This window comes from Lepus europaeus, chromosome 10 (assembly GCF_033115175.1).
Source record: "Lepus europaeus isolate LE1 chromosome 10, mLepTim1.pri, whole genome shotgun sequence".
In the NCBI taxonomy this organism is placed as follows: domain Eukaryota; kingdom Metazoa; phylum Chordata; class Mammalia; order Lagomorpha; family Leporidae; genus Lepus; species Lepus europaeus.
In genome coordinates, this window is record NC_084836.1 from 98,588,256 (window position 1) to 98,714,080 (window position 125,825).

The following is a 125,825-nucleotide window of genomic DNA, read 5'->3' on the forward strand; positions in this document are numbered from 1 at the left end:
ATGGGTGTGCATTTGTGGGGTGACCTACAGAATGTCAGCAATGGGTCTCATGTGGGAAATAGGGAGACTGGTGTTGGGGCTGGGCTCCTGGACTCCTGATCATTTCCTGAGATGGAAGAGCGAGGGAGAGTTGTGAGCCTCGGACCTGGCTGCCCACAGCATCCCTGCATCTCAAAGGCCCCAGAATTCCCTAGCATCAGGGCTCAAGTCGAGGCAGGAGGCCAGTGGGGACTGAAGACCCCCAGCTGCAGGCTGAGACCACCGCTGCTCTGCTGGGTACTGCCTAGGGGGATGCAGCCAAACCGCACCACGGATGCCCCTGGCGCCCATGTCCTTGGCCACAGCCTGACATCTTCTGCTTCCGCCCATCAGCGAGGAGTGAAGGAGGGGCCTCAAGGTTCGGATTCAGGAGGCCAAGTGGAGGCCGGAAGGTTGCTGGGGTGGGGCCACGGCCCGGGACAATGAGGACATCCTGACTCCAACCTCTGCCCACCACCCACCCGGGCTGCTGGGCCTGGTTTGCTGAGACCTTGGACAAGGAGGCACCTTTTCTCCCTTCCTCAATGTCCCTGAACGTAAAGTGAGCCGGATTGACTGTCCCCGCAGGGCCCTTCCAGGCAGACATATGTGTGTGATGGTGGGACAGCTAGGCCAGCTTCCTTCTGATCAGAGCAGGCTCCATGGGGGGGGGGGGGGGGCACAGCCCTGGTGTCCTGGATACATTTTTCCTACTCCCACAGTCCACACCTTGAAGAAGGAGCACCATCTCCTTACAAGGTTCCAGGAGCAGAGCACACCTCACAGGGCAGACTCGCTCTCCTCGACTGGGTGGGGAGCTGGAGGAGCCAGCTGGGGTCTGGGAGCACCCCCACTGCAACCAGCTTCCAGAGCAGCATCCCGTTATTTTAATACAACTTCACTGCACGGGTTCATGCCCCAGCTGCTCCTCTTCTGATCCAGCTCCCTGCTAATGTGCCTGGGAAGGCAGCAGCAGATGGCCCAAGTGTTTGGGCCCCTGCACCCACATGGGAGACCTGGATGAAGCTCCTGGCTCCTGGCTTTGCCCAGCACTGGCTTTTGCGGCCATCTGGGAAATGAACCAGTGGATGGAAGCTCTTGCTCACGTTCTTTCTCTCTCTCTGCAACTCTTTCAAAATAAATATTTTTTAAAATTCATGGAAAATCTATATTATGAAGATACTGTGCATGGATTTCAAAATTTTTGCATCAAAATAACCTCATCCTTTGATTCCACCTCCTACGACTCTGAAGGCACTGTCCTTGGAACGCAGCAGGAAAGTAAAGCAAAGAGCAGGTCCCGCGCAGGCCTCGCTCTGCTCAGGGGATGACAAACCGACAGACCTACACATAAAGATGTATCCGAGCGTGATGGCTAAGTGCCAAGAAAACTCGGAATAGAATGTGGGTGACTGGGAGAGGAGGAGGCGGCAGGCGACGTTGGGACTGAGGACTGAAGAGGAGGAAGAGCAGCAGTGCCCGGGGAGGCACAGCAAGCACCAAGGTCCCAAGATGGGGCGAACCTGGGTGTGGAGGGCCCTCAGCCCAGGCGGGAGACTCTGCCATCCACCCGCGCAGGAAGCCCTCTTGGGAGGGAGCTGCCCCAGCCTGCAGGACTGAGCTGCAGCTCGGGGATTTGCTCTCCAGCAGCCATGATGCTGGCTTTTGCTTTGGCCCCGCAGAGGCAGAATTCTAGTCCCTAAACCCTTGAAGACTAGGGAAGGGCTGAAGGAACTAAGAATGTGGAGTGCAGTATGTCCCTTGGGCCCTATTTTTTTTTTTTTAAGATTTATTCGCATTTATTTGAAAGGCAGAGAGGGGAGAGGGAAGAGAGGAGGGGGGAGGGGGATAGGGAAGAGGGGAGAGAGAGAGAGTGAGAGCGAGAGCGAGCAAGAGCGCTAGCTCTTCCATTCACTGGTTCACACCCCAAATGGCTACAATGGCTGAAGTCAGGAACCTGGAGCTCCATCTGGGTCTCTTACATGGGCTGCAGGGGCTCAAGTACTGGGACCATCATCTTCTGCTTTCCCAGGCACGTTAGCAGGGCGCCGGACTGCAAGTGGAGCAGCCAGGACTCCCACTCTGATAAGCGATAGCTTAACCTACTGCGCCAAAATGCCAGCCCCGTGCCTTGGACCCTACTAATGAACACATGGCCTGGCTCACTTCTCTGAGGGCCCTAACCAGGGTAGGCTTGCAGGAACTCCCTTGAAGGGTCTTCCCTTGGGGTCACAATGACAGGAAATACAAACCTTGGATCCTGATGGCTGACGAGGGTGACGGAGCACACTTGCCAGGAGATCAGACCCATCCCTAAATCAGCAAACCCATCACTGATCATAGGGGAGACACAGCCCCCGGCCCCCGCTGGCCAGCCTGGGTCACATGCCTCCTCCAGGAGCTCAGAGCAACATTAGCTGCACTTGAACATCATGGGCAAAGAGTGGAGGAGTTGTTCTTCCTCGAAGGAAGGCTGGAGTGCCACAATGCCCACCACTGCCCGCCACTACAGTAAGTGTGAGAGTTTTTAATGAGTGATGTCTGTTCTGGCCAGGTAAACGTGGTACTGAACACAGTCCCAGCCACTCCCTGACACAGCCAGGCATCTCACCTCCCTGCCTGCCTGCCACCAAGGTGGGACCTCAGGGCCAGCATCCAGCGCTCACCTCCACCTCGCTGAGAAGAGCAGGTTCGACCCATTGTCCTGTCCCAGGAGCCCTCTTGCTCAACACACAGACCTCTCTTGAGGAGGAGGGCTCGACCCGTAGGGGCGGGGGCTTCCCCGCTATCGAGGATTTGGAAGCGTGGCTGAGGAGGTTGTCCCAGATTAGAGGGAGGTGGAGGCGACATCGCCAAGACTCCCAGGGTCTCTGTGATCCCAAGAAGACTCAAATACACCCACTCCGTCTAGGAGCACCTGAGGTGTCACCATTAGAGAGAATCCCTTAACCTGAAGTCTCGAATCTCTAAAATACAGCCTTTAAAATACAGAGCTAAGACAGATTCCGTTATGTACATGACTGACACTTTGAGAAACTTTTTCAAAGATTGATTTTATTGACAGAGAGAGGGAGAGACAGGGAGAGGTCTTCCATCCACTGGTTCACTCTCCAAATTGCCGTGGTTGAGCTGGGCCCAATCCAGGAGCCAGGAGCTTGCTTTGGGTCTCCTACATGGGTGCAGGGGCCCAAGACCTTGAGCCATCTTCTGCTGCCTTCCCACGTGCATCAGCAGGGAGCTGGACTGGAAGTGGAGCAGCCACTCCAACTGGCACACCCATATGGGATGCCGGCATTGCAGGCAGTGGCTTTACCTACTGTGCCACAACGTCAGCCCCAAAACTTTGAGAAATCTGGAAGGTTATCTCCAGAGAGTGAAGGAAGATGGCTATGGGGCCTACGGCAGGGGAGGGGGCTTGGGACTTTGAGCAATTTTGCCTTGCAGGGGAGTATCCAATCTTATCTATTGCCAGTGTGTTTCTAAAACTTCAAATTTACAGAGTTTTCTTTTATAATGCATATTCTGGGACTGGCGTTGTGGTACAGAGGGCTAAGCCAGTGCCTGCAAGGCCAAATCCCAGATCAGAGTCCCAGCTTCTCTCTCTCTCTTTTTTTTTTTTTTTTACAGGCAGAGTGGACAGTGAGAGAGAGAGAGAAAAAGGTCTTCCTTTTTGCCGTTGGTTCACCCTCCAATGGCTGCCGCAGCTGGTGCACTGCGGCCGGCGCACCGCGCTGATCCGATGGCAGGAGCCAGGTGCTTCTCCTGGTCTCCCATGGGGTGCAGGGCCCAAGCACTTGGGCCATCCTCCACTGCACTCCCTGGCCACAGCAGAGAGCTGGCCTGGAAGAGGGGCAACCAGGACTGAATCCGGTGTCCTGACCGGGACTAGAACCCGGTGTGCCAGTGCTGCAAGGTGGAGGATTAGCCTATTGAACCACAGCGCCGGCCCCAGCTTCTCTTTTGATCCAGTCCCCTGGGAAAGCAGAGGGAGATGGCCCAAGTACTTGCCACCCATATGGGAGCCTGGGATGAAGCTCTGGGTTCTGACTTTGGCCTGGCCCAGTCCTGACTGTTGTGGTCATCTGGGGAGTTTAAGAGTAGGCAGAAGGGGCCAGCACTGCGGCATCCTGGGTAAAGCTGCTGTCTGTGGCACCAGCATCCCATATGGGCAGTGGTTCAAGTCCCGGCTACTCCACTTCTGATTTGGCTCCCTGCTAATGTGCCTGAGAAAGCAGCAGCAGATGGCCCAAGCACTTAACCATGTGGGAAGCCTGCAAGAAGCTCCAGGCTCCTGGCTTTGGTCTGGCCCAGTGCTGGCTGTTGTGACTATTTGGGGAGCAAACCAGCAGATGGAAGACTCTCTCTCCCTCTCCCTCTCCCTCTCTCTGAAACTCTACCTTTTAAGTAAATAATGCATGTTCTGCTTTCACAGGCCGCGGGTTCCACCTCCAGCCTTAGATGCACAGCCATGCTACGTGGCATAACAAGCTGATGTGGCTGCCACGGTGGAGAGAAGGCCTAGAGGTGGAGCTCCTGGCTCAGGGCTGGACAGAGGCACTGGTGGTACCCGCCCCTGGCCATACATGCAGTTCTGTATCACCACAGCTTCACCCAGAATGCTCCCTGCCAAACCTGTAAGCACAGGGCAGTGCAGCTGGGGGAGCATGGGGACACGTGGAGGCCACAGAGACATACCGTCTCCCGTCTCCGTGAAGCTGCATCCTGGTTCTGGTCTGGATCGCCACCCTTTTGGTTGTGGTAAAATACATATTAAATTTACTATCATCACCATTCTTACAGTTCAGGCAGTTGCTGTGCAACTATCACTACCATCCCTTTTTAGAAATTTCCTCCTCCTGTAGAACTGAAGTTATGAAACATTAACTCGGAGTTGACGCTGTGGGGTAGTGGGTAAAGCTGTCGCCTGCAGTGCCGGCATCCCATATGGGTACCGGTTCAAGTCCTGGCTCTTCTACTTCTGATCAAGCTCTCTGCTGTGGCCTGGGAGAGCAGTAGAAAATGGTCCAAGTCCAGCGCCGCGGCTCACTAGGCTATCCTCCACCTGTGGCGCTGGCACCCCAGGTTCTAGTCCCAGTCGGGGTGCCGGATTCTGTCCCAGTTGCTCCTTTTCCAGTCCAGCTCTCTGCTGTGGCCCGGGAAGGCAGTGAAAGATGGCCCAAGTGCTTGGGCCCTGCACCCACATGGGAGACCAGGAGAAGCACCCGGCTCCTGGCTTCGGATTGGCGCGGTGCGCTGGCTGCAGCAGCCATTGGAGGGTGAACCAATGGCAAAGGAAGACCTTTCTCTCTGTCTCTCTCCCTCTCACTGTCCACTCTGTCAAAAAAAAAAAAAAAAAGAGAGAGAGAGAAAGAAAGAAAGAAAATGGCCCCCCTGCACCCGCGTGGGAGACCTGGATGAAGCTCCTGGCTCCTGCCTTCAGATTGGCACAGCTCCGGCCATTGTGGCCAACTGGGGAGTGAACCAGCGGATAGAAAACCTCTCTCTTTCTCTCAGCCTCTTTGTAACTTTGCCTTCCAAATTAAATAAATAAATCTTAAAACAAAAACAAAAACAAAACAAAACAGTAACTCCACTTCGCCCAGCCATTGGCAACCACTGTTGTACTCTGTCTCTGTGACCCCACTGCTCTAAGAACCTCATGTGAGTGGAGTCCCACAGTGTCTGTCTCCTTGTGACTGGCGTGTTTCCCTTAGTGTAATGTCCTCAAGTGTCATCCACGTTGCAGCGTGCATCAGGATTTGCCTTCTCTGTGAGGCTGAAACATCGTCTGTTGTAGGCATATACATTGCGCTTGTCCATTCACCGGCCGAGTGGTTTCCACATTTTAGCTTTTGCAGCCTTGTTGAGCGCCTACTTGTAATTCTTTTGAGTGTATAGTCAGAAGTGGAACTGCTGGATCACACGGTAATTCTGATTTTTGCTTTTTGAGGAACTCCTACACTGTTTTTCATAGCAATCAGACCATTTTATATTCCTACCACCAGTGCACAGGATTTCAATTTCTCCACATCCCCCTACCTGAAACTTTGAAGAAATGAGGTGTGACCAGATAATATCCCTCAAAAGTCAGTCAGTCTAGATCTCAACTCAGCTCTGGAGCCGTCTCCCCACCCTGTGCACCTCACCTCCGTTGGAGGATGTGGTCAAGAAATGGGGAAACATTCAAGAGATAAATGATGCTGGGACAACTGAAATCCATGTGGAAAATGATGGATTTGGACTCACACCATATAGGAAACAATTCCTAACAAACTAGAAATAGACTTGCCAAATGATCCAGCAATGCACTCCTGAGTATATTCCCAAAGACTTGAACATAATGTAGTAAGGAGACCCCTGCTCTACCGTGTTTATAAGCAGCACTGTTCTCACCAGCCAAAATCTGGACCCAACCAAGGTGTCCATCATTCATAAAACAATTCAAAATAGGTCACAGCAGGTTAAGCCACCACTTTGAACACCGACATCCATACTGGAGTGCTGGCTAAAGTCCCAGCACCTTGGCATCCAATTCAACTTCCTGCTAATGTATCCTGGGAGGCAGCAGGTGTTGACTCAAGTGTGTGGATCCCTCCCACTCAATGAGACCAGATGGAATTCCAGGCTCCTGTCCTCAGCCTGGCCCAGTCCTGACTGTTGTAGGTATTTGGGGAGTGAACCAGCAGATAGAAGGGCTCGGCCTCTCCCTCCTCCCCTCTTTCAAGTAGACAAAATAAATAAATAATTTACAAAATGGATATAAATCTCAGACATAAGAGCTAAAACTAGGAAACTCCTAGAAAAAAATAGGAGCGAATTTTGGTGACCTTGGATGAGGCTATGATTTTACATACACCAAAAACCCTTCACCAGAGAAAAAAGTATACAACATGGACTACAGATTGGATTTAGGATGTTTCCATCAACGATTGTTTTGCTTATGATGGCACAGAAGCAATATATATTTAATGGAAATTGTGCTATAATTTTAAATTTTTTTTAAAGATTTATTTATTGCTCTCTTCTCTGCTCTCTCTCGGCTCACTCACTCACTCTCTTCTCTCTCCTCTCCTCTCTTTCCTTCCTCGCCACTTCCCTCTGGCCTGCTGGGTTTCCCCAATAAACCCTTTCCCTTACTCCGGTGTTTGGTGTATTTTGTGACGATCTTAGACATTTAAGGAGTGAACCAGCAGATGGAAGATTTCCCTCTTTCTCTCTTTCTCTCTCTGACTTCCAAATAAAATGAAAATAAATCATTTTAAAATTTTCTAATTAATTAATTTATTTGAAAGGCAGAGTTTACAGAGAAGAAGAGGCAGAGAGAGACAGAAACACCTTCCATCTGCTTGGTTCACTCCCCAAATGGCTGCAATGGCCGGAGCTGCATTGATCCAAAGCCAGAAGCCTGGAGCTTCTTCTGGGTCTCCCACGCAAGTCCAGGGGCCCAAGGACTTGGGCCATCTTCTACTGTTTTCCCAGGCCATAGCAGAGAGCTGGATCGGAAGTGGAGGATCCAGGACTTGAACCAGTGCCCATATGGGATGCCGGTGTTGCAGGCAGCAGCTTTACCTGCTATGCCACCATGCCAGCCCCAAATTTTAAATTTTGACCTTTTCCTGGGATAACAACATGTAATAGAATACCCTCTCATGATTCTTGGTAGGGAGAATGAGCTACAGTTCCTACAACAGTAAACAACCGACAGTCTATGCTTTAGTATGTTGCTAAGCTGTGATGGTCTCAGTAAATGAGGTGGATTAAAAGCATTCTTGACTTACTGGGGCTGATGCTGAGCCGGGTTAACACCCTGGCCTGAAGCGCTGGCATCCAATGTGGGCGCCGGTTGGAGACCCAGCTGCTCCACTTCCCATCCAGCTCTCTGCTATGGCCTGGGAAGGCAGTGGAGGATGGCCCAAGTTCGTGGGACTCTGCACCTGTGTAGGAGACCCGGCAGAAGCTCCTGGCTTCAGATCGGCGCAGCTGCAGCCGTTGTGGCCAATTGGGGAGTGAGCCAGCAGATGGAAGACCTCTTGCTCTCTCTCTCTCTCTCTCTTTCTCTCTCTGCCTCTCCTCTCTCTGTGTAACTCTTTCAAATAAATAAATCTTTTTTTAAAAAAAAAGCATTCTTGACTTATGATACTTTCACCATATGATGGCTTCACCAGAATGTAGCCCTGTTGCTAGTCCTGAAGCATCTAAACATCAGAATTAAACACTTTCATGCACCAAAGGCCACCATCAAGAAAATGAAAAGACAACACAAGGAATGGGAGAAAACATTTACACATCACATATCTGATAAAAAAGACTTGTATCCAAAATATAAAAGGAACACTTACAACTGATAATAAAAATAATGTGGCTTAAAAATAGGCAAAGTGGAGGCAAGCAATTGACCTAGCAATGAAGATGCCTTCCTCTGTCTTCCAGCATGCCCACCTCCGTCTCCTGACTCCAGCTTCCTGTTACTTCACACCCTGGGAGGCGTCCGTGAAGGACAACGGGGAGCCTGGGACACTGCCAGTTAGCAACTTTTTGGAGGTATTTCCATGTGTCAGTGATCACCAAGATCCTTGTGGCAGCCTGTATGGCCACAGCAAGATTTCCCACTCCACTGCTCTTCTTAAGGATGCGACTTGGATACTAAGTTCCCCTTAATTTGAAGGGGTGGGGACGGAAGAAGTAACTTGACACAATTTCCAAGATTAGATCATGAAATGTGATCTAGCTTCCTCCTAGGACACTCCCTATTGGAACCCAGTCTCCATGCTGAAAGCAAGCCAGCCAGCCACATGGAGGAGGCACACATAGATGTTTGGGACTGAATGTCTCTAACCATCCCCAAATTCATCTGTTGAGGCCCCAACCTTCAAATGCAATGGTTTTAGGTGGTGGGAACTTTTGGAGGCGATTAGGTTCAGATGAGATCATGAGGGTGGCGTCCAGATTCGGTTTAGTGCTCTTGTAAGAGGAGGAAGAGGTTAAGCTGCTGCCTACAATGCTGGCATCCCATGTGGGCACAGTCTCGGCTGCTCCACTTCTGATCCAGCTCCCTGCTAAAGGCCTGGGAAAGCAGCAGAGGATGGCCCAAGCACTTGGGCCCCTGCACCCCCCGTAGGAGACCCAGATGGAGGTCCAGGCTCTTGGCTTCAGCCTGGCCCAGCCCTGACTGTTGGGATCTGTCTCTTCCTTTCTCTGTACCTCCTTTCAAATAAATAAATCTTGTGTGTGTAGGCGGGGGGTGGGGGGAGGGGGGGTGAGCACTGGGCCAGAACTCCCTTTCTCTTGACATGAAGCTGCAGTCAGAAGGGAGATACCTTCAGGCCGGGAAGAGAGTGAGACAAGCACAGGATCTGTGGACTTCCCAGCCTCCGGAATGATGGGAAATCGCTGTCTGTTGTCTAAACTGGAACTGGCAGAGACGCTGGCTAACAGCTTTAGCTGAGCTCCAGCTGAGAGTCCGCACTAACTGCCAGGTGTGTGAGCGAGAGAACCTTCCTTCCGGTGCCTTCAGCCCGGAAGGCTCTGCCAGTCTGAGCTGCCCCGGATGATCCTGCATGGAATACCAACTGGCTTTCCCCACAAACCTGGCTCAGATTGAAGCTGTATGAGCAAAACAGTTGTTTTTTCAAGGCACTATATTTAGGGCAACACAGAGCCAGAACCACATCCACAGAGGGATATCTGACCAACCACTGTTATAGGCATAAGTATCTCAATTTTCATGCCAAGTTCTTGCCCCGCCCCACCCCCCAGAGATAAGAATTCAAAACAGAGGTGTAAATACAGTGCACAGGTGAGTGCAGGACTTATTTTAAAAAGCGGATGCAAGAGTGTGGGTAACACCATGTGGACAGACGCCCATCATGAGTGGGCCAGAGAGCTGCCTCTGAGAGCGTGGGAGGAGGCCAGGGAAGGATACACAAACAAGATCCAGAAGCCAAAAAGGCAAGAAGGGCTGCTCCTATGAGTGTCAGTCCTTTTATGATAGGGGTGGTACCCTAATGGAGTATACAGACAGGGTAGCGGTTAGTGTGCTGAGGCTTTCTGGGAGTTTCACGGCACCTACCTATGGAGCTTCACTTCCACGTGGCCATCATGGTGTCTCCTCACTCCTGGTCCCGGATGGGACACAGGTGCATTATGGGAAAGTGAACATACTAGACTGACTGTTGGGGCAGAGCTGCGATGCTGTGCCACACAGAAACTATATATGTTAAAAACTCTTCCAGCTTCATTTATTCCTAACCCCTACTTAGCTCCCCCACATCAGCCACCTCTCCATGGGTCTCACACGAGTAAGGCAGCAATGCTTACCCCAGGAAGACTGCAAGTCTTTACCTACCCCAGCTGTGGGAGGGGGTCTGGGGGCAAGCTTTGAGGAGCTGTTTCAATATCTACCCCTAGAGAGAGATGGTTTTAAGTGGAAAGAAATCATGCTGTTGTTGTTCTCAATGCTTTTTTTATATTAGCTTTCTATAATGGCCTCATTGGTTGTCTCCAGAGTCTAAAGGTCTTTTGGAAAAGAATTCCTACATTACAAAAAAAAAAAAAAAAAAAGACAAAATAGAGTGAAGACATCCCATTATGGCCTTCGTTCAGATTCCCCAACTGTTAACATTTTAAACAAGCTTTGTCATTTTCCCCCTCCACTTCTGGAAAGAAGTCTTTTAACATTTTTATTTATTTGGTTCTTTAAAAATAATTTATTTCTTTATTTTAAAGAGTGAGAGCGAGGGAGAGACAGAAAGAGAGAAAGATCTTTCATACACTAGATCACTCCCCAAATGGCTTCAACAGCCAGGGTAGGGTCAGGCTGAAGCCAGCAGCCAGGAACTCCATCCAGGCCTCTCACATGGGTGCAGGGGCCCAAGCACTTGGGCCATCTTTGGCTGCTTTCCCAGACGCATTAGCACGGAGCTGGATTGAAAGTGGAGCACTCTGATATGGGATGCTGGCATTCCAAAAGCTGGCTTAACCTATTGCACCACAATGCCAGTCCCAGAGAAATTTTTTAAATGTCAAAGGAGATAGGGTCTGGCTCATATGAGATGGAGTGAGTACACTGCACCCTGTTTCTCTCAAAGAATCTACCTGCAAAATCTGGACAAAATGCCTAGAGCACATGTGGAAAAACCCTGGAGGAACCGGCGCTGTGGTGTAGCAGGTAAAGCTGCCACCTACAGTGCCGGCACCTCATATGGGAGCCGGCTGAGTCCTGGTTGCTCCATTTCCAATCCAGCTCCCTGCCATGTGCCTGGGAAAGCAGTGGAAGATGGCCCAACTCCTTGGGCTCCTGCACCCGTGTAGGAGACCCAGAAGAAACTCCTGGCTTTGGATCGGCCCAGCTCCGGCTGTTGTGGCCATTTGGGGAGTGAACCAGTAGATGGGAGATCTCTCTCTCTCTCTCTGTCTCTCCCTCTCTCTCTGTAAACTCTGCATTTCAAGTAAACAAATAAATCTCTAAAATACACACACACACACAAACCCCAAAAACTTACAGGTTCAAAACGGAGTGACCTGTAAACAGGATAAAGTCAACGAAATCCAAGCTCCAATTTTCAGATTTAAGGACTGTGAGGAAGGAGTCACTTCCCTGTCATCAGGGAGGCCCACGGCTTGGGACTGGAATGAGTCTTACAAAATAATAGAATAAAAATAAACTCAGCTAGTTCAGAACAGTATCAAATGAGAAGCCAGAATCTCCTGCCCTCTTTTCCAGCCCTACCTCTTAACAGTAACTATTTCTGTTTTCAGTTCTTCTGTTTGCTAAAGCACGATTCCCAAAGATTTAAGCACATAATATTGTTATAATTATTAATGCATAACTAGGCTATATATACATATGAAGAGAGACTCAAAACCAATTTGGAGGGCCCAGCGCTGTGGCGCAGCAGGAAAAGCTACCGCCTGCAGTGCCAGCATCCCATATGGGCACTGGTTCGTGTCCCAGCTGCTCCGCTTCCGATCCAGCTTTCTGCTGTGGCCTGGGAAAGCAGTAGAGGATGGCCCAAGCCTTTGGGCCCCTGCATGGGAGACCGGAAGGAAGCTCCTGGATCCTGACTTCAGATTGGCACAGCTCTCGCCGTTGTGGCCAATTGAGGAGTGAACCAGCAGATGTCCGGTACACCTCAGTCCTGGGGGGCTTCAGCCCAGGTCTGTGCTGCACGTCACCACTCGCGTCTGAAGTGGCAGCCCCATGCTTTCCCCCCTTTCCCCAAAGTGGTGAGGAAGAGGTGGTAGAAACATGGGGTTCTAGGGAACATCCCCCCAGCACGACGTAAACAGTCTGGGTTAGGAAACTGGCAGTTGTATCTATGGTGTGATCTACACCCTGTTTTACATCCTAGGCTCCAGCCCCTACCGCCATTGCTGGAAGCCAGGTGGCCACATGGCCCAATCGCTGTTGTCAAGCTCCACCCTCATCCTAATGGGATTCGCTGCTCCTGCTTCCCTGCCCGCCTTCGGGCAAAGTTTTAAAAGGGCCTGTTCCTGAGCACCTGGCTCTCTAGGCTCCTCTCGTCTGCTCTTCTCTCCTCTCTAGCTCCTCTCCTCTGTCTCTCTTATACTCTTCTCTCTCTTTCCTTCTTCGCCCCTTCCCTCCGGTGTCTGGTGTGTTTTGTGACGGCCTAACAGAAATATGTAACAGTCTGAGTCTGCGGATTGCGGGTTGAGACGGCCAAGCTCAAAGGCAGCTCTGCACTTGAACAGATGCCCAATCCAGAGCCCTGCGCCAAGCGCCCGCGGTGAGCCCCAGCCTGCTGGGCTTCAGGGAGCTCCTCCTGCGGTTCCTCACTTTCTCCACCACCTGCCTACTCCACAGTCTGACTTTCTCTGGGTGGTGGGACGCAGCGCCCTGGCAACCGCGGGGCTCCCCCTTTCTCACTGTAACTCAGTGTCCACGCTTCCCTTCTGCAGGCACAGAACCCCTGGTTTTCAGCGGGGCATGTGTCCGCCCAGAATGAAGACGACGTGCAGCTCCATGTGGCCTTATCACTGAGCTGTAATCAGGGAGGGAAGCGGGCAGGAAGCAACTTCTAGGTCACACTCTTCCAGGAAAGGGGATGTGGTCCTCACCGTCCTCTCCCCTCCCTTCCCAGCTGTGGGTGAAGTAGGCTGGCATACAGGTTAAAATCGATTAGCTGTCGGGAGACCAGGATAAGCACCTGGCTCCTGCCTTCGGATCAGCGCAGTGCGTCGGCCGCGGTGGCCACTGGAGGGTGAACCAACGGCAAAGGAAGACCTTTCTGTCTCTCTCCCTCTCACTGTCCACTCTGCCTGTCAAAAATTAAAAAAAAAAAAAAATATATCGGGCCGGCGCCACGGCTCAACAGGCTAATCCTCCGCCTTGCGGCGCCGGCACACCGGGTTCTAGTCCCAGTCAGGGCGCCGGATTCTGTCCCGGTTGCCCCTCTTCCAGGCCAGCTCTCTGCTATGGCCCAGGAGTGCAGTGGAGGATGGCCCAAGTGCTTGGGCCCTGCACCCCATGGGAGACCAGGAGAAGCACCTGGCTCCTGCCATCGGATCAGCGCGGTGCGCCGGCCGCAGCACGCCAGCCGCGGCGGCCATTGGAGGGTGAACCAACGGCAAAAAGGAAGACCTTTCTCTCTGTCTCTCTCTCACTGTCCACTCTGCCTGTCAAAAATAAAAAACAAAACAAATCGATTTGCTGTGTGAGCTGGAAGACCACGCCTTCGCCACACCCCTGTGTGACCTCACGCCCTGACACCTTCGCCACGCCCCTGTGTGATCTCATGCCCCTACCTGGCCACACCTGAGTGCCCACCGGCCAATCAGGTTAATTAACCACTCCCCTTTGGAAGTGGGTTAAAAGCCTCAAGTCTTCTTTTCTCTGGCCTCTTGCCAGGAAGGGGCTGGCTGTAGCCCTGTGCCCCCGAGGCGCGTGGCCTTTGGGCTGCCCGCCCTAGGCTTCCTGGCCTAGATGCTTCTCCACGTGGCTGGTTCCTGGTGCTCGGTATGAACCCAAATTTACCTCTCTCTCTGATAAAGCTCTCACTGTCCTATGATTTCTCTCACTGAATAAAAGCTTAAAATGTACCATGCTTCCTTGTTTGTTTATGCCGGTATTTCGAATTCTCTAAGCGTTAGGCAAGAACCCTCTGGAGCTTATTAATATTGGGGATTTATTAATAACCATATGATGATATCATATGGCACCCCAAATTCTGGTAACATGTGGCACCCCAGATGGCACTTCTGGGGAACTTTAAGGGGCCACATTTTCATATATATGTTAGGTGGTAATTTCTGATATCAGCTGGGATGAAAACACGTTGGAGGACCATCCTGGACCATGCACACCTGAGCAGGGTCCCAGGACAGAGAGGCACAAGTGGAAGCAGCTCCGGCTCCGGACAGAATGAATTTCTACCTGCACTGGTTCCAGATGTTACGAGAGAGAAACAGCGACTCTATCTCTTTTCAACCATCGCTGTTTGGTTTCTGTTATATGGGCTCTATTCTAGTAAAAAAAAAAATTTTTTTTTTTTTTTTGACAGGCAGAATGGACAGAGAGAGAGAAAGAGAAAAGTCTTCCTTTTCCGTTTTATGGGGGCTGCGGCCGACGCATCGCGCTGATCCCAAGCCAGGAGCCAGATGCTTCTGGTCTCCCTTGCGGGTGCAGGGCCCAAGCACTTGGGCCATCCTCCACTGCACTTTCGGGCCACAGCAGAGAGCTGGCCTGGAAGAGGGGCAACCGGGACAGAATCCGGTGCCCCGACCAGGACTAGAACCCGGTGTGCTGGCGCCGCAGGCAGAGGATTAGCCTATTGAGCCGCGGGGCCAGCCTCCAGTAAAAATTTTAAAAATGCCAAAGCACTCGCTAGTTCACTGAAATTAGGGAAGGGGACAGAGAGCAGAGGAAGACTATCGAACTTTAGGGTCGTGTTTAAAATCCTGAATACAGGAGCATACAGAGGGAGATCCCAGGAGATCCACATCTGCTCCTAAGTCCTGGGCTGTGCTGCGACCTCCCTCAGGGTCACTGTGCCTCTACCTGTGCTATCCCTTTCACTCTCCCAACCCCAACACACACACTCGCAGCTGGTCGAGGCCTTCAGAATGTGGCTAAACCTGGCTAATTTCAGGAAGTATTTCACCACACTGTAGGCTAAGCCAAGCATGTCCACTACACAGCCTCCCTAGGATGACCCCACCTGTCACTGTCTCTAAGACCAGTGATCTGCGTGGCCATCTGATTGCCTCGCCCACACTGGGAGTAGGTTCTGAATCTGTCTCACTCATGTAACCTAGGAGGAAAGGCACCAGAACTATTGTGCATAGAAGAAAAAAATCACAGGAGTGCGATGGCCCACTCAGGAGCCCAACTTCATGGAGCTATACACCCGGTTTCGGTAGGGGAGAGGGAGAATGGGGAGTGTAGGCAATCTTGAAGAACTATGAATGACTGGGGCGGGAGAGACATCTAGGGGAGAGAGAGCAGCTGGTAGAAAGATTCTTGAAGTAGCCCAAGGGACAGATGCAGCTTGGTAAGGGAAGCCGCCAGGTGTGGTTACTTTCTTCTTTCCGGAGCTGATAATGGGACTTCAGGGTGCGGGGTGGAAGCCAATTGTTCCCTCGGCCGCCGTCTGATATTCATGCAGATAAGGGGAATCCGGAGAGCCTCTCCCCATCTTGGGTGGGCAGATGCAACCCAAGCGTTTCCTTTAGAAGTGTTTAGGACGCCCCCAAATAAAGCCATGTTGGGGGGTATTGTTCTGTGAGCTCCAACGGCATCCAGTAGGTGTTCAAGAGGAACACACGTGCTCCAAGAAGCCGGGGCAAAGAGGTCAGGCTTCACTCCAGGCAGTGTAAACACCGGGCCCCTTGACCGTGCAAGGAACGCGGCCACGGCGCCACCTGTGCGCGGACCCCTCCCAACTCACCTCTTCACCGGATGCCTGGGGGCTCAAGGCGGGTAACCGGAGGACCCCCTATCACTACCCCCACCTCGCACGGCCGGAAATTCGGTGCGCCTGCCAGACTAAACGTACAAACGCAGACCGGGAGGGGGAGGCAGGCAGTGCACCAGACACGGCTGCATCCGGAGGCCTCGGGGCTTCCGGGCTTCCGGTCCCCCTGCCCAAAGGCCGGGGCTTCCGGGACGTGCGCGCCGCGTGGGCCGCGCACGCAGGGCGGGGCGTGCGGGGGCGCGCGCGTGCGCAGGCGACGCGCGGAGGGCCGAGCAGAGCCGCGGAACCGCTGCCAGGTCTGCTCTCGGTCCACGCTGCCCGCCTCGCCGCCCGCCCAGCGTCCGCTGCCGCCATGGGAGTGCAGGTGGAGACCATCTCCCCCGGAGACGGTGAGTAGCGGCGTCGGTGGGCCGGGGTGCCTCCGCCGCGCGCATCCGCTCACCGCGCCGGTCTGTGTGTCTGTCTTCTCAGGGCGCACCTTCCCGAAGCGCGGCCAGACCTGCGTGGTGCACTACACCGGTGAGTCTGGAGGGCCCGCGGGGTGGGGGGCTCGCGCCGCACACCCCCCTAGTCTGTGTGCGGCCCGCCGGCGCGGCCTGGGGACCTGGGGCGTGGCGGCGCGAGGCCCGCGTGGCCCGAGGCAGAGGCCTGGGCGGTGGCTGCTCCTCGGAGGGGCAGCCTCGGGCCTGCCGAACCCGGGAGGGTCCGAGCCGGCGGTGGGGAGCCTTGGCTGCGGGCTGGGCTCTGTCTTGTGCATTTGAAGCAGTCCTGTTGCTTAGGTGCAGCCTTTATGCACACTGCACACAGGAGGAAACTGAGGCTTGGCGAGGGGAGTCATTTGCCCAAGGTCACACGATCTGGACTGGGCAGAGTCCTGGCCAGGGCCCATTGGGAGGGATGTGTAGCATTTCTGTGCTACCCCCCGCTTCCGGCGCTCGCTTCAGTGGAGCCAAGAGGGACGAGGTAATTCCCAGTCTGCAGAGCTGCCCCTCACCTCCAAGAACTTCGCGGGCAGGGGGTGAACGTCCCACTTCCCAAGTCATTTCTTCGGCTCAGCCTGGCCTTGGGGGAGACAGATCTGCACGGTTTTGTTCCTCTTCCTTTTGTGCCATTTACAAATCCGAGCCTCAGTGGCAGTGGTGGCTCAGGCTGGTGAAAAGCTGTTCCGCCCTTCTGCGAGTCGTGATTTTCTCATCCCCATTTTAAAGATAAGGGACCTGGAGGCTCAGGGCGGGCACTGCAGAGCTGTGGAAGCCAGGGGGAACTGGGAGACCCCAGCCGGGATTCAGACATCAGAATTGTGTGTCTTGGGACCATCTTTTACACTATGCCCTTACAAGGACCTCTTGGGTGGTGGAGGGGGTGGAGGGGGCCGAGCTGGCGCAGACTCCATGGCTCTTGGCTGGGGGAGGAGGGGAGCGATTGGTGTCGCGCAGTTGTTGATCTGAATACCCCCCCCCCCCCCCCAGTTCCTCCTCTTTCCTCCGTGTCTCCTGCCCGCCGCCCGCCCCTTCTCCTCCTTCAGGCTAGCAGACTGGTGGGTTCTGACCAAACCGCTCGGGGATCTGCTCTGCCTCTCAGATCTTGGGGGAGGTGGGGGGAGCGGCTCTTGAGGGAAAGGACTTCTCATTGGGAAGGGACAAAAGGCAGCCTGCAGCTCACAGCCCCCCTGCCTGTGCCCCTTTGTGTCTGGCCCTTCCTCGTGGGTAGAACTGGGAGCAGGAGGTGGAAGGAGTGGACTGGGGCCTTAGAAAGGCTGCCGCGGGAGGGGGACTGCAGGGAGCAGGCTCAGGTCTGTGAAAAAAAATGCAAAGTGATCCTGACATGGAAGTAGCTGTCTTTGTGGCACCTGAGTCTGATACTGGGTGGTCTAGCTGGGGAACACCCTTGGGTTTGGGTTGGTCGATTGTGATGAGTGGGGGGAGAGGAGGAGCTGTCGCCCTTTATTTGCAATGAGTGAGTACTTCATTCCGTCCCTGCATCTGACTGGGGTGACGAAGGGCTTACAGGGTGGAGAGGTGCCTGGGGCACCCCTCGCCAATCCCAGTTTCTAAGTAGCGTCACTGGGACTGCAGTCTGTACCCCAACCCTTGCCTCGTCCATGTTCTGGGGCTGCTGGCAGGGCCAGACAGCAGCCTGGAAGCAGGTCCACATTTCACAGTGCCCGCGCTTGGTCAAGTGTCCCACCCAGCGTGTCTGGAGCCTTCGCCTGTGAGCACAGATGGCGGTGGGACTGGAACACCATCAGGGCTCCCAGTGCCTCTTCAAGTCTGTGTTTTTCTCGCGGGTGGCACCCACCCACGTGTTCCCAGAACAGCAGCAGGACCCTGGTGTACATTAGCACAGAAGCTTGCTTTATTATTTCATTTTGATAAGCTCTACAAAGATGCCTTAGTGAGAAACCAGCTCTGCCTCCTGTTCAGGGTGGACGGTTCTCCAGCTGCCGGGAGGGCGGGAGTGCAGGCGGGCGCCTTTGTTCCCACGGGGTCTTTGCCTCCAGCCTGTGGGGAAGAACCTGTTTGAGGCCTGTGGGGGCGTGGAGGGGTGGGTAGGTGCTGTGAGATCTCATCTGTAGCAGTTAAGCCTTTTAAGTTACTGGGAACAGACTCCATCTGGAGGGAACATGCGCACAAGGAGCCTTATCATCAAGAGGCAGGGCTGGGGGATGGAGGTGTCTTCAAAAGCAGGAAGCCCCAGGAAGGGAGAAGGAATTCCCATGATGGCCCTGGGTTTCCTCTCGCCTTCGCCCTACCTGGCTGTCTCAGCAGTCTGTTCCAGTTTGCATTTTTTTTGCTTCCCCTAGCTGGTGGATAGTGGAAGTTCCCTGCATCCCCGGCCCCGCCCTTCCCTGTCCCGATTTCCTGGGCGGCTTCCTGGGCTCCGTGTGACCGTGCCCTTAGGTTGCTGGCTCAGAGCATCTGCTAGATGCAGGTTTGGGTCAGGTGAGCGCTCTGGATCCAGTCACCTGGCCAGCAGATTCAGGGGCAGGTCCAGAGAAAGCCGTGGAAGCAGGGTGGGCCAAATCTCCCCTCAGCCACCCCCGAGATGCCTGGCACGGGCTCACTTTTACCACGTAGCGGTTTTCAGTGCCACTAGCAGGCTGGGCCGCCAGTGATAGCCTCGCTTTGCTGGCCCTCTGCTGCCTTCTGTGGCCTCTCAGCAGTGCCCGGCACGAGTAAGGCCTCGCCTCTGAGGGACACCGGCACCTCCTCCTCCTCATGGTGCCTGAGGGGAGGTGAACATTGCGCCGGCACCAACGAAGCCGTCCTAGGAGCATGGCAGGCCTTGCCGTGGGAGGGGAGGAGGTGGAAGCAGCGCCCAGTGGATTCCCACGGCCCCTCCCTGCCTCCGGGAGCTGCGTCATCCCTGTGGTCGAGCTTGCCCAGCTGAGTTTGAGTTCTTTTACTCCCATCAGAGGCCACGTGCCTGCATTGTGAGGAGGACCTCAAGTGGATCGAAGGAATTCTTTGTTAGTCCTCCTAGACAGTAGCTGGATGGCTTGTCCTTGGATCTGGCTCGAGACATCCATAGCGCCCTGGATTGGCTGAAAAAAGCCAAGTGCCCCTTATCCCCTCATCTTGGTCCCAGGAGGGCCACTGAGCCTCCTAGGCAGCTGTGGCTGCTTTTCCTTAACCGCTGTCCCCACTTGGGCCTATTCTGTTTCCTGCACTCCCCTGCTGGCTGTGTCTGGGTTGGTAATGTCACGTCTGGGGAAGAGGGGCTGAGATGGCCTCCCCTGATGGGTGCCGCCACCCTGTGGAGTAGTCTGTGACCCTTTTCCCTCCTGACAGTTTCCTGGGGACTAGGGACATGGCCAGTGAGCTCGGCAGACAGGCCTGCTGTGGCAGGGCTCCGCGCATGGCAAGGAGACCAGCATGACCACGTGCCACGTCGGATCTTGGGAGAGAGTACAGCAGAGTGGGCAAGGGGACGACAGGCGAGCTGCTTTTAGAGAGGGTGGCTGGAACAGGCCCTGCTTGCACTCTGAGGACACGGCCGCGGTAGAGGGGAGAGCCGGCACGTGCAGGAGGACTGCTGTGGCTCAGAGTGGACCGTGTGAGGTGGACGTGGCAGGCGATGAGGGGACAGTGGTGCTTGTCCGAGGTTTCCTCTGAGTCAGGCGGCAGCCGTTACAGGGCTTGTGCTGATGTGGATTTTTAGCCCCCTCTTTTGCGGCTGCTGTGTGGACTGTGGACTGGTGGGGCAAGGGTGGGGGTGCTCAAAGCAAAGATGTATGTTAGCCAGTAAGCACTGAAGGTTGACATTTTAAATAGACCTTGGTGAGAAGTGGCAATTGAGCAAAGCTGCAGTAGGTAAGGGAGTGAGCGAGAGCAGTTTAGGTAGCGGGAACAGCAGGTACAAAGGCCCTGGGGCGGCAGTGTCCCTGGTGTGTCTGCAGAACATAGGAAGCAACATTTTTGGAGTGGAGAAGTGAGAGTAACCAGGTGAGACTGGGTGGGCCAGCTCTTACACATCTCCTGGGCTAATTTAAAGGACTTTGGCTACTTTTCTGAATGAGATGGGGGCCACCGGAGGACCTAAGCAGAGAAGTCCCAGGGTCTGACTTCTGTTTGGAGACTGTCCATCTTGCTATAGTGTCAGGGTTAGACTAGGAGAGCAAGACTGAAGCAAGGAGACGGTGGAGGGCCGGAGCTCGGGCCTGTGCGCCCTGTACTCCACAGGAAAGGCCTACTCCCCCGCTGCCAGCTAACCAGTTACAGTGTCCCTTCTTCCCCTTCCCTGGGACGTCCAGTGGCAGTGTGATAGTATGATGAGTGGAAGATGGCGAGACATGGCTACAAGGGTTTGTTCTGGTCTGTGTTCTTTGTATTGTTGGAATCACGTGTGGTCTTCCCATTATGGGCCCTCCCTCTGAGAATACATACTTGGTCATAGGCCCTGAAGGAATTTAGCCAAATTTAGACGCATTTCCATGCTACAGATGGGAAATGAGCTTGCACTCATTTGTGATCTCTGGAAATGTGGCAGGGGGCACTGTTCAGGTAGTGTAGTAGTCAGCTTTCTGTTGCTACAACTCCGACATCTGAGAGGAGCTCACTGGAAAAGGAAGAGGCTTACTTCCGCTCAGTTTGGAGATTCGCAGTCCCAAATGAGGCCACGCCCTTGGTCTGGTGTCTGGTGAGGGCGGTGGATGGTGGCACACACACACGGAGGAATCACATGGAGGACAGGGAGAACTCTCATCCCTGTCCTTCTGGTCTCCTGACCAAGCTGTCACAGAGAACTCTTTTAAGGAACCCATTGGAATGTAGCCGCAGACACCCGGAGGGGAGGGGGGCACTACAGGCATAAGCTTGTGTTAATCCTTTTACTTACCTAAGTGTAGAATCCTCCTGCCCATCCTGATTGGGACAAGTGGGTGATTGGTATGTTACTGACAAAAGTGACGTGGCTTCTCCAGATGTTTTGTTTTAGACTCAAATATAAATCACTTGCAAAAGGGCAGTGTCTTTTGAGTATGGCTCTGTTGGTGGAGTTTCCCATTGTAGTTCTTTGGAAAAACTTTGTCTTTTTTAAACGTAGAGCAGGGAGTGTTGTGAGGTCATCCAAATACCAACCTTCCCAGATTTTCCGATTCCTTTCTGCAGGCATACGGTGGTGCCCTTGTCAGGTCCTTTTCCTCTAGCAGTGTCTTTTAGTGACTTGCCTTTATTGAGCCTTTCCAAATAGCCAGCTCCCTGCTAATGTGCCTGGGAAAGAGTGGAAGATGACCCAAGTGCTTGGGCCCCTGCCAAGACTGGCAAGAAGTTCCTGGCTTCCATCTGGCCCAGCCCCAGCCAGTGGCCATTGGGGTTGGGGGGTGAACCAGCAGATGAAAAATCTGTCTCTCCCTTTATTTATTTTTTTAATTTGACAGGTAGAGTTATAGACAGTGAGAGAGAGACAGAGAGAAAGGTCTTCCTTCTGTTGGTTCACTCCCCAAATGGCCGCCACGGCCAGTGCTGCGCCGATTAGATGCCAGGAGCCAAGTGCTTCTTCCTGGTCTCCCATGCGTGTGCAGGGGCCCAAGGACCTGGGCCATCCTGCACTGCACTCCCGAGCCACAGCAGAGAGCTGAACTGGAAGAGGAGCAGCTGGGACTAGAACCGGTGCCCATGTGGGATGCTGGCGCCGCAGGTGGAGGATTAACCAAGTGAGCCACGGCACCAGCCCCTGTCTCTCCCTTTCTCTTTATCTGTGTGCTGCAAGTAGAAATCCTTTCCTCCCTCTCCCACCTGGGAGGCTTAGGGTCATTGTTTGGTTTAGGCCTTTGGTTTTTTAATCTTAAACTTTGCGTCTTTTGGTTCCTACAAGCCGCTGCCTGTGAAGACCTGCAGATTCATGCGCAGCGGTGAAACTGCGTTGTGGTCACAGTGATTGGGAGCTTTCGCTGTGGCACGGAAGCCGTCATCTGCCTCCTGCTGTCTCCCCTTAACCCAGAGTGCACTGGAAGCAACTCCACGTCTGTCGGGCTATTAGTGAAGTAATAACCCTATGAATATCTGATTCCTAGTCTTGGGTCTTCACCTTTTTTTTATGTTCTGTGGCTTGGACCAAGCACCAGCAGCAGTCTAGGCACTTGTCTGCCCAACAGCTGCTGACCGAGCCTGCCTCCGCCAGTTTTCTCAACAAGAACAAGCTCAGCTACGCAGCAGGAAGGAGCGGGCTGCAGTGGCGTTGACAACCGGAGGCTCTTCCCCATGCCCTCTATCTGGTTTAAGCCCTGCTGCCCCTTCTCCAAGGCTGTGACTATGAGTCTCCCCCAATGACCAACTCAGTAGTCGGGGAGGAGACCCAGGCAAAAGTGACCGCATCAGCCTTTGCAGGTGAGCCATAGCTTTCCACCCCTTTCACTGTCTTATGCCGGAAACCCCCAGTTCTTACCGTGTTCTCACTGATCAGTAACTTAAAGGTACCGAGACTCAAGATGGCCATTGTGGGATTACCTCTGAGATGCTTTTTACCATGTACGGAGGAAGCTCTAAATATGGAAGCCTTGTGCTTCCCTGCTGGTTCCTAAAAATCATGCCAGTGGAGCAGGTCCAGCAGTGCTCATGAGTGGCAGTATTGCAAGTACCAAGGGCTGAGGCCAGTGCCACGGCGACACAGAACTGACTCCAAGTCTGCATTCAGTTCAGAGAGCCAAGAATTCATACTTGAAATCAAGAATGCAGGGTTAGAGGCGGGTGTTGTGATGTAGTTGGTTAAGCCGCCACTTGTGTAACGTCTAAGGAGTGCTGGTTCGAGTCCCGGCTGCTCCACTTCCAATCCAGCTCACTGCTAATGGCCTGGGAAAGCAGTGGAAGAGGGCCCAAGTGCTTGGGCCCCTGCCACCCACGTGGGAGACCCAGACAGTTGCTGGCTTCCGGTTTTGGCCTGGCCGAGCCCTAGCTGTTATGGCCATTTAGGGAGTGACCCAGTGGGTCGAAGATCTCTGTGTCTGTTTCTCTTGCTCTTCCTTTCAAATTAAATAATAGAGAAGTATTTGTTAAGAAAAAAACCATGTGGAGCTCTTATGGCAGTTTCTCAGTCATGAGGTGTAGTCTGGCTGCAAACAGCAGGCAGTGCCAGGCCTGTCTCTGCCAGGAGCCCTCCGAGCATCAGGAATGTCAGCTGTCAGGGCTGCCCTGGGACCTCAGCTGCCTCCTCTGAGGATCGTGCTTTCTCTAGGAAATGATGGCACCAACCCGGCAGGCGGTTTCACTGTTCAAGGGCTCCAGGTCCTGGCACAGAGATCTCTGAGTTAAAATTGGAGCAACTGCTGGGATTTGACCTGTTTCCTGCCCTCCGTTTTACTGAGGCGTGATTGACATCCAGTAAATGCTCAGGTCTACCTTTCACAGATCTGAACGTTTACTCCCCTTGGAGTTCTGCCTCCTGCCCTCTGCTCCCGGCAGCTGCTTTTCTGAAGTTCTGTGCAGACGGAGTCAGCCAATGGGTGCTCTTGTCCTGCGTCTTTCTTCAGTTATTGCTGAATTGTTTTCTGGATGTGGATAGAACGTATTTATTGATGTATCCGTTGTGGAGATTTGGGTTGGTTCCTAGTTATGGGGTATTACAAATAAATGTGCTTTGAAGATCAACATGTGAGTCTTCGTATCAACTTAGCCTGTCACTTCCCGTAGATAAATACTGAGGAATAGGATGGCTGGGTCAGAGGGGCGGTGTGTGTAGCTCAACGACCCAGGTTTCCTGGAAGCTTCCTCCCTTTCTCTTCCCATCAGCGGTGCGTGAGAATTCCAGCTCCTTCACTTCCTCAGGAATGCCCGGCAGGCTCAGTTGTCTCAGTGCCACTCCAGTCCCCAGGGTTGGTTGTCTCTCGTGGTGGTTCAGTGTGCGTTGTGTGATGAATGGGAATGCTGAGTACCTTTTATGTAACCTGTACAAAAGTCCTGCGTTAGATAATATGCTTTGCAAAAATCTTCCCCTGACCTGTGGCTTAGCTTTTCATTCTCTAAGTGGTGTTTACGTACAGAAGTTTTTAATATTGATGCAGTTCCAGTTATTTTGTGGATTTTTGACATTGTATCCAAGAAATCTTTGCCTAACCCAAGGTTACAAAGATTTCCCCATGTTTTCTTCTAGACATTTTATAGGTTTAGTATTTGCGTTTAGGTCTGTGATCCATTTTGAATTAATATTTGATTCTTAGAAGTTATTTAGAAACAGTCTTATTTCTGTGGTTCTGGAGCAGTGCTCAATTTAGGGCTGATTCCTTATTTCCCAATAGCACCCTGCCCAGTCAGTGCCTGATGAACCGTGAGCTTCCTAGCCGGGGCATTGTTCCTGCAAACCCTGGAGTGGTTCTTTTCCTGGCCTTGAGTACTTAGTTGCTAGAGCATGTGCACAGATCAGTCTTGACTGTTCAAGGCAGGCGCTCGGCAGGTCTTTCCTGTGGTCCTCCCTCCAGCTGCCTGGAGCTTCGTTCCACTCCCCTGTCTTGGGAAACACCCCAAGGACGTAAGGTAGAGCTATCAGAGGGCTCGCCATGTTGCCCTCTACCGCGCAGGGGTGCTGTCTTTCATCATGGGTGCCTAGTGCTTGGGTTGTTATTTATTCATTGCGGGTTGGTTGTTTTGGTTGCTTTGTGGTTGTTTCCAGGACAAATCCACCCCTGTTCTTCCATCTTGGCCAGAAGCGGAAGTCCTCACTACCCGTTTTGACATCACAGCTTCTACATTTTGCATTCAGTGCCAACCATTCTGGACAACTGTGTGCACACTTATTCCTGCTGCTTTTGCTGCTGCTGCTTTTTTCTCCTCTGATTTTTTTTCTAAGATTTATTTATTTATTTGAAAGTCAGAGTTACACAGAGAGAGAAGGAGAGGCAGAGAGAGAGAGAGGTCTTCCGCCCACTGGTTCACTCCCCAATTGGCCAAAATGGCTGGAGCTGCGCTGATCCGAAGCCAGGAGTTTCTTCTGGGTCTCCCACGTGGGTGCGAGGCCCAAGGACGTGGGCCATCTCCACTGCTTTCCAGGCCACAGCAGAGAGCTGGATCGGAAGAGGAGCAGCCAGGACTTGCACCTATATGGGATGCCGGCACTGTAGGTGGCTTTACCCGATGCACCACAGCACCAGCCCCTCTCCCCTAATTTTTATTATGTATTTTACTTCAGAGACAGAACAAGTTCCCACCTGCTGGTTCACTTCCCAAATGCCTGCAAAGGACCAGGGTTGGGCCAAGCTGAAGCCAGGAACTCAATCCACATGGGAGGCAAGAACCCAACTTCTTGAGCCTATACCATCCAGGGTGCACATTGGCTGGAAGCTGCAATAAGGAACAGTCCTGGGACTCAACACCAGGCACTGTGGTATGGGATGTGGGCAGCCTAGGCAGCATCTTACCTGCGAAACTAAACACCATGCCTGCCTGCTTAACACACACCGCTCCCCCTCCCGCATCCTCTCCCCTCAGCCAGCCATCTCACGGCCATGTGCAGGGTGGCCTGTGACTCCTCCCTCGGAAAACTCCGTGTCCAGCAAAGGCTTGTCCTAGAGCTTATGTCAGTTGTGTGACACCCACTTTGTCATGTGCTGTCCTGATACTATATTGTTTGTTTTTTAAGATTTGTTTATTTATTTGAAAGGCAGAGTTACACAGAGAGAGTGGGAGAGACAGAGATCTTCCATCCACTGATTCACTCCCTAAATGGCTGCAACGACCAGAACGGCACATTAGCAGAGAGCTGGATTGGAAGTGGAGCAGCCAGGACTCAGATTGGTGCCCATATGGGATGCTGGTGCTGCAGATGGCGGCTTTATCTCCTGCACCACAGCACTGGCCCTGCAAATTTTGTTTATAAACAAATAAAATCGGCTGGCGCCGCGGCTCACTAGGCTAATCCTCCACCTGCGGTACCGGCAACCCCGGGTTCTAGTCCAAGTTGGGGCGCCGGATTCTGTCCCGGTTGCTCCTCTTCCAGTCCAGTTCTCTGCTGTGGCCTGGGAGTGCAGTGGAGGATGGCCCAAGTCCTTGGGCCCTGCACCTGCATGGGAGACCAGGAGAAGCACCTGGCTCTTGGCTTCAGATCAGCGTGGCACCAGCCGTAGTAGCCATTTGGGGGGTGAACCAACAGAAAAAGGAAGACCTTTTCTCTGTCTCTCTCACTGTCTAACTCTGCCTGTCAAAAAAAATGATTAAAAAATAATAATAATAAATAAATAATGGGTGTGTGTACTAGGTCCCAACATCAAGCACAAGTCTGCTTGTCACAGATCAGTGGTGGCTGTTTGTGGTCTTGGTTGTTTGTCACTCCTCCTAACAGCAGCACTGCATTGGGGTGTACTAAGTAAAGGTTTACTGCTTACCATTTGGGTTAGTATTCTGTACAAGCAATTGAAAACTCGATTTTACTCAAAGGACACTTGACTTTTTTTTTTTTTTTTTTTTTTTTTTTTATCAGTTTTAGATTCTCAACGAAATTGAGAGAAAGGCGGAATTTCCCATATATCCCCTGGCCCCACATGTGCATGACTTCCGCCTGTTATCAAGATCCTGCACTAGGATGAAACGAGTTAAAAAGCACTCCCTTCCACCGACACGTTATCACCTGGGTTCACAGCTACCTTGAGGTTCGCTTAGCTGTGGACAGCTGTGTGCTTAATGACATGTGTCCACCACGGTGTTCACTGCCTTGGAAACCCGCTGTGCTCCATGCGGTCATCGCTCCCTCCCTAACTCCTGGTAACTGAAGAGGTTTTTTTGTTGTTGTTGTTGCTGTTTTGTTTTTTTCTAAAGGCTTATGTATTTGAAAGGCAGAGTGAGAGAGAGAGAGAGAGACTTTCCATCTGCTAATACCCTCCCCTGAGCGAGGCCAAAACCAGAACCAGGAACCCCATCCTGGTCTCCCACAGTGGTGGCAGGGGCCCAAGTACTTGCTCTAGCTTCTGCTGCCTTCCCAGGCACACTCACAGGGAGCTGATCAGAAGTGGAGCAGGTGGCGCTCAGCCAGAGCTCTGATACGGGATGCGCCCCAGTGCCGGCCCCAATGCGCATCTTTACTCTCTCCATAGTTTTAGCTTCAGAGCAGACTTTCCTCACTTCAGGACATAATTGGGGCTGGTTCAGAGCATTGGCTTGACCACCTCATGGTCACACAGTAGCTGCCATAGATAGCTCCAGTCATCCTCACACAGCAGCATCAGCAGGAAGGAATGACAGGAGCTTTCGTCCTGAATGCCTTTTTTTGTAATCAGGCAAGAAGACTTCTTGGGAGACTTGAGTAAATTCCACAATAGGTGAAGTAGTGCCTGAACTAAGTAAGTCTTATCTTAGTGCCCAAAGTGGGCCATATTGCCACCCCATACTAACCCTAATATGGGGGAACGACTTAGATTGATTCCGGTTCATTTCCTAGCCCAGGCTGTTACTGCTCTGGGAAAGTGAGTTGATGTTCAAGTAGAAGAGGACAGGAGTCTGGATCAGAGCATAGTTCTAGGTCCCCCTCCAGGCTGGTTTTACCTGGGTTTTGTACAGACAGGCTTTGTAGACAGGGCTCAGAGGTCAGGACCACTCTCACATGCTGGCCTTGTGCACCAAGTGCTCAGGGAAGCCTGGGCCCCAGCTCGAGGTCTGTTCAAGAGTGCAGACAGGTTATTTCTGGTTTTCAGTCTCCTTTGTGGCTCACAGGCCCTGTTAGGCTAAATAAAGCCTTTTGCTAGAGCCAGGCCCCACTACTCACTGGCTTTGACCTTGGTGGATTGCTGAGCCCTGGAGTCGGTTTCCTTATTTCTGTTACAAGTAGCAGTCCCAGGAGGGTATGTGGAAAAGCTCCTGGCCTGGCCAGGCAAAGGGATCTGAGAATCCGAGCTGTTCATTGCCTGCACTTACCCTCCACTCTGAGCTCAGTTGGGTTGGGTTCAGCTTTGATGTAGAGCTTGAAACAGGCTAAAGGGAGTGTGCAGAGTGGGTATTGTGGCCAGGGAGACCTCTCTCTCCCAGGTACTCATTTACAGAGGACTCTTCAAGCCTGGCCGTTTGTCATGTCTGTTATGAGGTGTTAATTGTTTTCTGGTGAAGGAGTGAGCTAAAGCTGCGCCTGCTCCCCAGTTCTCGATCACTGCTCCCGGTTCTGCACCGGCTGTGAGCAGGGGCAGCCCCCACCCGCCTGCCCCTCCTTAGACCTCAGCTCCCGACTCCAGGCTTCAGTGGCTGTCGGTGTTGGTGCCCATTCCAGGACATCCGTCTCCCCACCTGCTTTCTTGGGACAGCAACGCTGCCCTCCCCCACTCGCCCGCCCTCGTTTCCTATTTTGTTGAAGTCCGCAGTCTGGTGGCTGTGATAACGCGCTCAGTTCCTCTCTGCTTCCCCTCCTGCTTCTGAGTGCTGCTGCTGTTTTACGGGTGGGGACTGTGTCCTGATTGCGCCCCTCCCCTAAATGCACACAGATCCCCATGACACAGAGCTGTTCTGACGTGTCTTCTGAGTGAGGCGTCCAGCCATGGTGGCTGCGTGCCTTGTGCCTGTCACGTCCGTAGCTGGCTGGCTGAGCTACTCTGATCCTAGTGTGAGAGTTCTGGGAGCCTTGGGCAGCTATCACAGTGGGCTGACACTGGCTTCCGGAGGGGCGGTGCTGGGGGCGGTGTTTTTGGCAGTGGCTTGCAGACGTCTGTCCCAGGGCAGATCCTGTTTTCTTGGGATGGCCCTGCTTTGCTCGCCTTCTGGGGCTCTGCCTGCAGCTTCCCTTTTCACTGGGGGGCGCACCTGTGTTTCTGTGGCATCTGGGAAGCCGGTCTGGTGGAAGGAATGTGGGCGTTCCAGCCTGACCACTTGGCTCTGCTTTGGCCTCTTCCGTTTGTGAGAGAGGGACAGTGCTGAGGAGAGGACGAATGAGTTCATGGTGGGAAGATGAGCTTTAAACCAATGGGACTCACGGTTCAGTCCAGGTCGGTTTTTACTTTTCCCAGGAAGATGAGGACAACTCGAGATCTGCCAGAGAGGCTGGACCTTGGGCCCCAGATGTAGGTGTGAGGGGCTGAGCGCCAACTCCCTACAGCCCGGGGTACAATAGAGTGTGTGTGGGGGGCTCACCCAGTGAACCCAGAGGAGTCTGCTGGCAGTGGAGCAGTGGCAGGGCTGCAGGTTAGGCATCACCGGGAATGTTGCTTCTCGCCCTCTGTGACTTTCAGCATAGGCAATCCAGAAGGGAGCTGACATTCTTAGCCTGAGAGGAAATCCGCAAGTTGCTGCAAGATCCTGACAGGGACACTTATATTCTGCATCTCCAGAGCCACAGAGACCTCCCACTCGCTGCTCGGCGCAGTCAGGGAAGGACATTCGCGCGGCTGGCTCCTTAGGTGCCCAGGAAGTCACAGGAGATCCTCTGAGCCCCAGAACACTCTGTGGGCTGTGAGGGGAACGCTGCCGCTCCTTGTTACTCACATTACACCTGCCCTTTTTCACAGGGATGCTTGAAGATGGAAAGAAATTCGATTCCTCCCGGGACAGGAACAAGCCCTTTAAGTTTATGCTGGGCAAGCAGGAGGTGATCCGAGGCTGGGAAGAAGGGGTTGCCCAGGTACGTTCTTGGTTTGTTTCCTAGTATCTGCCTTTTAAATTATTTTTGAACATACAGGTAGTTCAAAAAGTCTAAGGTATAATTAAGTCATATTTTCATCCCACCCCCTCTGCCTGGTAACCTAACAAGTAACGCTTGTTAGCAGTGTTTGTTGTGTGTATTGTAGGGGTTCTTGAAGCCCATGTACAAAACACATACTCTCATTTTCCCTGTGTTAACATGCACCATCCACGTTGTTTTCCACTTTGCTTTCTACTACTGTCTCTTGGATGCTTTCTGTACCAGCACATAAAAGAGGAGCACAGGGGCAGAGTGGTGTAGGATGTGTGGGCTTGGGTTTATCTGGCCAGTGCCCTACTACTGGGCATCAGGGTCGTGTTCGTGTTTTGCTGTATTATCAAGGAGCAGAGGTTCGTCTGGGGTGGACTTTATTTGACCTGTGTGCAGGTGTTGGTGTCAGATGAGTTTTTGGAAATTACTGGGGAAGGTGACTTAAAGGCTTGTGGGCACTGTACCTTGACAGCTCTCACCCAGTCGCCATCTACAAGAACTCAGATTCTGACTTCCTCCAGCTCCTCCTGGTAAACTTTTGGACTCAGGGCAACATGATAAGAGGAAAATGGCATCTTGTGGTCGCCTTAATTTGCCTCATTACTGACCATATTATGTCAGACCACATGGGAGAGGTCAGACCCAGGCACAAAGCCATTTTGTCTGTCTTGGTTCTGTTTTTCCTCACCTCTTCCTTCTCACAAAACTCCCAGGAGACAACAGGGGACCCAGAGCTCAGATGTGCTCTGTCTCCCATCTAGCTTAGGAATTTGTCTTGGCTTTGCCCAGGTAAAGGAATGCTTCGGCCTGAGACCCCAGGGGCTTTGTAGTCAGCCTCTGCATGGGGGCTCTTTAGTCTGTTTCCCTCCCACCATGAAGAAATGGGACTCTACCAAGATGAAAGATTTCTGTCCATCGCCCATCCCAGAATGCACAGGCCCCAGTTCCTCTGTAAATGTCATGGAGTTTTTTCCAAATAAGCCTCTTAGCTTTCAGAGATCTTCCCAGGCACCTGGGTTTCCGTTCTGGTGGGGCAGAGGCTGGTAGTGCAAGGAAGAGGATCCGTGTGGTTCACGTCCCCTGGGACACCTGGCCGGCTCTGTCCTGCCTCCTCTCCCATTCACCACGCCAGCCATTGTCCACACCGTAACCCATATTCTGCGACTGTTGCAGCACTGAACAGTACTGTGTTGTGTGGGCCGAGTGCTGTCGCTGCCATCGAGATAATGTTAGCAGCCTGCTTCATGTCGCAGGCTTGGTGAGAGGTGCTGGAGTTAGGGCAGCTGCCCAGACTCCCACTTGGCCCAGAGCTTTGGGGATCAGTCATGGCCCTGTCACACGTGAGGGGAACTTTCCTTCACTGAGGTTTCTGCAGCAAGTGAATGAAAAGCCCAAGCAAGGGAAGATTGTCCTGTGCCCTTGCCCTTTACTTTGGCTGCTGTTTGGTTTTGCCTGTTTATAGGTTTTAAAAAAAATCTATTTGATAGGCCGGCGCCCTGGCTTACTAGGCTAATCCTCCGCCTTGCGGCACCGGCACACCGGGTTCTAGTCCTGGTCGGGGCACCGGATTCTGTCCCGGTTGCCCCTCTTCCAGGCCAGCTCTCTGCTGTGGCCAGGGAGTGCAGTGGAGGATGGCCCAAGTGCTTGCTTGGGTCCTGCACCCCATGGGAGACCAGGATAAGCAACTGGCTCCTGCCATCGGATCAGCGCGGTGCGCCGGCCGCAGCGTGCCAACCGCGGCGGCCATTGGAGGGTGAACCAACGGCAAAAGGAAGACCTTTCTCTCTGTCTCGCTCTCACTGTCTGTCCACTCTGCCTGTCAAAAAAAAAATTTAAAAAAAAAAATCTATTTGATTAGTATATTGTGGGCATCTTCCCAGGTTAGTACATTTAAAGCAAGTAGAGTCTAATGGCTAATCCATGTTGTGGATATGCTGTGAAAACACTGCCTTTGTGATGGGCATTTAGGCTGTATGCAGAATATTCTAGAAGTGAAAGGATATGATCATTTTGGATTTCATTAGACAAAGCCTTACGCTGTTGACTACCTGCCGGTCCTGGCCGGGCATGCTCCAGCTTCTGTGGGGCTGTCAGAAGCAGGGTCTCAACTGCACCGGAACCTCACAACAGCCTGCAAACTCTCTTCATTCACCACAGAGCCCAGAGTTCACACATGGAGACTAAACATAGAGTGATGCGAAAGGATGCAAGCATAGCAGACAGCCCCTTGCTGTTCAGAAAACAGACCTCTGCACTTACTTGTGTGTTTGATTAGAAACTGAAAAAATACGCAAATATATTTAAGTGAAGATTTTTCACTCCACATTTATCACTCTCCACACTGTTGTCCTCATAGAAATTGCTGGTATTATTTGTGACCTACCAAGGATGTTGTCTGTTTACGCAGTGGGTAGAAACACGTAGAAATATTTCCATAGATAGTAGTATACTATACATGATATATTTTCTCTCAAAAACTCAGTCTTTAAAAATTATTATTTTAATTGTACATGTTTATAGGGTACACTCTCTTAACACGTGCATTCAATGTGTGAAGATAAACCATGTTAATTAGTTCCATCTCTTTAAATATTTAAAACTTTTGTATTAACAAAAATTGTATATATAGTGTAGAGTGACACTGCAATATACATTTACAGTGTATACTGATCAAATCTGTAACTTTTCCTTCCTAGTGTTCCACCGCACAGTGGTGTAACTGTAGTTAACAATAACCTATTACATATTTTCTGAGCAAATAAAAAAGAGGAGCTCTGGGCCAGCATTGGCACAGCAGGTTAAGTCACTGCTTACAATATTGGCATCCCATATTGGAGTGCCTGTTTGATTTCCAGCTGTTCCACTCCCAATCCAACTCCTTGTTAATGGCCTAGGAAAACAGAAGATTGTCTAAGTACTTGTGCCCCTGCTTCCCACATGGGAGTCTTGATGGAGTTCAAGGCTCCTGGCATTGGCCTGGCCCAGCCTTGATCGCTGGAGTGAACAAGTAAGGTGGAAGAAGATCTTTATATCACTCTGCCTCTCAAATAAATAAATCTTAGAAAGAAAAAAGGACGTTGAGGGCTGGTGGCATAGTAGGTTAAGCCTCCACCTGTGGCGTCAGCATCCCATATGGGCACAGGTCCAAGTTCTGGCTGCTCCACTTCTGATCCAGCTCTCTGCTGATGGCCTAGGAAGGCAGTGGAGGATGGCCCAAGTGATTGGACCCCTGCACCCATGTGGGAGACCCAGAGGAAGCTCCTGGCTCCTGGCTTTGTATTGGCCTAGCTCTGGCCATTGTGGCCATTTCGGGGAATGAACCAGTGGGTGGAAGACCTCTCTCTCTGGGTTTCTCTCTAATTCTGCCTCTCAAGTAAATATAAATAAATCTTTTTTAAAAAGACATTGAAGGCTTCAATCTTGAAGTAATGACATATTTTGAAGTATTCTGCTAAGGGTATAAATACAGAAAGTACAGAAAAATAACTCCCAAATATTACTTTCTTTAAATGCCACGTTTTGGTTTTTTAAAAATGGTTTTTATTTGAAGGGAGGAGGGGAAGAGGACTTCGATCCACTCGTTCACTCCCCAATACCCACAACATCCATAAGGTGAATCCAGGTCTCTGTTGTGGATAACAGGGACCCAAGTACTCTGACCATCACTGGTGCTTTCCAGCCCCACTAGCTGGAAGCTGGATCAGAAGCAAAGGAGCTGGGACTTGAACCAGCACTCCAGTATGGGATGCAGGCATCCAACTAGCAGCCTAACCCACTGTGCCATAATGCCTACCCCTAATGTGAAGTTTCGCTCAAAGTGTAATCAGCCCTCCATATCTGCAGCTTCTGTTTCCATGGAGTCAGCCAACTATGGATTGAAAACATTTGCTTGGATGGGGGGACAGGGTGGTCCACACGGACTGACTTCTTGTCACTCTTTCCTAAACAGTGCAGTGTAGCAGCTATATCCACAGCATTTACACTGTATTGGGGATTATGAATGATCTGGGGGTGACCCACAGTAGACAGGTGCCTAGGTGAACACTATGCCGTTTTTTCTTGTTTGTTTGTTTGTTTTTAAGGTTTATTTATTTAAAAGCCAGAGTTACACAGAAGGAGAGGCAGAGAGGCAGAGGTCTTCCATCCGCTGGTTCATTCCCTAATTGGCCACAACAGCCAGAGCTGTGCCGATCTAAAGCCAGGAGCTTCTTCCTGGTCCCCAACATGGGTGCAGGGCCCAAGGACTTGGGCCATCTTTCACTGCTTTCCCAGGCCATAGCAGAGAGCTGGATCAGAAGTGGAATAGACGGGACTCAAACCAGCGCCCATATGGGATAACGGCACTGCAGGCAGCAGCTTTAACTGCTACGCCTCAGCGCCGGCCCCACACTATGCCATTTTATACAGGAGACCTGAACATCTGGATTTCAGTGTCTTGGAGGTCCTAGAACCAATCCCCTTGGGTTTTGAGGGATGTTGTCTGTGTTCCCTAACAAGAAGTCTGGGGTGACAGACCACTGAAGGGCCAGATGTTGGGTCTGGAGTGTAGCAGTGTCAGTGAGAGCTGGGTGTGAAGGCTGAGGGCCTGACATACAGGTGTGGGAGTCGAGGAGCTTGTACTGCTGTTGGCCCTTCGTAGTGTGATGCAGGGACGTGGAGTTTGCCAGCTACTGTAGTGTCCTAGGCAGTGCCCTCCTGGCTGCCCAGGTCAGCAGCTATGCTTTTACAGGCACAGTTAGGGTGTGTGTCCATCTGAGTCTTTTTTCCTTGTTCTTTTCACAGATGAGTGTGGGTCAGAGAGCCAAACTGACCATCTCCCCAGACTATGCCTATGGTGCCACTGGGCACCCGGGCATCATCCCACCACATGCCACTCTCGTCTTCGATGTGGAGCTTCTAAAACTGGAATGACAGGAATGGCCTCCTCCCTTAGCTCCCTGTTCTTGGGTAAGGAATCTTGGTGCTGAAGGGCCGTGACCACCTCGGCTCCTCCCACATTATGTCCACTGTTTAACAAGTAGCAGAGAAGACCAAAAGAGAAATGCCACAGGACTTTTCTCACGCATGCTCTTCAGTGTTTATTAATATATGCATCAGAGTAGTGGTGGTCACCTGAGGAAAGGGAGACCTCATGGAGATGGTAGCTGTGGAAACGGCGTCTTTGCATATACACAGCTTAGAGCCTCAAAAGTGAGTTGGGGGCCGTGGAAGCAGGCCAAAGTTTTAGTGCCAACATTTTGGTTCTTTGGAACTAGGACTCTCAAGGCCTTTGCTCTCCCCTGTTTCCAGAAGCTAGTAAGAAGAGCATCTCTGACATGAACATCCTGTCTTAGTGTGGGCAGCTCTCCCGTCCATACAGTTCGTGGTCATTGCTATTTTGGTCCACTTGCCTCAGGGAGCAAGCCAGCTTCTTCTTAGTGACTGGATAAATGAGGCCAGAGGATGCTCTTGGATCGTACAGTCCTGGAAGGGACCTCAGGCACCCGAGTCAGCCTTCCTGTCTGTCACAGGTGGGGAGACTCAGGCCCAAGGAGAAAGCCTCACTCAGTCACATCCAGGAAGGGGCGAGCCAGAACCGGAACCCATTTCCTGACTCCTTGTTCTACCCTCATTCTTAGGAAAGCAAGCTCCGTGGCTCGATGACCCCATGGCTTTTGGTGTTGGCTCTAGAAGCACAGACACATGATGTCATTGTCCTCTTCCTAGCTGGCCCAGCCTTTCTCTTCCTCCTGCCTCTGGAACCAGGGGCCACAGATGGGCTGGGTGGGAATACTTGGTTCGAAAATGGCAGTCAGAGCTGCTGGTGACCTTGTCCTGTCCTGGCTGTCTTTAGTGATAACTTAGTGATGGCTTTCTGTTACCTTTGTTCTCTCAGTGGCTTGAGCCCCTCACACCCAGGAAGGGCAGGCCTTCTTGCCAGGAGGGAACCTGTGGCACTGGCAATTCTCAGAGGCTCCCTTTCTTATTCTTTGAGAAGTGGGTCATTTGAACTTGGACGTACTGGCGGCGGGGGGGGGGGTTCTCAGGATACTGTGGTTTGGGAGTAGGCTTTCTTTCTTTTCTTTTCTTTTTTTTTTTAAGGGAAAGAGTTTATTGGGGGAAACCCAACAGACTGGAGGGAAGGGGCAAAGAAGGAAAAGAGAGAGGAGAGCGTGAGAGAGAGATCAGGAGACAAAGAGAAAGAGGGGAGTAGTAAGTAGGCTTTTCTATAAACCTGATAGGGCAGCAACAGGAGAGACAAAGGCTGCACCTTTCACTGACCTAACCCTCCCACCCACTGCAAGGAATACCCTAGCTTCTCACAGGGGTCCTGAAGTTCAAGAGTGAACCCAGAAAGTTAGAAGGGTAAGTGAATGAACATAGTGAGAACTTCTCCCTGTTTGGTCTAACAGATACCAAGGTTGGGCTGGGGTGCTCAGTCTGGACCACACTTCAGAGTCACCCACTAAGCTTTTAAGAATCTCTTGGTACCTGTTCCATACCCTAAACCAGCTAGTCACGGTCAAGTGGGTGGGGGAGGGGATCCAGGCATTAGTAGGTCTGTCCCCATGGCACACCAAGAACAGAGTTGTAGAACTCATGGATGTTTTGTCTCCAACAGATCTGCCATGGAGGGTCTGGTGCTCCAGACACGTGCACATGAATCCATCCGGAGCTTTTCCTGCAGTTCCACTACGCCCTCTGTACAAACATCTGCCCGATTGAATGTGTTCTGTCACTCAGCTTTGCTTCTCACACCCCTACTTCCTCTTCCTTCCCCTTGTATGTGTGATCACCTAAACCATACGCCATAAACCTCAAGTGACTCGATTTATTCTGTTCTCATTTTGGGGTGAAGATTCAGTTTCCATCTTGGGTCTAGGTTTCCAGCGAAGATGTGGTCAGGTGTTAACAGCACAAGTGATGGGTTCACTTTAGAACAGGAATTGGTGTTGGGGAACGGGGTTTGCAAGAATCTTTATTTTATTTTTATTTTTTGGATGAGATTTGTATCTATTATGTATTAAACAGTCTTGCTGCGGCACTGCAAAGCCACAGCAGAAGTGAGATGCTGCTGAGGGCTGAGAGGTCCTCGGGGTAGAGTAACAGCCCTGCCCAGACTGAAGTGGGGACGGGAGAGCCTTTGCCTCCACAGCCCCAGCCCAGCCTCCCCGAAACCCTCTGCCTCTGACACCAGATCACTTCCCTGCAATGCTGGACACTACAGGTACCTGTCCCTGGGCCAGCAGGGACCACTGAAGCCTTCTTTGTGACCTGGCTTTTTCTTTTCCCCTCCATCCTGTGGTTTTTCTAGTGGATTTTCAGAACTTTTATAATCTCCTAACTATCCAAGACTCCCAACACTTCCTAAATTTTAAGAAACTTTTAATTGGAAGTTTAAATTGAAGGTGCTGTTTGTAGACCATCACCCAGCGAAAGCCCGGCCATCACGACACATCCTTGAGTGTTCTCTTGAAAGTGATGCTGGTCATCGCAGCTTCAGCATCTCCTGGTGTTTGATGCTTGGCTGTCTCCGCTGATCTCGGCGTTTCCCGGCTCTGCCTCCCGGCCCCTTCACACCCCTCTGCTCTCCTGTGTAGTGATTTGGTGAGAGAAACTGTTGCTGCCCCTACTTCGCTCCAGTACCATATGAGTTTCGAGTTTTATTATTGCAATAAAGTGCTTTATGCTGGCTTTTCTCAGCTCTGTGTCATGGTGATCACTTTCAAACCCCGCCCCTGACATTTTGGTGTTGGGAGCTGAGGTTGGGCTGGTGAGCAGTGGAAACGCAGGGTCTGAGGCTGTGTCTTGTGGAAGACCCACAGCAGTGAATAGCTTTAATGGCCTTCCTCATTGTTCCCTCTGGGGTTAGGGGTGAGGAAGAATGAGTGGCAAGAGGCTGAAATGGGCTGGGAGCATCCTCTCCTTACCATCCAATGTCAGTGGAATCTATGCTCCAAGTGGAATGAATGCTGTACGGTTCCCAGGGTTACAAAGAAGCAGGCAGCGCTGCCAGGAAGGAGTCACCACGTGGTACAGAGGAGCTCCTTGTGGCTCGACTGTGTCCCAGAAGGAAGGTGAGCATTTACATCGGTGCTGTTTAGTGACTTCTGGGGTGCAGAAGCCTGCTGTGCACCTGCCCAGTGGCTGTAGTAGCTTCCCTGCTGGCCCCTCTGCCGTTGCTGAGCTTGAAGGAGAAGCACTGCCATGTCCATGTGTCACAGAGCTTACCGTCCAACAAGCCATCCTTTACATCACATTTCAGAGGAGGTGGCTGACATCACCGCCACCCCCCATGTGTATCAGCATACCCCTATCAAAATACAGGGCAGCACCATCACTGGGAAAACCCTATTAGATTCTTCCCAGTCCCCACTGCACCATCTGTTTTCATTTTCTGCCGTGAATAGTGCTGCCTTTTCTAGAAGGCAACTTGAATGAAGTTCTACACCGTGGTCCTCTTGCACTCAGCAGGCAGTGTTGTGCCTTCACTCAGGCACATAGGGAAGCTGTTCTCAAATTCAGGGAAATGCGCTGGGTCAGGGTGGGCTGTGGGACCTGTAATAGGCAAAGTCCTGGCCCTGCAGAATGCCCACATCCAAGTCCTTGGGGCCTGTCAATGTCGTGATATGTGGGAAAGGGACTTGCACAGGCCAGTGCTCTGGTGTAATGGGCTAAGCCTCTGCCTGCGGCACTGGAATCCCATGTGAACACTGGTTCAAGTGCTGGCTGATCCTCTTCCGATCCAGCTCTCTGCTATGGCCTGGGAAAGCAGTTCAAGATGGCCTAAGTATTTGGGCCCCTGCACTTAGCGTGGGAGACCTGGAAGAAGCTCCTGGCTCCTGATCAGCTTAGCTCCAGCCATTGTGGCCACCTGGAGAATGAACCAGTGGGTAGAACATCTTTCTGTCTCTCCCTATCTCTGTAACTTTACCTCTCAAATAAATAATTAAAAAAACAAAACAAAACTTGGGCAGCTGTGATGGAATTAAGGACCTTGGGATGAAATTGCCCTGGATTGCAGGCAGTCTGGTGTACTAAGAAGTCTTGGGGCCGGCACTGTGGCGTAGCGGGTAAAGCCTTCCTTCTGGGACACAGCCTACAAGTACTGGCAATCCCATATGGGTGCCGGTTCAAGTCCTGGCTGCTTCACTTCTGATCCAGCTCTCTGTTATGGCCTGAGAAAGCAGTAGAAGATGGCCCAAGCGCTTGGGCCCCTCCCTGCACCGCATGGGACACCGGGAAGAAGCTCCTGGCCTTGGATCGGCACAGCTCCAGCCGTTATGGCCAATTGGGGAGTGAACCAGTGGATGAAAGACTCTCTCTCTCTGCCTCTCTGTGTAATTCTGACTTCCAAATAAATAAATCTTTTTAAAAAATTAAAAAAAGAAGTCATACCAGAGTATGAGACTGAGGCGTGGCAGGGGGGAGGGAAATGTTTGGGATTCTGTGGTGTTGGCTTTGAAAATGCAGGAAGAGGCCAGGAGGCAAGGAGCCTATATGAGCCAGGGAAGGTGAGGGAAAAGGGTCCCTTAGGGCTTCTGATGGAACACAGCCCTGGCAGTGCCCTAATTTTAACCCTAAAGGACCCATTCTGGACTTCTGGCCTCCAAAACTGTAGGATAATAAATTAGGTTTTTTAAATCCATCAGTTTATGGTAATTTATTACAGCAACGCAGGGAATGAATTCAGGACCATTTAGGGTGTTTTTGTTTTTTAACTTTTAGTGTACTAGGGCATTTCCAAAGGTTTGTGGATACAGGGTGGATGTGTGGCACAGTGGTCAAGTTGCCACTTGGGATACCTACTCCACATTGGAAAGCCTGGTTCAAGTCCCAGTTCCAATCCAGCTTCCTGGCAATGTGCACCCTGGGAGGCAGCAGATGATGCCTCAAGGATATGGGTGCCTGCCACCTGCATAGACCCATAGTTTCAGGCTCATGACTTTGGCCTGGCCTGTCCTTGGCTATTTCAGGCATTTGGGGGGGTGGACCAGCAGGTGGAAGATCTTTGTCTTCCTGCTTTTCAAATAAAATGGAAACCACCCATGCAGCTAATGCAGGAGCATACCCTGCTGGAACACAGGTGACAGCAGAAAGTGTCCTTTGCTGCAAGTTTATGAAACAGTAGCCTCTTAATTTTGCCTTGACCTTCAGGAGGGTTGTGTGAGACTTTTGCTTCCTGACTACATGTTGTTTCACTCAGTTGAACGCCGGAGCGTTCAGTGGCCTCTTAAGGAACCCTCAAGAAGAACAGATTCTTGTTCAGACCTCTGAGTGAACTCAGTGATTTAATGGAGGGCAGCTGACACTAAAAGTGGATTAAAATTAAAATGCAACCAGCAGCACTCGCTGGCTTCCATCCGGAGCATGTGATAAATCTCAGTTCTCTGAGTTCCAGGCATGCACTGGACAGACTGATTACGGGCCCATCTGAGATTGGGCCGGAAGCAGCAGCAGTTGCCTCAAGCAGCACACAGTGGAACAGCTGCCAGCTTTGTTAGGAGGGTGGGAATACACGCCAGGGGTATGGGCATGGCACCGGTATGCTGCTGGGTCTGCCTGCTAGGGAGCAGTGTTCCTTTTCCCATTGAAGGTGAATCTGTATTTCTCAAAGCAGTACATGCCCAAGACTCAGACACATTAATCCAGCTAGCTACAGAGAATACTCACCGTAAGCCATTCCTGGGATCCATGCTGTTCTAGATGCTCAGAATGAAGACAGGATGGATTAGGGAAAGGCACCGCCCTCAAGACCTTACATCCTAGTGTGTGACACCTAAAACAGATGAACAACAACAAAATGGAAAATGATGCACAAAACCCATGTGTAGTTTCTTCATAATATGCATTTTCCTTGAACCTTTTGAAGTCCTCTTGTAATGTATCCAAAGTGTAAAGGCAGTGAGGGGGCCAAGTGAAGGCACGAAGGGCAAGTGCAAATGCCTTGGGGCTGGGTGACTTTGGGGTGCTAGGAGAACAGCAGTAAGCCTAGTAGGTGGAGATCAGAGGTGTCAGGGCCAGGGAGTCACAATGGAAGTAGAATGAGCAAAACGACGCCACTGGTGGATTTCAGCAGGTAAATGATGTCTTTTTTTATTTAATTAATTTGAAAGGCAGAGTGATAGAGGCAGAGAGTGTTCTACCATCCACTGGTTCACTCCTTCACTGGCCACAACAGCCAGGACCAGAAACTCCATCTGGGTCTCCCACGTGGGTGTCAGGGGTCTAAGTACCTGTGTCGTCATCAGCTGCTTTCCCAGGTGTGCCGACAGGAAGCTGGATTGGCAGTGGGGCAGCCAGGACTCAAACCAGAGCTCCAGTATAAGATGCCGGCATCATATGGGAGCAGCTTATCCTGCTGTGCTACAGTGTAGGCCTCCCTCTTTTTTTTAATCTCTAGGGATGAAAACTGACTGAAAGACTCCCACAACCCCCAGTGATTCCTCCATGCCCTGTGAATCTAGAATGGCCTTGTTACTACTTTGACCGTTAGAAGGCAGTGAAAGGAATACTCCTGAAATTCCAAGCCCACACCTAAGAGGTGGGGAACTTTTATTCTGCCAAGGACCATTTGGATTTTTATAACATCATTTGCAGACCATAAAAAAAAAAACAAAACCTTAAAAATTAGCCTGATTGAATTTCGAGTCCCACCTATGGGGCCAGACCAAATGATTTTGTGGGCCTTATACAGCCACAGGCCAGACGTTCGCCACCCATGTGAGCAGCAATGGCTTCCACTTCCTTCTCCGTACAGCACCACCTCTGGGCCTACACTACACAGAGAGGCCCCAGGGAGAACAGGCCCATGGGCCTGCCTGAGTACCCAGTCACTGCCGGCTAGGAGCCACTGTGGCCGTGCTGCCTAGTCAGCGACACCACAGAACAGGGGACAACAGAATCATGAGACCATCTTGGTTTACAAGGTGCTTATTTCATAGCAATCTGTAACAGAAATAGGACAGGGGCAGAAGCAGGACACCAGCGAGCCAGCTGTTGAGGTCGTCAGGCAAGGCAGAGGGACGGACGTGAGGCCGACAGGGCTAGGGTTGCAATGTGAGGGAAAAGGAGTTCTAGGAGGGATGCAGTGACTCCCGGACCTGCCCTGATCATTGCAGGCCACGCCATGGAGATGACTATGACAGACTCTTAGGCATGCTCGCCTGAAACTGCTGCCATATGGCACCAACCCGTTGTCTATACTGTCATTGTTTCTCTTTGTGGCTTTTTTTTTTTTAAAGATTTTATTTTTATTTATTTGAGAGGAGAGTTACAGAGTGAGAAAGAGAGAGAGAGAGGTCTTCCATTCACTGGTTCACTCCCCAATTGGCCTAAATGGCAGGAGCTGCGTTGATCTGAAGCCAGGAGCCAGGAGCTTCCTCCGGGTCTCCCATGTGGTTGCAGGAGCCCAGAACTTGGGCCATCCTCTACTGCTTTCCCAGGCCATAGCAGAGAGCTGGATAGTGCAGCAGCCAGGTCTTGAATCGGCACCCATATGGGATGCCAGCACTGCAGGTGGTGGCTTAACCTGCTATGCCACAGAGGCATAAATCTTTAAAAAAAAAAAAAATCTCCTGGGGCTGGCATTGTGGTGTAACAGGTTAAGCCGCTGCCTGCAACACCGTCATCTTATATGGGTGCCAGCTCGAGTCCTGGCTGCTTTACTTCCGATTCAGCTCCCTGCTGTGTCCCTGGGGAAGCAGTGGAATATGGCCCAAGTCCTTGTGCCCCTACACCCACATGGGAGACCAGATGAAGCTCTTGACTCCTGGTTTTGGCCTGGCCCAGCCCCAGCCATTGCAGCCATTTGGGAGGTGAACCAGTGTACAGAGGATCTCTCTCCCTCTCTCTGACTTTCAAATAAATAAGAATAAATCTTTAAAATCTCTGCTCCCTCTTCCTCCTGCGCCTGTTTTTCCTCACCTTGTGGGCACCTGAAAGGTCATTTTCACCTGGAAACCTGTCTTTCAGTTTGGAAGTTTTTCTTATGTTATTTCTTTGATAGGTATATTTTCTCACAAAAATATGACAGGATTGATATTATTTTGTATTTTTGAAACATCTCTTTAATTCCTGACTCATTAGGACACAAATGAATTCTCACATCCACTTTTGCATTCAATCTATTGCAATCTGTTGTTTTGGTTGAGGTAGATGAAGAAATTATGACTAAGCGCATTTTAAAGGAGACTTGTGTCGGAACACAGAGAGTAAAGAAACGAAGAGAACTAGAAACACCTGGCATCTCTGTAGTGCAGCCTTTGCTAAGTGGGAGGTATTGAGTTATCTTTTCTGAAAAGAATGTTTCTAGCCTTGCACTGGTAGAAAACAAAACCAGTTTTGTTTCCATGTCTAATAACCACTTAGCAGTCCATGTGTACATCTGATGTAGAAGTGTGTGGAGAGAGCTGTCAGAGAAATCATGTGCCCAATTTATAATTGTTATTCACCAGGACAGCCTATACAAAGTCAGATTTCCCCCTCACCTGGTCTGATGGTGGGTGTCACAAAGGGATTCAGCCGCCCAGAGTGACAAACCAACACCACCAGGCATTTTTAACTCAAACTAATCCATATCAGCCCCCAGTGATTCAATAAATGTTTAAATTTCTCTTCCAAAACGGGACAAACGCCCTGCATTGAGCCCTTTTATAATTTCATTCATGAGGTTGGGCCCCGGTGATTCAGTCACTTCCCAAATACCACACCTAACACACTCTCCCGGCACGAAGCTTCCACATGAAAGGGACAAAAACTCAACAGATGCAGGTGTGAGGCACAAAAATCTTGGAGGAGATGGAAGGCCCTAACACCTACAGCTACAGAGACAGTAGATGGGGCACATCGAGCCAGGTAAACATTGAAGACTTGTCCACCTCAGTCCCATCCCCGGGTACATTACAGCTGGCTTTCAACAAAAATTATAAGGCATGTAAAAAGCAAGAAAAAACAATCTGAAGGAACAGAGCAAGCATCAAATGTAGCAGAGATTTTGGCATTATCATCCTGGAAATATAAATATAAAGTTGCAAAGAGCTGTAATGAAAAAGTGACAACATACATGGCCAGATGAGTAATATAAACAGAACGATAGAAACTTTGAGAAAGAACCAAAAAGAAATATGGGCTATCAATACACTGTAACAAGAATGAGTATCTGTGATGGGCCCAGCAGCAGACAAGACATAGCTGAGGAAAGAATCAATGGACTTGAATATATGTCAGTATATACTTAATGAACAGGATACCTAAGAACTGTGGGATAAAATGTGCCGCACACATAATAGGAATACTAGAAGGAAAAGAACGAGAGAAAGGAACAGAAATAATGGCTGAGGATTTTCCAAAATTAATGGCAGACATGAGACCACAAATCCAAGGTCAAAAAACACAAAACAGGATAAGTAACAAAAAAAAATCTCTCCTCAGCATATTCTATTCGAGCTGCAGAAAACCAAAGACAAAGGAAATCTTGAAAGAATCCAGAACAGAGCCGGCGCTGTGGCGTAGTGGAAAAAGACGCAGTCAGCAGTGCCGGCATCCCATATGGGTGCTGGTTTGCATCCCGGCCGCTCCACTTCCGATCCACCTCTCTGCTAATGGCCTGGGAAAGCAGTGGAAGATGGCCCAAGTCCTTGGGCCCCTGCACCAGAAGAAGCTCCTGGCTCCTGGCTTCAGATCAGCACAGCTCTGGCATTGCAGCCATCTGGGGAGTGAACAGCGGATAGAAGACCTCTCTCTCTAACTCTGCCTTTCAAATAAATAAATAAATCTTTAAAAAAAGAAAAAAATTTTAAAAAAGAAAGGCGCCAGAGCAAGGGAAAATGCCTTACACATACTTACAAGAAATACAGATGAAACTTAGGTTGGACTTCTCATCAGAAACCATTCAAGAGAGAACAGAGTGGAGGGGGTTGGGTGTTTGGCACAGCAGTTGAATTGCCACTTGGGACATCCCATATCATAGGGCCTAGTTTTAGTCTCAGTTTGTTCTCTTTCAATCCAGCTCCCTGATAATGCTCATCCTGGGAGGCAGATGATGATTCAAGAAGTTGGGTTCCTGCCACCCACATGAGAGACTCTATGGATTTCCAGTTTCCTAGCTTCGGCCTGGCTCAGCCCTGGTTGTTGCAGGCATTTGGGGAGTGAACTAGTAGATGGAAGATCTCTCCCTCTCTCTTCTTCCTTCTCTCCTTTCCTCTCAAATAAATTGGAAAAATTAAAAATTTTAAAAACTAAAAAGCTTTTCACTAACTAGCACAAGAGAGGAGTGAAATACTTAGTATTGAAGGAGAAAAGCCACCAGCTTAGAATCTGTATCAATAGCCCGTGCCGCGGCTCAGTAGGCTAATCCTCTGCCTTGCGGCGCCAGCACACCGGGTTCTAGTCCCGGGGCACCGGTCCTGTCCCGGTTGCCCCTCTTCCAGGCCAGCTCTCTGCTGTGACCAGGGAGTGCAGTGGAGGACGGCCCAAGTGTTTGGGCCCTGCACCCCATGGGAGACCAGGAGAAGCACCTGGCTCCTGCCATCGGAACAGCGCGGTGCGCCGGCCGCAGCGTGCCTACCGCGGCGGCCATTGGAGGGTGAACCAACGGCAAAAAGGAAGACCTTTCTCTCTGTCTCCCTCTACTGTCCACTCTGCCTGTCCAAAAAAAAAAAAAAAGAATCTATATCAGGCAAAAGTGAGGGAGAAATAAAGATTTTCTTAAACAGAAGAAATTTACAACCAGTAGACTGGCCTTCCAAGAAATATTGAAAGAAGTTCTTTAAAGAGCAGGAGGCCAGCGCCGTGGCTCAATAGGCTAATCCTCTGCCTTGCAGCACCGGCACACCGGGTTCTATCCCGGTTGCCCCTCTTCCAGGCCAGCTCTCTGCTATGTCCCGGGAAGGCAGTGGAGGATGGCCCAAGTGCTTGGGCCCTGCACCCCATGGGAGACCAGGAGAAGCACCTGGCTCCTGGCTTCGGATCAGCACGGTGCGCCAGCTACAGCGGCCATTGGAGGGTGAACCAACGGCAAAGGAAGACCTTTCTATCTGTCTCTCTCTCTCTCAGTGTCCACTCTGCCTGTGAAAAAAATAAAAATAAAATAAAGAGCAGGAAAATTATTTCAAACACTCAGATCCACAAAAAGGAAAAGAGCACCAGAGAAGGACTAAAATGAAGGAAAAGTCTTTTTTTTTTTTTTTTTTTGTATACCTCCTTGATCCTCTAAATAAGTCTTTGCTCAGGTAATAACGCAGCAGGGAACTAGGTCATTTTAGCACATGGATGGGGAAATGAAGGGCAAGAAGGCTGTAAGGGATGGGAGAGGGAGGCGCTGAATAATCAGTCATAAGGTACCTGCAGTACCCATAAAGTGGCCTACTATTATTTAAAAGTGGACTTTGATTGGTTGTAAATGTATATTGCATACTGTAGGGAAGTCACTAACAATTGATACGCTGAGAGGACACAAAACAATCACAAAATGCTCAATTAAAATGAAAAAGAGGGGAATATTTAAAAACAGAAAAACTGTAATGAATATAAAACATGCTAGACATTAAGCCAGCTGTATGAATAATTACATGGTCTAAATATGCCAATTAAGAGCAATTAAAATCTACTAGTGGAGAACACTGAAATACAACAAAACAAAACAAAAAAACAGGAATTGGGGCTGGTGCTATGGCATAGTGGGTAAAGCCACAGTTTGCAGTGTCAGCAACCCATGTGGGCACTGGTTCTAGTCCTAGCTGCTCCATTTCCGATCCAGCTCTCTGTTATGGCCTAGGAAAGCAGTACAAGATGGCCCAAGTCCTTGGGCCCCTGCACCTGCATGGGAGACCTGGAGGAAGCTCCTGCTTCCTGGTTTCAGATCAGCCCAGCTCAGGCTGGTGTTGCCATCTGGGGAATTAACCAGCAGATGAAAGACCTTTCTCTCTCTGCCTCTGCCTCTCTGTAACTGCCTTTCAAATAAATAAATCAATCTTAAAAAAAAAAAAAAAAGGACTCAATTATATGTTGTCTACCTTAACTTTAAAGTAAATCCACTTTAACTAAAGACACAGATAGATTAAAAGTAAGGGGGCGGGACAACAACGATATGTTGGTAAGAGGGTGGACACACTGGCACCCTGGTGCCCCACTGGGAGGAATGTAAACGTGCATGCGCCGTGGAAACAATATCGAGTTCCTCAGAATATTAAAAAATAGAATTTCCATATGAGCCAGCAATCCCACTCTGGGTAAATAAGGGGTTTTCAAAAAGTTCACATTATGAAAAATACTATGCATCAATTTCAGACATCTTTACACCAAAGTAAACCACCTTTAATTCCAGTTTTCCATGAGCTTTTTGAAGTGCCTTTATATGCCCAAAAGAATTGAAAGCTCAAAGAACTATTCGTACACTCAAATTCATAGCAGGCTGGTGCCGTGGCTCAACAGGCTAATCCTCCGCCTTGCGGCGCCGGCACACCGGGTTCTAGTCCCGGCCGGGGCACCGGATTCTATCCCGGTTGCCCCTCTTCCAGGCCAGCTCTCTGCTGTGGCCAGGGAGTGCAGATGGAGGATGGCCCAAGTCCTTGGGCCCTGCACCCCATGGGAGACCAGGAGAAGCACCTGGCTCCTCGCTTCGGATCAGCACGGTGCGCCGGCCACAGCGCGCCAGCCTCAGCGGCCGTTGGAGGGTGAACCAACGGCAAAGGAAGACCTTCCTCTCTGTCTCTCTCTCTCACTGTCCACTCTGCCTGTCAAAAATAAATAAATAAATAAATAAATAAACAAACAAACAAACCAAATTCATAGCAGCCTTTTCCTCAACAGATAAAATATGAAAGCAACTCAAGTATCTATCCACTGACAAATGAATAAACAAAATGTATATACATAAAATAGTATATTATTTAGGATTAAAAAGGGAGAGAATTCTGACATATGCTACAACTTGAATAAACTTTTTTGTTTTTAAAAGATTTATTTGAGAAGCAAATTTAGAAAGGGGGGGGGGTGAAGTGTCTTCCATTGGCTGCAATGGCAGGGCTGGGCCAGTTCTCTCGTGTGGGTAAAGGGGCTCGAAAGCATCTTCTACTGCTTTTCCCAGGCTCATTAGCAGGGAGCTGCATCCAAAGTGGAGCAGCCAGGATTTGAACTGGCACCCATATGGGACACCAGTGCTGCAGGCAGCAGCTTAACCTGCTATGCCAAAACAGCAGCCACAGGCCGGCACCGCGGCTCACTAGGCTAATCCTCCGCCTGCGGCGCCGGCACACCAGGTTCTAGTCCCAGTCAGGGCACCAGATTCTGTCCCGGTTGCTCCTCTTCCAGGCCAGCTCTCTGCTGTGGCCCGGGAGTGCAGTGGAGGATGGCCCAAGTGCTTGGGCCCTGCACCCCATGGGAGACCAGGAGAAGCACCTGGCTCCTGGCTTCTGATCAGCGCAGTGCACCAGCTGCAGCGCGCTGGCCGCGGCGGCCATTGGAGGGTGAACCAACGGCTAAAGGAACTCTCTGTCTCCCTCTCTCACTGTCCACTCTGCCTGTCAAACAAACAAACAAACCAAAAAAAAAAAAAAAAAAAAAAAAAAAAAACCAGCAGCCACAACCTGGATGAACTTTGAGAGTATTATGCTAAGAAAAATAAGCCAGTGACAAAAAGATGCATGAGGGGCTGGTGCTGTGGCACAGTGGGTAAAGCCCCCACCTGCAGTGCTGGCATCCCATATGGGCACCAGTTCTAGTCCTGGCTGCTCCACTTCCAATCCGGCTTTCTGCTATGGCCTGGGAAAGCAGTGGAAGATGACCCAAGTCTTTGAGCCCCTGCACTTGCATAAGAGACCCGGAGGAAGCTCCTGGCTCTTGGCTCTTGGCTTTGGATCAGCCCAGCTCTGGCTGTTGCGGCCATTTGGGGAGTGAATCAATGGATGGAAGAATTCTCTCTCTCTCTGCCTCCTTCTCTATAACTCTGTCTTTTAAATAATAATAATAAAAAAATAATAATAATAAAAGACATACGAGGCACATAGTCACATCAGAAAGGAACCTAGAATGTTTTTGCCAAAGGCAACAGGGGGTAGGATGGGGGTATTTTTTTAACGAGTATAGTTTCACTTTTTTGAGATGAAACCAGTTCTGTAGGTGGATAGATGGTAATGACTACACAACTATATGGATGCATTTAATAACACTGAATCATACGCTTCAAGATAGTTAAGATGGAGGGGGTGTTTGGCGCAGATGATGGGGTAGGTGGGTGTTTGGTGCAGCAGTTGAGATACCACGTGCGATGCCCACATCCCACATCAGAGTGTCTGGGTTCCAGGTCTGGCTCTGCCTCCAATTTCACCTTTGCTAACACACGCCCTGGGAGGCCGCAGGTGATGGACTAACTACTTGGGTCCCTGCCATCCATGTGACACCTAGTTTGGATTCTGAGCTCCTCTTGGGCTCAGCCTGGCCCAGATGGAAGATCTGATGGAAGATGGAAGCAGATGGAAGATCTCTCTCTCTCTCACTCTCTTCCTCCCACTCTCCTTCCCTCCCCCTTTCAAATAAATTTTAAAAAACTTTTAAAAAACAATTACAATGGAGAATTTTATGTTATGTGCATTTGACCATATTTTAAAAAAATATTTATTTTATTTATTTGAAAACCAAGGTTAGAGAGAGAGAGAGAGATCTTCTATGCACTGGTTCGCTCCCCAAATGGACAGAGCCGTGAGCTCCTTTTGGATCTCCCATGTGGGTGCAGGGGCTCAAGCACTTGGGCCATCTTCTACTGCCTTCCCAGGCTATTAGCAGAGAGCTGGATCAGAAGTGGAGCAGCTGTGATGAAACTAGCGCCCATATGGGATACTGGCATCACAAACGGTCGCTTAACCTACTAAGCCACACTGCCAGCCCCTTCTTTCTTCAGTTTAAAAAATGTGTAGGGGGCCAGCGTTCTTGTGTAGCAGGTAAAACTGCCACCTGCAGTGCTGGCATCCCATATGGGCACCGGTTCAAGTCCTGACTGCTTCACTTCTGATCCAGCTCCCTGCTCATGTGGCTGGGAAAGCAGAAGACGGCCCAAGTGCTTGGGCCCCTGTACTCCTGTGGGAGACCTGTAGGAAGCTCTAGGCCCCTGGCTTCAGTCTGCCTCAGCGCTGGCCATTGCAGCCATTTGGGGAGTGAATCAGCAGATGGAAGATCTGTCTCTCTTTGTAATTCTGACTTTCAAATAAATATGTAATCTTAAAAAAATTTGAATTATATAAAGTAAAAAGGCAAAAAGGAAATAAATAATTAAAAGTAATCTGAAGTGACTATATTAATTTCAGACAAAGCAGACTTCAGAGCAAGGAAAACTATGAGGAAGAAAGAGGGGCATCACATAGTGGTAAAGGGAACACTCTGTAAGAAGACAAAATCCTTAGTGTACATGCATGTAACAACAAAGTGCTAAAACAGGAGACAAAAAAGCTGACATGACTGTAAGGAGAAGTAGATGAACCTGCTGTTAGAGATGGAAACATCACCACCCCTCTGAGTAACTGACAGATCGAGCAGGCGGAAATCACAGCACCATGGATCGACTAGGTATGACTGACATTTACAGAATACTTACAAGCAGCTGAATACAGATTTTTTAACGCTCTCATGGAACATTCACTAAGACAGGAAGCCTTGGGTTTGGCAGTGAGTTTTTATGTTCAACACCGAAAGCACAACCCATGGAAGAAAACAGTCATATAAAATTTAAAATTTCTGCTCTGTGAAACAGTGTCAAGAGAATGAGAAAACAAGCCACAGACAAGAAGATATTAGTGAAAAATATGTCTGATAAAGGACTGGCATCCAAATTATATGAACATTTAATGCTCAACAATAAGATAAGATTCTAATTTTATTACTAAAGGCAGAGACAAGGGCAAAAGAGATGTCAATTCACTCCCAAATGCCTGTAACAGCCAGGGCTGGGCCAGGCTGTGGCGGATGGAGCTAGGGCAGTCTGATGCCAGGAGCCAGGAGCTTCTTCCGGATATCCCACATGGGTGCAGGGACCCTAGCACTTGGGCCATCTCCCACTGGCTTTTCCAGGCACATTAGCAGGAGCTGGATCAGAAGTGGAGCATCTGGGACTTGAACCAGCATCCACATGGGATCCCAGTGCTGCAGGTGACGGCTTAATCCACTACACCACAGCACTGGCCCCTAAAATCTTAACATAGGCACATATTTATCTTCTATATTATTTGACAAAACTAAGGTATTGCCTCTGTTTTTAACAAGCTAGACAATACAAAACCAAAGAGCATAGCTGAATTGATGGGCAGAGTAGCAATGTAACTTTGCAAAGAAGGTTGAATTCTCTCCCTCTATGACTGGGAACAGGATGAAAATTCTGCTCTCATTACTCCTACTCAACACAGCACTGAAAGTTCTAGCCAGTGCAGAAGACAGGAAAAGGAAAGCATGGGAGCATATCTGTTAGAAAGGAAGAAATAAAAGTGTCCCTTCTTGCAGATGACGTAACTGAAAATCCAAAGAATTAGAAAAAAAAAATTCTCACAGCTTTACAAGTGAATTTAGCTAGACTGCAACACATTAAGATCAACACACACAAACAGTTGCATCTCTATATATTAGAAAAGAACTGGAGATTAACAACATAACACATCTCAATACCACAAAAGAAATGAAACACATATAAGCTTAAAAAACATGTATGCCGAAACCTACAAAACATTGATGGAGGACATCAGAGAAGTGTGACCATGTGAGACATACCATGTTCAAGGATTGGAAGACTCACCATAGCAAGTCCCAGATTGATCTACAGGTTAACACAATTCCTATCAAAAGGCAAAGGAAGTAGAATAGCTAAAACGATTTTGAAAAAAATAATAATCCCAAGAATAAAATAATTCTCAGAGGTTCCAAGTGAGCTTAGCAAGATTGCAAGGAGGAACTACTCTGCCTGGCTGCATTTGTTTTCCAGGGCTGCAGTAACTAAGTCCCATGGACTGGGCACTTTGGGTATTACTGGGGACAATCATCTTTGCCCCAGGGTGTTATTCTACAAGCTAACGCAGGCTTCTACACACCATGGTACGAAGTCTTAAGAGGCATCAGCATACTTTTTCTCCAAGGGTCACAACAGTAAATAATTTAGCTATACAGCCTCTGTCATAATTGCTGTACTCACCTCTGCCATTAAAGTAGGCATGGACTGTCTGTCAACAAATGAGCATGACTGTGCTTAATAAAGCTTTATTTACAAAACAGGCAGTCAGCTGAATATGGCCCACAGGTTTCAGTTTGTAGACCTCTGTTCTACAATAACAAGAGTGAAAGCTGCAAGGCCTCTCAAAGCCTGGGTTCAAAAGTTGCAGAGTGAAATTTCTACCTCATCCTTTCAGTCAAAGCAATTTATACAGCACCTGGATTCAAGCGATGGGAAAAGAGAACCCCAGTTCTGGACGAGCAGCGGTGCAAGGGGACATGTGAAGATGGGAGGAACTGTCATCTTTGAAAGCAAGTTCCACAGATCCTGTGGTATTAATGTGCCCCCAGGAATTCAGCCCAATCTTCCATTCCCTTTTGTTGTTGCTGTTAGTTTGTTTCTTCTTTGTTTGTTTTTTACTACTTAAGCTGTTTACAATTTGGGGTTTGTTTCTCAATTTTTACTTATTTATTTGAGAGAGATCATCCATCCCATAGTTCACTTCACAAATACCCACAATGGCTGGGGCTGTGCCAAAGCTGAAGCCAAGAGCTAAAAACTCAATGCAGGTCTTCCACATGGGTGGCAGAAGCACAATCACTTGAACCAACACCACTGTCTCCCAGAGTCTGTATCAGCAGAAAGCTGGAGTCAGGAGCCTGAGGTGGGTTTTGAACCAAGGTACTCCAACATGAAACCTAGCATCTTTATCACTAGGCCAAATACCTGTACCTGCATAACTTTTAACTATAAAAAACTTACTTTAGTGGGGCAGTGGGACAAGATCTGGGACATATGTCCATCACGTGGAACCTTGATGCTGCTGGTGACAGAAAACCAGTAAGGAGATGATGAGAGTATACATAGCTTGAATATCCGCAGGTACCTAATTTACAGTGGTTAAAAGTGCAGGCCCTGGAGCCAGACTGCCTGGTTCCAGATTTCACTTTCACCTCCTGTTTACCTTGGGCATTTCACTTAAACTCTGTGTCTCAATTGCTTCATCTATAAAATGGGACTAATAGTAGGAGTAAGGTGCAGATTCCCTGAGATCATCACCTGAAACTTTTAACACAGGTCCTGGCATACAGCAATAGCTCAGAAATGTTAGTCGTTCATCTCGTTTGTCTCCTGCGCTGGGACCTCCTTCCCCAGCCTTGGTGCCGGTTGGGAGGCCAAGAGAGCCTCCCCCACCCATCTCAGGAACCACAGCATCCTGCAGCGGCCAGTGGCCCATTGTTCCCACCTTCCTGTGCCGTCCTGCCCAGGACAGGAAGGGACAACGGAGCAGCCACAGCCCTACCAGGAAAGCCATGGCGCCCTCCCCCACCCCGCTGTGCAGGCACCCACGAGCACTGCACGGTGAGTCCCAAGACCCAGTACTACTCATTTGTTTACTCCCTGCAAAAACAGAAAATGACGGAAGGCCAAGCCTGCAGGGCCACCTGTGGCCTAAGCAAGGCATGACACTTGCTCGGGACGTCTTTCAAAACGCTACTTTGGGCCAGGGCATGGGGGCACTGGTTCAGCCCCTGGAGCCTGGGCCTTGGCAAATTTCTCAGATCATGCAGCCTTTCCCAGATTCCCTCTCCCCAAACAGGCAAGAGGCCAGGGTTTGGTGGTTGGATCACGGTTCTGCTATGGAACTGCTGTGTGGTCTCTCTGCATTCCTCCGCTAGTGGCTCCTGACCCCTGCTTTGCCACCACTGGCTGAGTTGCTATGGGAAAGTCACCTGACCCCCCAGAGTTCAGTCTGTCTAATCTGTAAATGGCAGGCTCACCTGGGTTAACCAGACAGTGCCTATCTTGGGGGGTCTTTCTCTATCCTGCTGCCCTCTCCACCATTCCTCTGTTTAGAAGAGGAACTGTGCCAGCAGACTGGGGCTGGCCATGTGCGGGATTTCAGAACAGCAAACTTAGCTGTGTCTTTTGGCGATGGACAGGACCAGGGTAGGCCTTTTGCTGTGCCTTATCCCCTAGGGGTGGGGGTGGGGTGAAAAGCAGGGAAGCTCTGTGTGTCCCCAGGCTGACTTGACACTGCACAGGAGCAAACCTCCTATTTCCAGGGAGTATACTGACAATTTGAGCAGCAAGGAGGAGTTGGCTCTTCCATACAGCCAGGCACCAGCATCAGAACCTAACAGGGCCCTCCTGCTTGGTTTCACCCTCCAGGGGACATTCCCAGAGGTCACCGTACTTGTGCAGTCTCAGTCTCTCAATGCTGACCTCCTGTCCTCTCTTTGCTGCCACAGGAACCCCTAAACCCTTCTGTTTGGATGGGGGCAAGTGTCAGGGACTGGGGTGCCCCATCTCCATCAACTCACCAAAAACTGTCCCAAATAAACAATCATCCTCTAGGAATCTTAGGAAGGTTTTATGTGTTCATAAGCACAGTCATAGAGCAAGCCCTTCCAACAGTGCTGCCTCCCCAAAGCCGAGCTCCTGCTGAGCTCCTGCTCTCAAATCTGCCCACCCAGATTCCACAAAGGACTGAGCCAGGCCAAGTGTCTTCCACAGAGAGCTGCCAAGAGTGTCGGGCTCCACCATGTCTCCTGCACCACAGCTGAGCCTCAGGGAAAGCCTGCAGGTTAGGAAACACTACCCCACTTCTACAGCAGTGCCGGCAGAGGCCCCTGGCTGGGGCTGCATCCGGATCAGCGGGCTGCTCCCCTGCACAGCCTGGCCTGGGTCACTGACAAGCAGCAGAAATCTACTGCTCATCGCTCTGGATGAGGTGCTCTCTGCCAGGCACTATGTCCTCTCGGATGAAGAGGCAGAACAGCTCCCTTGGGTCTCCTTTATAAAGGCACTGTTCTCAGCCATGGCTTACTCACCCAGAGGCCTCGCCTCTTCACACTGTCACACAGGGGATTAGGTTTCAACCATGAATTTGAGGGAACATCAACATTCAGGCCACAGTAGCCTGCAGGCTATTACAGTCCCACTCTTGGGGATGTCAAGTGTCTTCCTTTAAAAGAAAAAAAAATTTTTTTTTTAATTTGAAAAGCAGAATTACGGAGAAGAGAGAGAGAGAGAACATCTTCTATCTGCAGTTTCACTTCCCAAATGCATGCAATGACGACTAGGGCTGGGCCAGGTCAAAGCCTGGAGGCAGGAACTCTATCTTGGTCTCCTACGTGGGTGACAGAGGCCTAACTACTTGGGCCATGTTCTACAGGAAACTTGGATTCTAACTGGAGCAACTAGGACTTGAACTCGTATGGGATGCCAGCGTTGCAGGTGGCAGTTTAACCTACTGTGTCACAATGCTGGCCCCCGGTATCTTCTATACCTCCACCCCCTCCCCAGGGTAGGGCCCTGTGGGGATCAGTGAAGCCCCCAGGTCATACCTGCTCTCCCTATCCTGGCAAACATGGGGATCAGAGCCCAGAACAGAGGCCTGAGGCTGTTGTTAGTGCCATCTGTATTTCAAACTCCCTACCTTCTCAGCGTGCACAGGGGTGGTACTTCCTTGCCCTCTTGTGACTGGGTGGCTGTCACCTGGCTAATGAGGTGTGAGAAGTGACATCTGTCACCTCAGGCTGGAGCACTTGCCAGATGGAGACCTTTTCCCCTCCACCATGGCCGAGAGCCTCTGAGACAGCAGCTGGGTCCTAGAGTGGGCAGACTTACAGACCCCACCTACCCTCCACGGGCATGTGGGACATGTGAGACATGTGAGGAGCAAGCTTCGTGGAAGGGACCATGAAGACCTTGGGGTTGTTTGTTGCCACAGCATTACTTTGACCAGTACGAATCCCTCAAAGGCTAGAGCTGACATGGAGGATGTTTTATCTCTGGAGACCAAATGCCCGAAGTGGGTACCTGTGAGGTCTGGGGCCCAGCAGGGATTGGATTGGCCCTTTGTGGGGTCTTAGATGGCACAGTGGGCTAAACCTCAGAGATAAACCAAACTCTTCCCTGGACAAATGTGAGCACCAAGGCAGGACCAGACAGTGTCCCGGTGGAGGATGGCTTAGAACCTGTGATGGAGTTTCAGCCAGCTAGAATCCTGTCAGTCAGGACCCCTCATTTCATAGATAGGAAGACTGAGGCCTGGACAGAAGCAGAATATGGATTCAAAGCCAGATTCCCCATGCTGGGTTCCTCTATGCCGCCTCTTGCAGGTAGATGTCCCTAGGCCGTTGCAGGAACACATTAAGGCCAGGGTCTGGCCTGGGGCCCTAAGTACACCGTGGCAAGGCTGGCGGAGACTGCTTCATGCTTATCCAATGTCCAGGCTTCCTTACCAACAGGTCCCAATGTCACCCGGCAACATGCCCAGACAAGAGACTCCATTTCCCAGCCCACCAGGCAGCCTTGTATGGTCATGTGATTAAACGCTTACCACCTAAGTTGAGTCTACCTAGGACTTCCTGGTGGGCTTCTATAGGGAAATCTATGACTCAGCTGCCCAAGTGTGGGAGATGCCTAGATCCAGGCAGCTAGGCCAGTACACAGCCAAAGCCCAGGTTCATTACTCTCAGGCTATGTGGCCTCGGGTGAGGTGCTCCCTCTCTGAATCTGGGGGCTGCTGGGAACTCCAGATGAGATCTGCTTCCGCCTGGAACCAGCCTGCAGAAGAAGTTCAACAAAAGCCGTTCCTCCTGTTCTCAGCACCCAGCAGTGTGGTTGCAGCAGGGGCGACAGAAGCCTGGCTTTTGGTGCACCTTCCAGGTTAAGTGCAGAGGGTCAAAGTGCAGAGCAGCGCCCTCTCTGCCCAGTACTCAGTCTCCCTTCTGGTCCTGGCACCTCTGCTGTCACTTGACCCAGAAGACTTGTGTAACCTGCAGCCATGAGGAAGCAGGAAGTGAACGCTGATCAAACGTCAGCTGTGTCCCAGGCACTTCACATGACTCATGCATTGAATCCTCAGGCCAAGCCTGTGGAGCAGGGAGATGCACACGCTGCAGCTCTGTGAGGTTTGGTGACTTGTGTAAGTCACAGATCAGAGACTCGGGTCGATGGTCTGCCCAGCCCATCTGTGAAATAAGGGTGCACCATTTAAGTTTATAACTGTGATGGACTTCTCTAGGAGTCACTCAGTAAGTACCAGGCATGGTGCTAGGCCCCAGGGATGAGCACCCCAGACAAGCCCCTGCCACCATAGAACACCCACTACAGACGACACAGGGATTTCACCCCTGGGCCAATTCCAGGTGACAGCAGCTGCTCACAGCACTGCGATGAGAGCAGTCTCTGGTCTCAGCAGGAAGGGGTGCAGTGGTTGATTGCTCAGGTCTGCCCTGGGTGCTGTCAGGGTGTATGCTGTATCCTGGCCTCCAGAGCAGAAGAATGCTCTCATCAGAGCATGGTTTCCATATTTTATTTTGGCAAGACTAACCCTGTCCTGAAGGAGTTCAGGGTCAACTAGTAGCCAAAGGGACCAAGAATATAAGATTATTCTCAAATACTGGAACAGCAGTCTGACCCAGAGGCACCGATGGCAGACCCACAGGGGCAGGGGGACCTGGGAGGCTCCTGAGGAGCTTAGTGGATGTGGCTGGATGGGGCAGGGCAGGGGCAGGCATTTGGGGAGCAGCAGTGGCAGCATAGGCAGAGATGGCGCAAACCAAGTGTGAAGCAGGGGTCGGGGTCGGAAAGGGAGGCTTCTGACCTGGCAGGGATGGGTGTTGAGGGGACGAGGATGAAGAGGTAATAAAGGGACGGGGCTGCAGAGGCCGAACATCAGGCCCGGAGTTTAGGGAGCCACTGAAGAGTTCGAGCAAGGACAGACCCAATGGGAGAGGCTTCTTGGTGGCTGGAATAAGAGATGTCAGAGCTGGGCACAGCTGTAAGGCCAGGGGATGGAAACAGAAGCCCTGTTTGGGGCTGGGATTCGGGACCTGACCACAGGCAGGGAAAGAATGGATGGATGGACGATCTCTCTCTCTCTCTCTCTGGGTCTCCCTGTTACACTGCCTCTCAAATAAATAATTTTTTTTTTAAAAGAGGAAGAAGGGTGCTGGGACAGTATTTCTATTCTTTTTGGGCAGCAGGTGCTCAGTCAGGGGTCATGTCTTTCTTGTCCTGTCCCTGTTGCTTCCTATGTGGGACTCTTGGCTGCTGTCACAGGCAAGCTGAGCTCAGAGCTGAGGCCCAAGGCTACTGCAACTCTGCCAGGTTCATCACAGGGACAGTGACGTGGGCCTGCCTGGCCTGGTGAGCAGCATGATACTCACCTCACCCCGAGTGGGTGCTCTGTGTCATGCCTTAAGGGACTCCCCAGCAAATGGGTTTCCAGTCCCTCCCTGGGCACCAAGTGTGACAGGCACCCTTGACCAACCAAACCGACCAGGATCTAAACTAGATTCCTCCTCCTTTCCTATTTCACTCTACCTTTATATGATTATTTCAGGGAATAAGTACTACAGTTAAAGTTTTTAGAATTTAAAAGGTACCCAAAAAATATACTTTAAAAAAATCTGCCTGTAACACTGGCATCCCATATGGGCACTTGTTCAAGTCCTGGCTGCTTCACTTCTGATCCAGCCCCCTGCTAACGTGCCTGGGAGAGCAGTAGAAAATGGCCCAAGTGCTTGGGCCCCTGCCACCCACACAGGAGACCTGGATGGAATTCTTGGCTCCTGGCTTCAGCCTAGCTCAGTTCCAGCTGTTGCGACCATTTGGGGACTGAGCCAATGGAGTACCTCTCTCTTTCTCTCTTTGTAACTCTGCTTTCAAGGAAAAAAATATATATTTTAAAATCCCCTCACCCAGCACATAGCTCGCTAGTGCCCCTTCAGGAGACACCCAATGTGAATTCCCTCCTAAAACCATGAATCAGCTCCATCCTTACCAAAATCCTAAGCATTCGGAGCAAAACCTAATCTAAAACAAAACCACCACCCAGAAACAGGCACACACAAATGTAAGCTAAAAGCTGCCAGGCCACGCCCATCGAGACACGGCACCTTTCACGTAGTGCCACACTCACTTTCCAAACAACAAAAACAGAACGTGAGCGCAGTCACACCACCACAGTTCCACTCTCTCACCAGGGTCAGGAGCGCCTGCTCAGAGCGTCTTCCTCCGCAGACCGCACAGCCTTGTGATCTTCCGCAGACGACTTCTCCAGCGGGGCCGCAGGGCTGGGCATTTGGGTTTCCTACATTTTCCCAACTGGAAGCAATGCCGTCTAAGGCTCTGAGACCTCAAGGTCACAGATTTCTAGAGGCGAGAACGCTCAGTTACAAATTATGGCCATAATTACAAACTACGTTGTTGTTGTTGTCCAGAGTAACTTATTTGTAGCAAATGAACAGACCATAAGTAACTCAAAAATTATTCCCAACGTCGTGACCCCTTCCCCACCACTCAGGCAGGTAAAGTTATCTTATTTTAGGGGGAAATGAACACGTAAGAAGGGAAGTTCTTGGCCGGCGCTGCGGCTCAACAGGCTAATCCTCCGCCTTGCGGCGCCGGCACACCAGGTTCTAGTCCCGGTCGGGGCACCGGATTCTGTCCCGGTTGCCCCTCTTCCAGGCCAGCTCTCTGCTGTGGCCAGGGAGTGCAGTGGAGGATGGCCCAAGTGCTTGGGCCCTGCACCCCATGGGAGATCAGGAGAAGCACCTGGCTCCTGCCATCGGATGGGCGCGGTGCGCTGGCCGCAGCGCGCCAGCTGCGGCGGCCATTGGAGCGTGAACCAACGGCAAAAAGGAAGACCTTTCTCTCTCTCTCTCTCACTGTCCACTATGCCTGTCAAAAAAATTTTTAAAAAAATACAAAAAAAAAAAAAAAAAAAGGGAAGTGACATCTCTTGTACGAGTGGGCAGTAGCTGACACAGACACAGCTCAGAAACATGCTCCACCATAAGCTGTGTGCTACATCAAGTTTATGCTCCTACTGAGTGAAGACCTTAGTACTCAAGTGAAGCACAAGAGGACTTGTGGGTACTTTTTGATGCATCTGTTTCCTGTGGTGGGCTCCAGCCCAGATAGCTGGTGGTTTGGTATGGCCATTCTTTAGAGAGCCTGGATATCCCTCTGGTCAACTGTGTTCTCCATGATCAGCAGGACTAGATATCTAATCTGGATGAAGATTTTTTTGGGGAAAGGCCTAGAGGTCTTGGTTCATAGCCCGCTCAACGGCAGCTGTGGGTGCCCCAGCCCCAGCTCTATCTAGACCAAGACCAAAGGTCTCCTTGGGCCTTGCCACCTGTCATGTTTACCCAGCCACAGGGCCTGAGCTGGGCCCAGCCCAGCCCAAGTGAGTCACTGCACAAGAGGTGGGTACCACCCTTACTCGAGCAGGAACCAGCTGGGACAAGGGCCATCACCTTCGTGGGAGAACACAGTCTCGGCAGCAGCTGGAGGACACAGCAGCACCCGACTGCAGGTAAGAGCTGGCCTGAGCTGGGATAAGCAAGACCTGCCTCTCCCCTTCTGGGGTGTGCTCTCCTCACTCAGCTCTGGGTCGGGCTTTAGGGCTGGGGATTTCTTTGCATGGACATTATGAGGACCCAGGTCCTTATGACTGTGCTCAAGGCAGCGGGACCCACACTCTGCTCCTTGAAGTGGGTGCTGGGAAAGCTCAAAACCGAGGCTGCTTCCCCAACCCCAGGCCTCCACTCGCTATTTCCCTCTATGCCTGAAGCTGGTTTTCTATCAACCACCTCCTTGCCACCATAAGGAAAAGCCTGCTAGAGAAGCAGGCCAGGGCCTTTCCCTCTCCCAGAAGTGGTTTTCGCACCTAGAGACTAGAAACAGGCCAGTAGGGAGAACTGCATGAGGTGATGGACATGGTGAGCCATACGCCACCTCCACATAGCAGGGGCTAGGAACAGGGAGCTTAAATGAACCTGCTGTTTGCTGGCCAGGGCCCACGCTAGTAACAGAACCTATCTCTCACCTGGGCTCCCTGCTTCCATCTCTGCCCCTAGTCTAGTCTCCAAACATCAGCCAGTGTTAAAATGATACCTAGACCACAGCACTGCTGCTCTGTTCTCCAGTGGCTCCCACCTCACCTGGGTAAACATGCAAATCCACAGTCCCTATAGCATCTGGGCCTCTCACTACTTCTACTCCCCCTTGGCACAGCCTCCCTGCTTCAATGCTCTCTAAATACAATTGGCACTCCCACCCCAGGGCCTTTGCATGGCTGTGCCCTCAGACTGGGGTGCTCTTCTCATCTCTTTAGGCATTTACTCAATGTGCCCCCTCGCTTGAAATGAGGCTCTTCTGGTTTTCTTGTTCCCCAACCCCGTTCCACTCCCCCTGCCCCAGCACTTCCCACCACCCCCACAGCCCACAGTCACAAGCTTATTTACCCAGCTCCCACCAGAAAAGGGCACTTCTCAAGGAGCAATTTTCCCTTTGTTCGCTGCCTTATTGCTGGCACCGAGAACAGCACTTGGACTTCGGAGGCCCCCGGGAAGTTATGTATTGAATGAAAGAACAGAGAACTGAATGGCTATTACGGGCCAGGCACCAGCTCTTAAACAATCAATCTGAGGAGCATTACGGTACAAGCACTGCTACCCTTATTACAAAGGCAGAAGTGACGCCCCAGAGGCCAGCCTGCGCTCCTCTCTGCAGGTCACAGGCAGTCTGTCTGAACTCGTCCTGCTCCTCCCCTGCCTCCTCTGGACCTGGCTTCAGAAATGTGATTTGTGAAGTGGATGCTTTTTTTCTGGGGTGGGGGTGGGGGGGCACGCTCGTGGCCTAGCAACAGCCTTTTCTATTCCAACTCACAACTCCCTGGGCTAATTTGGCCCTGCAGGAGCTATTCCTCTGACACTCTAACCCACGCTTCCCTCCCACACGCTGTCTTCCCAAGGATGGATGAGCTGTCCACAGGAACAGGTGGGAGTCCCACAGTTTCAGCTCTTTGGAACAAAGTGTTCTCATTCCAAGTTCAAAGCTGAGGACTGAAAGCTCTTTCTTTTCAGCCCTGGTGATCTCCCAGGGACCCACTTGCCATTGTTTCAGTGGGAGCTCATCCGCTCCCATTAGGAAGTACAGGAGTGCCAGAAGGAGACCTGGAAGCTGCTGTGGGAAGGAAAATTTCTCCGGGAGGGAAGGGCCCGCTGGGCTCTCCTGGAAGCCAGTTCTTAGCAGCAGAGCCAGAGCCCTCTTCCCGAGGAGCCAGCCAGCCTTCCACTCTCCCCCGCCAGGGCAGCATGTCCTCTCCCTTTCTGGCCCGGGGCAGTGTCCAGCAGCAGGGAGGTTTCACTCACTGATCGCAAACACAGAGACTTTCAGGCTTTCTTTCCCTCTGTGTCCGCTTTTCCAGTCCTTGAAGAAACATTAACCAGCTGCCTGCTGTATTAGCACTGGCAATTCATAAATGAGTGACGATCCCTGACCAGTGAGGTAGACAGGCAAATACAGGGGAATTCCAAACCAGGAAATGCAACAGGTCCTGCTCACAATAGGTGCTTAATGAACATTTACAGAATGCAGGATAAATCGATAAATATGTGATTCGTTGTGGTCTAGAGCGTGGAGGGCTGCCGATCTCTGTGGGCAGGTGTGTGTGTGCGGATCTGGGGGAAGGGTGAGAACTGAAGAGGGGAGAAGAGTTCATTGGATGAACCAGGCGGAGGTGGAAGGCAGGAATGGCACTCAAGTCAGAGGGAACAGCACCTGCACAGTCGGGAGGCACGCACCAGCTGGCTGCGTGCAGGACTTACAGGTAGTCTGGAATGCATGTCATCACACTGAGCGTGGACGAGGGAGGAGGTGAGCCCGCAGACGTCGCCAGGAATGACAGTGTGGAAATCTGACTACCAGGTTGAAGTCTAGGATTTATCCTGAGGGCAAGAGCTGCGTGTAGCTTTGAGAGGAGGGACAAGCAGGAGCTGAGGGCTCCCACACTTCTGGTGCAGCCCAGGGGATCTGGCAGGGCTGCTGGGGGTTGGTAGTGCTGCTGGGCAAAACCTGTGGGCTCCCTTTAAATAACCTGCAGGAGGCAGCAGGACTGAGGCACGGGCCTCCCTGTCTCTGGACTGGCATCCTCCACTCCCGACAGCCTGAACCTCCATCCCGCAAGGGCCAGTCAGGGTCCTCCTTCCTCCAGGAAGCCTTCCTGGTTTGCCGTGGCCGTTCACATGCACTCTCTCCTGACCGCCTGCCTGCACGCCTTATAATGGGCAAAGGGTCTGGTCTCACTGGGGGAAGCCATCAGGCCGTCCCCTTCCGTGGGCAGCAGGGCCCAAACAGTCACAGAGAGCCAAGGTGAATCCGCGTGGGGCAAGGCGGGGCATTTTCAGCTCTGCCAAGCCGGAAAGCCGGTTCCCAGAGACGAGAAGAAAGTGACGTCACACTGGGTAGGAAACACATCATAGAGGAGCTTCCGAAGGCAGAGAGCCAGGGGGGGCTTGCTTTTCAGTACCAGCAACGAGCAGGGGGAGCTCGGCGCACAGCCTCGGCCTCCGTCCCTCCCGCAGCTGCCTCAGTACAGAATCCTGTAGGTCAGGAGGGGATGGCTCAACCCACCCCGCTCCCTCGAGGGCCGTAAATGGCGCTCAGAGGCCAGGTGCGTGAGAGCCAGGGCCCACTCGCTCCCTAGGAGCGCGACTGGACCCGCGTAACCTCCAACGTGGTGAAGGGGACCGGGGGCCCGACCTAGCCTTGCCATCCCTTACTCTGCTGCTTTACCTGAGTTCTTTTTGTGGTTGCCGGCGCCTGGAAAGCCTGAGGCCCGGCAGACTCTAGCGACCCACCCAGCCAGCCCCACAAGCGGCGTGAAGACATTTTCCGCTCCGCGGCCGCGGGGCGTCTTGGGAACGGCTCTGAGGCTGACAGCAAGACGCATGCGCCCCAGACTCCATCGCGCAGCTAGCGGAGGTTCTGCGCAGGCGCCGTAGCCCATAGCAACCGGCAGAAGGCGCTTTCCGCCGTTTCGAATGGCGAAGGTGTGGTAGGCGGAGTCTTTTGGGGGTCGTGCAGCGGTGTGACGCGTGGGTAGTCTGAGGCCAGCAGTGGAGGGCAGAGCCTGGAGACCGTCGGGGCTCTCTCCGGTGCCACTTATCAAAACTGCAAATAGAGAACGAGGGAACAAGCAGGTGCAGCCCGAGGCTACAGGCGACGACGACTCCTGGGTAAAAAAATAAATAAAAATCAATGTTAATAGGATATCATGTCTTTATAAAGGAGAAATGAAGAAAATGAAAATAATTTATAATAAAAGAATATGTAAACGCTCACACTGGATTACTTCCGATCATGCTTGTATCTAATTTGCCAGTGGGTTTGGATTTATTGGAAAACAATATGCAACTGAACTGCTCCAGGAGTTTATATTTGGCACCTTTTAAGAAAAAATTTATTTGAAACGCAGAGTGACAGCAGGATAGAGAGGGAGAGACATCTTGCCAACTGCTGGTTCACTCTCAAAATGCTGACAACAGCCAGGGCTGGAGCAGGCAGAAGCCAGGAGCCAGGAACTCCCTCCTAGTTTCCTACATGGGTGGCAAGGATCCACATACTTAGGTCATCATCCTTCTCAGGCACATTAGCAGGGAACGGGATTGGAAGCAGAGCAGCCAAGACGAATCAGGCACTCTGATGGGTTGTGGGCACTCTCACCCATTTGACCTCTTGACTCAATGACTAAATATATTTGTTTGCAAGTGTGGGGTCACTGTGACATCTACAAATGCAGACAGACAGAAGTGGTTAATTCTGATCCTGTACATACACCCCTAACAGGTCTGGAGCACAGCACATTCTCCGTGCACACCTGCTGGCTTGAGTAGCCAGGCCACGCTAGTGCATCTGAGCTTTGGGGCATACAGGGAAGCATGTAGCCCATGATCTCCCTTTCCTTCCAGCTTGTCCTAGGTAGGCCCTGGATCTAGATTCTACAGCCCAGTGTCAGAGGATCATGATGCTATGGAGTTTTTTTTTTTTTTTAAAGATTTATTTATTTATTTGAAAGAGTTACACAGAGAAGGAGAGGCAGAGAGATAGAGATAGACGTCTTCCATCTGCTGGTTCACTCCCCAATTGGCTATAATGGCCAGAGCTGCGCCAATATCAAGCTAGGAGCCAGGAGCCTCTTCCGGGTCTCCCACGCGGGTGCAGGGGCCTAAGGACTTGGGCCATCTTCTGCTTTCCCAGGCCCTAGCAGAGAGCTGGATCTGAAGTGGAGCAGCTGGGACTTGAACCGGCGCCCATATGGGATGCCAGCACTGCAGCCAGTGGTTTTACCCACTACGCCACAGCGCCTGTCCTTACTATGGAATTTTGTGAGGGAAGGCCATAGGCTCAGAAACCACACAGACTGGCTCAAACCCCAGTGCCCTCCTTTCTAAAGCGGGGATAATAACACCTTTGGCTGTCCTTGTCCCGCCTGAGTGTAGCCTGGCACCCTCACCCCTCCTCATGCCCTGGACTCTGCAGGTGTCTCAGGGAGCAGCCATGTCCGCCCTGTACCCATCTCTGGAGGACCTGAAGGTGGACCAGGTCATCCAGGTAAGCCATCTGCTGCAGGATGTGTGTGGATGGGGTTTGGCATGCTCCAGCCTGGAAGCCCCTCCCTCCCTCCCTCCATCCCACTGCCCTGTGGTCCCAGAGAGGGTTTGGCACCTTGGGACTTTGGAGCTCAGAACTTGGTTCAGAGATGGGCCTTGCTAACTGGGTTGTGATACTTGGGGAGTGTGGGCCCCAGGAGAACCCCCTCCCGGGGATGGGCACATCTGCAGAAGCCAGTCTCTGTGAGCTCTGAGGGCACACAGGCCCCGCCCCAAGTGGTCCACACTCACATTGCCTGGACCGGCAGCTGACCGCACTGCCCGTGCTTCCGCAGGCCCAGTCCAGGATGCCTGCGCTGCTGCTCCCGGCGGCAGCCACCTCCACGTCTCCAGGTGAGTCTCACGCACCCCACAACCTGTAAGACTCTCCCTGCCCCACCCCCGCCGAATGCTCTGTACATCCTGGAGGGTCCCAGGCACCAGGGGAGACTTTGAGGCGCTGGGGAGGCCTTGGTCTGGGGCAGGGCAGTAGCAGCCCGAGGCCTCGGCCTCCTCTCCTCTGGCGGTTTCCAGGTGCTTATCTCTCACTTGCTACCCATGCACATGGGCCTCACGTGCATTCCACCCTCACCAGAAGCCTTTAAGGGGACACCAGGAAAGCTGGCTTAGAGAGGGCAGGGACTTTCTGATCAGAGGAGCCCTGTACCCTTGGGAGATCCCTGGAGGTGCTCAGGTGGTCCTGATGCAGGTCCTGTGGTGGCAAACTTGAACTCAGGGCCTGCACTCGCTCTCCCATTGTGTGGTCTGTCTCCCCCACATTCTGGGGTGGGGGTACCCTTGGGTCAGACACCTGCCCTCTCCCGGCCACAGTCTGTGGATGTCCTGAGGCCCCAGCGCCAGCACTGTTCTTGGTGTCCCATGTCCAGCCGCAGCTGAATGCCAAGGTGGTAACTGATAGACTTGGTGTCCCAGGCCAGCCCTGGACAAAGGCAGACGCCTGCCCTGCAGATCTTTAGAGGAGGCCACATCGCCAGCAAGTGCCTGGGGAATGAGTGCTCCCAGGGACCCGTGGCAGTCCTGGGAGGAAACAGCATCCTCACACTCCATCTCTTCTAAAAATGAGTGGCCACACCGGAGCGCGACAGAAAGGGTCGTGGCCACACCCTTGAGTGACACCTCTCTGCTTCCTTGCTTCCCTCCCCAACCAGTTTTGTACCCAAACCTGGCGGAACTGGATAGTTACATGGGCCTTTCCCTCTCCAGCCAAGAGGTCCAGCAGAGCTTGTCTCCGAGCGCCGAGGGGAGCACGGTGCGTATCCGCCTCCTGCCTGCCTTCCTGGTCTTGCCGCTCCGGCAGACTTCCTGTGTCCCTGTCTTTCCGTCTCCTCTTTCCCCCAGGATTCTTGGGGCTCTGTTTCTCAATGCACTTTCCATTGTGAGCCCTCATGAAAAGCAGCCTGGGGTTTCCATGGTTTCCTGTAGGGGCCTGCCCTTTGACCTCTGGCTTCAGGCTGCCAGATGGGATGAGAGCCCAAGCTTGGGGCCCCCCAGTGCAGGCTGCCTGTGACACAGGAGTAGCTGCGTGGACAGAAAGACAGAGGGCAGGGGCTTGTCACCCACGATGTCATCTGTGAGTGGCAGCACTTTTATTTCTCCCTTTCTAATCCGCATGCCCGATGCCCCTTACTGCGCGGGCTGGGTCTTCCAGCGCTATTTAAGAGTAGTCGGGCGGCGCCGCGGCTCAGTAGGCTAATCCTCCGCCTTGCGGCGCCGGCACACCAGGTTCTAGTCCCGGTCGGGGCACCGATCCTGTCCCGGTTGCCCCTCTTCCAGGCCAGCTCTCTGCTGTGGCCAGGGAGTGCAGTGGAGGATGGCCCAAGTGCTTGGGCCCTGCACCCCATGGGAGACCAGGAGAAGCACCTGGCTCCTGCCATCGGATCAGCGCGGCGCGCCGGCCGCAGCGCGCTACCGCGGCGGCCATTGGAGGGTGAACCAACGGCAAAAGGAAGACCTTTCTCTCTGTGTCTCTCTCACTGTCCACTCTGCCTGTCAAAAAAAAAAAAAAACAGTAGTCGGGAGAGTAGACACCCCCACCTCGCCCTGCCTCTTAAGGGGAAGCGGTTGATAAGTTTTTATACTTTTAGCTTAATTTTTTATAGCAAAAATAAAATTGAGTCCTTTTATCCTCAATTGCACCTATTTGCTGTGAATTTATTTTCCATTTTAAGTGGTTTTAAACTTTTCTTTTCCTGATCCCAATTTCCCTTGGAAATTAAGAGTCCCCTTCCTGTATCCCGGTCCCTGGCTCTTTAGGACGTGGACTTTGACGCCCCCTAGTGGCTCCACGAGGCCACGTTGCCCTCGGCTCCTGCGGAAAAGAGCTGCGGGGGCGGGACCACTCCACCTCCTTTCCCCATCCCCACCCCCATCCGTGGTGACCCCGATGTTAGGGGGCACCCGAGGGCCGGGCTGACCCCTTTGCCCTCCTGTTGTCTGCAGGTAGCCGTCTCTGGCTCCTGGGCAGGCCAGGTGGTGGCACCCGTGTCCGGGAACAACCTGGGCGTGCGGCGTGCGGAGATCAAGCCTGGGGTGCGGGAGATTCACCTGTGCAAGAACGAGCAGGGCAAGATTGGGCTGCAGCTGCGCGCCATCGACAAGGTAGGCGGCCCGCCGGAGCCCGGGGGCCTCTAGAAGGGGCCCCGGGTGCAAGCGCTCCTCCAGCTCCAAGAGCAGGCAGCACTCTGGCCCCCATGGCTGCTCTGGCCACCCCTCCTCCCCCAGAGGCCCAGGCCCAGTGCTGCCTGGGGCGGGGACCCCTCCCCCTCCCCCATCCCACCAGACCCTCCATGGGCTGTGATCGTCAGAGACCACCTTCCTCCTGTGACCCTCCCTGCGATCCTCCATAGACCGTGGAAGCCAGGGAAGCCAGGTGCCTCTGGGAGAGGCCGTGTGGCACAGTGGTTAGGGTGCGGCCTTGGGCTGGGTGTGAAATCCTGACTCCCCTCCTCCCAGCTGTGCAGTTGGGAGTGATTCCTCCTAAGAGCAGGGGACCATTGCACCTGCTGGGGAGCTGTGGTCCTGGTACCCTGTAGCCCCAGGAGGACTCGGCGGAAAGCCACAGCTTGGAGGAGTGGTCTGAGCCCAGGTGGGACCAGGGACACTGACTCTGGGACCCTGCCTCTCCCAGGGGGTCTTTGTGCAGCTGGTTCAGGCCAACACCCCCGCGTCCCTTGTGGGGCTGCGCTTTGGGGACCAGATCCTGCAGATCAACGGGCAGGACTGCAGCGGGTGGAGCACGGACAAAGTCCACCGCGTGCTGAAGAAGGCGTTAGCCGAGAAGATCGTCATGGTTGTTCGCGATAGGTGAGTGGCCAGGCCTGAGGACCGCTCAGTGTGACCCAAGCTGCGTCCCCAGCCAGGCCCAGCTCACCATGTGTCCCCCGCCAGGCCATTCCAGCGGACTGTGACCATGCACAAGGACAGCGCAGGCCATGTGGGCTTCTTCATCAAGAAGGGCAAGATCACTTCCTTGATCAAAGGGAGTTCCGCAGCCCGCAACGGGCTGCTCACCAACCACTACGTGTGTGAGATCAACGGGCAGAACGTCATCGGACTCAAGGTAGACGCCGCAGGGCTGCTGCTTCCACACCCTCAGGCTGCTGTGAGCAGGAGACAAAACAGGGTGCCCAGCGCATAGGAAGCACTCAATAGACAGCAGCTGTGTACTGACCCGGGAGGCCAGCAGTGCCATGGGAAGAAGGCAAGGATGAGTGTGCGCAGGTGGCCACGGGCTGCATGGCCGCCCCCTTCCTTTGGTGGCCCTTGGTTGGTGGTGGCATCCATACCCCTGTTCATAGGAGTCTTTTAGAAATGGTGCTCGTGTCTCAGGAGTGGGGTGTTGCATCGATACGAAGTGAGAAGGAGCAGGGGTGTAGGGCCAGGGCTGGAGGCCGAGTGTCTTCTGGGCCCATGGGCAGGGAGGAGCCGTGCGAACCCGTGAACCCAGCGCCACAGGAGCTGAGAGTGGCTCCTCATCCGGCCTGTGATTTCTGTGAGCGCCCCTTCCCATCCTGCAGCCACAGCTCCCTCTGCAGAAGGGCCTGCGTGGCTCAGTCTTATCCGGTTGTCTGCTCCCCACTGGGGCCATCACCGAGCCGCCCAGGCACGAGTCTGCCTCTGTGCGCTTGGCAGGCTCCTCACCTGCCTTGGAGACTTGTTCAGGTGGCTCATGCCTGCCCAGGGTGTCTCCTGCTGCCGCCCCCTGGCCCGTCGCCCAGGGTCGGGCAGGGCGCTGCGCAGGAAGCTCACCAGAGTTAAAACGTCCGTTTGGGGATACAGGTTCTTGAACAGCTTGAGCTTTGCCACCACAGAGACCCCTGCTCCTTTCAAAGCTTCCAACTCTGTGATCTCAGCTCTTCTCCGAGCAGCCATTCCGAGCTGTGGATCTGTCCTCCTCCCTGGTGGCCCGGGATGTGGTCATGACCTTGTCCACTGCACCACGGGGCCTTGAGAGGCTTTTAGGGACCGGATTTATCCCTTGCCTGAGCTGCCCCAGCTTTGAGTCTCGGGATTGTTTATCCTTGCAAAGTTTGGTATTTCCACCCTGCGGCCATTACTAGTCCTTATTAGCACACTTTCTCCTATTTGTTCTGGAACAACTAAGGCGAGCATATCTGGATGGCATGGGTGCGAAGTGCAGGGTGCTCGGCTGGAGTCGGGGCCAGAGGCTCTACTGGGCCCTAGCCTCGGGGTTTGGACTGTCTGGCACACCTTGCTCAGTAACTTAATTATCTTTTAAAAATCATTTATGTATGTATTTGAGAGGCAGAGGGACAGGAGAGAAAGAAAGAGATGGAGAGAATGCTTCCCTCTGCAGGTTCACTCTCCAAATGCATACAGTGACAAGGGCTGGGCCAGGCGAAGCCAGGAGCTAGGAGCTCAGCCCAGGTCTCCCATGTTGGTGGCAGGGACCTAAGTACTTGAGCCATCACCTGCTGCCTCCCACGGTCTGCATTAGCCGGAAGCTGGAGCCAGGAGCTGGAGGCAGGACTTGAACTCAGGTACTCTGCTGTGGGATGCAGGTGTCTTAACCACTAGGCTAAACACACACACACACACACACCAGTGCCTTTTCGTTTCTTGTTCTCTCACCATGATCTGAGGGGCTTCTGTCAATGAGACATTAGAGGAAGAGGCTCAGGCTGGCCAGACAGCAGGGTCTGTGGGCAGGCAGGTGCACTTGATGTCTCCCACTGGCTGGTTTACTCCCTTGTGCTCTGGGCCAGAACCCAAGTGTTTCTGGGGCCAGAGAGATGGGATGGAAAGGGAAGGAGAATGAGGTTTGTGCGGCTGTGCTGTGTGTTGGGGCCACAGCATGTGTGCGCCCCGTGCCTTCAGGAGAGTCTGGGGAGCAGCCCACCTACTTGACCCAGGTCCTGAGGTGGGAGCCCACAGTCTTGCTTGAGAAAGACCTCACCTGCCAGGGTTGGAGGCAGCCTGGCATCAGGTGTCAGTGCCACCCTCTAGCATCCACACAGGGGCCTGCAGAGCTGCCCAGGCTCCTGGTTCCCAAGAGTGACTGCTCACTGGTTTCCTTTTCAGGACAAAGATATCACAAAGATTTTGGGCACAGCTGGGAACGTCATCACCCTGACCATCATCCCCTCTGTGATCTATGAGCACATGGTCAAAAAGTAAGTCTTCCACCTGCCTGCGGTTCACCTTGCACCTCCCGGCCCACCTGGGCCTGCCCTGCCCTGCCCTGCCCTCCTCTTTCCCTTCCTCCAAGGGGGACTGCTGGCTGCTGGAGATTTGGTCTCAGACCTGGGAGTGAAGGCCCGCAGCGGGTGCACAGGCTATGTGGGGTGGACAGGGGGAGGAGCTGGCAGCCTTGCCCACTGTCACTGTTGCTATCTCCAGGTTGTCCCCAACCCTGCTCCACCGCACCATGGACCACTCCATCCCAGATGTCTGAAGCCACGAGGCCTCGGGCCCGCCCACCGTCCTGCAGGTGGGGGCAGCTGCCCTGGGCTGACAGACAGATTGCAGCTGGCTTCTGCCTGGGGTTGGGGCCGCCGTAGGGGTGGGCAGTGTTCCAGGCGGGTGGACACGAGCTCGGGAATGGATCCTTCCCTTATGCACAAAGCCTGGGACACTTGGCTGGGCTGAGGCCCAGTTCTTGGTCCTGGTTTAAATGCTGGGCATGTAGGCAGCCAGCTGCACACTTTTCAAGATTCCGCCTGAACCAGGAAAGCAGCTCCACGTGTTGAGAACTCTTGGTGAGTTCTTATGTGATCTTATGTGATCTTCCACACGGTCTGCGTGCAGCCGTAATCCTCACTGTCTTCTGATTAAATATTTGATTTCAAACAAGATCTTTTTCTCAGAGGTCACGGAAATGCATTGTCTCATGACAAGCCAGGGCTGGTTTTCTTTGAAACTGACCCAGGCTGCGTCGCTGCCCCCGAGAGAGCGGTGATTTGGTTCTGTCACTTGCCGCCTGCTGGCTTGGCGCAGGGATGGCTGGAACTGGGGGGACTGTGAGGACTGTGGGGCAGCAGGGCTGGGAGGGGAAGCACTAACTTTGGGGGTCCCCCAGAGTGGCCCTAGCTGCTTTCTGCGTCTGGAAATGGGCATGAGAGCCCACTTCAGAGGCCGCTGGAGGAGGCAGTGTGCTGTCCTCACGGTGCCCGGCAGCGTCTGACGCCAAGGGTGGGTGGAGGGAGGGGGCTGTAGACCTTGTGCCTGACTCCCCGTGGGAGTGGCGCCCCACGCCTTGCAGGGCCTTAGGGGCTCTCTGCTTCCCCCTGCATCAGGGCAGAGGCTGCCACCTGGCTTTCCCTGTGCTGGGGAGGACACCAGCCCCGCAGCCCCGCCTCCTTAGAAAACCACCGCGGTGTAAAGAAACAGCCGAGGGCCTCACCAGGTTTTCATGCTTTAATTCAGAGCTGTCTGAGGCAGCTACAACTCTGTCTGAACAAAGGACACAGACGACGACGACGAGAGTGATGACCCCTCCCCACCTACCCCCTTCCCACAGCCCCTGGACTCGCTGTCAAGGGGATGGCCCAGTGGGAGAGTGCAGTGTGACCCGTGTGCACTGTTCCCAAGGTCAGCAAGGGAGGTGTGGGCCTGCTGGGCACAGGCCCCTTGGAAAGCCTTGGTCCCAGAACCTGTGGTTTGTGCCCGTGCCCCTCCCCCACAAAGTGCTGCCAGACCCCCGTGTCAGTGGCGAGGGAGAAGGGTGTTCCAGTGAGAAGCTCATTATTCCCTTGGGGGATATCTATACTGAACTCCACTCAGGGCCAGCTCTCCCATGTGGAAGCTCAGGTTCAACTCCCAGTTTCTTCCTGAGCCAGGACATGTGAGCTGCTCTGGCCAGGGATATTGGAACTAAGGAGAACTCGCTTCTGGCTGCTGGATTCCAAGGGACCAGCAGTTCCAGAAAGTGGATCCTGGGGATATTGCTCTGCAGGGCTTAATCAGCAAGGGGCTGGAGAGAGGGAGACTCCAAGGATTTCTGCTCCAGGAGCCATGGGCAGGAGGGCAAGGTCCCACCCACCAGCAGGAGGAGATATAAAGCATTAAGCAGGAAGGCAGAGGAGAGCATTGGAGGACAGTGCTCTCAACAGGAAGCCCAACCCTGACCCCAGCCTGGTCACCCCAGCCCCACACCCTGTGCCCTGGGACTGGGAGCCTGAGCCAGCAGCTGCTGTGCACCCACCACTTGGAGCACAGCGCTGCACCTTTTGCATAGATGCGGGATTCAGAGTGCACACACACAGGCATGCATGCACGTGGGAGCCGGGCCAGGGCCACTGGGCCAGTGTGCCTCCAGAGTCTGTCCCAGGGATGGGCAGTGAGCTGCCTCCTCCACCCGCAAGGAGAAAGGCCCTGGGAGGCCCCACCAGAACCCCTAAAAGAGAGCATCCTCAACACAGTGGTCAGGACCCCTGATGACCCACACAGGCAGGCCTCAGGCCCAGCGATGCTCAGCCCTTCACAAGGGCTTTCTCTAGCAGGAAAACAGGAGCAGAATGGTCCATGGCCCCGGCCCTGTCCACGTCCACCAACGCAGACACAACGGGAAGGCCACACACAGCAAAACACAGACAGGAGCAGGGGGCCACAAAGCTTGACTGAATTCCAGTGGTGAAAATATATAGGCTTTATGTTGTCAAATATAGTTCATACATTTATTTTTCCCAGCAGAGCTTGGGCTATTTCTAAGGAGATGCTATGCGTCTCTGTGAGCACATGGCCAGGGGGGCTGGGTCCGTGGCCAGGCCTGGCTTGGCTTTGGATTGGTTTGTCCCCTGCCTCTCCATGATACAACCTAGTGTTCTGTGGGGTACCCCCAGCCAGGCCCCAGTCATTCGGGTTTGGTTATGGTTGGGGCAAGGGGGTGCGTGCTCCCCAAAAGCTGGCTGGTCTGAGCCCCGATCGAGGCATGGCAAAGGGGGCCTGTGCCCCATGGCTGGGGTGGCTGTTCACGCCCAGCCCATGCAGGTGCCCCCTTGAGGGCAGGGCCCAACAGTCAGGCAACAGCTGCTGGGCAGCAGGGAGAGGGGCAAGCGACCTTGGCAGAGAACCAGAGTGGCCCCTAGGCCAGGGGGGCAGGTGAGACATGGGGTCCCACCAGCCCCACAACGTGGGTCTAACCTCTGAAGACGGGGTGGGGTATGCAGGTGGCTGTGACCCCTGTGGGGAAGAGAAGCCATTTTGTTTGGTAAAATATCATGGTCATCAAATGTCAGCAGCTTTGCTGGGGGACTCAGATGTCTTGGTGGAGGAGGAGGGAGACAGCGAACCTTCTCAGGCTGCCTGGGATTGGAGAGTGAGCAGGGAAGCTGCAGGCTCCTGCCCAGCCTGGCACACCCCTGCCCTGGGGAAACGCATCCCAGGGCGCCCTGCTTTGGCCTGGACCAATATCATGGCTTTGATCCTCCCGTCTTGTGGCTCTCCTGCTGGGATTCCCACCCTTCCTCAGAGGCAGGGGGTCTCTGAGTTAGGAAACCTCACCCTGAAAGTAAGCAGCCAGCCACCTCCTCGGAGATCCAGGGATGGGTGAGAATAGTGCAAAGCAGGAGTTGGGCCCGAGGCCCCCGGAGACATTTGGGGTGGGCTCCAGGGGCAGTCATGGCCTCGGGCTTTTCCATCGAGCTGAGGATTCCTGAGTGCAGCCCCTCCCTGACTGCAGATGAGGGGCCTCGTGTCGGGAGGCAGAGGCGCCCCGGACCCTACATCCTCTTCTTGGGCTGATGAATTCTCCAGACGGGAGCTGGGGCTCAAGCACAGACTGTCGGGCTAAGCTATCTCCCAGGAAGGAGGGTCCAGGACAGTCCAAAGCGCCAAGAGGAGAGCGGACGCTGGGAAGGCCTGGGGTCAGCAGACACCAAACCCGCACTGCTGCCTGCCCCCACACGGTCTTTCCTTAGGCTTGTGGCCTTGACTGTGCTTCAGACTCCCACAGCGGGGGGGCAGGTTAAGGAGGCTGGATCTTCAGTCCTCGGGTCAGATACCTGCCCTTGGGGCCCTGACTGCCTCAGCTGAGCAGTTACTACTGGCTCAGAAGCCTGGGTGGAGGGCGAGGACAGGCTTGGGAGAAGCATGGAGAGAGCAGTGTGCAGGCCAGGATGGTGCAGGCAGGGGAAGCCTGGACGGGCAGTGCAGCCTCCCCCAGATACACACAGCCAGAGACTTCCTGAGCTGGGTCTGCCCTGTCTGCAGGGCCAGGGGGACAGAGGGGCCAGGCTGGGACCCTCGCAGCCTTATCTTTCTGTACTTTGTCCAATCAGGGTGCCTCCTTACCTTTTTCTTTGTCAATGTTTTGGGGTACCTTTCCCAAACCTTATTCCCAGTCCCAGACACTAATATCCTGGGGAGAAAAAAAAAAAACCCAAAAAACAGTTCCAAACAAAAAACTAAATAAATAAGATGATGTCCCAGGGGGAATGGGTGGCGGGGGAGAGCATCTCTACGATACAATCACTGGTCAGGCCGCCTGGGACGGGCCCCTCAGAGCTGGGAGCCACCGCCTGCAGAGCTGGGACCCGGCTGGCCCAGCGAGCGGCAGCTGATCCTGCGGATGGAGTGCAAGGCCACGGTGCAGCAGCCCCGCAGCAGGGAGCTGATGTTGTAAATGGGCTGGCCCTGGCGCCGCTGGGAGCGGCAGAGCCAGGCCACCGTGGGCACGGCTGGCACCACCACGGCCAGCAGATCCACGAGGTAGTGGCGGCTCCAGTAGCTCTTGGGCTCCTTCTCAGCAGAGGCTGTGGCCTCTTCCTCCTCTTCCACGGGGCACACCACGCTCACTGATGGGCCAGGGTTGGGGTTGGCGCTGGGATGGTGTGGAGTAGGCCCGCAGGTGACGGGCTCCGGGGTCTCGAGCTCATCACCCACGGTCACCACCACTGCTGAGTTAGGGTCTCTGGGCCCTGGGGGGTGGGGGCCTGGCTCTGGGCACCTGTCCTCTGACTCGAACACTGTCCCGTAGACCTGGGCCTGGGTCACTTTCTCCAGGATGGTGTCCAGGTCAGGCTGGTACTGTGCGAAGTCTGTCTGGATGGCACGCTCCTGCATGCAGCTGGCCTGCACGCCAGCCTCCATGCCACACAGCAGCTTCTCGCAGGTGTTGCTGGCGGGGAAGCGGGGGCCCAGGCTGAAGGAGCCGTGCAGTGAGGTCTCCTCCGGGCCGCAGTCCACCCCCGACGACAGCAGGCTGCTGGCCTCCAGGGCATCCGTCCGGCTCAGCGAGTCATCGGCGGCTGCATAGCCGCTGTCAGCTCCATCCTCGGCGGAGGCGCTGGGGGGGTCCCCGGGCTGGCGGTCACCACAGACGGCCGGGTCACTCAGCTTGGTGTAGGTGGAGCTGCGGGTGAGGGAGCGGGCAGGGGAGCCGCCGGCCGACTCCCCGGTGCCGTCCTCCTTGGCTGTGCCACTCTGGGCCACCTCCAGGCTGTGCAACAGCGTCTCCAGCTTCTTGTTCTGGATGTTGATGTCCACAAAATACTGCTGCAGCCCCTTGTCCTTGTCAATCAGGTTGTTCTTGACAGTGTCAATGACCTGCTTGAGCTGCTTGATCTCCTTGCGGGCCTCCTTCAAGGCCAGCTGGGCCTCCACACGGTGGCACTCCTCCTCGATCCAGTCCTCCTGCATGCGGGACAGCTGCATCTTCAGGTCATCAATCTCAGTGTCCCTGCGGGCAGATGACACACGCACGCTCACTGCCTGCCTGCCCTGCCACGGCCACCAGGTCACCAAGGACAGGGACTCAGAGCTAGCGACAAAAGCAGCAACTCAGCGCCTTATTCCTCTTTGTCTTCTACAGGGTGGAGTGAGCATGGGTGGGGAGTGTAGCCCAGGGGTGACACAGGAGAGACAGCGGGAGATACTACTTGCACTTACTTCCCAGAGGCCAAAACACAAATTAATTTAAGGTTTAAATCAATCATCAAGACAACAAGGAAGATTCTCAGGTTTCAGGGGCTACTGCTTTAAAAACCTAACACAATCTTAATGTTATGCACATAGTCACACACAAGGAAACCTCTGCTCTGCAGAATGGGATGTGGCCATCAGAGAAGGTTGTGAAAATGCCCCTGGAGGAACATTTGACAGGAGGCCCCTGGGGAGGGGAGTGAGGGCTGGGGAGGGCTTGCTGATGGCTTCTCAGCATCCCTCAGTGGAAGGATGAGAAGTGGTGGATGGGTGGAAGGGGAAGTATGAGAACAGCAGGGTTATCTTTTCATCGGTGATAGAAATTTCTTCTTTGTAGCTACCGTACAGAGGAAATGCTGAAGAGAGAAACAAGAAAGACACAGAGCTACCCTTGGCAAACCAGACAATGGGCAGACTCAGCTACCCACTGACCCACTCAGACTCGTTCAGCTCCCCTAGTCACAGGCAAGTCCAGGGCAAAGAGAGGGAGGTGAGACCAAAACAACAACAACAAACCTCAGGGACAAGCCTGTGGCCTAGCAGTGAAGACACTGGTCAGGATACCTGAGTACCACATCAGAGTGCCTGGGATTCATACCCTCTTCCAGCTCCTGACTCCAGCTTCCTAATAATGGGCCCTCTGGGAGGCAGTGATGATGGCCCAAGTACTTAGGTCCCTGCCATCCACAAGGAAGACCTGGAGTTTCTGCCTCCCAGCTTAAGTCTCAGCCCATCACCAATGTCATGGGCATTTGAGGAGTAAACCAGCAGATGGCAGCTGCCTGTCTCTTTCTCTCTCAAGTAAACTTTTAAAAAATATTTAATTTTATTTGAAAGGCAGAGTTACAAAGAGAGAGGGAGAGACAGAGAAAGATCTTCCATTTACTGGTTCACTCCCCAAATGGCTGCAATGGCTAGAGCTGGGTCAGACCGAAGCCAGGAGCCAGGAGCTTCATCTGGGTGTCCCATGAGAGTGCAGGGGCCCAAGTAGTTGGGCCATCCTTTGCTGCTTTCCCAGATGCATTAGCAGGGAGCTGGATTGGAAGTGGAGGAGCCAGGAATTGAACCAGTGCCCAAAAGGGATGCTGGTGCTAATGGAGACAGCTCAAACCGCTACTCTGCAGAACCAGTTCCTCTCAAATTTTTTAAAATATAGAAATCTGGTGCCAGTGCTGTGGCATAGTAGGTAAAGCCTTCTCCTGCAGTGCTGGCATCCCATATGGGCACTGGTTCAAGTCCCGGCTGCTCCACTTCCAATCCAGCTCTCTACTATAGCCTGGGAAAGCAGTAGAAGATGGCCTAAGTCCTTGGGCCCCTGCACCCACATGGGAGACCTGGAAGAAGCTCCTGGCTCCTTGTTTGGATCAGCCTATTGCGGCCATCTGGGGAGTGAACCAGTGGATGGAAGACTCTCCTCTCTCTCTCTCTCTCTCTTCTTCCCTCCATCCTTTCCTCCCTCCCTCCCTCTGTAACTCTGCCTTTCAAATAAATAAGTATAAATCTTGGCTGGCGCCGTGGCTTAACAGGCTAATCCTCCACCTTGCGGCGCCGGCACCCCAGGTTCTAGTCTCGGTTGGGGCGCCAGATTCTATCCCGGTTGCCCCTCTTCCAGGCCAGCTCTCTGCTATGGCCCGGGAAGGCAGTGGAGGATGGCCCAAGTGCTTGGGCCCTGCACCCGCATGGGAGACCAGGAGAAACACCTGGCTCCTGGCTTCGGATCAGCGAAATGTGCCAGCCGCGGCGGCCATTGGAGAGTGAACCAACGGCAAAAAGGAAGACCTTTCTCTCTGTCTCTCTCTCTCACTATCCACTCTGCCTGTCAAAAAAATAAATAAAAAATAAAAAAAATAAGTGTAAATCTTTAAAAAAAGAATAAGAAGAAGGCAGGCTGCTGTGGGAATTATGAGTGTGAAACTAAATAAATGTAGAGGTGAGGAGTGTGACAGCAGGGCAAGAACGGCCACAGGTTCCTGCCAGAGTCACCAGAGAACAGCCAGGGAGTTGAGTTGTGGGCATCTTACCCAACTGCATGGGGCAGATGGCTCAGCCATGGGCAGGCCCAGGGAAGGAAGCCGGGAGATGGTGCCACCTGCTGCCTGAAGACAAGAGTGGGAGAGGCCATGCAGAACAGGGCATTGTGGGAAAGGCAATGGGAATTAAAACCAGAAATACATGCTTCCCAGACACGGAGACCATTACACCACCTGTTACCTCCTGCAGTTCAAAACCCCAACAGATCCCAACTGCATTGGCCACATGGCAGAGTTCTGGTTAGGAACACTGCCATGCAATTGTGTGGTTCCAGTTACAGGGAATTCCAGAACAGACAAATTCACAGAGATAGCAAGAGGAGGTTTCCAGGGGCCTGGTGGTTGCAGGGGAATGGGAGTGCCTGCTAATGGGAATGGGGTTTCTACTGGGAAATAACAAGATTATGGAATGACAGTGGTAATGACTGCACAACTCTATGACTCCAAGAACCATCCAGTTGAACACTGTACCTTGCTGAATTGTATGGTATGTCATTTATATCTTAACAAAGCTGTGATACATTTTAACAAGACAAGAATAGAAAGTGGTGTGTTCTCTGCCCTGAGCTCCAGCATCTGGCTCTGGATAGGCTGTGTGTTTGACAGACACTACCCAGAGAAGGATGGCTAAGATAAAAGGTGCCCAGGGGCAGCCCCAAAGCAAAGCCACCAGGCTGCAAAGACCAAGGCTGGAGGTCAGGATAGAGCAGCTTCAGCTCCTTGCATCATCTATGGGCAGGAAGTCGGTAAAGAGGAAAGTTTCTGGGGCCTGAACTGGTGGGCCAGGAGCCTTCTGGAACTCACTTGGGTGGAAGCAAAGGTGGGATTAAGGGTAGTTTCCTCCAACAGAAACAGGTGAGCCAGAAAGAAGCCCTGTGCCAGGAGCCAGGGCGTAAGTCATAGCCCAAAGGGGCTGCCAGGCTAAGGCTAGGAGAGCTCTGACACAGGTGGGAGGCCCAGACAGACAGGCTGTTAAGGGACATCACTGCCCACCTGGCCCCAAGCAGCTACCCAGAGCAGTCCATGGAGTAGCTGGGGTTAGAGGTAGGGGCACTTTGCCCATAATGGGCTCAACTCAAAGCAGCCTTTGTGCTGGGAAGGGAGAGAGTAAGTGGATGCTGGGAAGCCCCCGACCACTCCTTCCTCTTTGAGTGCCTCAGGGCCCTGGTTCGGGGTGTGGAGACAGCCAGCAGCCCCCAACCGTGCTCACCGGTCCTGGAGGCGGTCCTGTGTGTCCTTCAGCCGGGCCTTCAGGTGCCGGATGCATACCTCCTTCTGCTGCAGCGGAGTCAGGTACTGCTCCGGGGTCGGGGGCTTGATGCCATGGTTGTCACTGCACAGCGTGTACTTCATGGAGCGCCTGCAGGGGGACGCCCATGGCCAGGGAGGAAGGCCGCAGTCAGGCGAGGCACAGGAGCAAGGGGACGTGGGCCTGACCACCACCCACACAGCTTGGACCTAGGCCTCCTGCACAGGCCCATGTGGGCAGAACTCCCAGCCCTCTGGAAGGTGGGTTTCAGCAAAGCCTGGCTGTGTGAGGTATATAGGTCAGGGTGGGGAACTCAGGCTCCTCCAGTGAGGGGTGGGGGACAGGTCACAGGGCCCACCTGTGAGCCTGGTACCATCCTGAGCTTCACCAACACTGTCTATCAATCCTCACAGCAGTCTGCACACACACAGGGCCTTCATGGCTTGCCAGCTTGACATGCTAGCACTTGCCCAGGCCCCACAGATGGTACCAGTGGTGCACCCAGAACCAGGCTTCCTGCCTCCTAGCCCACAGCATGAGTTTGAAGGCTGGAAGTTGGGGTGGGAAGTGCAGACCCTGAGTCTGCATGGTGGACAAGCATCTCCCTGGGAACTTTCCAGATCTGAGTGCCTGTGTGGCCTGGGCATGGGGCAGCCTACACACATGAGCAGGTCCAGCTGTCTCCGGACACTCTGATCACTTGCTCCTTACCTGTCCTCACATACATGTAGGCAGGCACCACATGGATGCCCACTTCCCATGTGTGTGCACCCAGATCTATCAACTCCTAGTCTGTATGTACCTGCACACCCCCATACCTGTATACACACCTGGGCCTGCACTTCCTCATTATCCTGCTGCTGTCTTCACAGGCCCACACACATGTTCACTTAGCCTCATGTTGGTGGCTCAGGCCAGTACATGTGTGGAGCGTCCACAGTGGTACTCTGTGTGCATACTTTTTCTAGCATAGGGCGGCACTTGCAGTACCTGTGCAGCACACCCTGGCCCCACCGGTGCAGAGGAGGGGGTGTTTCCACCCAGAGCAGATGAGGAAGGGATGCCAAGGCTTCCATGAGGCAGGAGAGTGCCCTGTTCCACAGCAGATGAAGGTCCAGCGGCTTCCACCTGCAGCTTCCTAGCTGCTGGTTGTCCCATTTAGAGAAACCTCTTTGGGTCTTGGCTTTAAAACCTGGGTCCCTGGGGTGCTGGTGTTCTGGCACAGCCCATTAAGCCACTGCCTACAACACCAGCATCCCATATGAACACTGGTTGAGTCCCAGCTGTTCCACTTCTGATCCAGCTCCCTGTTAGCACAACTGGGAAGGCAGCAGATGGTGGCTCAAATCACCAATTCCTTCAAGTCAGGCCAAAGCCCTAATAAAGGCAGTTACCAGTCATCGGCCACCTAGAATGTCTAGGTGGTGTGTGGAATCAACTCACAGAAGCCTTGAGGTTATGAGTTCCATTTTATAGATAAGGCAATGGAGACTCAGGGACAGGATGTGAGGGAATCCAAAGCCCATGCCTGTCCCCCATACTCCCCTGCCTCCCACTTGCATCTCAAGGATGGGGAACAGGATGGGGGACTGCCTCACCCAGCTCTGACTTCCTGGTCTTCACAGGCTCCTAGCACCCCTGAGCCTGTCTTTCCAACCTGGTCTTACTTTTCTGCAAGTCTCCATCTACCTTACCTGGCACGCACTGGTAACAGGTTTTGCTTTCAGAACCAGCTCCACCTCTGCCACTTTCCAGTGTCTCCCTGAGACACTTGGGTCCCCAGCCAGCAGGCCAGGCCTGGAGAGCAGGGGTTGATTACCTGGGCGTGGGGCTGCTGTCGCTGCCCTTGCAGGAGCCCGAGTTGCTGCTGCTGCTGAGGGAAGAGGTGCCGTAGGCATCCCGCACGCTCACGGGAGGAGAGGTGCGCCTGGAGGCAGGGAGAAGAGGCAGGTGCTCACTCTGGCTGGTGGGCAGTTGCGGACACTGGGCGAACACTGCCAGGCCGCTGCGGCCCAAAGTGCCCCCGCTTTGGGATCACCGCCGGGGACAGAAGCAGAGGGGAGAGGGAGATGCACAGACAGGGGTGACAGAACAGACAAAGCAAATCAAGATGGAAAGCCAGAAGGAGGTAGGCCTCCTGGCTCCCCAGGGACAAGCGTGCAGGCTGGGCAGGGTGCAAGCCAAGGGTGAGGCCCCGTCTACCCTCACCCAGGGTCCTCAACTCTCAGGGTTCCCCAAGCCTAGGGGAGGAGATGTCTGCATGGATAGAGACATAGGTAGAGAAGAACGGGGTGGACAGCAGTGGGGAAAGGAGGAGGGGCCCATGGGGGTGCCAATCAAGGAAGGCCAAGTGCACCCGAATGGGCAGCTAAAAGTTGCCTCAGGTCAACAACAACACTGATGAGGCTGAGTCTGGTGGGAACCCAGTGGCTTAGGCCCTCAGAGCATTTTTTTATCTACCATCATTGAGCTCTTTAATAACTCCAGGAGGAGTGAGAACACGCTCATTTTAAAGATGGGAAATGGGACAGGATCTGCTCAGAGACTCTGCAAGTCAGTGGGAGGTGGAGTCAGATGCCCACCCTCCTCTCAACCACGGAGGGCAAAGGTTCTGGCTGAGGGGGAAACTCTCACCTGCGGGATCCAGCAGAGGCCCGTCTGCTCCCTGGCAGGGACATGGCCATGAGGCTGCGGGTCCGGGTGAGGGGCGGGATGGGCGGTGTCCCGGGGGCTGAGGAGAGAGGGCGGGTTGTGGGGGCCGCGGGGAGGGCCGGGCCTGGCCACGTCATCCTCTCGCTGGGGCCGCTGCCCGGCATGGCTTCTCCTCTCACCCTTCGGCAGGACACCCCGGGACAGAGAGCACTTTGCCCACAGCTGCCTTGGTTAAGCAGGTTAATGGGACTGGTGCGAGGCTCCCTCCACCCGTCTCAAACTCACAATTGTCAGAGCCTCAGGGGCAGCTGCGAATCATCAGTCCAACCACCCCGTGTCCTCAGATGAGGGACTGTGCCCCAGGGAGAGCAGAGGCCTTGCCCAGGGCCCAGGGCATCGGGTGGCAGGCCTCTTGCCCACGGGTGTAGCACTGAGTCTTCTATGCCACGCACGAGCCAGGCCTGCTTCTTCCCCAGCCCCTGACACTCAGACCCCACCCCTGGCTCTTCAGTCCTCCCTCCTTGGCAGGGGTGGTAGACTGGAGGACCCCTGGAGTAGGACCAGGAACCCCAAATTGGGCTGGGCTGGTATCGCCGACCTTCACCTTCCCAGTTGGCACGTGGTTCGGGACTTCCTGTCTACAGGGGAGACAAGACAGACCAACATACCACACGTGTAGAAAGACATATGGATATGCATGAACATGCCAAGGTACCATGTCCCTGCCATTCCAAGATGCACCACACATGTGCCAAGGAACATGCTCAGGCAGCCTGCCCCCAGTGCAGGCCATGCAGCTGGGCCCCTGCACCCAGCCCTGCAAATGCGCATGCTGACTTCTGGCATCCACCAGGAACTTAGGGCCCAGGTTCAAAGCAGATGAGGACTGGGATGGGTGAGAACAGAAGCATCTCTCTACTTCCTGCTGGGTACTCTGGTGGGTAGACCCAGTAGGAACCATCCACGGTTGGGGAGACCCATCACTGACCCTCTAGGTAAGTGGGTAGGTGGGCTCAGCCCTCTGTCCCCTGCCTGGGGGCCTTAGGCCTCCTTCCTAGGTGGGGCTTGGGTTCCCAGGGCAGCCCTACAGGGGCTTAAGAAGGAGAGGCCCCATTCTGGTCTGGGTATGGGCTATGGTGGGAAGGAGGTCCACAATGAGTATTAGCTCAGAGACCCTGGAGTCTGAAAGAGAGGGGCCACCTGGGTTCTTCACTGCCAATGTGCTTTTCCCGAGCCAGCTCCAGGGACCAAAGCACCTTCCTCCCCCTCCATGCTCAGAGCAGAGACCAAAGACAGTAGCCTGGGTTACAGGACACCCAGCTGAGGACGTTGTGCCCTGCACCTCCCCGCATGCAGGGAGAGGAAGCGTCACCCAGCCCCACTCCTCTCCAGCCCCCAACATGCCCAGCACGTTACGTACATTACGCCAGTGACGCCTCCCAATAACCCTACAAGGAAGTGCTGTGATTAATCCCCTTTTGTAGGTGAGGAATCCGGAGAGAAGGGAGTTGCCCAAGTCACACCCCAGGTGTGTGGCAGGGCTACCATCTGAACCAGGTCAACATCAGAGGTGAAGGGGCTGGATCTCAGACGCCGGAGTCCTTGGCCCAGGGACCACCCCTTCCCACATCAAGGCCTCCCAGGAGCCTGGTCACCCCTGCCAGTGGCAGGGCTGCCTCCTGAGTGGACAAAAGCGCTACTCAGATGGCCTGTTTCCTGGCTGTGACACAGAATGTGGCCTGTTCCCCTGGAGGGCCTGGACACAGCCAGCATTGTGTGCCTGGAGGTGTCGGGTGCCGGGCTGCAGGAGCTGCCGACACCATGCCTGTCACCTGAGCTGCTCGCCCCAGCTTGGCAATGCTTCCCATCTGCCATGCCCCAAACACCCAGGCAGGGCCTCCTGGAACCACAGGGCTGGCCGCAGAGCAGGAGGTGTGGGACAGCAGTGACAACTGCTGCTTCTCCATATTCTCAGGATGGCTGCTGTGGCTCATGCCTTTGGACATACGGCAACCTTGACCAGGAGTAGCTGGGGGTCGATGGGCAAGGGCTTCAAGGGTCACCTATCATTGACTGACTCCTTCTGTGGCCAGATGACCCCGCTCAACACGTTCATGTGCCTTGCTCCATTGCACCAAACCACAATCCTGCAAGGCAGCCCTGACATTTTCACTGGGCCCAGGTCCCACGGCTGCAGGTCTGACAGGCTCTGGCTTCTAGCCCACGTCAGTCTGGCCTCCCTGGCATTCTCCCACCATCACCCCTTCCTTGCTTTCTGGGTCTGGGAAAACTGCGAGTTAGAGGCGTGCTTTTCAGAGGACATCCAGCATAGCAGGACTCCTGTCTGTAGAGGGCCTCTCTCTTCCCTGCCAGCGTGGGTGAGGTTGCCAAGGAGCAAGCAAAGTGCAGGGAGAGTTCTAGACATAGGTCCTGGGAGGCAGGCGAGATGCCAGGTTTGCCTTGGAGCTGTGTGTAGCCTTGGGACAATGAAGCCTTTGTCCTGGCTGTCCCTGCTACTACCTTGCTTGGCAGGTCTGTGCCTCCCTCCTCTTGAGTTCCCTCTTTTCTGCCGCCTCTGCCTAGGGGTAGGAAGTGGGTGGCATTTGTACCTGGATGCAGCTGACAGTCCCCTGGGAGGCCAGAGCCAGCCATTCATCTGGGACGGAGGTGGAAGTGGTATTTCCCCTGCTGTCATGGGACCTTGTAGGCAGGGTCTCTTGTGGGAGAGCAGAAGTCACCCAGGCCCAAAGGGAGCCACCTCTCCAGGATCCTGCTCCAAAGCCGCAGTGTTCACCTTGTGCTCACTCAGGTCCCCTCTCCTCTAGGCCCCAAGATGAGGCAGGTCACCATGGTGTTTGTCACCATGCCACCTGCTCAGCCCGGAGTCCCACAGGCCTGTCCCCAGGCAGCCAGAGGCTGCCACTTGGATAGAAGGCAGAAAGGAAATGGGAGCCTAGAGGGAGCTGGGCTGAGGGTCTCTCATCTCCTCAACCCTTCCTGCACCCCAGCTTTCCTCCACTTCTTGCCCTTATAATGGCCCTGCTGTACCAACCCCTTTGGCTGCTGTCTTACATGCCCAGTATCCTGAGGGCCTCAGTGGAGATCCAGGAACAGGAGATTGAAGGATGAAGCTCTGGCCATCTGCAGTTTCACTCCTTGGATAGTCACAACACTGCTCTGAGCTGCAGCCCCTCTGGAAGAGGGGCTGTCATAGAGTGCACCTCCTTCGGTTACTGTGAGAATCACATGGAATCAGACAGGAATGGGGCCCAATCAGTGCTCACGACATAACAGACACAAAAATGAGCATGGCCAGTATTCTGAAGTAGACTATCACCATGTGATGTGAGCTTCAAAACAGAAACACATTCAAGGGACAATGGTGGCCTCGGGAGCATCAGGGGGAAGTGTCTTTAAACAAGACATTTGTATTAGGTCTTGAGGGATGAATAGGAGTTCAGTGGTGGGAGGGTGGAGAAGCCTGGGCAAAGGCAGTGATTATTCAATAGCTCAGGAAACAAGGGGGACTGCTAAGAGCTGAGGCTGCAGAAGGAGGTGGGGGCCAGGCCAGTCACAGCCACCTAAGCCAAGTTCTTGTCCTGCAGGCAACAGGGAGCTGTGGGAGTACTTTCAAAGGAAGAGGGACACAATCAGGCTTGCATTTGAGAAAGCCCTAGGGTAGGGAGCCTGAGCCGAGTAAGGCTGGGAAGGGACAAGTGACTAAAAACTCCCAAGGGATCAGCCGGACAGGCCTGGGTCAGGGCCCTGGCAGAAGCAACAGAGAAGAGAACCTGGTCCTGCTCCAATTCGCTGGAGACCCTTGATCCAGTAAAGATGAATGGCAAACTCCTGACCCTGGCTTCCAAGGCCCACTCTTTCCAACACTCTTTCTGGTGACCCCTAGGAGGGACCTGTTGGTCAGTCACTGCACCTCCAGCCAGCAGGTCTGGATCCCACTCTGCCTGTAGGCCCCGCGTCGTCACCTTCCCACCACGTACTGTCTCACCCACTTAGCATGCCATGCCTTGGGCTGAAACTCAGGGGATGCCACCCGCTGGAGAAGTTCATGAAACCAAACACAGTTGACACTGCACTCTGATAACACCAGGGTTCAAACACACACACTCAATGGATGAAGTTGGATCAGATGGTCTCTAAGGAGTTTCTGGATCTGCCATTCTCTGATTGTAGGGCTGCTCCTGCCTGGATGGGCTTCTTCTTCTTTTTTTTTTTTTGACAGGCAGAGTGGACAGTGAGAGAGAGAGACAGAGAGAAAGGTCTTCCTTTGCTGTTGGTTCACCCTCCAATGGCCATCACGGCTGGCGCGCCGCGCTGATCCGATGGCAGGAGCCAGGTGCTTCTCCTGGTCTCCCATGGGGTGCAGGGCCCAAGGACTTGGGCCATCCTCCACTGCACTCCCTGGCCACAGCAGAGAGCTGGCCTGGAAGAGGGGCAACCGGGACAGAATCTGGTGCCCGACCAGGACTAGAACCCGGTGTGCAGGGGCTGCAAGGCGGAGGATTAGCCTGTTGAGCCACGGCGCTGGCCTGGATGGGCTTCTAATAGGTGCTTTCCACCTGGCAATGCCTAAGGTGCCTCGATCTCAATTCCCACATCTGTGAAAGTATGAAGGGCCTTCTCCAGAGAGCCACTGTGGCCTTGCACTCAATCAGCAAGGCCTGGGGAGAAACCCAGCTTCCTCTAATTTTGCAGCAAGGCAAAAGCCCCTGGATATACAAGCAATTCTCTTCTATAGCATTAGCCATCACACGAAAGAAGAAAGCTACCCTAAAATCCAAGGGAACGGAACAATCTGTGCCTGATGACTCAAACCACTGACATCTGTGGCAACAGCACTGCGCCCAGCAGAACAGAACTTGGGAAGTATCTCCTCTCTGCCCAGGCAACAGGAGAATGCAGAACATTCTGTCCCTCAACCAGCAGAGCACCTGGTGCTCCCCGAAGGCTAACACAGACAGAAGAGGTGAGGGAAGGGCAACCTGAGAGTCGCCAGCAGCCATGCTCAGAGGATCAGTGCCACCAGAGCTATTCACAGTGAGGTGCTGAGCAGACCCCCTACTGACTCCATGGCCTCCTCTGTGCTCCATACCGAAGCCAGGCCCTTCCTTCCTGGACTGTTTACTGCCCAATCCACCTGCAGAGCTGGAACCACAGATAGGAGTCCCCGGATTCCTTCTTCTCACAGTGGACCAGTAATGTGGGCGAATGCTGTGAGGGGTCCCCAAGGCAATCAAGGGATTGTGGGCGGAGTCGGCTGCTACACTGGACGTCTCTGGTGAGTAAGCTTGGATGCACAGTTTAGAGAGCATGGAGCCTGAATCCCACCCAGAAGGACTTGCCTCTGAGATTGAGGCTTGAACCTCCTTCCCTGTCCCCCCTGATGAGACTCCTCTTGCATCTGTCTACCTTTGGAAGTTATGAAGGTTTTGCTTTGTAAAAAGGGTTTACAGGTTCAAAATCTATGTGATAAATATTTTTCAAAATGAGACATTACTGCACATTCACCTGGATGCCTATAATGAGAAAGATCGACAATGCCAAGTATTGTCAAAGATGCAGAGAAATGGGAGCTCTTATGTCCTGCTGGTGGGAATGTAAGACAGTGAAGCTGCTGGGGAAGACACTGGACAGCTCCTCAAAAGTTAAGCATAGAGCTACCATAGGATTGGCAAATTCCACTACTAGGTGTATACTTCCCCCAGTGGTAAACAGGTGTTCAAACAAAATATGTACACAGGAGCGTTCATAACAGCACTCTTCCCAACAGCCAAGACGGAGAAACACCTAACTGTCCATCAACAGAGGAATGGATAAGCACTGAGTAATGTATCCATGCAATGGAGTATCACTTGGCCCTAAAAAGGGACGTAGTGCTGGTACAGGCTAGGGCAACGATGGAGCTTGAAAACTTGTTGCTAACTGAAAGGAGGCAGGCACCAAAGGCCATATCACGCATGACTCCCCATTCATATGAAAGTTAAGCAGATTAGAGTTGCCAAAGGCTGGGGACTGGTGCAGTGGCATAACAGTTAAGTGGCTGCCTGAAATGCCAGCATCTCATATGGGTGCTGGTTCAGGTCCTGGCTGCTCTACTTCTGATTCAGCTCCTGCTAATGCACCTGGGAAAACAGTAGAAGATGGTCCAAGTCTTTGGGCCCCTGCACCCACATGGGAGACCCCAAAGAAGTTCCTAGCTCCTGGCTTTGGTCTGGCCCTTCCCCAGCCATTGCAATCATCTGGTGAGTGAACCAGCAGATGGACGATCTCTTTATCTCTCCCTCTCTTTGTAACTCTGTCTTTCAAATAAATAAAATAAATATTAAAAAAAAGAAGTTGCCAAGGGTCAAGGGAAGCAGAAATAGGGAATGACTGTTATGGGGGATGAGATTTCTTTTGAGGGATGATGAAAATGTTTTGGAACCTGATAGCGTTGATGGCCACACAATTTTGTGAATATCTTAAAAAAAAAAAACCCTGGGTTGTCCATTTTAAGAGTTAAATTTATGGTATATAAATTATATCTGAAAAACTAAATATTAATTTATTTGAATGGCAGAGAGACAGAGAGAAAGACACACACACACAGATTGACACAGATGGGCAAAGACTTTCCATCTGCAGGTTCATTCCCCTAATGCCCACAACAGCCATGGCTGGGCCAGGCTGAAGGCAGGAGTTGGGAACTCAATCCTGGTCTCCCACATGGGTGGCAGGGACCCAAGTCCTTTTTTTTTTTTTTTTTTTTTTTTTAAATGCTGTAATTATTTTGAACAAATTGTTATCTCTTAGGTTGGTTTTTTTTTTTTTTTTTTTTTTTTTGACAGGCAGAGTGGATAGTGAGAGAGAGAGAGAGACAGAGAGAAAGGTCTTCCTTTTTGCTGTTGGTTCACCCTCCAATGGCCGCTGTGGCCAGCGCATCGCGCTGATCCAAAGCCAGGAGCCAGGTGCTTCTCCTGGTCTCCCTTGTGGGTGCAGGGCCCAAGCACTTGGGCCATCCTCCACTGCCTTCCCGGGCCATAGCAGAGAGCTGGCCTGGAAGAGGAGCAACCGGGATAGAATCCGGCGCCCCAACTGGGACTAGAACCCGGTGTGCTGGCACCACAAGATGGAGGATTAGCCTGTTAAGCCACGGCGCCGGCCTTGGCCCAAGTCCTTGAGTCATCACTGGTGCTTCCCAAGGTGTGCATCAGCAGGAAGCTGGAATTAGAAACAGAGCTAGGGAGCTGGTGTTGTGGCACAATGTGTAAAGCTGACACCTGTAACACCAGCATCCCATATGAGCAGTGGTTTGACTTATGGCTGGTCCACTTCTGATCAAGATCCCTGCTAATGTTCCTGGGAAAGCAACAGAGGATGGCCCAAGTGCTTGGAACCTTGCACCCATGTGGGAAACCCAGAGGAAGCTCCTGGCTTGGGTCTAGCCAAGCCCCAGCCATTGTGACCATTTGTGCAGTGAACCAGTGGATGGAAGATCTCTCTGTGTCTCCTTCTCTCTCTCTGTAACTCTGCCTTTCAAATAAATAAAATAAACCTTAAAAAAGATAATGAAGCAGAGCTAGGACTTGAACCTAGGCATTCCAACATGGGATAACAGGCATCCAAGTGGCATCTTAACCACTGCACCAAATGCCCACCCTTCATATTTTTAAAAATTCATATGATGCATATTTTAAATGAATGGCTCAGCAAGTTGTGGTAAATGTGAGCTAGAATCAGGGCCCCTCCCTCTACTTGACTCCAAGTATCTGGGCTTACAGTGCTTGCCTGTGGCTCCTAACCCTGGGTCAGCCTGGAGGAGACAGGTGGCCAGGGATGCCCCTTGTGAAGTCCTTGCATATCCATAGCACCACAGGATCCTCACAAGATCCCTATAGAGCAGGGCCCACGGGCCATATAAGGCTAATGAAATCTTTGGTCTGGCCCTGCCCATGCAACACAGGGACTCGACATTCAATGAATCTGTAGCAGGCTCATTTTTAAGTTGATAATTTTGCATGGCCTGTGAATGAAGTTATAAATATCCACACGGTCCATGGCAGAAAAAGGCTCCCCACTGCTGCTACAGAGGGAGACCAGGAGGAGACTGTTGCATCTGGCCTGTGGGAAAACTGGAGCCACAGAGGCGACAGGAGTCACCCAGGGTGGCACCCAGGTGGTGGGCACCTGAGATTCTGCACCACGAAGTGTCATAGCACAGCAGATTTGGGACACACAGCTTTGCGGTGCATACAAGGAAACACCTAGCTTCTGAAATACGTGGGAGAGATGAGGGAGCATATCCCATGTCCTGGGCTCCTCACGCTTCTGTAGAGCAGCACATCAGAAACCAGGGGAGAGTACAGCACAGAAGGTCATTTAGGAAGAAATTCTTTACAGGCTTTCTCCCCAACCAGCATAAGGTGTCCCCTTTTCTCCTAGAACCAACCCTGTGGCAAAGAAGCCCACCGTAGCCCATTGCTGGAGATGCCCATCACTGAGAGATCCCTGTGACCCCCAGCCACATCATATGAGCTCTCTCAGCCCCCTTGGTCTCCTTAAGTCTCAGCTACTTCATGCATTCCGTGGGAACTACACTCCAGCTCTGCTTGTCCCTTTGGCATCTGACCAAGGTTAACGACTGGAGGACCTGGGGCAGTTGTTGGAAAACGGGAGGACTGCAGTTTTCTTGCTGTCACAGCCACTCCCTCTGGAAGCGGCTCTGTCTTGCTCCTTCCAGAGGCAGTTCATGCTGATAAAGCCCAGGGAGTCAGAACATGCCCAGGGGTGACTCTGAAGCTACCAGCACCCTTTGCCACACCAACAGAATGGTAATGCTGGGCAGGCCTCCCACATGGGCAGGGAGCGGGTGGGGGAACTGTGGTTCCCATACTTCCACCATTGCATCTGCTGCAAGACTGCTGCTCTCTAGACACCTAGGGAGAGGTGCCAGCCCCAGCTTGGTGGCTGCCTGGCAAGTGGCTCCTGGCAGATGGAGGCCCTTCAGCAACTTTGGCCGCAGCCATTGCTTCCCAGGACTGCCTGATGGATAGAGCTGTCAAACCTTAGCTCTGCTCCCCTACCTGAGCCCTCCTCTAAAGGTTGTAGAAAGATGGGGAGACTTGTACCCCAAGGGAGTCTCCTTTCCTTTCAGATTTCTCTTAGTACCAACAGGGGAGAACATACTATCAAGATCCTAGAATGGAAAAGGTCTTGCAAAATTTTATAGAGAGAGCAACTGTAATCCCAAAGGAGCAAGCAACTGGCTTGAGGCTGCCCAGAAGGTGAAGAGCAGAGGGCTGGGGGCTGGACTCTTGACTCCAGTGATGAGCCCAGCACTGCAGCCTCCACTTCTCACCCCATTTAAGTCCAGGGAAAAGTTCAATAATGTAATACCAAAGGGTAATTTTTCAAGTTCAGGAAAGCCCTGGGGTAAGACGGGAGAAAGGCTGCCAACTTCAACGCAGCTCATAAATGACCTGTGCAAACTACTCAGTGATCCTGAGGGAGAGGGCAATCTCATAGCCTGACCACAGATACAAACGTGATGTCAACAGTGAGGTTCAGGATTGATGCTGAGCTTCCTGGCCACCGATACAAGAAGGGAAATTATACTCAGTCTTGCTGTTCTCATGGTGAGGGGAGAGCAAGAAGCAGGCAAATTGTTCGGGAGAAATAAAGAGCTCCCTAAAATGAGTGTTAAACATTTTTATATGGGATTTGCTGCAGGGGAGGAAGAACACGTGCGGGAGCCTGCCAAGAGGATCCCAAGGCAGAGAAAGATGGGGCCCTGAGGACTCAACTCGGTCACCCTCTGTGTTCTGTGCTCCACTCACATGAGACAGGAGGGCTCATGGACCACAAGACCAAGGGGCTAAAGAGATGTGGAGGTGTGATGTGCTCTGCCTGGGGCCAGACCCCTTGTCATGAAGAACACCCCCATCCAGTCTGATGTCAGAGAGCTCCCATCTTCCTAGGAATCCACAACAGGGAACCACAAAAACCTATCTCTTTTTCTGTCCCCCTCTCTACTGTCGTCTCATGACAATGTAGACCAACTGCCGCATCTTCTAAGCAGAAAATCCAGGACTTGCCAAAGGCCACAGTGTGAGCTCTGGAAGGCTGAAAGGTGAGCTGGCTCCATCTGATCCCACCGCCTGCTCCAGACCCTTTGCTCCTGTTGGAAGTCAAGACTCATCCATCTTCTAAAGGCACCTGGGGCTCAGCACAGAGGGAGATGTCCAGCAGCTCACCCAGCCGCACCTGCTGTAGCCCAAGAGCCCTGCCCACCTCATGTCTGCATCCTCCCTCCCCTGCTCCAGCTGCCAGCTGCTTGCCTGCCTCAGCAGTGGATCCCTGTCCAGCTGACTGCCACCAGCATTTCCCACGTCTGCTGAATTCCTTCACCTTCAGCGAGATCCATCGACAAGGCCCAGTGTGGCCAGGCTGGCTCGAAGGGAGTGAGTGATTAAGAAGCCCTTTTCCCAAGAAGCCTTCCCTCCCTGGAGGGCTGCCTCACTTGCTCATTTTGCCAAAGCAAGCATTTTCACATGCTTTCAGGGAGAGATTCTTACAAACATCTATGTCCTATTTTAAAATCTTTTTGTCTCAGAATGAGTTTTTCCCCATTGTTGAGAGAGCAGAAACAAACTGGAGCTTTGGCAGTAGATGTATTTGGGTCTGATTTCCAACCCCCAACCCCTACATTCGTGACATGGGATATCACTTTCCTTCTCTCAGCCTCAGTTTCCTTGTCGGTCAAAGGGGCTGATTCCAGCTGCTCTGCACCGTCGGCAGTAATGCGTGCTAAATGCCTGTCAGAGACCTGACGCAGGAAAGCACTTTAGAAGCGTCAGTCATTGTTCAGCACCAGAATCTATTCTTACTGTTAGTGGTATTCATACACATTTCCTCAGTCCAAAATCGCAATCTGTATTATAATTATAGTCTGTATCTTAGAAGTTCCTGACTATATGATCACTTCATCCCTTTGTAGGTCTACTGGCAAAGGAAAAAGAAAAAATGGAAAAGAAAAAAATATCACAAACCAATACTGTCTCCCACACAACAGAGTTTCAGGACATTGACCTTTGGTCTAACAGAACTTCTCAATATTAACACATCTAAACCACACATTTCTGATCTTTCCCTCAAAAATATTTTTCTATAGCTTTCCCCACCTGAGTTAGCAAGGACAGGATTGGGACAGGATTCTGGTTGGCTGGTTGGGTTGATGCTCACACCTGTCAGAAGAGCCCACCCACTTTCCTTCCCCATACCTCTCAGCACTTCCAGTTCCTCAGTCCAAGCCACCACTGTCCCTCTCCTGAATGATGCAACAGTCTCCCCAAACCCTACAAGATGTGCTATGGCCAGAGGGATCCTTTCGGAACATGAACTGGATCACGTTACCACTCAGTCCCAAATCACACTGCTGTGGCCCATCTTGGAAGAGCAGTCCCAGTCCTTACCCCGAGTCCCACACAGACCTGTACATTCTTCCTCTCACCCCTTGGCTTCTGTGGCCCCATCTGCCACCTCCCCTCATTCCCTCTACTCTGGTGACCTTGCCTCCTTGCACAGCCCCACCTCAGGGCCTTCGTACCTGCTGTTCCTTCAGCCTGGGATGTTCTTCTCCCAGACCTCTACCCAGTGTGTCATCTCTCCCCCTTCAGCTCTGAGCTCCAATGTCACCTTCTCAGTGAACATTCCCTGACCACTTTAAAATACGAGTCCCCTTCCCATTTGTCAGCACTTCCTCTTTCTTCCTATGCTTTTTCTCCATAGCCTTTAGTAACACCTAACTTACATATATTTATTCCTTATGTATATAAATTATACATATACATATAAATGTGTGTGTGTATATATGTATATATATGTGTGTGTATGTATGTGTATATATATATATATATGCCTTTACTGTCTTTAGGTAAGCCTTGGAAAGGGGAGGCTACATGCCCATTATTTTCTCCTCATTTAGTCCCCAGTACCTACACGGGAAGCCAATACACTACAGGCTCTCAATAAATATTTGCTGAATGAGTAAGTGAATCTAGAGTCAGCAGGGTGGATGTTACTACCCCACAAGTGTGGGCTTCTTAGCAAGTCAGCAAAGGGACAAAGTGAGCTCTGTGGGGTTTTGTTTCTACTACCACAGTTTCTTTCTTTCCTTCCTTCCTTCCTTCCTTCCTTCCTTCCTTCCTTCCTTCCTTCCTTCCATCCTCCCTCCCTCCCTTCCTTCCTTCCTTCCTTCCTTCCTTCCTTCCTTCCTTTTCTCTCTCTCTCTCTTTCTTTTTCTTTAAAGATTTACTTATTTATTTGAGTTACACACAGAGAGAGAGGTCTTCCATTTGCTGGTTCACTCCCTAAATGGCCGCAACAGCCAGAGCTGGGTTGATCTGAAGCCAGGAGCCAGGAGCTTCTTCCAGGTCCCCCACATGGGTGCAGGAGCCCAAGCACTTGGGCCATCCTCCACTGCTTTCCTAGGCCATCAACAGGGAGCTGGATCAGAAGAGGAGCAGCTGGGACACGAACCAGTGCTCAGATGGGATGCCCACACCACAGGTAGAGGCTTAACCTACCTATGCCTTAGCACCAGCCCCTACCACAGTCCTTTGTACATAGTGGCCTCTTTAGTGGGCTTTTCTCCTGCTAGGTTACAGCTGGAAGGGTTTCACTGATTTCTGAGTTCCCAGGATCTAGCAGAGACTGGGCTGCAAAACTCTTGGTAAGTGGATCTTAAGGGGAAGAATGAAAGCAGCAAAGTTTTAAAGCTGCCATTTGATTAGCATCCACTGAGTGCCAGGCACCATCCTGGATCTTTCCCATTCATTCTCTCAATTCACCCTCACAGACTCCCATAGATTAGGGAGCATTCCTCCCATTGACCTTTAGGAACCTCAGGGTCCACAGAACAACGACCTTGCCTAGGGACACAGGGGAAGCTGGCGGTCACAGATAGTAGAACTCAGATCTGATTCTGGTTGCTGTTGCAAATGACACTGCTACACTCAGAAAGCCCAATTTGTTGTGTCCACACCCTGAAATCCTGACAGCTGCCCTCAGAGAAAGATGAGAAAGCATCACAATCAATCGCCACCATTCTTGGATTCTGGGTTTGGGAATTCACCTATTTGCTAAATGTGTGTATAATCCCCAGATCAATACTTGTCGTGCTTTCGCAGTCATTCATGGGCAAGCACAAGATGACAAAAAATTGGAGTTGCCTGAAGTACATGTCCCCAGCTAAGACAGAGTAAGGTCTCGCCTTGTCTCAACTCGCACTGAAAACAAGTGTTCTTTTTGAGACCTCGTTACTACCACCCTTTGCACACTTTGTGCTTTTGGTTGGTGCCTTCCTTGTTTAAAATGGGACCTCAGCTTGGGTGTTCAAGTGGCGTGTGGTGTTCCCCGCACAAGAAGGCTGCAACGCGCCTGAGGGAGAAAATACAAGTATTAGGTTTCATTCAGGCAGGAGTTACAGCTCGCTGTGATTTTAGTGTGAATGAGCCAACATGTGTTAAACAAGTTATATTTAGCTGGCGCCACGGCTCACTAGGCTAATCCTCCGCCTTGCGGCGCCGGCACACCGGGTTCTAGTCCCGGTTGGGGCACCGGGTTCTATCCCGGTTGCCCCCTCTTCCAGGCCAGCTCTCTGCTGTGGCCAGGGAGTGCAGTGGAGGATGGCCCAAGTCCTTGGGCCCTGCACCCCATGGGAGACCAGGAGAAGCACCTGGCTCCTGCCATCGGGTTGGCGCAGTGCACCGGCCACAGCGCGCCAGCCGCGGCGGCCATTGGAGGGTGAACCAATGGCCAAGGAAGACCTTTCTCTCTGTCTCTCTCTCTCACTGTCCACTCTGCCTGTCAAAAAATTTAAAAAAAATTTTAAAAAAATTTAAAAAAACAAGTTATATTTAAACAGAAATACACATCAGACAAGGTTATGGGGGCTGGCATTGTGGTACAGAGAATTAAGTTGCGACTTGTGATGCTGGCATCCCATATCAAAGTGCCAGTATGAGTCCCTGCTGCTCTGCTTCCAATTTAGTTCCCTACCTGGGAAAGCAGTGGAAGATGGCTCAAGTACGTGAGTTGCTGCTGCCCACATGAGAGACCTAGATGGAGTTCCTGGCTCTTGGCTATGGCCTGGTCCAACTATTGCTTTTGTGGTCATTTGGGGAATGAACCAGTAGGTGAAAGATCTCTCTCTCTCTCTCTCTCTCTCTCTCTGCATTTCAAATAAATACAAGAATAAGTAAATCTTTTAAAAAAAGACAAGACTATGGACAGCATGTGACCAGAGGCTCTCAGGAATCTAACCCTGCAGCTCCTTCAGGAGTACCTTAGTTCAGGCTGCACTCATTCGGGGCTGGCAGCAACATGACACAATGTAACTACAGCCGGCCTTCCAAATCCCGGGTTCTGTATCTACACAGTCAACCAGCCAGGGATAAAAAATACTTGAAAAAAAAAATACCAGAAATTTCTTCTTGTTTTCTTGTCATAATTTCCCAAACAATATAGTATAACAACTATTTATAGCATAATGCTGATATTGTGCTAGGTATTATAAGCAATCTAGAAATATTTTAAAATATATGAGGGACTGGTGCTGTGGGGTAGTGGGTAAAGCCACTGCAGTGCTGGCATCCCATATGGGCACTGGTTCGAGTACTGGATGCTCCACTTTTGATCCAGCTCTCTGCTACGGCCTGGGAAAGCAGTGGAAGATGGCCCAAGTCCTTGGGCCCCTGCACCCTCGTGGGAGACCCAGAAGAAACTCCTGGATCCTGGCTTCAGATGGGCACAGCTCCGGCTGTTGTGGCTATCTGGGGAGTGAAACAGTGGATGGGAGAGCTCTCTCTCTCTCTTTCTCTCTCTCTCTGCCTCTGTCCCTCTATAACTCTGCCTTTCAAATAAGTAAATAAATCTTTAAAAAATGTATGAGAGGATGTGTATAGATTACAAGCAAATATACTATTTTATGTGAGGGGCTTGAATATCTGAAGATTTTGGTATTAGTGGGGGTCCTAGACCTAACCCCCTGTGGACACTAAAGACTGGCTGTACTGCATTAACAAAAATCACTGTGCCAACCACTGCCATCCAGTATACAGATGCGCACACAGTAGGTTTTGTTGTGTTCATGCATAAATGTACACACAAAATCACTCTCACCTCTGAATGCTTGGCTCTGTGTCCTGAACACTGCCTGAGCACCGCACCTGCAGGGCCCCTGTAATGACTATAATGCAGATAGCATACTTGGACACTCCAGGATTAAAATCTCAGCTTAATAAGAAGTGTGTACCCTTAGGCCAGGCTCTCTTAGGGCCAATTTCTGCAGACAAGGGGTCTTTCAAAATTCATGGGAAATGCATATTATGAAAAAGCAATAGATTTTCACCATTATTTTGCACCAAAATAAACTTTTCTTTTAATCTCACTTTCCCATGAACTTCTTGAAGTGCCTTCACATGTACATGAGGTTAATCATTGTCATGACGGTGAGGGGAGGCTGGGCTGTCAAATGCAGCGCTGGCACACAAGCTCAGGGTCCATAGTCCATGTCACAGCTGGGGACAAGGCCAGTGCTAAGCACACAAGCTTGTGGTCAATGTCACAATCAGAATAGGATTTCATGAAAGCAGCAAAATAGAGCCTTTGAAGCCCAGGTATTTGGCAATGGTGAGCCTGGGGGATCAGGAGACCCAACCTTAGGGCTGCTTCTACCTGCTCCTCCTACTGAACAGACCAACCTAGTTCTTGCAGGCCTGGGTTTATTCTGCCCCATGCTGACTCCAGCAGCACTGGTACATCAGGAGACCAGGAACCAGAAGGTCCAAGTCAAAGGATGCTTGGAGGTAGGCGACTTCCGTGGCAAGGGGGAAACTGAAGCCTGGCTCATCCGTGGCCTAGATTGAAAGTGAGACCCCTAACAGCTTCTCCTCCTCCTATTTCAGTATTTCTCATACACAGCAGCTTGGGCCGGCTGTCTCAGTCAATATTTACCAAGTGTCTATTGTATGCTGTGCCCTTCTCTGCCAACAGTCCCAGTAATTGCAGCCTGGTCTATCAGGGAGGGGTTGGGTAGATGGGGGTGAATTTCTCTGCAGAACTTGGGAAGAGGTGCCCTAGAGCAGAGTATGAAGAAGGGAAGCAGAGTTGTGCTCTGGGCACCTGGCAGCTGGTTGTGGGGGAGTATGGTAAACTCAATGCATGGGCAAGGGCTGATGTCTACAGAGTTATGGAGGAGTAGGAGAGCTACAGGGGCTGGGGGCTGTCGGTGCAGCCACATAAGGGCCCAGAGGGAGTAGAGAGGAGGCCTGAGCCAAGAAGAGAAGGATGCCTGCCAAGCCTACAGAGAAAAGTTTTGAGCAGTTCTAAGGTCAAAGTTAGGTTTAAGGTTTATGGTCAGGTTTATATCATAGAAGATGATCCTGCACTAGCTCAGCCAAGAAGTGATCAGGAAGAGATGGGGAGAGGCACCCGGGGAGCAGGTGAGAAATGAGGCTTCAAGAGAGCTGTGCAAGTGAGAAAGAGAGGAGACAAACGGAGGTGCCAGACACAGAGGTGGCATCAAGGGAAATTCAAGAGTAAGATGATTCAGGACTTAGAATTCTGAGATGGGGGCTGGTGCTGTGGTACAGTGGGTTAACGCCCTGGCATGAAGCACCAGCATCCCATATGGGCACTGGTTTGAGTCCTTACTACTCCACTTATGATCCAGCTCTCTGCTGTGGCCTGGGAAAGCAGTGGAAGATGGCCCAAGTCCTTGGGCCCCTGCACCTGCAATGGACACCTGGAGGAAGCTCCTGGCTCCTGGCTTTGGATCAGCACAGCTCTGGCTGTTGCAGCTAATTGGGGAGTGAACCAGCAGATGGAAGACCTCTTTCTCTATCTGCCTCTCCTCTCTCTGTGTAACTCTGACTTTCAAATAAATAAATCAATCTTAAAAAAAAGAAAGATGAAATAACCTTAAAGAAAAAAAGAATTCTGAGATCCACTCGGGGAAAGAGGGAGAGAATTGTGACCTTTGTGACCTCTGCAGAGGTCAGGAGGCGAGGAACACTGATCACTGCCTACCCAGTGTTCAACTCCTCCTGCCTTTGTTAGAGGTGGTGGCAAGCCCTGCTGAAAACACACATACCGACTCTGTATCCAGTGGCTTGGAGTTTTAGGCAGCAGCAACTGAGAACGTGGCTAGGTATCTGTGAGCCATGAGAGGGCTTGGCTCTCCTACTCACTCAGGATGCAGCCTGGTGCAGTAGAGAGAGCACAATCCCGGGAGACTCACCTCTGCCATTGACTCACAGGCCTGACTCTATTGACTTCTTGTTGCTTTAGTTTCCCCATCTGTAAAATGGAGAGAACACCTACCATGTCACAGCGCAGACTTCTGTCTGCCTCACCTCCTATCACACCTCCTTCCCAGTGATCTTCACTCAGCTCACTTTGGGGGTGACCCCAATTTAGTGCCTGTGCAGTGCTCTCTGCCTGGCTAAGCTCTCCTAATCCTCTACATAGATTTCTGTCCCAAGCTCAGATCAAGTGTAGACTCTGGTGCAGCTTCCAGGAGGCCCTGGTGCATAAGCACCTTTCAGGGTACACCCAGCACCAGCAGGACACAGGCTGTTGACATGCATCTCTACCTGCAGACTGCAGTCATGCACCTTTTCTGAGCTTCACACACACACACACACACACACACACTTCTGGAAAGCTCTGAAAGGCTCAGGTAGAAGAGGTAATGATGCCCTCCTTGGCTCCCTGCAGCCCTGAGCAAAGCAGAAAAAGTGACTGGGCACTGCCCCAGCTGGTGCGTCCCCCAGACTGGCTAAGCTTAGAGCCTGATGAGCCTTCTTTCATGAATACAGGGCCCCTCCCCTTCCACCTCCAGAAGGCACTGGGCCTGGCACACCATCCTTTCCCTTGGAGCTTGGATGGTCAGCAGGAGAGCTGGGCCCCTGTCTCACTCAGAGGAAGGTACTATTGTGCCCATCTTACAGATGCAGGGATGGAGGCTAAAACCTTACCTGACCCCTGAAGGTCACAGGTAAAAAGACACTGGGGACCAGCGCCAGGCCCTGATTCCTCTGGGAAATCAGAATTCTCTGTGTGGGTTCTGATGCTAAAGTTCCATGGATCTCAGGGAGCCAGGCTCCCAGTTTGCAAAATGAAGCTGATGAGAACAGTGGATGTTAAAGCTCTAGGTGTTGCCCTTCCACAATTCTTGGTAGTAGTGGGGAACAACTGGATTCAGAAGCAGGAGTCACTCTCTCAGTCTGTTTCTCAGTCTCTCTCTCTCTCTCTCCCTCTCCCTCTCTCCTTCCCTCCCTTCCTCAGACACACTGAGTGTGAAACTTCCACCAGGTCCTCTAGGGCAAGTCACAGAGTAGGAGGAAATATTTGCAAAATACATATTTGATAAACCACTTGTATCCAGATGTATCATACAACTCATTAAGAAGAAGGCAAACAACCTGTTTTTTCAAATGGGCAAGAATGTGAACGGATACCTTCACCAAAGAGGAAGTGTGGATGGTAAAGGAGTGCTCAAAAAGGTGCTCAGCTCTGTCACTATTCAGGGAAGTGCAAGTAGGCGCTGTAAGGAGACGCAGTTGCCCCACATCAGGGCAGCTAACACTTGAGACACCCCATCAGCTGCTGGTGAGGATGTGGAAGAACTGGAACTCATACACTGCTGGTGGGAAATGGCCAACACTTTGGAAACAACTGAGCACTTTCTGAAAAACGCACGTATGATTACCATTCTGCTCCTAGGTATTTACCCAATTAAACAAGGAAGTAGGTGTTTACTGAAGGATTTATTTATTTATTTGGAAGTCAGAATTATATATAGAGAGAAATCTTCTACCCACTGGTTCACTCCCCAAATGGCGGCAATGGCTAGGGCTGGGCCAATCTGAAGCTAGGAGCCAGGACTTCATCTGGGTCTTCCACATGGGTGCAGGGGCCCAAGGACTTAGGCTATCCTCCGCTGCCTTCCCAGGCACATTAGAGGGTAGCTGGATCAGAAGTGCAGCAGCCGAGACTTGAACTGGCACCCATAAGGGATGCCGGCATTGCAGACAGCAGCTTAACCCACTAGGCCACAGTGCTGGCCCTCACTGAAGGATTTAGACACAAATGTTCAAAGCAGCTTTATTTGTAATAGCGACAAACTAGGAAAAAAAATATCCATCAGCAGATGACTGTATGGGCCAGCCATGGTGGTGCAGTGGGTCAAGCTGCAGCTGGTGACAACAGCATTGCATGTGAGTGCCAGTTCCAGTCTTGGTTGCTCCACTTTTGATCCAGCTTCCTACTAAGGCACCTGGGAAAGCAGTGGAAGATGGCCCAACTATTTGGGCTCTTACCACTCATGTGGAAGACTTGGATGGAACTCCAGGCTCCTGGCTTTGGTCTGACCCAGTCCTGGCCATGACGATCATTTGGGGAGTGAACCAGCAGATGAAAGATATCTCTCTGTCTCTCTCTCTAACTCTGCCTTTCAAATAAATGAAAAAAAATCTTTTTTTTTTTTTAATTTTTTTTGACAGGCAGAGTGGATAGTGAGAGAGAGAGAGAGAGAGAAAGGTCTTCCTTTTTGCTGTTGGTTCACCCTCCAATGGCCACTGCGGTCAGCACATCGCGCTGATCCGAAGCCAGGAGCCAGGTGCTTCTCCTGGTCTCCCATGCGGGTGCAGGGCCCAAGCACTTGGGCCATCCTCCACTGCCTTCCCGGGCCATAGCAGAGAGCTGGCCTGGAAGAGGGGCAACCGGGATAGAATCCGGCGCCCCGACCAGGACTAGAACCCAGTGTGCCGGCGCCGCAAGGCGGAGGATTAGCCTGTTAAGCCACGGCGCCAGCCAAAAAAATCTGTTTTTAAAAATCAGATAAAGGAACTATTATTCATCAATAAAAAGAGATAAACTATTGATATACATAACGAGATTCTCAAAATAATGATGCTGGGTGAAAGATGACAGACCCCTCCTCCAAAGGACACATTATATCATTCCATTTCTACAAACTTCTAGAAAATGCTCAGTAACTTAGTGATTGGGAAGCAAATCAGTTATTGTCTGTGGATGAGAAGAAAGGCAGCTCAAGAGGGGGAATTACAAACAGGCACAAGGACACTTTGGGGGATGATGTGTATTTTATACTTTAATTGTGGCGATGGTTTCATGTCAGAACTTTGGCGCCATTTGTTGTATATTGGCCATACTTCAATAAAGTTAGGAGGAGGAGGCAAAGGGGTTGGGAAAGAAGGAGTAGCAGTTAGTAGGAGAAGTCTTAGGACACTGTGCACATAACACACACATATGCATGCAGGCATACGCACACACATGTACACACACAGCGTATGAAACTGCATCTGGACTCCAGGGCCACTCCAAGCGTTTCTCAAGCCAGGATTCCACATCAGAGGGACACCAAGGGTCCCTGTCATTGGCTGGGCTTTTCCCAGAGGCTTTCTGTGTGCCTGGCTTGTGCTGGGCACTGGGGATTGCCGTAGGAAACTCCTTCTGGCAGCCAGGGTGTACGTAACCTTCTCAAAATCCACCCTAAACATTTGGCCACATGTTCTCTTCACAGGCTTCACTGGAGCCTGGCCTCTAAGACCTGATTTTGTTTTTAGCCTTTCCACCTCTCATGAGAAAGCCTTCAATTAGCTCATAATTCCAGCAGAATTTGGTCTTCTGTCTGTGTTAAATAGACATCTAGGCTGAACCCCATCTTATTCCTAACAATTGACTGAGATCTGAGTCAAATCTTCACAGATCACAGAGATTCAGGGCAGGACAGAATCTGAACATTTCAAAACCCAGTGCCATGCGCCTGAAGCCCCTAGCTATCTCCAGGGGGAGGGAGCTCACTACCAAGTGAAGATGAGCAGGGCCTTGGAAAAACTAGGAATTTTTTCTTTCCTTGAAGAAACTTCGTTTCTATGAAGTTCTTTCCTTCCAACTATGGGTGGAGGGGGAACAAGCATCTACTGGGTGCTAAATCCTCTGCTCAGGGCTCTACACATAAGGGGTTTTAATCTCCTGTAATTCTTGTGCCAGCTTTGCTCCTATGAGGCTGGGATTAACTAGGATGAAGATTTTTGTTAGTGATTTAAGAAAGAGAAAGTAAGTGACCCACCCATGGTCACAAACTAAGTCCATGACTGAGGCCAAGACAGCAGTCCAAGTGTGTCCAAATCCAGCTTATGCTCTCCTTTCCAACCCCTCAGAGAGCAGGGCAAGGGGCCTGATGCTGTCTAAGCTTGGATCCAAGTTGCTTTCATCTGGACGCTAACCTCTGGGACTCCTGCCCACACTGATCCCTTTGTTGTGCTACTGGACTCTGAGGCCTATCTTTAAGCAGGGGCCAAGCCTGTGGAGTGGGGAGTGACTCTCCAGAAGGAAGCCACCAAACCGAGTTGGTTCAAGTTGTTTCATAGCTCCAAACTGGGCCCTGGGTACAACCCAGGGAGGACTGGTCACTGCAGGGCAGGGAACAGGAGTGGCTAGAGGAGTTAGGTGCTCTCCCTCCTCTGAGGGAACAGAGGTTAGCTTGGTAACTTAGGAGCTTTGGCTCTGTGAAGGGGCTGGGGGCCTTGGTGGAGGGACCCCCAAAAGATGGCATTTGAGCCTTCAGGAAGATCTGAACTTGGGAGAGAATGAAAAGAGGAAGACTATGAGAATAGGAGGAGGAATAAAATTATAGGCATAGGGTGAGCCAAAATAATTGGGGTGGCAAGGAGGGACATGGAAGGCATATTTTTTCCCTGAGGTGGTATGTGTCCAAGGTCACCTAGGGACTTTTCTGAAGACAGAAAGTACCATGAGGTTCCTCTCTAGCTCTCAGGCCAGTTTACTCCAACCAAGCCCTGGGTTAGCAATCTGGCTGTTGAGAGCCCAGCTAAGAGCTGGGAAGGCAGGGGTGGCCAATGAGAACAGCATTAGGGAGAAAGAGAATGAGAAAGCAATGGGATAGAAAGAGGGGCAGGAGAATTTGGGCTCTGGTGCCAGCTATTTGGTGGCTTTGCCTCCAGGGAACAGGCATGGATGCACACACCAGTCGCATGGATTCCCCATCATCAGCTGCCTTTCCTATGACTGTGCTGTCGGGAGGCTGGTAGAGGTCACACAGCCCTTGCCCACTATAGAGTTTAGCTGTTATTCATCTGGTACAAAAGCTGGGACTCAGAAGAGCAGAGGAGCCACTGGCCCAGTAGGAGGAAGGAGAGAGGAGGAAGTTATAGCTGCAGAGACATTTGCTGTACGCCGGGCCCTTTCTCACAGAGGTCATAGCAGAGCAGCCCATCTCCTGTTGTCAAGAGCAATTCATCGCTCTTTGGAGGACATGAAAATGACTCAGGGGAGCAATACAATTTGTCCTGTGTCCTAGACTAAAAAGTGGCAAAATGGAAATGAGCTTGGCCTGACTGTGAAGCCAGGGCTTACCTTGAGCAGGGAGCTGCTGCCAAGAGAGCCAGGACCACTCAAATGGATGGAACTGAACCCCCTACCCATCCCTCGACCAAAGCCCCAGTTCTGTGCTCCAAATGTGAGGCAAGCGCCCTCTGCCCAGTGCCTTCGCCTCCCTGCAGAGGCCCTTCTCCCACTTGAACTCACTGCCCCAAATCTGCCGCTTCTGAAAGGGAGGATGAAAGGAAGCAGAGCGGTACAATGAAGGGTGGAGAAGGGGGGCGGGAAGTAACAGGGGGAAGTGGAGCCCAACTGGGCTCCTAAGAAGACTTTGGGAAAGACCCAGGATTTACTGTGCCTCTGCTTCTACCATTTAGAAGGCCAGAGAGAACAGCGAGCTGTCTTCTGCTGACAGGCACCAGACTCTGGGTCAGCCAGACAGGTGCACTCTGTGCTCCAGGACGCCTCACCTTCAGTCCACCTCCTCTCCTTTCCCCCACCCTTCTACTGCCAGCTCCTTAGATCATTCTCTGTTCTCTCCTCCTCAAGGAAGCCTTCCTGGATACTCCCATCCTATAGATCTCCTCCCGGGAACACCAGTGGCCACCTGCTACTTGCATCACCTGTGAACGGCCCTCTACTAGAACTCCAGATCTTCTGGACCACGAGATTGCCACACACAGCTCATGGCCAGATCCTTTCTAGGACATCCAGAAGCCCAGAGATGAGACACTAGCTCTCAAGACAAACCATTTTGTTGCTGATAAGTTTGTATTTTAGAACATTCTCAGGGCCAGCACCATGGCTCACTTGGTGAATCTTCCGCCTGCAGAGCCAGCATCCCATATGGGCACCAGTTCTAGTCCCAGTTGCTCCTCTTCCAGTCCAGCTCTCTGCTGTGGCCCAGGAGGGCAGTGGAGGATGGCCCAAGTGTTTGGGTGCCTGCACCCACGTGGGAGACCAGGAGGAAGCACCTGGCTCCTGGTTTCAGATCGGCACAGCCGCCAGCCATGGTGGCCATTTGGGGGAGTGAACCAACGCAAGGAAGACCTTTCTTTCTGTCTCTCTCTCTCTCTCACTGTCTAACTCTGTCAAGTAAAAAAAAAAAAAAACAAACAACAACAACAAAAAAAAACATTCTCTCTTGAAAGGAGTCAAGTTTACCTCCTTTGCTGGTCCCTGCAAGCATGGGCCTGGGATCCAGAGCTCGCAGCATGTGGAAGATTCAAACTCCCTTCCTGTGACTGTACTTGGAATACCTGAACACACTACTGTTCTGTCGCTACAGTGGTATGAGAAGTCATGCCCTCGCCACCTGGGTGGGAGCCCTGACCCCACCACTTCGTGGTTGTCTGACTTTGGGCCAGTCCGTGCTTTTTGTAGCCCATTTTCTCAACTATATATATATATATATATATATAGTTATATATATATATATAGTTATATATATATATACTATATACTATAGTATATATATATATATATAGTATTACTATATACTATAGTATATATATACTATATATATATATACTATATATATATACTATATATATATATATACTATATATATATATATACTATATATATATATATAAACTCCCTGCTTCACCAGGTATCACTGTGCCTCACCTGTCATATGTGTTCAACAAATGTTATTGGTTTTTTTTCTATTCATGAATCACTGATTTAGATGCAGTGTGTTAGAGGAAAGAACATGGCTTTGATGCCAAACAGTGTAGGTGCAGCCACAGGTCAGCTATGCAACCTTGAACAAGTTACTTCCCCTCTCTGAGGTGCAGTGTCTATAACATCTATAACATGAGGGCAGCATATGCTAAGTGGGCCCAAATTGTTTTGCTGTTTCTTTATTTCTGGGATCCATCTGTGTTTTGGCCTTTCTTTTGGCACTGCCCAGTTTTGCAGGCTGCTAATAACATGGTGAATTTGTGGTGTGCTGGGCACAGTACTGAGCACTTTGGTGGCTAATTCTGCTCGGTGTCTACACCCACCTCAGCAAAGGGTGCTGGGATGGCTTGCACCTCATACTCAGAAGGCTCACAACTGAGTGGCAGCTGGTCTTTGCATTTCCACATGCCAGGCCTATGCACCATCCATACATCTTCCCTTCAACCAGGCTAACAAACTCCATGAGGGCAGAGACCACCTCTTGGTGCCCGCATATGGAGAAGACACTTGGTGCACACAGTGGCACATAGAGTGTACTGGTCGAATGAATGGACGGAAATACTTCTTTGTATTCCCCCACTGTGGCCAGAATAGAACCTTACCACTTTGGGTACTTGATAAATATTTGATTAAATGGAGCCACAAAAACGTGAGCTGTCATCAGCAGCTCTAATCTGATGTCCTGGGAGCAGGGTTCCTCCTCTAACAGGAGATGCGCTGAGGGCCATCCCCGAGTGTGTTCTTGGCTTCCAGACCCCAGCTTCCCCTCTGTCAGGGTCATATGGCAGAGTTCTGTACAGAGCCCACCTGCCACCCTGACCACAACACAACCAGGCAGAAGGCAGCAGAAGCTGTGCTGCAAGGCCCGTGTGCCTTCAAACCACAGGACCGGATCTGCCCCTCCCCAGGAGGCGCTGCCAGAAGCCTCTCCCATGCCTGTCTCTCAGAGGTGGCTTTGCTGCCAGGTTACACAGGCCATCATCCAAGTTCCCTCTTCTGAGGCTGCCGACTCGGCTTCCAGAATCCTGCAGCAAGGAGGCCTGGCTAGGACCAGCTTCAAGGGGGCAGAGATGTGCCTGGAGACTCAGTCCCTTGAGGCTCAATCCTGACAATGCTGCCAAAAGGGAAGGGGCCCAGTTTGGGCCTTTGAAGTCAAGGGTTCAGAATCAAAAGACTACAAGCTGCCAAACTAAGGTCAAACTCCCTGGCCTTGCAGACCAGGCCTGTCCTGGCCTACACCTGCCCTTCCAGCCTCATTTCCTGCCTCTCTCCTCTTCTGTATACCAGCTGACAATTACCAAACATTATATACCTGGCACATTTTAGTGTGTACATTTAAGAAATGTGGCTGGCTAGCAGTTAGCCTAGTGGTTAAGAAATCTGTGTCCCATATTTGAATACCTAGGTTCCATCCCTGGCTCTTGTTCCTGACTCCAAGTTCCTGCTAATGTGGACTTTGATAGGCTGGGTGACAGCTCAAGAAATTGGATTCGTGACACTCATGTGAGAGACCTGGATTGGGTTCCTGGCTCCCAGCTTCATCCTTGGCCCAGCACTAGCTGGTTGTGGTAAGTATTTGAGAGTGAACCAGAGGATGAGATCTCCCTCTCTTTCTCTCTCTCAAACAAAAAAATTTTTTAAAAGATTTATTTATTTATTTATTTGAGAGGTAGAGTTACAGAGAGAGGAAGAAACAAAGAGAAAGGTCTTCCATGGGCTGGTTCACTCCCCAGATGGCTGCAACAGCCGGAGCTGAGCTGATCAGAAGCCAGGAGCCAGGAGCATTTTCTGGGTCTCCCATGCAGGTGCAGGGGCCCAAGCACTTGGGCCATTTTCCACTGTTTTTGCAGGCCACAAGCAGAGAGCTGGATCAGAACAGGAGCAGCTGGGACACGAACTGGTACCCGTATGGGATGCTGGCACCACAGGTGGAGGCTTAGCCAAAGCCACAGCACCAGCCCCACAAAAAATGTTTTTAATGTTGCCTAGTTGACTACACTAAAACAATTAGGAGATTTCACAAATAGCAGATTGCTGTCCTGTAACTCAAAAGAGTTGACAACACTGGGGCCACCTTCTAGCAGACAAGAAGGGTGGGAGCAGCAGAGCAGCTGCCTCTTGCAGCAAGCACTTTCCTAGCCATCTGTTTTGGTTTGCAGACATCTGCATTTGCAGTCCCTTGCTTTGTATGTTTTATTTTGGCATACAGATCTCCTAACAACCTCAGGGAATGGAATGCATCACTCTTGCTTTTCACAGAGTGAGAAACAGCAGCCTGACTCTAGAGTCAAACCCAAGGACACCTGTCTGTGGCAAACATGAGCAAAATATAGACAATGCAGTGAGCTTTTCATAAATGAAAATGTATTCAATCTGAAAGAGCACCTTTTTTTCCTGGTATTCTTACTTGGGGATAGAGGTATTAAAATGCTGTTTTGCTTACTATATGCTAGTAAACAAAATTCTAAGCATCATTTGAATCTCCTCTTTTGGCACAATGAAAGTCTGGCCTATCTAAGATAGATTCCTCAATGATCTTTGCAAAACGGAAGGCCAGGAACCACAGCTCTGCTATACAGCCTTGCTGTCGCAGGATGACAGCAGACTTCTGTCGCCCCCATTCAACAAAATCAAACTCTAAATACCAACAGCCAGCAATAACCATCTCTTTCTGTACCTGCATCAACCCATCTTTGAAGAAGGGCTTTTGAACTGAGCCTTCCCAAGCCCTCCCGCCTCCAGCACATCCACTGTGCATTTGTTCATGCCTCTTGTATTTATCTCCTCCCTCCTCCAGTTACAGTTATCTGTATCCTACCCACCCTTGGACCCTGTAAAACAGTTCTGGAACAGAAGAAAGGGCTGCTGCATTGTTGCACACTTAGAGATTGAAGGGTGCTGTGGCCCCTGGCTTGCATTTTGCAGGTGTGGGAAAGTAAAGGGCCTGACCTCAGGCTGCCCAGTGAGTCACTGGCAGTTCTGGGATGAGGACCTGAGTCTCCTGACTCGTCAGGGCTGGCTCTTTCCACTGCTCTAGGCTGCTCATATACACTGCCTTCTGGTTGGCTCAGCATCTCCATCCAGAGTACTGTGTTGAGCATGTGACAAACACTTCATAAATAGCTGCCCATCTAGAGACACAAAGCAGCCTGGGGAACACAGTCCTCCCTATCCAAAGGCCCTTGGCTCAAGCTTGGTTTCATTTGCCTCAAAACTTTGCTAGTGCTGGCTGCTCTCTAAAGGATAAAATGCCCCTCAGGCCCTTGGTGTCCTAGATGATGAAAGACCCCACGTGGCAGTCCCCATTAGGCCTGAGTTATAGTCCAACTCTGCTGAGCCAACCTGGGTACATGCCTCGGCCCCTGCAGGTGCTAATGGCTCCTCCAGACAGGTGAGATGCTGTGAATAGACAGCAGGAACTCACCAAGCCTACTAGATGGCTGTAGGTACAAGGCAGGAGTCCTGTTTCTAGAAGCCTCTAAGGATAGGAAAGGTTATGGTCTACCTGGGATAACTGGGCAGTTCCTTGGAGTTGTGCCATGGAGTGAGCCTGTATAGTCCCTTACACCTATGGACACCTTCTAGGTGGTTGGAGACAGAAGCTAGCAGGTTTCTAGAGCAGTTAGGAAATGTTCCACCCTGGGTAAAAACATTATTTATTATTATTGTTATTCCCAAACTCAACGCAGAAAATAAGAGGACAATGGCATCATCTCTCTAAAGGCTCCCTGACGGTCTCAGAAGGAAAGACCATCCCCTTCTCTCTGTCTCATGACACCCATATCAGTGTGCCTCACAGTTCCCTGACGGTTTTCATAACTACAGTCAAATGTATCTATTTTCCTCTGTTAGATGGAGCTTCCTGAAACCCAGGATCACCTATTTTTCTTTTTCTTTTTTTTTTTTTAAAGATTTATTTTATTTATTTGAAAGACAGAGTTACAGAGAGAGGTAGAGACAGAGAGAGAGGTCCTCCATCCGCTGGTTCACTCCCCAGATGGCCACAACGGCCAGAGCTGTGCCGCTCCGAAGCCAGGAGCCAGGAGCCTCCTCTGGGTCTCCCATGCGGGTGCAGGGGCCCAAGGATTTGGGCCACCCTTCACTGCCATCCCAGGTCACAGCAGACAGCTGGATTAGAAGTGGAGCATCTGGGACCAGAACCAGTGTCCACATGGGATACCGGCGCCTCAGGTCAGGGTGTTAACCCGTTGTGCCACAGCGCAAGCCCCAACCTATTTTTCTTTTCTGTATCCCATGCAGTTAGCCCAGGGCCTAGCTACTAAAGAATAATAAATGCTAATCAATGTTAGTAATAACAATGCTAATCTCCTCCACCCCCTCAACTGAGACAGGGTTGCACTGAGGCCTCTTTTTTTTTTTTTTGACAGGCAGAGTGGACAGTGAGAGAGAGAGACAGAGAGAAAGGTCTTCCTTTGCTGTTGATTCACCCTCCAATGGCCGCTGCGGCCGGCGCACAGTGCTGATCCGAAGCCAGGAGCCAGGTGCTTCTCCTGGTCTCCCATGTGGGTGCAGGGCCCAAGGACTTGGACCATCCTCCACTGCACTCCCTGGCCACAGCAGAGAGCTGGACTGGAAGAGGAGCAACCGGAACAGAATCCGGTCCCCAACTGGGACTAGAACCTGGGGTGCCGGTGCCGCAGGCAGAGGATTAGCCTATTGAGCCGCGGCGCCGGCCTCACTAAGGCCTCTTGGAGCCAGGGAATGTCTCTACTGCATTTGAGATAGGAACACCTCTCTTCAGAAGGAAACTGGCTTATCTTAGGTTATCCAGTTAACAGGAGGGCTCAGACCAAAAGCAACTCCTGTGCCTCCCAGTCCACCATGCTTCCTGCTAAATGTTCCCCAGGTTCTAGGACATATTAGCTGCACAACACTGGGAAAAGACTCTTCGCTCTCTCACTTGTAGAAAGGGTAGAAGTATGTATACTGCCTATAGAAGGGAATGGTCTGGGAAATGGATAATTGAACTAAGGTGAAACAACATAGTAGGGGCTGGCACTGTGGCAAAGCAGCAATTAGAGCATCTCATGTTGGAATGCACTGGGTTCAAGTCCCCCAGATGCTCCACTTCCAATCCAGCTTCCTACCTGGGAAAGCAGCAGCGGATGGCCCAAGTGCTTTGGGCCCTGCTGTCTGTGTGGAAGTCGCGGATGGAGTTTCAGGGTCCTGGCTTTGGTATGGCGCAGCTCCAGCCATAGAAGCCAGCTGGGGAGTGAACCATTGGATGGAAGACATCTCTCTCTGTCTTTTTCTCTTTCTCTGTCACTCTTTCACATAAATAAAATAAAGCTTTTTAAAAAGTAATAAAAGCTTCATTTAAAAAGAAAACAGCATAGTACAGAAGAGGCACTCATGTCTGTCATGACTGTCTCTCAGGCCCAGCCGCTTTCCATGATCAAGGGGCAGCCATCACTAGCAGCAAAGCAGAGCTCATTCTGGAAGGAACTGTCTCCAGTCCTGATTCACACCCCTCAATTCAACCCAGCGAGTCCCCTGCAGCAGCACTTGGGGGACATGTCATGATTCCTGTCATGAGTCCTTCACAGCTTTCCTGTCTCCACATCCCTGAGCGTGAGCAAGTACACACACAACTCACAAGACAGCATAGGAGGAGGCAGCAAAGCCTTCCGAAGAGCACAATCATCTGAGTCAGACAGACCAGGTGTCGAGTGACAGTTCCACCACCTCTAGCTGTGCAGTCACAGGCGAGTTACTTCATCATTCTAAGCCTCAGTTTCTTTATCTTTCAATAGGTATCATTTATTATAAGGATTATCTAAGATGGGTGATGGCCTAGCATTTCATAAATGAGGCTGAGAGTGACAAATAGCTGTCTATGTCTATTGAACAAAATGTCAGAACATGAAAGGGCCACAGGATCATTGAGTTGAGTCACCTTAGCACAGACATGGAAACATAGAAGCCTTGAGAGAAGGCCTGCTTGGCCCAAGGTCACAGAATGAGGTGGCTGTTCCATGGAATCAGGGACCCAGGTCTCCTGGCTTTCTCCTTCTCTGCTCTCCTCCCTCTGACACAGTGATGGCTGGCCTCGCTCTCTTCCCAGTCCTCTTCCCTCCACTGTCACATCTGATAGCAGCCAGCACCGCTGAGATTCCTGTCTGACAACATCACTACTCTCCTGAGCACACCTGCCTTCTTCCCGCCCAGTCAGGAGCCCTAAATGACAATAACAGTATTAACAGCAATAATGAAAACAAGCTACAATTGGTAGAGTGTCCTGCTCTTCTAAGTGTTTTTACCTATACCATCTACACACTGCAGTTTCTCCCTAACGTTGGCTTAGGGACATAATTTCCTCAAATTTATTCAACACTTACTGAGCACCTATTTTATGTCAGAGGCTGGAAAAGCACAGAGGAAAAAGGGCCTCTGCTGAGAGCTGTTCATAGTCTAATGGAGATTTGGGGCAGGGTCTGGGAGGTACATGATGACTTCTTTGGGCCCACATGGTGTAGCAGCCAAGTGTCACTCTCTACCCCAAGGGGAACCTCCTTTACCATGTTGTCAAAGGTGTCTGTAGAATAAACTGGAGCCAGAAAGGTCCAGTGCTAGGCTGACAATGACAGCCTTTGAGAGAAGATGAATAGAAAACGCAGGCAGCCCAAACTTGATGGCCTTGTCTCACAGGGTGTCTAGGGAGAGGCTCCAGGGAGGGCACGAGGAAAGCAGTGGGATCCGTGTGAAATCTGGCAGCCTCGGTCGCCCCACTGTCACCAGAAATAAGATTCCAATGCTTCTATTCCCTTAGGGAGTATCAGGATTTTCCAAACTCAGGGCAGGTTCCGCATGTCTCCTTGGGACCATCATTTGCTAGAATGATGTCACAGCTTTTGCAACGGAAATGTTTGTGCCTCCTGGTTGCTGCCGTGGCCCTCAGCCTGGGGGCTCAACACTTTTCAGCATTCATTATGCCCTGGCAGGGATACCGTGGCAAGGATGTGGGACAGACTGGTGTGGGAATGGAGGAGAGAGAACTAAAAACAACCACTCCCTCCTGTCTCCAGGTCTATCTCCCAAGTTCTGAGTCCCTGAGAACCCACTACGTGCCCAGCATATACAAAGAAGTGTGGGTGCTTCCATATCCATCTCAGAGGCATGAACCCCTCTTTCCAGGTTATCAGATGAGAAAACTGAAGCTTGAGGAAGGAAAGCAGTCATATCAGCAGGATGTCAATACAAGACTGACAGCTCTAGTTCCACGGCATCCCCAAGGTTAAGGTTTCACTTGAGAAGCGGCAACGTTGAAATCAAGGGAGGAAACCCTGATTATTTGATGGACCTCAATTTAAATTTAGATGGAAGTGCCCCCCCTCCAGCACTGAAAACCTGCTCAAACGATATAACTGTGCAGACCATCTAATCCAACTCCTGCATGTAACAGATGAGCAGACAGACACCCACGCCTGAATTGTAAGATGGCTACTGTGGCCAACTAGCAAGTGAAGGGCCTGGAACCCCCATCTCTGGCACTTTCTTTACACCACTCTGCCTGCGGAGACCATGGTTTTCTGGGAAGCTCCTCCAGTGCAGCCCAGCCCAACCCACACTACCAGATGGGTAGAGAAGGCAGAGGAAACAGGCAGCCTGTGACCAGGCCTCTCCTGCAGGGTTGAGGAAGGGAGTCCCAGGCTGTTTGATGTTGTAAACAGCCCAGCTCTCTGCAGCAGATTGGAAGGAGATGGGAGGCTCAGATCTCCCACTCTAGGGGTCAGGGGCATTTTCCCTGCATCTACTGCAGAGCCCTAATACTTCCCTGAGGACAAGATGGGAAGGGAGCAGTCACTGGCATTTGACCTTGGGGTACGTGTGGGGTTCCCATCCTCCCCCTCCCAGGAACCCTTGCTTCTCCTCTAAGAGGAATAAATGCTAAATCCCAAAAGAACAGGCATATAGGCATGGGGGAGTCCCCTAAAACGCTCCTGATGGCCCACCTTGGGCATCTCCCTTGCTGCCATTAGCATCCTCTAATTAGTAAATTTCAGAAGGTGGGGGTGGGGTGAGGGGCTGCTCCTAGAAGGAAGGGAGGGTAAGAATGAGTCACGATTAACCCCTCCCTGGCCGGTGCTCCCTGAAGGGATTCTATCCACAGCGAGGGGTCACAGGCTGCCCCACCCGCGGCCCCGCGGCCCCCTCACCTGAGTCCCCTGGCCCTCCGCAGTCCCGCCGGCTCGCACGACTCCGGCTCCGCTTGGCGCAGCGTCTCTGCAGTCGCTGCTGCAGCCGCCTGGTCCCGATCAGCAACCTGCGGCGGCGGGGAAGAGAGACAGACGGGGGCGGGTGAAGGCGGGCGGAGGAAGCCCGGGAGGCCGAACCCCTGACTGCGGGCAGCCGGGCCGCAGCCGCGAGGTTGGGAGGGCAGCTGTCTGCGGGCTCTCGGGCTATGTTCCGTGCGGCCCGCGCCCCGGTCCCCGGCCCGCCACACTCTGGGCGGCGGCTGGCGCAGCTGGGCCCGGGGGTCCCTGGGGTTCTTGTCATCACCTGCGGAAGCGTCCATGGCTTGGGCTGGCCCTGCCGGGACAGCCGGATCGCGCTCCGGAGCCCCTGCAGAAGGCGGCTGGCTGGGTGCTCGCCGGGGCTGGGGCTGCCGGGAGGGAGGCGGGGAGGGAGAGGTGGATGCAGGGGCCGAGCCAGTCGGCGGCTCGCCGGCAGCTGCGTAAGCCGCCCGACTTCACTTTCCTTCTTAAAGAGATAGTTGGTGTCTCGCTGCTCCCGAGGGCCCTGAGTTGGGACACAAGCCCGCCGGAAGTGGGGCCCTCTCCCCCCAGGTAGGCCAGCCTTATGCTTTCCAGGTGGGTGATGGGTCGTGGTGGGAAGCGGTTGGCCTGCTGACCCGCTGTGTGGCCCTGGGCAAGTCCCATAGATTGTCTGAGCCTCAGTTTTCTCATCTGTAGCAAGGGATGATGATCCCAATATCACTCCCTGGCACGCACGTGAATAATGGTTTTATCTGAACTTTTATTCCCCAAACCAAATCCCAGTACCAGGTGTGTTTCATGCTTGGTGCTTTTATCCATCCTGATCTCTGATTAATTGATGTGTTTAGACAAGCTACATTTAATGTGATTACTGATATGTCTGCATCTAGGTCTATCCTTTTATTTTTGTTTAATGTTGACGATTTCAGATTTGGGTTTGACATGAGACCAGGCTGAGGGTTGGTACCAAGCACATGGACTACAGAGAAAAATGATCTTAACTATCTGAAAACAGAAGTGCTTTCGTCTGAAGTATGAAAATGGCGCTTCATGGGAGGATAGTTGGAGGATTAGCTGAAACCCACGATAAGTATTCTTCGGGGATCTTCTCTCTCTGTCCCTGTCTGATAGCACCGGGGAAACGGGACCGGAAGTCCAGGAATCTGGATTTCCACTTCCCATTTCTAGCCCTTCCGCTTTTAGCCATGCAACATTAGACAGTTAACTCACTCTGTGGGTCTAGTTTCTTGTCTGCTCATCCCTTTCTGAATCTGCCCATCTGATCAACCATTCCTCTGCTCAAAAGAATTTCGTGGCATTCAGCCTGGCAGTTAAGCTGCTGGTTAGGACCCCGCCTGCCTTCCACACCTGAGTACCTGGATTCCAATCCTGACTCCAGCCCCTCATTCCAGCTTCCAGCTAATGCAGACCCTGGGAGGCAGTGGTAATGGCTCAGAGGGAAACCTGGATAGAATTCCTGGCTCTAGGTTTCACTCCAGCCCAGCCCTAGCACCGTGGGCATTTAGTGAGTAAACCAGCAGATGGGAGCACTCCCTCTTTCAAAGGACTAAATAAAAACAAAGCAAACATCACTTTCTGCTGTCTGCCCGCATGTTACTCTACCTCTCTGATGTTACGTTCTCTCCCCACCCTCACTTCCTTCTCATTAAACTACATTTGCTGTGCCCTTTGCCTGGAACATTCTGGATACCCACACTGTCACTCTTCCACTTCCTCAGGTGGTACTGTCTCAAGGACTCCTTCCTTGACCACCCCACATAAAATACTGAGGCGCTACTTCACTTCTCTTTTGACCTAGTTTTGTTGCATTTAATTACCAGTTGACATATTATTATTATTGACTTTTTGCCACTTATCACCTCCACTAGAATGTACACTTCCTGAGAGGAGGAACTTTGTTTTTTCCCCTTGCTCCATCCTCAATGCCTAGAACAGTGCTTAACACAGAGTAGGTGCCCAATAAATATTGACTAAATGAATGAGAGAGCAAGCACTCACACATTGTGTGCAGCCCATCTTCTGTAAGAACACCGGCCCAGGTGCCAGCCCGGAAGTCCTCGGTCTGAAGTCTTGTACGGCTCTGACGTCCTTGAGTCTCCGGCTACTCTTCTTGGTAATGCTGAAATTGGCAGCCTGTGCTGTTCGCCCCAGGCTGACTTTTCCAAGAGAAGGATTTATAAAATGACTTCACTGGATCACACCATGACACTGCAGTACAAATCTGGTGATAAATAGTTATTATCTATAATGTACAAGAAGAAACCACTATTTCAAATCTGTTCCTTTTTATTTTTTTACAAATTACTATTTTGTCACAAATACCCACAACTTTAAAAAATTATTTTGACATTGGCTATCAAGTAAGTTTGTTTGGGTTCAAAAAGGTTTGGAAATCCACATATAGTTTTTTTCATGACACACATTTCCACGAACTTTTTGAAAACCTCTCATTTTTCCTGCTATTCGTGAAAATGAATTCTATCAGATAGTCATATTATTTTGTGGAGACATACAGCCGCAGTTGTGGCAGGAAGAGGTAATTGTAGTTGAAAAAGGCAGGTGAAATGTTGAGGCCTGCTTCTGAAAAACCTAATGCTATATTAGTAAGTTCATTGATCAAATATTTTATATTCTCTAATGCTCACCTAAATTATATAAGTGACTTCTTTACACTGTAAGCAAAACCAAAGAAATCCATGTAGTTACTGTGTTTCACAGGGGAAAATTTGAGATTTTCATTAAGAAAAAAATTTTGTCTTTTTTTGGTTGATGCCTAGAAGACTACATTTCCCAGAAGTCTTCACAAGGAACTTGTCCAAAGCAAGAGAGCTTCTCCACTCACTCCCATTAGAAGTGGTGTTAGGGGCTGGCACTGTGGCACAGTGGGTTAACACCCTGGCCTGAAGCACTGGCATCCCATATGGGCACCAGTTTGAGACCCGGGTGCTCCATTTCCCATCCAGCTCTCTGCTATGGCCTGGGAAAGCAGTGGAAGATGGCCCAAGTCCTTGGGTCCCTGCACCCGTGTGGGAGATCTGGAAGAAGCTCCTGGTTCCTGGCTTCGGATCGGCACAGTTCCAGCCAATTGGGGAGTGAACCATCGGATGGAAGACCTTTCTCTCTCTCTGCCTCTCCTCTCTCCGTGTAACTCTGACTTTCAAATAAATAAATAAATCTTAAAAAAAAAAAAAAAAAAGAAGTCACGTCAGCCTGGGAACAGCTCTCCTGAGCATCAGAGAGCAGGTAACTGAGAAGAGAATCAGTGTTTGTTATAACATAAACTGCAACAAATGAGAATTCTAAGCATAAAATGAAATTATTCCAAGGGAATCAGTCATTTGGTTTTGTTTTAGACAAATTGCAAAATACTTAATTTTTTTTAAGTTCCAAAAACCAATTTTTGTTCCAGTTCTGAGTTAATACACTCCTCCCACTGAATGAAGCAATAAGACCTGAACAAAATGCAGGCAGCAGCTACTTGAGGATTCTGAAGAGAAAATGTAAGCAGGTACACTGGGGAAGAAGGCCAGGATGTGATGTTCCACAGACTCAGGAGTGGTGAATCTGGCTCCTCTGGTAGCCCTCGGCCTGGTCTCATGTCAAACCCAAATCTGAAATTGTCAACATTAAACAAAAATAAAAGGATAGACTAGATGCAGACATATCAGTAATCACATTAAATATAGGTTGCCTAAGCACATCAATTAAGACAGAGATCAGGATGGATAAAGATTACTTTATTAGATACAACCTACAGGAAACTCACTCAAATATAATGATATAGGTAGGCTAAAAGTAAAAGATAGTAAAAGATATGTTATATGAACAATAATCAAAGGAAAGCTGGAATGGCTATAATATAAAAAGTAGACTTCAGGGGCTGGTGCTGTGGCATAGTAAGCTAAACCTCTGCCTATGGTATCAGCATCCCATATGGGTGCTAGTGCATGTCCCAGATGTTCCTCTTCCTATCCAGCTCTCTGCTTATGGCCTGAGAAGGCAGTAGAAGATGGTCCAAGTGCTTGAGTCCCCGCACCCACGTGGGAGACCCAGAAGAAGCTCCTGGCTCCTGGCTCTGAATCGACACAGCTTTTCCATTGCAGCCATTTGGGGAGTGAACCAGAGGGTAGAAGACCTTTCTCTTTATTTCTCCCTGTTTCTGTGACTTTACCTCTCAAATAAATAAATAAATAATTTTTTTTTTTAAAAAAAGTAAACTTCAGAGAAAAAATACCAAGAATTATACAGTAATAAAAGAGTTACCCCACCAAGAACATGTCATTGTAAATGTGTATGCACCTGGGGCCAGTGTTGTGGCGTAGCAAGTTAAGTTGCTATCTGCAAGGCTGGCATTCCATTTTGGTGCCGGTCAGAGTTCCGGCTGCTTCATTTCTGATTCTGCTCCCTGCTAATGTGCCTGAAAGGGCATTGGAAGATGGCGTAAGTCCTTGGGCCACAGCTCCCATGTGGGAGTCCTGTATGAAGCTCCTGGCTCCTGGCTTCAACCTGGTCAAGCCCTGACTGTTGTGGCCATTTGGAGGGTGAAGCAACGGATGGAAAATCTCTATCTTTCCTTCTCTCTCTGTAATTCTGACTTTCAAATAAAACAAAAATTTAAAAAAAATTTGTATGCACCTAATGGAAGAACTTCAAAATACGTGAAATACATGAAGCAAAAGCTGACAGAACTGAAAAGAGAAATAAACAGATCCATGATTATAACTGGAGGCACCAACTCACCTGTGTCAGTAATCAGCAGCACTAGTGGTCAGAAAATAAGATAGATGAACAAGAGTACTGTCAACTACCTACGTCCAACTGACATTTATGCAAAATGGCCAATCAACTGAGAATATTTCTTTTCAAGTGGCCATAGAACATTGACCAAGACAGACCCTATACGACAAACATAGCAAAGTTAGAAGAATCAAAATCATTTAAAAGATACTCTCTGATTATGGCAGAATTAGACAGGAAATTTATTACTAAAAAACTAATCTCTCCTAGAAATTGAATAACATAGTTCTTAATAACTCACAGATCAAAGACGAAGTCTCAAGGAAAATTAGAAAATATTTCTAACTAAGCAAAAATCTTTTTTAATTACTAGTTTAAAAATATTTATTTATTTATTTATTTGAAAGGTAGAGTAAGGGAGAGGGAAAAGGAGAGCGAGCCCATGTGGATGGCAGGAACTCAAGTACTTGGGCCATGATCTGCCACCTCCCAGGACACATTAGCAAGGAGCTGGTTTGGAAGTGGAGAAGCTGGCACTAGGAACTGTGACAGGAGATGTGGGCAACCAAAGTGACAGCTTAACCTGCTGCACCACAAAGCCTACCCTTGAACAAAATATTTTTAACTGAACCTTTCAAAATCTGTGCTGTAGCTAACGCAATTTTCAGAAAGAAATATATAACATTGCATGTTTACATTAGGAAAAAAGGAACATCTCAAATCTACTACCTATGCTTCTACCTTAATAAAATCAGAAAGAGAAGAGCAAAACAAGCCAAAAGCAAGATAAAGGAAAGAAATAATAAATATAAGAGCATGGGGCCAGCACTGTGGTGTAGTAGGCTAAGCCTCCACCTGTGGCGCTGGCCTCCCATATGGGTGCCAGTGCATGTCCTGGCTGCTCCTCTTCCAGTCCAGCTCTCTGCTATGGCCTGGGAAAGCAGTAGAAGATGGTCCACGTCGTTGAGCCCCGGTGCCCACGTGGGAGACCCAGAAGATGTTCCTGGCTCCTGGCTTAGGATCAGTGCAGCTCTGACCATTGCAGCCATTTAGGGAGTGAACCAGTGGGTGGAAGACCTTTCTCTGCGTTTCCCTCTCTCTCTGTTTGTAACTCTGCCTCTCAAATAAGTAAATAAAATATATTTTTTAAAAGTAAATATAAGAATGTAAATAAAGGAAATTAAAAACAGATAAAAAAGAAAACTGATAAAACCAAAGCCTGGTTCTTTGATAGAACCAATACAACTTTAAGCCTCTAGCCCAATGGAAAAGAAGAGAGGAAGACATAAATAAGTACTATCTGGAATTAAAGAAGGATTATTATCATGGGTTCCATAGATACTGAAAGGATAATAAGGGAATGCCTAGAATAATTTTACACATATAAACTCAAAGTAGATGAGATGGACCAACTCCTTGAACCACATACTACCAAACTCATTCAACATGAAATAGATAACTGAATAGTTCTCTCACTATTTTAAAAATTGAGTTCATAGCTTAAAATCTTCCAAAATATAAATCTCCAGATCCAGATGACTTTGTGGGGAGAATTCTACCAAATGTTTTTATTTTATTATTTATGTATATATTTTAATTTATTTGGAAAAGAAAGGGAGGGAGGGAGGGAGGGAGAGAGAGAGAGAGAGACAGACAGACAGACAGAGACCTTCCATCTACTGACTCACTCTTCAAATCCCCATAACAGCCAAAGCCAGGAGCTAGAAACTCCATCTGGGTCTCCCATGTGGCTGGCAAAGACCAAAGTACTTGAGCCATCATCTGTTTCCTCCAAGGGTGCACATTAGGAGGAAGCTGATTGGAAGTGGATACAGGACTCCATCCCAGGTACCCCAAGGGATCTGGGCATCCAGAGTGACAGCCTAACTCACTGCCCCACAGCACCTGCCCACTTACCAAACATTTAAAGAAGAAATCTATAATAGGAGAAAACACTTTATAACTTATGAGGCCAGTATCACTCTGATTTCAAAATCAGAAAAAGAAACTATAAGAACAGAAAGATACAGCCCAATTTCCCTCATGCACATAGATGCAAACACCTCAACTAAATATCAGCGAATCACATGAAAAGATGCTTAACATTATTTTTTATTTTATTTTTATTTTTATTTTTTGACAGATGGAGTTAGACAGTGAGAGAGAGAGAGAGAGAGACAGAGACAACCTTCCATTGGTCCACTCCCCAAATGGCCACTACATTGGTTCACCCCCCAAATGGCTGCTACGGCCGGCGGCCACATCAATCCGAAGCCAGGAGCCAGGTGCTTCCTCCTGGTCTCCCACGCGGGTGCAGGGGCCCAAGCACTTTGGCCATCCTCCACTGCCTTCCTGGGCCACAGCAGAGAGCTGGACTGGAAGAGGAGCAGCCCGGACTAGAACCTGGTGTGCATATGGGATGCTGGTGCCGCAGGCGGAGGATTAACCAAGTTAGTCATGGCGCCAGCCCCAAGATGCTTAACATTATTAGCCATTAGGGAAATGAAAACGAAAACCATGACATACCACTTCAACTTACTAAGTTGGGTGTAATACAAAACAAATGTTCATGAAAATACAGGGAAATTGGAACTCTGGTGGAAATGTAAAATGGTGCAACTCTTTTGAAAATAGCTTGACAGTCCCTCAAAATGTTAAACACAGAGTTGTTATATGACTCAGCTAAATGAAAACATATACATACAAAAGTGTATGTACTAATGTTAATAGCAGCATTATTGTACTAGTCAAAAAGTAGAAACAAACCACATGCCCATCAACCAACGAATAAACAAATTATAATAAATCCATATAATGAAGTGTTATTTTACCATAAAAAGGAATGAAGTGCAGATATATTTTACAGCATGGACAAGCCTTGAAAACATTATATTGAGAGGAGCCAGGTAACTTATGGTAACATAGTGTGATTCCTATTTACATAAAATTATTGAATATATAAATTCATAGAGATGGAAAGTGGATTAGTGATTGCCAAGGGTTGTGGGAAGGGTGGAATGGGTCATGAACACTAATTAGTGTGTAGTTTATTTTAGGGGTAATGAAAATGTAGATAATGGCTATGGTAGCATAATACTGTGAATACACAAGAACCACTGAACTGAATACTTTAAATAGTGGGTTTTATAGTATGGGAATTATGAGCATATCTCAGTAAAGCTTTTAAAATAAAATAAAATAAAGTAAATCAAATTCAGTAACATATGAAAGGAATAATATAAAATGAGCAGGTGGAATCTGTCCTGGAAATATAAGATGGGTAAAAAAATTTAAAGTCTATCAGTAAATACCACCATATTAACAATCTAAAGAAGAAAAACATCATGATTCAATTCATTAATACAGAACAAGCATTTGACAAACTTCAGCATCCTTTCAAGATTAAAAATACTCTCATCAGGCTAGGAGCAGAAAGAGGTGTCCTTGCTATGGTTTTGGATGTGGTTTATTCTCAAACACTTGTGTGCTGGAGGTTTGATTCTCACTGTGGTGGTGTTGAGGTGATGGAAACTCTAACAGATAGGGCGTAGCAGAAGATGGGTAGGTTATTGGTGGTATGTCCTCAGTTAATTCCTGTGGGAGCAAATTGTTATGAAAAGAGCAAGTCTGGACCTTGCATCTCTCTGGCTTCCTATCTTGCTCCCTCTTACACTTGCTCCCACCATGATGCCATCAGCCATGTTGTAACACAGCAAAAAGGGACCTCATCAGAGGCTGAGCAGACTCACCTGATCTTAGCCTTAGAGTCTCCAAAATAGTGAGTCAAATAAGATTCTTTTCGTTATAAATGCCAGCCTGAGATATTTTGTTACGGCAACAGAAAATGTAATAATACGGCCCTCAACCTTACACAAATCACCCCTGTCCCCCAAAAAACAAAACCAAACAACTCAAGTACGGTTTGTATCATATTTACCAGTGAAAGAGTGAAGGCTATGGTGTGCACTTTGCTCAGTGGTTAAATTGCCGTTTGGGAAGCCTGCATCTCATATCAGATAACCTGATCTGAGTCCCAGCTACTCAGCTTTCCATCCAGCTTCTTGCTCACCCACACCCTGGGAGGCAGTGTTCTGGCCCAGCCAGTTCTGGCTGTTGTAGATATCTGCAGAGTGAAGCAGCAGACAGAAGAGCCTCTATCTCTGCCTTTCAAATACGATGAAAATAATAATGTAAAAAAATTGTAAAAGAGAATGAATGCTTTCCTCCTCAGAGTAGGAACAATGCAAAATATTCAGTCTCACCATTCCTAGTCACCCCATATTGGGAGTTTTAACCAATATAATAGATAAGACATTGAAATACTGATGACAAAGGAAGGAAACTATCCCTCTTTCAGACAACTGTCTTTGTACAAAATACTAAAGAATCTACAAAAGCAAACAAGTAATAAAACACCTAGAACTAATTTATGAGTTAACAAGGTCACTGGATATAAGGTTAACCCACAAAGGCTACTTGTACTAATGACAAAAATTATTGTACTAGAGAGAAGCTTAGTGCTTGCAGGGGCTAGGGACTAGAGAGGATGGTAGAGTAGGAGTTGGCAGACAGTGGGAAGCACAGTGATCCTTGAGATGGATCTGTTGTTTCTTGACTGCGGTGGTAGTCACAGAAAGCTACACATGTGGTAAAATTGCATCGAAGCAAATATGCACACATAAGCGAGTGCGTGTAAACTATCTGAATAAGGTAGGTGGATTGTATCAGTGCCACTTTCCTGGTTGTGAAACTGTACTTAAGTGTTGTATGCTGTTTCCACTGCCAGAAATTGATACACAGTATCTCTCTGTATTATTTCTTACAATTGAATGGGATTCTAAAATTATCTCAGAATAACAACTAAAGGAAAAGAATCACCTGGAATTCCATCTGGAATATCTATCTAGAAAATGTTTTGGTAATGTATTATAAAGTTAACATGCACTTGCCACATGACTGAACAATCCTGCTTCTAGAGAAATAAAAACTTATATCCGGCTGGCGCCGCAGCTCACTAGGCTAATCCTCCACCTTGCAGCGCCGGCACACCAGGTTCTAGTCCCGGTTTGGGCGCCAGATTCTGTCCCGGTTGCCCCTCTTCCAGGCCAGCTCTCTGCTGTGGCCAGGGAGTGCAGTGGAGGATGGCCCAAGTGCTTGGGCCCTGCACCCGCATGGAAGACCAGGAGAAGCACCTGGCTCCTGCCATTGGGTCAGCGCGGTGCCAGCCGCGGCGGCCATTGGAGGGTGAACCAAGGGCAAAAGGAAGACCTTTCTCTCTGTCTCTCTCTCTCACTGTCTACTCTGCCTGTCCAAAAATAAATAAATAAATAAAAATTTTTAAAAAATTAAAAAACAGCATTTAAAAAAAAACTTACATCCACACAAAAACTGCACACAAATGTATGTAACTCTATGTTGTTCTGTGTTGGAAACAACTTAAATGTCTGGATAAATGAAGAAACTGTAACATATACAGATAAGAGAATATTACCCAGCAATGAAAAAAGAAGAAATTACTGACACATGCAACAACTTGGATGAATATCAAAGACCTTACAATGAGTTAAATAAGCCAATATCAAAAAGTTACATGCTGTATTTATTTGACATTCATGAAAAGACTTAAGTGTCGTCATGGAAAGGAGTTGTTGATAGATAGTAGAAAGGGGTGTGACTACAAGGGGATTGGGTGATGTTATTATTTGTTTCCTGATCATAGAGGTGGTAACCGGATTATATGCATATG

The 125,825-nt window shown here is 51.2% G+C and overlaps 3 protein-coding genes and 1 long non-coding RNA gene across 8 annotated transcripts; 2 read left to right on the forward strand and 2 right to left on the reverse strand.

Moving 5' to 3' along the window:
- The first annotated feature begins 16,210 nt into the window (after nucleotides 1-16,210).
- FKBP1A (FKBP prolyl isomerase 1A) lies at nucleotides 16,211-36,711 on the forward strand. 3 transcript variants are annotated; one of them, XM_062203971.1, is made up of 5 exons: nucleotides 16,211-16,339; nucleotides 16,422-16,469; nucleotides 29,857-29,969; nucleotides 34,803-34,967; nucleotides 36,622-36,711. In XM_062203971.1, the coding sequence occupies exons 1-4, from the start codon at nucleotides 16,303-16,305 to the stop codon at nucleotides 34,929-34,931; spliced, it is 327 nt and encodes a 108-aa protein (XP_062059955.1). In that variant the 5' UTR covers nucleotides 16,211-16,302; the 3' UTR covers nucleotides 34,932-34,967; nucleotides 36,622-36,711. The 3 variants fall into 3 exon arrangements, with proteins under 3 accessions (XP_062059955.1, XP_062059954.1, XP_062059952.1); XM_062203970.1 differs by lacking the exon at nucleotides 16,422-16,469 and having other exon boundaries at nucleotides 16,214-16,339; XM_062203968.1 differs by lacking the exons at nucleotides 16,211-16,339; nucleotides 16,422-16,469 and adding an exon at nucleotides 26,892-27,136.
- On the reverse strand, nucleotides 18,322-63,925 carry LOC133768963 (uncharacterized). The gene is made up of 4 exons (XR_009867085.1): nucleotides 63,787-63,925; nucleotides 59,184-59,355; nucleotides 40,674-40,779; nucleotides 18,322-18,451 (listed from the first exon to the last, which is right to left on the reverse strand). It is a non-coding gene; the product is annotated as an uncharacterized LOC133768963 (long non-coding RNA).
- On the forward strand, nucleotides 63,912-71,937 carry SDCBP2 (syndecan binding protein 2). The gene is made up of 9 exons (XM_062203967.1): nucleotides 63,912-64,229; nucleotides 65,533-65,604; nucleotides 65,939-65,996; nucleotides 66,812-66,912; nucleotides 68,103-68,261; nucleotides 68,791-68,966; nucleotides 69,051-69,222; nucleotides 71,205-71,296; nucleotides 71,523-71,937. The coding sequence occupies exons 2-9, from the start codon at nucleotides 65,551-65,553 to the stop codon at nucleotides 71,575-71,577; spliced, it is 867 nt and encodes a 288-aa protein (XP_062059951.1). The 5' UTR covers nucleotides 63,912-64,229; nucleotides 65,533-65,550; the 3' UTR covers nucleotides 71,578-71,937.
- Nucleotides 71,938-72,531: 594 nt separating this feature from the next.
- SNPH (syntaphilin) lies at nucleotides 72,532-115,314 on the reverse strand. Of its 3 annotated transcripts, XM_062203965.1 has the most exons (5): nucleotides 115,262-115,307; nucleotides 82,956-83,052; nucleotides 82,141-82,248; nucleotides 80,283-80,432; nucleotides 72,532-76,800 (listed from the first exon to the last, which is right to left on the reverse strand). In XM_062203965.1, the coding sequence occupies exons 2-5, from the start codon at nucleotides 83,003-83,005 to the stop codon at nucleotides 75,621-75,623; spliced, it is 1,488 nt and encodes a 495-aa protein (XP_062059949.1). In that variant the 5' UTR covers nucleotides 83,006-83,052; nucleotides 115,262-115,307; the 3' UTR covers nucleotides 72,532-75,620. The 3 variants fall into 3 exon arrangements, with proteins under 3 accessions (XP_062059949.1, XP_062059947.1, XP_062059948.1); XM_062203963.1 differs by lacking the exon at nucleotides 115,262-115,307 and having other exon boundaries at nucleotides 82,956-83,137; XM_062203964.1 differs by lacking the exons at nucleotides 82,141-82,248; nucleotides 82,956-83,052 and having other exon boundaries at nucleotides 115,262-115,314.
- Nucleotides 115,315-125,825: the final 10,511 nt, after the last annotated feature.

Bases quoted from the DNA above. Each gene is read 5' to 3' on its own strand.
- FKBP1A (XM_062203971.1), top strand. From the start codon at position 16,303: ATGGGAGTGCAGGTGGAGACCATCTCCCCCGGAGACG. The intron at 16,340-16,421 runs GTGAGTAGCGGC...CTGTCTTCTCAG, and splicing joins GACCATCTCCCCCGGAGACG to GGCGCACCTTCCCGAAGCGC. The intron at 16,470-29,856 runs GTGAGTCTGGAG...CCTTTTTCACAG, and splicing joins CTGCGTGGTGCACTACACCG to GGATGCTTGAAGATGGAAAG.
- SNPH (XM_062203963.1), bottom strand. From the start codon at position 83,137: ATGCCGGGCAGCGGCCCCAGCGAGAGGATGACGTGGCCAGGCCCGGCC. The intron at 80,433-82,140 runs GTAATCAACCCC...GTCCCCCTGCAG, and splicing joins GACAGCAGCCCCACGCCCAG to GCGCTCCATGAAGTACACGC. The intron at 76,801-80,282 runs GTGAGCACGGTT...ATCTGCCCGCAG, and splicing joins CAGGACCGCCTCCAGGACCG to GGACACTGAGATTGATGACC.
- SDCBP2 (XM_062203967.1), top strand. From the start codon at position 65,551: ATGTCCGCCCTGTACCCATCTCTGGAGGACCTGAAGGTGGACCAGGTC. The intron at 65,605-65,938 runs GTAAGCCATCTG...GTGCTTCCGCAG, and splicing joins AGGTGGACCAGGTCATCCAG to GCCCAGTCCAGGATGCCTGC. The intron at 69,223-71,204 runs GTAGACGCCGCA...TTTCCTTTTCAG, and splicing joins AGAACGTCATCGGACTCAAG to GACAAAGATATCACAAAGAT.